The sequence below is a fragment of the Hemicordylus capensis genome, chromosome 1 (assembly GCF_027244095.1).
Source record: "Hemicordylus capensis ecotype Gifberg chromosome 1, rHemCap1.1.pri, whole genome shotgun sequence".
Lineage (NCBI taxonomy): Eukaryota > Metazoa > Chordata > Lepidosauria > Squamata > Cordylidae > Hemicordylus > Hemicordylus capensis.
In genome coordinates, this window is record NC_069657.1 from 433633879 (window position 1) to 433778057 (window position 144179).

Sequence of the window (144179 nt, forward strand, 5' to 3'; positions counted from 1 at the left end):
AGTCTCTGCTTCTGGGCCCAGCCACCTCTCCTCCCCACTGCCACTTCTCCCCCCACCCCGCCACTTTCTTCCCCCCCTCCTGAGCCTTGCCTCCGCGGCTGGGCTGGGCCCGCCACCTCTGGCCTCCATGGCTGGGCCGCGGCAGTGGCAAACAATCCTCCTTGGTGCACCTCAGCCAATCAGGTGCGTCCGCCACCCAGCCAATCAGCTGGGCTTTGGGACGCACATTCCAAGGCACACCCAGGAGAATTAATATAATAATTTCACATAGAGGTGTTGCCTGATGATCATCTGCTTGATAGGGATAGGGACAGGTCCATAACTCAGTGCCAGAGCAACTGCTTTGTATGCAGAAGGTCCCAGGTTCACTCTCTGACAGTGGCAGCATCTCCAGCCAGGGTTAGGAAAGACGCCTGTCCAAAATGCTCAAGAGCCACTGCCATCCAGTGTAGACAGTGCTGAGCTAGATGGGCCAATGCAGCTCCCTAGGTTCCATCCATCCACTCATTTTGACATTTATATCCCACTCTTCCTCCAAGGAGCTCAGAGCACTGTAGATGGTTATTTTTATCCTCACAACAACCCTGTGAGGTAGGCTAGGCTGAGAGATACATGACTGGAAGAGAGCTGGTCTTGTGGTAGCAAGCATGACTTGTCCCTTTGCTAAGCAGGGCCCACCCTGGTTGCATATGAATGGGAGACTTGATCTGCGAGCACTGTAACATATTCCCCTCAGGGGATGGAGCCGCTCTTTGAAGAGCATCTAGGTTCCAAGTTCCTTCCCCTGGCATCTCCAAGACAGGGCTGAGAGAGATTCCTGCCTGCAACCTTGGAGAAACCACTACCAGTCTGGGTAGACAATACTGAGCTAGATGCACCAAAGGTCTGACTCAGTATATGGCAGCTTCCTATGTTCCTATGACTGGTCCAGAGTCACCCAAGGAGTTTCATGGTTGAATGGGGATTTGAACTTGGGTCTTCTCGATCCTAGTCCAACCACTATGCTATGCTGGCTTTGATATTCTTCTGGACCTCGCTAAGCTGGATAGATGAATCTGTCTTGATAGGGATGTGGTTTTGAATCTCCATTTTGGGTTACAACTCCCAAACATCATACCAAGTGGCTCTCCCATTGCACACAAGAGCCAGGACTCTGAATAGCTAAACTAGGATGCCACTGAACTAGCGCAGTGGCACTCTGATGCAACTGGAGTAACATTGAGCAGGACCATATGAAGGAACCACAAACACAATGTGCAAAGAACACATTTTGTATGGATATCATTGGTTGTGGTTCCATTGCACTTGGCTGTTTTAGATTTTTGTTGTTGTTGCTTTGTTTATTTTTAAAAGGTAGATTTTATTATCAGTATAAGGTCTCCAGATGTTCTTGGACTACAACTCTCATCATCCCCAGTCAGCATTGCTGAAGGATAATGGGAGCTGTAGTCCAACATCTGGGAAGCCAAGGTTGGGATTCCCTAGTCTATATTGTGCCAATGAAGACTATTTTGTGCATGCTATTCATGATAGCCACCTAATGGCACTGTGGGGAAATGACTAGCAAGCCAGAGGTTGCCACTTCGAATCAGGCAGCAGCGATATAGGAAGATGCTGAAAGGCATCATCTCATACTGCACGGGGGATGGCAATGATGAACCCCTCCTATATTCTACCAAAGACAACCACAGAGCTCTGTGGTCGCCAGAAGTCAACACCGACTCGACGGCATACTTTACCTTTATTCATAAGATACATGCATTTAAAAATCCACCCAATAAGATTCCGGCCCCCACTCTCTCACATCCCATGCTGATGCTGCAGCTGCATAAAGATCAGGCCGCCAAGTTCCTTAGGAAAGAAGCAAATGTTTGATTCAAATTTATGGGAGCTGTGAGATGATTTTGACATGGGCTCTGTGGTGTCACTCGGCTGCCAGAAATGCCAGCCTGATCTCTCCCGTCAGCACCTCTCAATCCCTGCAGTTCCACAACCTCCTGTTCTGATGTCAGCCAATCCAGGGTTTTTTGTTTTGTTTTTGTTTTTAAATAAAAATAAATCAATGGTGTTAACTCTCTCTGGGAGCTACGCTTGAAACTCCTGTCAGTAGCAGACGTACAGAGCCAGAGAGCAGAGAAGATGCTCTTCCCTCTGTGCTTCTCTGGTGAAATGTTTGACACAGGGACTTATTTGACTAGAAGAAACAGACTTTGTGTCTGTGAGGGTATTTGTTCTGGCACTTACTTGTCAAGCAGATGACCCTACCCCTGAAGCTAGAGTTACAGAGCCCTGAGGACAGAACAGAACAGCTCAGCAAACTTTTAAGAAGCCTTGTTGACAGGCCCTGGGGCAAATCTCAAAGAGCAAGTTTGGCCCATTCACTCCACCCCCACCCCGTCTTCAGCCAGAAAAGGATGTTGCTGGGTGACAGCTGGAGCTAGAATAGAACACACATGTCTCAAAGTGGCTAGACACGAACACAGATCCTAACAAGACCAATGAAAAAGAATAAGCACTCAAAGGTTCATGTGGCTGAATCTCACCCGGGCCAATATTTCACAAACGTAAACAGACATACACTTGTAAGCAGTGGTGGCTGGTGGTTCCTGGGACTGGAGGGGCACTAGGCAAGGCAGGTGATGGGTGGACCACAGGTAGTGAAAGGTGGAGCCGATTGTGGGCAGCTGCGGAAGTGGAGCTAGGACTAGGTGGGTGCCTTAGCAATAACTTGCAAAGTGCAGATTTGTAGCTAACAAGTGGGATCAAAATACACACACACACACCCCTACCTCAGTTGCTCATCAGCAAAGATACAGAGAAATACAGAAAACATCAGTTACTATATAGTGCTTAACAGGACACAGTAGTGTGTAGATTTGTATCTAACACAGAAGGATCAAACACAAGCACACACACGCAGGAAAGGAACCGTACAAGTCACAAGTAAAGGACAGACCAACTGCAAAAGGGCTGCTTCTTTGGAGAGTAAATGCATTCTGAAGTTACCAGGGCAGCTCTGTCTGCCTGATTATTTCAAAAATAAATACTACTACTAATAAATAACAAACAACAAGAAGAAAGAATTCTGAGCCAGAGTGGTACAGTGGTTGGTGTGCTGGACTAGATGGGGGAAATCCAAGTACAAATCCCCATTCCACCATGAAACTCATTGGGTGACTCTGGGCCAGTCACTTATCTCTCTCAGCATAACCAATAGGGCTCTTGGGAGAATCAGTGTAACTGTGGACCAGTGTAACTTGGAGGAAGCACAGGCTATACATGTAAAAGTGAACAAATCTATATAAGCCAGAGGTAAAGCAGAGACCTGCTACAAAATTGGAGAACAAATGCATTCTGAAGTTACAAGGGCTGCTCTGCTCGCCTATTTCAAAAATGCATATACAGTGGTCCCTCGACTTACGAACTACTCGACATCCGTAGTTTTCGACTTACGAACGACAAAAATGACTGGAAGTCGTTGCCAGTTTAGATGCGGCTTCCTCGACTTACGAATTTTTAGATGCGGTTTCCTCGACTTACGAATGTTTCCAGACCTCCGTGGGTGCGCTTTTCAACTTACGAAAATTTCGACCTACGAACGTGCGTTCGGAACGGATTAACTTCGTAAGTCGAGGGACCACTGTATAAATAATGGGGGGGGGGGGAATCACAAGTTTTTCAATTATGCTTGCTGCAGCTATGAACCATCTCCTGTAATGTAGGGGATACCATGGGAAGAAAAGATGCATGGGGACACCCTCTCCCTACTCCATGCCTGCTGAACAGCTGGGTGCCACTCTCTGCCCGCCTTGGGTGCCCACCACTTAGCCTGGGTGTCCATCCTAGCAAGCAAGATTTTTTTTTTTAAAGATAGCTTTCTTAGTCCTTGCCCAATGAACCATAACTCCCAGTTGACATATTAATGTTACAGATACTGGCCACAACCTAGAGGGAAGCCTAGTTAGCTCCCTGCATAGCAAATTGATTTTTAAAATTATTTCCCATCCAACAGAATCCAATCCTACTCTACATACAACACATCCACATAGCAAGTCACTTCTGCAATTATTTGAAATGCAGTTTGGACACCGAAATTCATGCATATGCCCTAAAAGAATTTTCTGGCTTCTTATGCCAGTTTCTAATCTAATTGGTCCAGTCTTATAGTTTGCTGTTCCTTCCAGTGTTGTCATTTTAGGAATGGGCCATAAGGCTTTGCATACAGATCAGAGACAAAGCAGATGTTGTAGCCCCTCCCTCCAAATAAACAGAAAGAAGCCAGCAAAAGATCAGACTTACTAACAGCCAGCCAGCCTACCTTCTCGCTAACCAAAATGGTGATTGTATTCTTCTGAGTAGTGTTTTTATAGCTGCTTCCCTCACATACCCAAGGAAATCTTGAGTAGATTTAACAAAAGGTTTATTCTGCAACAACTCCATTTTCGCCTTCCCTTTCCCTCTTGACTCCTCCCCCAGACTTTCTACAGGGCCCCCCTTGGGACAAATGTCCAAACAAATAAACCGCAAAAGATTACTGCCTGCGATTACCTTCTGGGCACTCTGATTGTCTGCCTGAGAAGTCAATCAGCATGATGCCTTCTGATTGGTGCTCAGGGTGTTTTAAGTTCCGCTCACCTTCTGGGGAAAAAGGCAAGCCTTGTAACTGGCTCCTATTTTATTAATATTCAAATTTGAACTCCTTTGTGTGCTCCTGTGGTGTTTACAAAATACTGATACCATCACCCATCCTACGTACACACTGGGGCCAGGCTGCAGGCAGGGAAGAAGCACAGCTAAGGAGGCAGACAGAGAAATGTTATGGAGGACAGACAGAGGAGGTAAAATGGCTGACAAATCTTTTCAGGTGGGTGTCACCCACTCTGCCCTCAGGTAAGAGCCACCACTGCTTGTAATGTTCTGGTTCTCCTCTCAAGGTTCACTGCCTGACGTTCTCCCTCAGCCACAGACCTCTGCAAATCCTGATAGGATAGAGGAAGCGCTTTACAACTCTTATCAAAACTAGCCAAAGATGAAGCCTGACAGCTCTCTTGGTGGGGCAGGGTGGGTGGGGGAACACCGTTACTGTTTGACCCCACCACTGAAGAGGCCTTGTCTCTGGTCACCAACAAACATGAGACAATGGTAGAGCGACGGATCTCAAAACTAGGGTAGGTTCATTGGATGCAGGCAGTCCTTATCCCTTGATAGGCAAGTCCATGGGTAGGAATCGTTGCTTTTACAGATCTTTGAATGTCTGAATTATAAAATGGCTCACCAGCAATGGAGAAACACAAGCTGGAAATGGAGCACCTCCCGCACCAATAGTTCTTAATTATTTTTCAAGATCTCATTATTTCTTCTCTGGGGGTGGGAGGACAGCATTAAATTCTTGGGCAAAGACCACCTTTGGCAAAGACCAATGAATGCAAAACTCTGCTTTACCACTAATTTGTTGAAAGTAATTAGGTGAGCACAATAGTGAGTGAGTGAGTTTGTGTGTTTTCCTGGTTAACAGTGACTCCTTTTAGTAATCACTTCTTAAATGTGTCTTTCATTCCTGTCAGATGAATCTCCATTAATGTTGCAAATCATCTCAGTAGAACAGTCTGATGGCATCTCAGCAACAGAAATCAGAAAAGTGTTTATTCTGCATAATTTTATGTGAGAAGTTACCAAATAAAAAGCAGCAGAACACCAGTTTAAAACAGCAGGAATTAATTCACCTTCTAGCTTGTTAGAGGCTCTGATGGAAATTCAAAATACAATTTGTGTACTTAGTGCAAATAAAGATACAAGTATGGACCTGCAACAAAATGTCACAGTATATCCCTGGTGTGCATGTGTTACCTGAGCTTGTGCCTGCACATGGTGAACATTTTAGGCACCTCAGAAGAAGAAGGGGATGTGACTATCTGGAGTAAGTATTTTTCAAGCTGAGAAATTTCCCACTCTTGTGGTTCAAGCCTTTTCTTGTTGCCACTGAATTCCATTAGTTCTGCCCACCTGGTTGTGTTAAGTGAGACCACAAACGTTCCACTCCATTGGGTTACATTGAGGCAGTTTTGAAGGATTGCTCCCTTTTTTTCTTCATGGTTCTTTGTTTTATTTTTGGAGTGGTGGTGAAACAGACGTATTTGCGGGTAATCCTGCCCTGTCAATACTTCCCTCTCAACTACAGGTCTTTGGTTATGTGTCCATAAGGATCACTATTTCCACTCCTTTGGAAATAGATCTAAGACGTGGGGTTGATTCTGTCAACCTCGTAATCAAAGGGCATCAAATTGCCTTCATGCCCTACCTGTGGGCTTCCTAGAGGCATCTGACTAGCTATGTGGTCAACAAAACAACTCTGGAGTTGATATGCCTTTGGTCTGAACAGAAAAGGCTCTTCTGTGTTTATGCATGAGTACTGCACATAGCATGTGGTGAGGGGTGGAGCCTGTTGTCACAAGAATGCCCCCTTACACTCTACATACTGTATTTACCTGAAAAGCAGATGACTGTGCCTTAAAAGCTAGAGATTATACTTTTATTTTATTTTTTAATTTATTGTTAGATTTATATACCACTTTTCATTAAAAACAATCTCAAGGCGGTTTACAAAAGTTAAAACACATAATAAAAATAAATTAAAAGTATTTAGCTAAAAATATAAAAACAATCTGATATTACAAATACAAAACACCATACGTGGATAAAAACACGCAAACAGCAATAAAACAATCATGTAAATGCCTGGATAAAAAGCCAAGATTTAACCAGCTTTCTAAAAACTGTGACGGAGTCTGAGGAGCGAATGGCCACTGGGAGAGCATTCCAAAGCCTGGGGGCAGCAACAGAGAAGGCCCTGTCCCGAGTGCACGACAACCGAGCCTCCCTCATTGTCAGCACCCGAAGCAGAGCCCCCTCAGATGATCTCGTCAAGCGGGCAGTAACCCTTGGGAGCAGGCGGTCCCTCAGGTATCCCAGGCCTAAACCATTAAAGGCTTTAAAGGTCAAAATCAGCACCTTGAATTGGACCCGGAAACACACTGGTAACCAGTGCAGCTCTTTCAAAATAGGTGTGATGTGATCACACCAGGCAGCTCCAGATAGAACCCTAGCTGCCGCATTTTGTACAAGCTGCAGTTTCCGGATATTCTTCAAGGGCAGCCCCACGTAGAGTGCATTGCAGTAATCCAGCCATGATGTGACTAAGGCATGGGTGGCCAGATCTGCCTTCTCAAGAAAGGGACACAGCTGGTGCACTGACCGCCTCCACCTGAGCTTCTAAGAGCAGAGCTGGGTCCAGTAGTACCCCCAAGCTGCGTATTTGCTCCTTCAAGGGGAGTGCAACCCCATCCGGAACTGGTAAAATCTCCTCATCCCGATTGGCTCTCCTACTGACCAACATTTCCTCCATCTTGTCTGGATTCAGTCTCAGTTTATTAGCCCACATCCAGCCATCACGGCCTCCAATCCCCGATTCAGGACATCCACCACCTCCCTAGGATCTGGTGACAAGGAGAGACATTGCTGAGAATACTTCTATTCACCCAAAAGAAAGAGGACTCAGAATTCAAAACAAACCACATCTCAGGGCATGCATTGAATTTGTAGGGCCCCAGCCACACTTCTCACTGGGTCTTATGTCAGACTAATTAACACCACAAATGTTTTACTGTAGCAGAAATCTTTTTTCCGCAGGAAAGAGATCTTCAGTTTCAGATTTACAGGCCGGTCGGGTTAAATTTGGTGCCGGGTAAATTGATGGAAAGCATGCTTAGGGACAAAATTGTTACGCATATAGAAGAAAAGACCTTGCTGAGGGAGAACCAGCCTGGCTTCTGTGAAGGCTATTCTTGCCTCACTAACCTTTTGGAGTTCTTTGAGAGTGTCAACAGGCATGTGGATAAAGGTGATCCGGTTGACACAGTGTATTTGGACTTCCAAAAAAGCTTTTGACAAAGTCCCCCACCAAAGGCTCTTGAGTAAACTCAGCAGTCACGGGATAAGGGGACAGGTGTTGCAGAATGTGAAATGTCCCCGTGGTTTTCCAAACAAATGCCAGTGCAAAGTTTAAGACAACTTTACTTCGGAGACAAACACTTAGAGGTCAGTACGGAATTTGCTGACTCACACACAGTAATGGGAAGGAGAATAGGAATTCCTAGTTAGCCCAACCAGTACTGAGGAAGCTACAGTGCCCCCTCTGGCTTCTTAGTGGATTACATGCAAACCATACACAGTAAGTTAGGCTGCAGCTGTTGCATATCCCAACAACAGGTTCATGTGTGGATCGGTAACTTGTTGAAGGACAGGAAACCGAGGGTAGGAATAAATGGACATCTTTCACAATGGAGGGAAGTGGGGTCCCTCAGGGATCGGTACTGGGATCAGTGCTCTTTTACTTGTTCATAAATGATCTAGAAGTTGGGGGTAAGCAGGAAAGGCCAAATTTACAGACTATTTAGGGTAGCGGAATCCCAAACAGACTGTGAGGAGGTGCGAAAAGATCTCTCCAAAGGGGCGGGGGGAGGTGGGCAACAAAATGGCAAATGTGGATCAATGTAAGCAGGTGTGAAGTAGTGCATATTGAGGTGAAAAACCCCAGCTTCACTGATGGGATAGCAATAGCAATAGCACTTACATTTATATACATACCGCTTTATAGCCAGAGCTCTCTAAGCAGTTTACAATGATTTAGCATATTGCCCCCAACATTCTGGGTACTCATTTTACCGACCTCGGAAGGATGGAAGGCTGAGTCAACCTTGAGCCCCTGGTCAGGATCGAACTTGTAACCTTCTGGTTACAAGGTGGCAGTTTTACCACTGTGCCACCAGGGGATCTGAGCTGTCAGTGACTGACCAGGAGAGAGATCTTGGGGTCCTGGTAGACAGTACATTGAATGTTGACTCAGTGTGCGGCAGCTGTGAAAAATGCTAATTCCATGCTAGGAATCATTAGGAAGGGGGCTGAAAATAAAAATGCTAATATTATAATGCCCTTATACAAATCTATGGTGTGGCCACATCTGGAGTACTGCGTACAGCTTTGGTCACCATATCTTAAGGAGGATATTGTAGAACTCAAAAAGGTGCAAAAGAGGGCAACCAAGATGATCAGGGGCCTGGAGCACCTTCCTTATGAGGCTAGGCTACAGCATCTAGGGCTCTTTACCTTGAAAAAGAGGTGACCAAGGGGAGACATGATTGAGGTGTATAAAGTTATGCATGGAGTGGAGAGGGTGGACAGAGAGGGATTTCTCTCTCCCACCCACAACACTATAACCAGGGGTCACCCCATGAAACTGAAGGTTGGGAAATTTTGGAGTGACAAGAGGAAGTACTTTTCCACACAGCACACAATTAATATATGGAATTCTTTGCCATGGGATGTGGTGATGGCCACCAGCTTGGATGGTTTTAAAAAGGGGCTTAGACAAATTCATGGAAGACAGGTCTATCAATGGCTACTAGCCTGGTGGCTGTAGACCACCTACAGCCTCAGAGGCACAATGCCTCTCAATATCGGTTGCAGGGGAGCAACATCAGGAGACAGGTCATGCACATATCTCTTGCCTGTGGGCTCCCCAGAGGCATCTGGTGGGCCACTGTGTTAGACAGGATACTGGACTACAGTAGATAGGCCTTGGGCCTGATCCAGCAGGGCTGTTCTTATGTTCTTTTTCAACATGAAGAGTTTTAAAATAATCATAGGCATTGAGGTCAAGATAATAATCATGTGTATTGATTGCACAATATAATTAAAATAATAAAATAAAACAATAATAAATGCAGCTGCAGAGTACATGTGAAAAGGATTGATGGGTCTTAGCTGAACATGAGCCTAGAGTGTGGCGCAGCTGCTAAAAAAACAAATGCAATCTTAGGCTGCATCAACAGAGGCATAGTGCACAGCTCATGAGAAGTAATGGTTGCACTCTATTCTGTGCTGCTCAGACCTCATCTGGAATACGGTGGGTAGATAACCAGGATTCAGTCATGGTTATCTATCCTGGTTAAATGCTGATGAACCAGAGCAATTTGACCAAGACTGCCCTGAAATTCTGGGTTGTCCCAATCAGCTCCACTGGGCTCACTAATCTTGATTAACTTTTTAACCAGCATCCTGGGGATTGCGTGAACCCAGGCAATGATGACAAAAAGGCCAGTGTCCCAAGCATAGTCCTCCTGGGCCTCTTCGGTTTTGGCCCTTGCTACACATCCAGGATACTACCCTGAGCTTTGTGCCTGTGGATATGCAGCCACAGCAGCACCCAATCACTCTTGTGTGATTGAACAAGGCCTTCCATTGCAATTAGGGAACCATCATTCAAAACGCCAGCTCTTTCCCACTTTCTGGGCACTGGCATTAATGCATAGGCTCTCTGCATTTTTGCAAACACTCGTAATGTTAAGCAAATGGGAGAAATCATCCCAGGCAGGCTGATTTATGCAAATACACCCCACCCCCCCACCCCCCGTTTCAGCTTTTCCTAGTAGCTCTCTCTGTTCACTTTATCATACATCAAGTTGACTTAAATTAGTTTGGATGCAGACAAAAGGGTGAAGGAGATTGGTATGCAAGGCAGGCAGTTCTGTCTGCAGCTCAAATATTTATCCTCTTCTTTTGTCTTTTCTTTCTTTTCGTAAGCCAGTAGGAGAATTTAAAGGGCCCAGGTGCCAACTATGGGAAGCCTATAAGGCATTTGTGACTGCAAGCAGATGTTTGACATGGATGTTTCAAACACAACCACCAAAATGAAGAAAGCCAGTCCGAGAAGGGGTTGAGAGGTGTGCCGAGGGGTCCCAAAATCAATTATTCTTCAGCTGTTGGAAATGATCCTCCCATTAACAGAGGTTTTATGCATGTTGTAGAGAAAGTGGACAGATGGAAGTTTTTTTCTCCCTCTCTTCTACAGCTAAAACTCTCCCTCTCTTCTACAACTACAACTGGCCCTATCCACCCCCAGCACAGTACCTCTAGTGACTGTTCCTGGTGTCTATCTTATGTTTCATTTTAGAATGTGAGCCCTTTGGGGACAGGGAGCCATCTTATTTATTTATTGTCTATCTTTGTAAACCGCCCTGAGCTATTTTTGGAAGGGCGGTGTAGAAATCAAAATTAAATGAATAAATGAATAAATAAATAAATAATAATAGAAGTACCAGGAGATAGCAGAATAGAAGAAAAAGAAATAGAAAAAAAATCACAAAATACAAAGATCTACAAATTGAAATTGAAAGGCTGTGGCAGAAAAAGACCAAAATAATCCCAGTGGTAATTGGCACCCTGGGTGCAGTTCCAAAGGACCTTGAAGAAGCACCTCAACACCATAGGGGCCACAGAAATCACCATCAGCCAATTACAAAAAGCAGCTTTATTGGGAACAGCCTATATTCTGCGACAATATCTATAACAACAACAACAACATTGACAATAAAATTCAGCCATTCCAGGTCCTTGGGAAGGACTCGATGTCTGGATAAAACAAACCAGTCAATAACACCTGTCTGACTGTGTAAACAAGAAATAATAAAAACTTGGGATCACCCAATGGACCTGAATGGTGGTAGATTCGAGGCAGACAAAATAATATCTGTCTACACACAAGGCTTACTTACTTAATAGAATGAATGAATACCACAACATATGGAGATGGTTTAATGGCTTTAGAGAAGAGTGGGCAAATTCACAGTGGACAGATTAGAGGCCTTTTGCCTCTTAGGCTGGAGGTGTCCTATAATCCTCAGACTAGTAGCCATTTATAGTCTTGTCCTCCATGAATTTATCTAAGCCCTTCTTAAAGCCATCCAGGCTGGTGGCTGTCACCACATCTTGTAGCAGAGAATTCCCTAGGTTAATTACAGTATGTGTTGTGTGAAAAAGTACTTCCTTTTGCTGGTCCTAAATTTCTTGGCAATCAGTTATGTGGGGTTTTACCCCTGGTTCTAGTGTTATGCAAGAGAGAGAAAAATTTCTCTCTATCAACTTTCTCCACACCGTATTAACTTTATAGACCTCTATCATATTGCCCCTCAGAGTTGTCATTTTCCTAAACTAAAAAGCCCCGGGTCTTGTAGCCTTGCCTGGTTTATTTTTAAATTATTAAATTGTTTTAAGTTTTTGTATATATTTTTAACTTGTTTTATGCTATTGTTAACCGCCCAGAGATGAAAATTTGGGGCGGTGTACAAATTTGATAGATAGATAGATAGATAGATAGATAGATAGATAGATAGATAGATAAGGAAGGTGCTCTAGGCCCCTGACCATCTTGGTTGCCCTCTTCTGCACCTTTTGCAGTACTATATGGTGAGGTATGGTGACCAGAACTGTACACAGTACTCCAAATATGGCCACACCATAGATTTGTAAGGGCATTATGATATTAGCATTTTTATTTTCAACCCCCTTCCTAATTACTCCTAGCATGGAATTGGTCTTTCTCACAGCTGCCGCACACCGAATCAACACTTTCAATGGGCTATCCATCATGACCCCAAGATGTCTCTCCTAGTCAGTCACTGACAGCTCAGACGCCATCAGCATATATGTGAAGTTGGTTTTTTTTGCACTAATATACATCACTTTATACTTGCTAACACTGAACCACATTTGCCATTCTGTTTCCAACTCCCCAGTTTGGAAAGATCCTTTTGGAGCTCCTCACAATCTCTTTTGGATTTTACTACCCTAAATAGTTTGGTGTCATCTGCAGATTTGGCAACCTCGCTGCTTATCCCAATATAAAGAACACTGGTCCCAGTACAGAACCCTGGGAGACCCCACTTTTTACTCCTCTCCATTCTGAGAACTGTTCATTTATACCTACCCTCTGTTTCCTGTCCTTCAACCAGTTACCAATCCACACATGAACCTGTCCCCTTATCCCATGGCTGCTGTTTTCTCTAGAGTCTTTGATGAGAATTTTGTTGAAAGCTTTTGAAAGTCCAACTATGCTATGTCAACTTGATCACCTTTATCCACATGCCTGTTGACACTGTCAAAGAACTACAAAAGGTTGGTGAGGAAAGATTTATCTTTGCAGAAGCCATGCTGGTTCTCCTTCAGCAGGGTCTGTTCTTCTACATGCTTAACAATTTTATCTTTGAGAATGCTTTCCATCAATTTGCCCGGTGCAGATGTTAAGCTAATGGCTGTAATTTCCCAGATCCTCCCTGGATCGGTTTTTGAAAATCAGTGTTATGTTAGCTACTTTCCAGTCTTCTGGTACAGAGCCTAGTTGTAGGGACAAATTATATGCCCCCCCCAGGAGTTCGGAAATTTCACATTGGAGTACAACCCCCCTCATCCCCAGACACAATAGCCAGTAGCTATTGTGGCTAGGGATGATGGGAGTTGTAGTCCAAGGTTGAGAAACCCTGGTTTACCAAGAGCAAGGCTTAGCATTTTGGAAACGAATATTCTCCAAAGCGCTTAATGGAATGGATATAATAAAATTCTCTGAACTATTGTCTTCAATTCTAATTAATAGATTGGCAAATATTCTTTTCCATTTGCATATATCAGTCCCATTCACATGTCACACACAAACTGTGGTTTGGCTCTCGGGGCTGTGTTTCAGGCTAGCATGCTCCCTGCTCCCCTCTATTTCTCTCTTTTGCTGGTATGTGATAAAGGAAATCCTCAACTTAAGATGCTCCACATTAAGACAAACAGCACTTTTTGCTGCAGAACAGGTACTCCATCATTATGGGAGAGACCCATTCCTTCCTAGTCATCAAGGCAAAGGAGTAAGGAGAAGAGCGCCACCTGGTGGGAGTACCAAGTTCTAACAGGACCCTTTTGCTAATTTTAAACCAACTTTCCTTAAAGAGAATGCAAATGAGTTTTTACAAAGCATTTTATATGAGGATTGTGGCTAGGGTCTTAACCAGTCCAATGCTTGCTGATTCTTCCTTATAAATATCCACCTGAGCTATTTTTCTCTGTTCAGTTAACTTCCAGATTTTATTTATTTAAAATATTTCTATATCACCCAAAACTTGTGTCTCTGGGTGGTTTACAAGTAAAACATTAAATCAAATAAAAATTAAAACTATTTAAAAGATTAAAAACATTTAAAACACAGTATTAAAATTATTTAAAACAATAAATCTAATTAAAAGCCTGGGTGAATAAATGTGTCTTCAGTGCCTTTTAAAAAGTTGCCAGAGATGGGGAGGCTCTTATTTCAACAGGGCGCACATTCCAAAGTCCAGGGGCAGCAACCGAGAAGGCCCGTTCCAGAGTAGCCACCAGATGAGTTGGCGGCAGCCGCAGGCAAATCTCTCCAGATAATCTTAGCAGGTGGTGTGGCTCATGGCAAAGAAGATGTTCTCTTCAATACCCAGGGCCAAAGCTGTTTAAGGCTTTATAGGTAATGACGAGCACCTTGTATTTTGCCCAGAAACGTATCGGCAGCCAGTGCAATTCCTTCAACACAGGAGTAATATGATCTCTCCTAGATGACCCAGAGACCAACTTGGCTGCTGTGATCTGAATCAACTGCAGTTTCCGGACTATGTACAAAGACAGCCCCACATAGAGTGCATTGCAGTAATCCAGCCTAGAAGTTACCAGCAGATGTACCACTGTTTTGAGATTGTTCATCTCAAAAAATGGACACAGCTGGCCTATCAGCGGAAGCTGATAAAAAACACCTCTGGCCACTGCCTCAACCTGGGACACCAGAGAGAGGTTTGGATCCAGAAGCACCCCCAGACTGCATACCTGTTCCTTCTGGGGCAGCATGACCCCATCCAGAACTGGCAGATCAAAATCGTCTACTGAGTTCCGACCCCACACAGTGAGTACCTCCGTCTTATCTGGATTCACTCTCAGTTTGTTATTCCTCATCCAGCCCATTACTGCATCCAGGAAGGCATTTAGGGAGGTTATGCCTTCTCCCAATGAGGTTGACGCAGAGAAGTAGATTTGGGTGTCATCAGCATACTGATAATACCCTGCACCAAACCTCCTGATGATCTCTCCCAGCAGTTTCATGTAGATGTTAAACAACATTAGAGACAATATGGAGCCCTGAGGGACACCATAGGAAAGTTCAGATTTTAAAGAACAACAGTCTCCAAGAGACACCATCTGGAATCTGCCTGTCAGGTAGGAGTGGAACCACTGCAAAGGAGTGCCTCCCACCCACAATCCCTTCAGAAGGATACTATGGAACTACTGTATTTGGAGGAGAGACATCAAAAATGGAGAGGGCAGAATTTGACGAGGAGAATAGGCTTAGCATCGCTTCCTCCTCCCATCCCCTCCTCAGCTTTATCTCATGATGGAAATTGAAGGTTCCTCTAATGGAAACCTGCCTCTTCCTTGTGATATGTAGCTGTGCTCTTAGAAAAGAGGCTGAAATATATTATGCCAGCATTTGCAAACAATTCAGTATTATTCATGATGGGAGATCATGTGTAATTGGGGAAAATGTCAGTTTCAGTCAAATACTGATAAATGTGAAGTGGGACACATTGCAAAACAACAATAATCTCAGCACAGCAGTTGACACATTCCCATAAATGAGAGCCTCGCTACCCACTGTTTGATGGGGAGAGTGATTTCACTATAACAGTACATTTCCCTCATTTGAAAGGAAATAAACTTAAACTGCCTTTTACCAAGTCATATCATTTATCCATCTAGATGGCAGGAACCGAATCTGGGACATCAGCATAACCCAGAGGACAAAGCAGGCACAACTCCACTAAGCTAAAGCCCCTCTCTATAGGATTAATCTCTATGGAGCACAGGGGTGGACTCAGATATACAAGTCAGCTGATGTACCTTCTGCCCTTGTTGACCTCAGCCCCTTATAATCAAACCTTCTCAGAGGTTAAAAAGACAGGGCCTTTTCGTTTGTGGCCCTATGACTTTGGAATGCCTTCCCAGAAGAGCTTCACCATGCTCCCTCCCTCAGTGGTTCCCCCCCCTTTTAAAAAGACATCTTTTAAAACACGTTTTTAATGTTTTATTATTTATTTATTTATTTCTTAGATTTTAGCTTTTAACATACAGTATAACTTTTAATTTTAAAATTTTAAAATTTGTAACTTAATGTGCCTTTAGCTTGGTCTTTCAAGTTTGGTTTTAGTAATTTAAAAATTATTTTATATTGTATCTATTTTATGAATGTTGTGAGGCACCCTCCAGTAGTGTACTGGAGCGGTAGGGTATAAATATTTTAACAAACAAACCTCCCCCTTTTTCCACACAGGCCTGCCATGGTCACACTAGAGCATTATGTGATAGAATATTGAGAACTAGCTTTTAAATATGTAAATTAGATTATATAAATAGGTTTTAAAGCAACAATCTTTTTGTAATATTAGATGTTAACATCCTGAACATCCTGAATCATTACCCATTTCTCTGTAGAGGATGCTCTTAAGGTTCCTTCCTTAATCAGAAAATGCCTTTTTATTGCAATCTCCAAACAGTCACTGATACCCAAGTGACCATACATTGGGAACCACAATTTTGTTGTACTGTAAAGCTAATCAAGTATTTGAAAATCCTTCAGGGAACAATACAAATCTGTTAAATGCCCAGGTTGCCTTCTGCATCAAAGAGTTGAATGCTGAGAGATTGTGCTGAAAATTAGATTGAAATTTCTGCACACAGCTGGGTATAATGCATGAATCTCATTCTGAAGTTAACTTTCCCTGGGTAAAAGCTAAGGAACTCACACCGGTTATACCTCTGCCATAAAGTAGCAACTTAACCTTGTTAACAGAGATGCCAATTTGATGCTTAATAGTGGGGGGGGAAAGCACCACTTCTGAACAAATGTCCAAGTGTTTGAGATCTTTCTTTTCTTTTTTTTCTGAAAGCGGCAGGCATTTGATGGGACGTAAATATTGTGGTCTGTATCTCAATCAGGGTATTTGGAAGGAACACCTTCCAAATGAACCTGTCCTCCTTGAAGATCTTTGCCAGAGGTTCTTCTCCCCCTTCCCAATATGAGGTGCATGGGAACCTTCTCCATAGCGCTTTCCTGGTTGAGGAACATTCTTCTCAGGATTACTCAAATACCTTTTCAAATTTTAAGTACCAGGTAAAAACATGATGATTGCGATTTGTATTTGCATTTTCTGTTGCTTTCCCATTGTCTTGTTAACGCTGCTTCTGCTTTTATTAGTGGTCTTTTTAATTTTGCTTTTCTTCTTTTTAAAGTTAATTGTTGGGTATCTTTTGCTAGGTGTCTTGGAATGGTTTTTTTTAGAAACTAAAAGGCAAGTTATGCACGTTTAATATAAATATACCCACACTATATGCAGCCAACTAATGTCATAGCGGGAAATGACTTGCCTAGCAAGCAGGAGGTTGCTGGTTCAAATCCCTGCTGGTACCTGTATCAGGCAGCAGCAATATAGGAAGGTGCTGAAAGGCATAATCTCATAGTGCGTGGGAGATGGCAATGGTAAACCCCTCCTGCATTCTACCAAGGACAACCATAGGACACTCTGACTCAATGGCACAGCTTTACCTTTATATGCAGCTGCCTTATAATGAACCAGTAGAAGTTCAGTATATGGGGAGGAGCTGGTCTTTTGCAGTAGCTAGTGAGCATGGATTGTCCCCTTTGCTAAGCAGGGTCTGCCTTGGTTTGCATTTGGCTGGGTGACTACATGTGAGTGCTTTAATGGTCTAAATTGGTAAGAGGCAGCTTCCTGTATTCTTTAGCTCAGTGCTGACTGGGAGTGGCTCTCCAGGGTTTCAGACCACAGAATGTGCTGCAAATGCAGGCAGGCAGTATTTCCGAGCCCCACAACAGTTGCCAGGTACTGGACCTGGGATGCATGCAAAACAGGTGGGTCACCATACCCAGTTAGTGTCTTGTGGTCGCAAGCATGAATTGTCCCCTTTGCTAAACAGGGTCCACCCTGGTTTGCATTTGAACGGGACACTACATTTGTGAGAACTTTAAGATATTCCCTTTAGGGGATGGGAAGAGCATCTGCATGCAGAAGGTTCCAACTCCAGGGTAGGGCTGAGAGAGATTCCTGCCCACAACCTTGGAGAAGCCGCTGCTAGTTTGTGTAGATGATACTGAGCTAGATAGACCAACGGTCTGACTCAGTACAAGACAGCTTCCTACGTTCCTCCCTCCCTCCACAAGTGGTACCTGAAGTTTGTGCATTCCTTTCTTGGAATTCCTGAGAAGCCATTGGAAAACATGAACCCAAACAAAGCAAGTTGGGCAAATTGGCATTTGATTGTAACTTTATTTCTGACACTATGTTTGACAGCTTCCTCAAATGATTTGTGAAAAAGACCAGCTGATAACAGATTCTTCACCCCGCTCCCCAGAATGGCAGCAACAGAGTGGATGTGTTTATGAAATTAAACACTTCCCTTTTCACAGCCTGTAGGAACATCAGCCACTTGCATTGGAAATAGGCAACTGAAGAGAGATGGCCAAGTCTTTCTGAGCCCCCAAGTGACAATGGCTGCAACAGTTATCAAGAGAAACCAGAAGGAAGCGTCACCCCATGCTCATTTGCAAAGGGCAAGTATTTTCTTATGGTGCATTTATCCTGGAACATCCCTAGTTTTGTGCACTGAAATACTGCTCCACTCTACCAAACTGTTCTTCTGACATTTGCCCAGATGCTCTTCTTCATTCCTTGTGCTGCCTTCACTTCATTCCATTCCAACTTGATGTCAGGAACTTCATCCACAGGCTCAGGATCTTCCCTGATCGCTCCCTTGGGTCTAGCAACCACGATGGGCAGGGGACCACACTCCTCGCGAAGTTCTACGACATAGAGGTTTTTCTTATTTGCTATATCTTGGTGAGTTTCCTGTTCAGGAGGGTAAAAAGAGAGGGTTCTAAGCCACAAGAAAGCCAGCGTATCTAGATTTAAAAGCCACCTCATCTAATAATGTTGACACGTTACATACCCAGCTCTTGGCTTTAATACAAGTGGCAAGGAAGAGGTTTCTCCCCTAAACAGATTCTGAAAAGCTATGATCCAACATGACCTGCACATGACCCCCCAAATCCTTTTGTAAGGTAGTCACTTGTTTGGAGACCAATAATCTCAGTTTTGCTTTAAAACAAAACAAGACTAAGTTGCTAGCCCTTATGGGTGCAAGAGGAAACAAAATATGTGCATCTGATATGAAACCATACAGCAAGCAAATAAGTCCCAAATCATTACATTTTGGTTTCCCAATTCTCATGATTTTGAGGGGGATGGTAGAGCAGCAAAGAGTTATTATCCACCCCTACTTCAAACACAGGCAAACTGCTGAATACACAAGCCCCATTTATTTCCCATTTCTTTTAATGGCCTTATGTAGAAAGTTATGAACAATGTGCCACCCTTTTCCTGCTAGAAAGCTACCTGTTTTGCTAGCCTTCCATAGCGATACACTGAAAGGCCAACTAACACCACAGATTTTCAAAGCCCCACTTAAGGGCCTAACTTCCTTGGGTCTTAAGAAATCCTCTTCTTGCCTAAAAGCTACAACATACCTCTGATGCTAACTAAGCCTGCAACAGATTTTATACAGAAAACTTGTGGCGTGCCATCCACCTTGGCAAGCCTCCTTTGAATGCAAATTGGATACAAGGTCAGAAGAATCTGTTTCTCAGGCACGCTAGATAATACTAATGACAGAAGCAAACAACCCATCCAGTACATTAGTTACTCCAAGCACAAACTGAGGAAAATATGGCAACATAATCAAGTTTAAGCTTGATCTGCTTCATAGTTACTTTAAATGACCTTAGATTAATAAGAGATAGAAGTCTTGTGCTGCTGCTCATTCAGCAGGTGCCTGGATTTCCTGAGAGGATGAATACCCATGCCTCCATCTTAGGGCCTTTAGGATAATCACCAAGGGAGAAACATCACTGCCAATGTCACTTTGAACACCCTCTGCCTTTTCCTCCCAACTATCACATGGCTTGACTGCTTCTACCATAGAGCCATGAAAAGACTACAGTGACATAAAGCCTTCACTTCCTGTTCCCATCCAAATGCTGCCCTTTAGGCAACAGAACCGTGATGCAGATAGTGGGAGACACTCTACCCCTACGTCTCTCCGTTCATCTGGCGGTTGTCAACCAAGCAGCTGTACTGAAATGGAAACAGGAAGTGGAAAACTGGCCCACTGTTCTTTTCTTCTCCCACAAGTCTCCCTCGGTCATTTACTCATGACCAGATGGGGCTAAGTTCCAGATTTATTTATTGATATTCCGCCTTCCTCTAAGAAGCTCAGAGTGATATACAAGGTTGTGTTTATCCTCACAACCCTGTGAAGCAGATTGGGCTGAGAGAGAAGAGACTGGCCCAGAGTCAGCCCGTGAGTTTCAAGGCTGAATGCGGATTTGAACTGGGGTCTCTCCAGTCCTAGTCCAACCACCAAACCACACTGGCCAATTGGCCCTGTCCTGGTGGTCACAGCCACACCTATTCCTTAGCCCATGGAGGGGGCTAAGGCTTTTAGCCACAGTCTACACCAAGAAAACGGCTGCTGCAGTGAACCTTCTTGACTGAATATAATTTAATGGGGGCAAATTTTTACACTATACTTAAAGGGGCAGAATTCCATTTGATTGCATTTGTTATGCATGCACATTTAAGATGTCCACCTCTCTCCCTTTTTCTCAAGGCTCTCGCCACTCTCAATTTCCCCCTTCTATTATGGGCTAGTGTAGACCTAAAGTTCCCAATCTGTTAACAGTGATGTACAGATCACTAGCATCTATGGGATTGCACGCTCCCTCCCCCAACTCTCCTCTACGGCATAGTTTCTCATGGTTAAGGTTTATTTTGACACCAGCCTAAATAAAATGAACGCTAACCTCCATTTGCTATTAACTAGGGTTTGCAAACCAGCTTCAAACCCTGATTAGTTGTAGTCATGGTTGACATAGATGCCAGTGTACATTTTCAACCATGGTTCAGACAAGTGGTAAGAAGGGTGAGTGAATTAGACTTGGAAGGAAGTAATGCATAACCCCATAGCACATTCCCAATCGCTGAACCACAGATAAGAGATTGGGAGTATAATGTATTCACCAGTCCTCTTTTACATGCCTATTTAAAAAAAGAATATTTTAACATGGTTCCCCCAAAAGGTTGAAGCACAGACAACATACAACTAAAATTATGTTTTACTCCAGCTTTTATGATTCAGTGAAGAAACCTGCGAACAACCACAGTAGAGTTTACCTGATTTGCCAATCCCTTGAAAAGTGCTCTGGTAAGATTTAGCAAATTATTGGATCCATAAAGCTTGGCATACATATCTTTAATCCCAATCAGTTTGCAGATGGTAATGATAGCTCGGTGACAGCGAAGACCATATCCTGGGGAAAGTAGTTGTCAAATGTTAAACGGCGATCTAGTAAAAATAATTATGGTTGGGCTGCAAACATTGGAACAAGACATTTCAAACTATTTATAACCATCTATCCCTGAGTAGGACATGGCCATAGGCCTGACCAAACTTGTTGAATCGCCTTGTATGATCTCGCTGGGTCAAGCTTCCCTCCAGTTCTTCCCACTTAGGATTCTCCGCTAACAGAGAAGTCAACATCCCTATCTGTAAGAAGGCTTTACAAGTATAAGTACATATTTATTTTTAAATGGTCCTCTACCTGCACTAGACGTGTTCAAACTGCTGGTCAAAACATCCATAAGGAAAACTAATTTACACTCAAGTCATACCAACCCCTGGCTGGTTTGCAAGGTTTCCGAGACAGACTCCTGCAAATTAGATAACCAAACAGTAAAACAGACAAACCGAGGGTGGCTTCAGATGCCATGTGGGATCTCTGGTGCTGTCAAGTTCCGTCCCTCAGCCTTGAGCGCATGTGCTTCCTGCTCCCCAGGGCGAGTGTCTATTGCCTTTCTAGGCTAGGAATAGCTGAGATTGGCAAGTTCAGCCATCATGATCAATCTTGGCTTATTCTAACCTACTTGCTTCAGAGAACTTGAGAACTGAACCTGAGGGTTGAATAGGGTTTCACATCTCATGTTCTCTGAAACATGAAGGTTAGAATAAGCCAAGATTGGTGGGTTTGGACAACACAGCCGACCTTGGCTTTTCCTAACCTAAAAAGGAAGTAGACCCTTGTGTAGGGATGGGAGTGGGGGAAGCTCACGCTCCTGAGGCTGAGGGATGAGCCTGGCATTCAGGTGCCGTGTGTTGTCTGAAGCTGCCCTGAGATGCACATGGCTCCTGGGCTACAATGATAAGCAGACCTGGGATTATATTCATGTAAGCCACTTTGGCATCTTTTGTTGAAAAGTGGTATATAAATATTCATCGTATTTGTATTTCCTGTTCCCCAGAACCCTGTGACATGGTACACCTTGGTATGTTCTACCCTCAGTTTTTGTATTAGATTAAAAGATCCAAGGTTCTGAGCCGAATAATTCCAGATGCAGAGGGGCAGAACAAACAAACCCATCCAAACATCACAAGTCATAGAGATCAAATGCACAGAAGCATCTTTCTCGTTATCTAAAAAACCCCAAGCAATTTGTGATTTTCAGTGAAGTTCTCTAGATCTCCGATTAAGAGTACTCCTTAAAGATCTTCTGCCTAGTAATAGATGTGATTCTAAAAAGAGGGTTGCTCTTTGAAATAATCGTCTGGCAGAAAAAATGCCCTCATTAAATCAGTCTCTGCAAGAGCCATAATATTAAGGATCAAGGACTCAAACAATGTAGGTGTTCCGAGTATGGCTAAGGAGGACCAGAGATTTCAGGAAGCTGAAAGGAATATTTGCTGCAAAAGAGACACAATTTGAATGACACCCATTTCTGGTGTTTGGTGGGGAATACGGGCTTGTGGCAAGAACAAGGCAGCCTCACCTTGAAAGGATTTGTTGCCACTTTGTTGCTAAGCAAACCCCAGTGCTCATTTTCTTTGTTACTGAAATATGCCTCTCGCTTAGAGCTTTTTGTTCTGCAAAGTTGGCCCATGTGGTATATATAAAGGGCAGGCTGGAGAGATTGCTATTTGAGCTTGGTTCTTGGGCTACTCATTTCTGCCCTTGCAAAGAAGCAGCCTTAGCATCTGCCCACCGCCTTCAGAGCTAGAAAACCAATTCATTGTTCTGTGCATTGCCATTACCACACATCTACAAGTCTACTTGCCAGCTCACAGTGGGGAGGGCCCCCAGCCCTCTGGCAAGCAGCACACACAGCAGCATACAGATCTCCTCTCCAGAAGTCTAGTTCTCACGGCAGTTTTTAAGATGGTAAGCAACAGCAGGAATCCTTTTTGAGCTGTACAAGAGAGCTCCCACTGTTTCTTACCATCTCCATGTCCCAGGGCAAATGACAGAAGACCTGCTTCTCTCTTCAGCCTGTGTGCCAGAAAAGGATCTGAGGGAAGAGGGGAGACATTGGTGGCAACCACAAATCATGGCTTGGTAGCGAGCTAAGTTTAAATTTGTGGATCCCTGGATGAGACCTGCACGAATGCTCACTTTCTGCTTGCCTTCACGGTAGCAGTGGGTGGGTGCAATTACAGGAGAACCTCCACATTCATGGGCGTTCTGTTCTCCGCTATGACTGCAGATATGGAAACGGCTAATATGGTGGGCCAATGCACTGGACCACTGCAAATGCAGAGGTTCCCGGAGATAGGGAAAATGGCCCCCAAAAGGATAAAATGGCCCTTTAAATGTGGGGGGAACTGGCCTAACATGCTTCATGGTCCCCAGCAGTGCCCCCCAAATAGTAAAATATCAGTTAAAAATGACGACTTTTCTCCAGGTTTTTTTAAAGGAGCCATTTTGAGGCTCCATATCTCAAAATGGTCATTTCCGGTCACCCTTGAGCTGCAAGGTTAACCCTTTTAAAGCCATTTTTTCCTGTGTATGCTGAGGTTGGGTGTCAAACATGAAACCATGGATATTGAGTTCGTGATTAACGAGGTTCTCCTGTACAGGATTTTGATTGAGTACCCAAATTGGGAAGCATTTTATTAAAGCATATCTCCAAATGTCTTTGTTTTCACAGAATTAATTCTAAAGCTCCTTATTTGAGCTCTAAATACAACATGGAAAACCCCAGTTGTGTGCAGAGAGCATTCTCCAGTTCACAGAAACCCTTCTCTATGCTGGAGCCACCGTTGTCTGGGCTCATGTCTCCAGTAGCAAGAAACGGATCTCACTGTGACTTCTAACCACACTTCTGCCTCTGTGTAAGCTCAATCTTTTTAGCAAGGTTTATACCCCAAACAAAACTGGACAAGCAATTCATTGTTTTCCATGCAAACCAGGCTATTTTCAAAGCTACAGAAACCCAGTTTGGAATTGAGGCAGGAAAAAAGAACGGCGCTTCTGAAATGGGCTATTTGGGACCGCCACCCAATGAAACTCTTGATAAATAGCCTTTCAGAGATCACTGAGACGTAATTATGTCAAAAACTTGATTCCATCTCCAAGCATGAAATCAATACTTTCTCAAAATGGTAGAACAAATGACTTTAGATGGCCATCGGTTGTTTTTCAATTATAAAGGGGGGAAGATAAAGGGGAAATATTAGCGCAACCAAGCCTGTGGCCTGCTAATAGATTTCTTTCCCTCCATTTACTGAGCACCAAGCCTGCCTGGTAGATTGGAATAATCTCAAAGAGCTGTCTTAATGGCTTTTTAATAAAATGCATCGGATCACACTTGGGTTTTAAAAAAAGATTTATAGGCCTAAGTCATGTGAAGCAAGTCCTTCTCGGGGAAATTAAGAGAGCTGTTTCATTCATAGTAAAAAACCTGGTAAAATATTTGCATTTGATGGTAACAGACTGCAATTCTGCAGCAAAATCAATGCAGTATTCTGTGAAGAAAGGAGGCTTGACATCTCCTTACACCCAGTTACAACTCATTTTTGTGTGCACCTTTTCCTCTTCATGATCTTTGAATACAGGCAGTGCTGGGTGTTCTGCCTATCCAAAAAATTAGTGCTTAAAATAAAAAAGAAAATTCCTTGCCTATACATTCCAGGTTTTGCCCCAATAAAAGCTGAATTCTGCCAACTACGAACTGTGCAAATTGCATGCATGTGCATAAATTACTTTGCCTAATTTATCCTGATTTTGCTTGTCATGGAGAGGGGCATGGGCATGGAATCATTGCCCCCAGCCAATCTGATTCAGCTTCCTCTTTGCCTTTGGAGTTGTGATGTGTCATTGCCTAAGTGCATCTTTGCAATCATAAGGACTAGAAATTTGCTATTTCTTTCTTTTTTTTTTAAAGTCCCCAAACTCAGATTCTGAATATACCACCCAATATTTACTAAATGAAAGTAGTAAATAGACAGTAAATATTTACTGTCTTCCATGATGGAACTCAATGTGGCATACACAGAATTCCCAAGCAGTGTTCCCTCTAACAGAGATTCTCAGATGTTGTTGACTACAACTCCCAGAATTCCTAGCTGTAATGGCTTTTGCTTGGACTCTGGAAGTTGTAGTCAATAACATCTAGGAATTCCTGTTAGAGGGAACACTGTTCCCAAGCAGTCTCTCATCATCCAGGCACTGACCAAGCCAGCTCCAGCAAAGTGGCTGCAATATGTGGCTGCTCCGAGGCTTTGGAACACACTCCCTGCTGAATTAAGAGCTTTTAAAGAGGCAGTTAAGACACAGTTGTTCACTCACGCTTTTAAATTAGATTTACAGTTTTTAACAGTTTTAATATCTTGTGAAATTGTAAATTGTTTTAAGGTTTTAATTCTGCTTTAATTTGTACTGTGTTTTTTTTAAATTGTAAACCACTAAGAGACATTAGTTTTGGGTGGTATACAACTATGTTAACTAATTAATTAATTAAATTAAATATGTGCCCTTAGACCAGCATTTTTTGTTGCCAGGCTTGGGAGCCAGTGGCGGCGCCCAAAGACCCTAAGTGTGGCTCCTCAATTAATTGTTTATAAGGCCTGTGCTGTGCTTTGGCCAAAGTCGAATACGCTGCCCAGTCTCCCTGGCACTGTGCAGAGGACACTGTGATGGGAAGCGGCTCTTAAGTTGAAGATCTCTCCCACCACCACCCAAAGTGGCTCCGGCTTGAAAAATAGTAAACATCACTGTCTTAGACCATGCCCTGGCACTCACATTCTGCCCTGTAGAATCATATCATGTGCATGACCCTGAAAACATGAATGCCTTTAGCCCCAAGTCTGTCTGCAGCCTAATTAATTTTTTAAAAATAATAATTCATGTATAACTTTGAAAAGCACCCTTTTCAAAAGGTGGTGACCAATATGATATAAAACACCACCACAAAGGTATCCAAGAATCAGACAGAACAACAGAGCACTGCAGCTGAGTGAAAACCAGCATAACATCAGATCAGTTTTTAAAACTGTGTCCCTTCATAAGGCTTTCAACACCTCGCATGACAGCAGCAAGAATAGGGGCTTGGCAAATCTCCCCAGGTAGAGATATTTGCAGCTGCAGGGACACCACCAAAAAGGCCCTGTCTTTGGTACTTGCCAATAGAATTTGAGTGAGTGGTGGACCAAAGAGCAGGGCCTGTGAGGCAAACCTGAAAAGAGAATCCTTGCAAGCCATTCGATTTGGTTGGGAGAGGGAATATCAATGGCCTCTCCCTTTACAATTAGTGCTACAATGGGTTGATCTATATGACCTTCCACCAGTATCAACTGGCTTCTCAAGGAACATCAGTGAATGATGTGCTCTTCACTGCATGGAAGAGAGAGTGCTCAGCCTGCAGAACAATGCCTAGGACAGCAGTAGTGATGATCAACTTCTCCCACTACCACCTCTTGTAGAAATAGGAATTCTTCTATTTGTCAATTCAATTTGAAACTACAGCCCAAATTCACGTGAATTTGGTGTGGACCTCTGGCCATTCTACTATACAGGAGTTAAACCTGCTTAACTATGCAGGCTGAACTGCAATCCAGATTGAATGAATTTGAATTTCGGCAGTGTATGCTTTGCATTACGTGGAAAATTATTCGGAGAAGATTACGGTGGCTACATTGATTCGGAAGAGAACGCTTCTCATTTCCCCCTCTATGTTTTATTTTACTCACCCTTGTTTTGCTTCTTCATCCGAATGGTTGTTTTTTTAAAACTTGATGAAATATCATGATAAACTAGAAGGAAAGAAAAGTGTTACAGAATAGCAGTTGAATACAATTACTTTCAACTAGACTAAGTGAAGCTTATTATCACTGGGTTATCTAACAAAGATTAAGCATGCCAAAACCTTACAACTTTTAACACATCCTACGTGAGCATAGAGCTTCAAACATTTTTTAAAAATCTTGCATTCAGAGTAGAAAACATGAACATTCTGTGAAGACTGTTGTGCACAATGATAGCACACAGTACTGTATACATCCATTGTGGCTGATCACAGGTTCCCAACAGTAAAATACAAACACAGGCATGACTATAGCTCATTCCTGCTGTTTCCTGCATGGAACTACTTTTAATGCTGGAAATATACAATGTGCAAAGCTGTCTTCAGCTTCAGCCTCCAAAGCATTGCAGTTCTACCAATGAGGTCCTGCTGCAAATTCCATCCTTTGGGGAGACTATGTTGGCCTCCATGAGAACCGGGGGCTTTTCTGTAAAAAGGTAAAGTGCACCGTCAAGTCGATTTTGACTCCTGGTGCCCCCAGAGCCCTGTGGTTTTCTTTTGGTGGAATAAAGGAGGGGTTTACCATTGCCTCCTCCCGCGCAGTATGAGATGATGCCTTTCAGCATCTTCCTATATTGCTGCTGCCCAATATAGTAGCAGCGGGAATTCGAACCGGCAACCTTCTGCTTGCTAGTCAAGCATTTCCCCATGGCGCCTCTGTAGCAGCCCCAGTTCTTTGGAATGCTATGCTGCAAGATGTCCAGATGGCCCCCTCCCTGCTGTCTTTTCATAGGCAAGTTAAGGTCTTTTTTGGGGGGGGGGAAAGGCTTTTGATTGTTGAGCTCCTGGTTTTTTCTTTTCTGAATATACAAAGCTGCCTTCTACCCAGTCAGACCATCCAGCCCAGTATTTTCAGAACTGACAGGCAGCAGCAATCCAGGAGTTTCAGAAAGGGATCTTCCCCAGCCCTACCTGGAGATGCCAGGCATAAGAGTTGGGACCTGCTGTTGGGGAGGGCCTCTATTGCTGAGGTTGAAAAACCGAGGTGTTCCGGATTTTGAATTCTTCCGGATTTTGGAATCCTCTCTAATAAAACGCTTGGTGTCCGTCCGTGGACGGACAGCAAGCGTGTGTCCGTGCCTCCCTCGGTTGCATGCGGAGCGCATGCGCAGAACAGTCGAGTCAGAAACGGACAAACGGACAAAGGGAACAGGCAGCCATGTTTGTGACTCTGCCCGGCCCCAGAGAGGACAAATGCGGCAGCTGCTTGGAGGCAGAGGCGGCGGCGGAACCAGAGCACCCGCAGGGGTCAGTCAAAGATAGGGCTGCACCACCCGCTTGAAAGCAGAGTCGGCGGAGGTACCAAAATACCCGCGGGCGGCATTTTCTAAACCGTGCCATGGAGCTGCCAGGCGGCTGCCGTGGTTGCAGGGAGTCTGAGGCGGCGGCTCCAGGACCGCAGCGGAGAATGAAGAGGCGGCGCTACAGAAAAATTAAAAACCGCGGCGAAAGAGAGAAAGGCCAGTGGAAGAAGGAGAATGGGGGCTGCTTTTGATGCCGCCATGGCCCGGGGGCGGCCGCTGCTGCTGCGGGCCGCCCTCTGCGTACTGCTTCTCCCGTCGTTAAGGGGAGCTGTCCCGGCCCGGGACTGTGGAGTCCCCTCCGCTTCCTTGCTCCGCCAGGACTGACACAGGCGGGCACTGGAAGAGCAAAGACGGCAGCAGCTGGCCTGCCCGCGGAGACAACTAAGACGGCAACGGGGAGGGCAGCAGTGGCTGCGGCAGCCGCAGAGAGGCAGAGACGGCGTTGGAACCAAAAAAGACGGCACCCAGAAAAACGGCTGTGTCAGCCGCTGGAAGGCAGAGGCGGCGAAGGCAACAAAAGCGCCCGGTGCCATCAGAAGCAGCCCCCATTCTCCTTCTTCCACTGGCCGGCCGCGGAGAAAACAGATGCGGCTGCGGCAGCCGCTTGGAAGCAGAGGCGGCGCCGGGACCACCTGCAGACGGCACTCAGAAAAGCGGCTGTGTCAGCCGCTGGGAGGTACAGGCGGCGGAGGCAACAAAACACCGCGGGAAACAAAAAGTTAACAAAAGTTACACTAAGCACTACACAAACCCCAAAACCACAAAAAGTAAAAAGAAAACTAATAGCAGGCTCAGAACAAATATTCACCAGAAATGTGGTGTATAAAGAAATACTATGAGGGCAGAGGGGGAGGGGGAAATAAAGAAAATTAATTAAACCAAAAAAAGCCTCATGAATATGTAAGAACAAAAGAAGGGATAAGGAAGAGCAAAAAACAAAAACAAAAAAACAAAAAAACAAAAAAACAAGGGAGAGGGAAGAGAGGAAAAAAATGGTACAGGGAAACAAAAACAGAACAAGAGGAAGAGACAGAGAGAGAAAGAAAACGACAAACAAGTAAAAAAAAAAAAACCTTAAAGGGGAGGAAAAAAAACTAGCGCCCGTTATTATAACGGGCTTAAACATACTAGTATGTTCATAAATGAGATATCTTGGGCATGAAAGGTTCCTGGGTTTTTTTCTCCAACAACCCCTGAAGTTCCTTCTTGCTTTCCCCTCTCGCAGAACAGCTTGAGAAGCTTATGAGCGGCAGTGCAATCCCATTCACAAAACCGGCTTGGCTCCACCCCAAAGGAGGGCTCTTCCCCTGTTCAGAGTGCCATTGCAGATGGAGCCTTGGGTGCTGCTTTGCCTCCCTGGCCCCTGCCCTGCCTGCAAGTGCCCTTAAATGCCACTAGCAAAGTGCCCGTCCATGTGGGAAGGGAAGAGGAGCCGAGGCTGAGGAGGGGCCAGGCAACCAAAATTGCAGATGGAGCTGCGGGTGCTGCTTTGCCTCTCTGTGAGTTGCGGGGGCTGCTTAGTTTGGGGGCTTTTTGCTGCTTTGCCACTGTTAGCTGCTGAATTGGGGCTGGGAATGGTTTTGGGGCTTTGTGAGTGGTTGAAGCTACAGGTTGAGAATCCAAGCGGAAAATACAAACAGCGTTTGTTTTTTCTCTCGGTGTGGTATCCAGACTTTGGAGCTTTCCGGATTTTGGGAGTCTGGATAAAGGATTCTCGACCTGTACAGCCTTCTGCTGCTTTTGTTTAGGATACCAATACTTCTCATATTGGCGTCTTTAATATTGTTGTATACCACTCTGAAACCTGTCTGAAAAGTGATACAGAAATAAACAAATATCATGTTGCCTGGTTTGCGGCCACTGCTTTTGTCCTTGGGCTGCTGGTGCGGAAGGATGCAGAAAGGAAATGATCACACTGAGTTTTTATCTAAACGCTGGTCCAAACAAGCACATGTCTTATTGGATTCTACAAACTATCATGTCATGACTCCGCAGGTGAGGTGTGACTAGATAATCTAGACAAGCACAGTATTTTAAGGAGATATGAAACTACCTATGATGCTTTATTTGAGAGAGCTGATTGCAGCCTGTGGGAATGAGCTATCAAGTGACAAATATTCAGTTACCCCTTCAGGGCATGGCCTGAAGGCACATGATGCAGTTTCCTTGCCAAAGCTTAGCAATCTTGGGCCAGTCAGCGTCTGGATGGGAGGCTGCATGGGAGCCCCAAGTACGCCACCTTGAATGTCACAAAGGGCCTGGCTGTCCCTTGGATAAACCTTGCAAGAGGCACTTTTGGACATATATCTGGTTAAATGGCTGGAAGGACCGCAAAATTTGAACCAGTCCAGTCTGGAACTCCCTGATATATTGTAAAACAGTTTTCTTACTGTGCAATTGATTGATTGGCTCAGGGCAGTTTACACAGAGGAATAATAAATAAATAAATAAATAAATAAATAAATAAATAGATGGCTCCCTGTCCCCAAAGGGCTCACAACCTAAAAAGAAACATAAGGTATACACCAGCAACAGTCACTGGAGGTACTGTGCTGGGGGTGGATAGGGCCAGTTACTCTCCCCCTGCTAAATAAAGAGAATCTCCACCTTAAAAAGGTGCCTCTTTGCCAAGTTAGCAGGGGTTGCAATTAAATGACTGAGTTCCACAATTTTTAAAAAAGCAGGATATACATGTAGTAAAATAAATAAAATGCTTGCATGTGTGAACCAACCATCAATAACAGCTCCATTTACAAAACAATTGGCAAGGAGTTCCAATGTCTCATTTTGGGCCAAGCTTTTTGAGGCAATCATGAAAGAATGTCAAGCTTTAGATACATGTCTGGAAGAGTTGTGCAACTAACTGGCTTTTGAAAGGAGTCTAAAAGGCTTATACTTACTTGTGTGATCTTCATATCTTTCAATATAGTGTAAATAGTGAATGGCTCTGTTCTTTGCCTAAGAGAAAAAAACGCCAAGAAAAATATGTTTTTTAATTAAAGAAATGATTAAGTGCATTGACTGTTTCAACTTTATAACTAAATCAAATTAAACATAAGGAACAGGAAGCATTAAAACAAAACTATTTCTGCCCGAGTCTTGTACTAAACATCTAATTAGTTTAATAAATTAAAATGGATTCTAAATGAAACTATGAAACACCACTAAGTATGTGTAACCAGCCTACCTGCCCACCCACATTATGTTAGTCATTTAGAAAACCAAGTTTTGTAAGGTTTCATAAGTTGTTGCCTGGAGGAAATTCTCACCACAGGTGACCAGGTTGGCCTGTTTTCAGGCTTGGTTTAATCCATCAGCATTCAATCACCATTATTTTGGTGGGAGAGCTAGACACTGGAATGTCAAATCTGAACAATAAGAAATTTCAGGGCTAAAGCTCCCAAGGAGGCTGTAGAACATCTTTATGATTTTGAAAAACACAGATATTTAACTGAAATGTCTGAGTGCTGGATGAATTGAATTGCAACCTGCAATTTATTCAGGGCAGGAGAGACAGTCCATGGACAACCAAAAGCCATAAATGCAAGAAAAAGCAACAAGAATGAATGTATATTTAGACTGTTTCTTCTTGTTTCCAAGAATTTTTATTTGTTCAAACGATAGGTGTATGGTTGATAATAAATCAGGTGGGAAATATTAAAAGGTTCTGGGCAGAAAGGATATTATTAATCAAATTAGTATACATTGCCTCCACAATGGAGAAACTCCTAAGTGTTGAAGCCTGATCAGACCTTCCACTGAGCTAATGACAGCTGGTGATAGCTGATGAGGCACAGGACTCCACCCATGGACTCTTGTGCTGACAATGGGAGTCAACCCCAAACTGCATTCCAGCATTTCTGGGAGATAACTTGACCTAGAAGGGCCCTTTTAAGGCACAGCCGCTATAGGGCAAAGGGTTTTGGGAAGTACTCTTGGGTCTCAGAGGGTACGAAGCATGGCCAAGCTCTAGTCACCAAAAGCCAAGACACTGGCATGCTCTCTCAGCTAGTAGGCCCCTTAATGTTATTGTTATTTTTACATTTATATCCCGCTCTTCCTCCAAGGAGCCCAGAGCAGTGTACTACATACTTGAGTTTCTCTTTCACAACAACCCTGTGAAGTAGGTCAGGCGGAGAGAGAAGTGACTGGCCCAGAGTCACCCAGCTAGTTTCATGGCTGAATGGGGATTTGAACTCGGGTCTCCCTGGTCCTAGTCCAGCACTCTAACCACTACACCACGCTGGCTCTCAAATAATGGGTCTTCAGCCCTGGCACTGGCCCAGTCCCACTGACCTCTGGCATTGGCCATGGCTGGCCTGCTCTCCTACCAGCCTAGAAACAGCAATTGGCTTTGCTGAATACTTGCTAGTGGCAGCCTCTACTTGGTGAAGGAGGACTATAGAAAGGGGAGGGGCCATAGCTCAGCTGGTCTTCTGGTGGTGAGCATGAACTGTCCACTTTGCTATGTAGGGTCTACCCTGGTTTGCATCTGGATGGGTGACTACTTGCGAGTGCTGTAAGATATTCTTACATCCCTTAGTTGATGGAGCCCTAGCTCAGTGGAAGAGCATCTGCTTGCATGCAGAAGGTTCCAGGTTTATTCCCTGGCATCTCCAGGTAGGGCTGGGAATGACTCTTCCTGAAAACCTGGAGAAGCCGACAGGTTTCTATAGTATAGAGACAATATATTGTCAGTATAGACAATACTAAGCTAGATGGTCTAATGGTCTGACTCGGTATAAGGCAGCTTCCTATGTTCCTATGGGATGTTCAGGGACAAGGAGAAGAAAGAGACAGGATTAAGTGACCCCTGACATCTCCCCTGAAGAGCTAGGGTTTTTTATGGCTCCTGAAAGTAACTACTGTTGGGGCCAGGCGGGTCCTCCTCAGAAGAGTGTTCCACGAGGTTGGTGCCACTATTGAAAAAGCGCAGCTCCTAGGAGATAGCCAATGAAATTCAGTCAGCGAGGGCACCTGGAAGGAGTACCTCGTTGACTGAATGGCATGCACCTTTCCAAATTCCATCCTAGCTAGGAATGGAAGAAATGGGGATGCTTAAGTGGCTGCAGTCAAATCAATTTTGCAGATAGCCACCCCATGGATCTTGCATGATCAATGCCTGTGAAATTTATGGCAGTGATAACAGCAGGGACCCCACCAAGTCCTGCTATGCTGCCTCATTGTGGTGGGGGGAGGGGTGTTCCTGGGAGGGATGAGCGAAGCACGCTGGGAGGTATACTCCCAGTAGGGCCACCCAAAGTGCGAAGGTCATCCCAGCTGCCCAGCTAAAGCAAGCAGGCACCTATATTGGGCAGCAGCAATATAGGAAGGTGCTGGAGGCGGAAGATCACTTCAGTGACAACGACAAAGGCATCATTTCATACTACGTGGGAGAAGGCAATGGTAAACCACTCCTGTATTTTACCAAGAAAACCACATGGATAGACAAAATGGAATGATTGTCGATGTAGTGCCGAATGATGGGCCCCTCAGGTCAGATGGTACTCAACCTGCTACTGAGGAAGAGTTGAGGATCTCTCAGAGTACTGATGGTGTTTATGAAAAGGTTAGACTAAAGCCTTTTGGACGTCTAGCAGCTGATGTTGCCACGTGGGAAAAGAAAAGCTGAAGCTGAAGAGACAGAATTACAATGAGAACGTGGAACGTAAAAAGCATGAATATGGGAAAGCTTGACATAGTGAAAGACGAAATGAATCAACTACAGATTGACATCTTGGGCATCAGTGAAATAAAATGGACTGGAATGGGACACTTTCAGTCAGCAAATCATACCGTTTACTACTCAGGACATGAAAACCCGAGAAGGAACGGTGTTGCTTTCATAGTCAGGAAGGATATAGCAATGACAGTACTTGGGTACAATGCGGTCAGTGACTGACTAATATCAATTAGATTTTGTGGACAACCCTTTAACATGTGCTGAATATATACTGAGAGAAGCTGGACTGGAAGAAGATGAGTGCGGTATTAAAGTTGGAGGAAGAAACATCAATAACCTGTGCTACGCTGATGACACCACTCTGACAGCTGAGAAGGTGGATGATCTGCAAGCTCTAGTAATGAAAGTCAAGGAGCACAGTGAAAAAATGAGACTACAACTAAATGTAAAGAAGACTAAACTAATGACAATGGGCACAGCAACCAGCCTCAGAATTGACAACGAAGACATTGAAGTGGATAGCTTCTGCCTTTTAGGATCGACCATCAACAGTAAAGGTTCCAGCAGTCAAGGAACACGCTGCAGACTAGCACTTGGTAGGGTTGCAATGAAGGACCTGGAAAGGATATTTAGATGTTGTGACGTGTCTATACCTACAAAGATTAGAATCCTTCAGACAATGGTTTTCCCCATGACACTCTATGGATGCATAAGTTGGAATTTGAAGAAGCAAGACAGAAAAAGTATTGACGCTTTTGAACTTTGGTGCTGGAGAAGACTTTTGTGGAGACCATGGACAGCCAGGAAAACATACAAATGGATCATAGAACAAATCAATCCAGAATGTTCACTCGGGGCACAAATGACCAGGCTCAAACTATCATACTTTGGACACATTATGCGAAGACCCAGATCCCTTGAGAAGTCCATAATGCTGGGGAAAGTGGAAGGAAAGGAGAGGACGACCAGCTGCAAGGTGGATGGACTCGATCACAACAGCAATGAATGCACCAGTGAGAGACCTTAAAGGCTGAGTTGAAGACAGACCATCCTGGAGATAATCTATCTATGTGGTCGCTAAGAGTCGGCACCAACTTGACAGCACTTAATCAATCAAATCAACAGCAGGGAATGGGGGTGGGGAGTGCACTTGGCCAGAAGGCATCTCAGGTATTGGAGGGAACTGCTCCCTCAAATCCTGTATATATTATGCATCAGGATCAGGGAAGGATCATAGGACTATCATGATTATGATTTACCTTTTAATTTACGTACCTTTCTTAATGCAATCACCCTGTCAGCTGCCTTCCCCAATGCGAAACCTGATTGGTATAAGCAGAACGGTTAGTAATTTGAAATGCTACAAATGGAAACCTAAAGGTTTAGAAAGGGGTGTGCTCCTCATGCCTCCACATTTCATAATCCCCACACTACCCTCAAGTGTTTGCAGGCCTTCTCTATTGCAGCATCTAGAATGTGGAACTCCCTGCCACTGGAGAACTGTTTGGTCCCTTGCTTTCTGTTTGTTGAAAGATCCTGAAATATTTTTGGTTTGTTTAGGCAGGCCTTTGGCTTGTCCATTGCTTGCATTGATATCAGTCTCCTTTGTTTGGTTTATCTGCTCTTTTATGATTACCAGTAATTGATTCATGGTTTGATTTTCTTGGTTGTATTATACTGTAGTTTTATGGATGTCTCCTGCTTTGGGCCTTCTTCCAACTGGAAAGTGGGGGCAGAGGGAGGACCCCCAGATGAATTGTGTGCGCGCGTGTTGAGACGTTCTTCCCTATTCTGCTTGACTTTCTTCAATAAAAGCAGAAGTCATCAGGAACTGCAAATGTACCCAAGGAACTAGAAGGCACATGTGACTTTCAGCCCTCCTTACTTTTCTCCATTGAAAGACTCACTGGTTTTCACCAAAAGGAAGAAAAACATCACTAAATGAGTCCTAGTCTCCCCATTTAATCCAAGGACTACCTTCTGTTCATTAAAAGTCTAAATGGAACAAAGACACTATTAGCAATGGTAAAGTAATTAAAGGCAAAGGATATTAGAAAATACAAGCATGGGCCCACGACAAAATGTTGCAGTATATCCCTGGTGTGCATGTGTTGCCTGTGCCTGATCATGGTGAAAGTTTCAAACAATTTCTCCCCTAATAAGCAGAAGAGTTTGTGACCCTCCTGAGTCTCCCCTGTCGCTACATAATTCCATTAGCCCCACCCATCTAGTTGTCTGTTAACTGCCCTCTGAGTTTGCAAACATTCTGCTCCACTGTGTTTGCAAACATTCCACTTCACTGAGTTACACAGGGGCATTTTGGGGTTGTTGGGAGTTTTTTTTGTCCCCTTGGGCAAACTGCTCTGAGAACGTTTATTGAAAAGCCATATATAAATATTCATAGTGCTAGTAGTAGGAAGTAGATAATTGTGTGAACATGGGAGTGGAGGGTGCATGCTCCCAAGGCTCAGGGGCATCATGTGAAGGAAGGTTTTGCATGACATCTGAACCAGCCCACTATCTCAGCAACCTTTACAACAACTCAGTTAAGTTAGGTCAGCATTGTTAAGGCACTGCTACATAAGAACATAAGAAAAGCCCTGCTGGATCGGGCCCAAGGCCCATCTAGTCCAGCATCCTGTTTCACACAGTGGCCCACCAGATGCCACTGGAAGCTACAGGCAGGAGTGGAGGGCATGCCCTCTCTCCTGCTGTGACTCCCCTGCAACTGGTGCTCAGAGGCATCCTGCCTTTGAGGCTGGAGGTGGCCCACAGCCCTCCGACTGGTAGCCCTTGATAGACCTCTCCTCCATGCAGTTATCCAAACCCCTCTTAAAGCCATCCAGGTTGTTGGCTGTCACTACATCTCGTGGCAGAGAATTCCACCTTTATGGATTGACACCTTTATGTTCAGAGCAGAAAAACTGATGTTCAACTGCTCCCTAAGAATGAAGCATCTACTTACCAGCAGCCCCCTTTCCATTTCCAACCGCCACCAAAGCACTAACAGATCTTTTCCTTCCTTCCTTTGCTGTCATATTAAACACACTTTTCACCTAAAAAAGAAAAGACACATGCAAAGAAGACTGACACTTGCTTTTTTTTTTTTTTAAAGGAGAGAGAGGAGAAGAAAAAGAGACAGTCACACATCAGGCTACACTTGAGCTTTTTCAGTAAAGACTGCTCAGCTGGATACAGCCAAATTTTGAAAATCAACAGACACTCTTTCCCAGTGCTGCACAGATTCACTGTGATGGCTGCAGTGTTTGGTCAACAGTACAGAAAAGGGAAAGCAAAACTGAGCAAGGAGTTGAACATAAGCTGCCTTCTACCGAGCCAGTCCACTGGCCTGGCTGGCTCAGGACGGCTTAGGTGGACTGGCAAAGGCTCACCAGGTGATCAGACAGGGGTCTTCCCCCAGACCGGGTTAAAGGGAGATGCTGGGTCCTGAACAAAGCATGTGCTCCATTACAGAGCAAGGCTCTCCCTGCATCTTCCTGATGAGGCAAGGTTTGAAAGGGTGTGGAAAATTCCAGGAAAAATCTCAGAAGAGGCAAGAGTTGCTGAATGCATTTTCCCGTGGTTGGACTCCAGCACCTTGTGTTCATTAACGTCTTTTTCATGCCCCACCTTTGCATTTATTAATCCACAAAGCAGCTAGATCATGTTTGAAAATGAACGTATGAAGCTGCTGCTTAACTCCAAGATAGACCACTGGTCCCTCTCAGTATTGTCTACGCCAGGGATTCTCAACGCTGGGCCCCCAGATGTTACTGGACTTAAGAACATAAGAACAGCCCTGCTGGATCAGGCCCAAGGCCCATCTAGTCCAGCATCCTGTTTCACACAGTGGCCCACCAGAGGCCTCTGGGGAGCCTACAGGCAAGAGTTGAGGGCATGCCCTCAATCCTGCTGTTACTCCCCTGCAACTGGTACTCAGAGGCATCCTGCCTTTGAGGCTGGAGGTGGCCTGCAGCCCTCTGACTAGTAGCCGATAATAGACCTCTCCTCCATGAAGTCATCCAAACCCTTCTTAAAGCCATCCAGGTTGTTGGCTGTCACCACATTTTGTGGCAGAGAATTCCACAAGTGGATTATGCGTTGTGTGAAAAAGTACTTTCATTTGTTGGTCCTAGATTTCCTGCCAATCAATTTCATGGGATGACCCCTGGTTCTAGTGTTGTGGGAGAAGGAGAAGAATTTCTCTCTATCCACTTTCTCCACACCATGCATGATTTTATAGTCCTCTATCATGTCTCCCTGCAATCTTTTTTCTAAACTAAGAAGACCCAGGTGTTGTAGTCTTGCCTCATAAGAAAGGTGCTCTAGGCCCCTGATCATCTTGGTTGCCCTCTTCTGCACCTTTTCCAGTTCTACAGTGTCCTTCTTTAGATGTGGTGACCAGAATTGTACGCAGTACTCCAAGTGTGGTCGCACCACAGCTTTGTATAAGGGCATTATAATATTAGCTGTTCTATTTTTAACCCCCTCCCTAATGATCCCTAGCATGGAATTGGCCCTTTTCATAGCTGCCGCACATTGAGTCGACACTTTCAACGAGCTGTCCACCACGACCCCAAGATCCCTCTCCTGGCAGTCACTGACAGCTCTGATCCCATCAGCATATACTTGAAGTTGGGGTTTTTCATCCCAATGTGCATCACTTTACACTTGCTAACATTAAACCACATTTGCCATTTTGTCACCCACTCCCCCAGTTTGGAGAGATCCTTTTGGAGCTCCTCACAATCCGTTTTGCATTTCACTACCCAGAAGAGTTTGGTATCAAACTCTTCAGCTCCCATAATCCCCAGCCCCAGTGGCCTTTGGTTGGGGATTATGGGAGCTGAAGTCCAGTAACATCTGGGGACCCAACGTTGAGAATCCCTGGTCTACACTGCCAGAATGCAGCTCTCTGGGCTTTAAGACAGGGGTGTCATCGGTTACTTGGCCTTTTAAGTGGGGGATGTCAGGGACTCATCCTGGGACATCCACATGCAAAGCATGCCTTTTACCACTGAACTATGGGCCCAGGAGGGGAAGACAATCCAAAATACAGATTAAAAACAAACCATAATGGCCCAAGCGCAGGAGCCAGCAAAAACCCAACAAAACCATCCACAGAGTATCTAAACCAGGACTCCATAACCTTGCTATTAAACTACAACTCCCATCATCCCAAGCTACACAGGCCCAGAGCAGATGCTCTACTAAGGCTATTTAAATCCATCCATCTATCTAACACATTTTTATACCGCCCAAAACTTACGTCTCTGGGCGGTTTACAACAAAATGGTTGTTGGACTACATCATCGCCAGCCACATCTGGGGATCCAAGGCTGGAAACCCTGGCTTAGACTACTCAATTAATCCCCAAGGTCCTCTGAATGATTAATGCCTTCACACCATGAGAGAGCCAGAGAGCGCAAGACAGAACAGCTCTCCAGAGAAAAGCATGCAGGCACTACCCATTCATCTAAGCAAAAATACAACTGAATAACCTTAACCTCATAAAAGTTACTTGCGTCTTATACTTTTGGCTGTTCTGCATTGATTCCTCACACCTTTACATAGGATGTTGCCTTATATTGAGTCAGACCATTAGTCCATCTAGTTCAGTATTGTCTACATTGACTGGCATCAGCTCTCCAAGGTTGCAGGCAGGAGTCGCTCCCAGCCCTACCTGGAGATGCCAGGGAGTGAACCTGGGACCTTCTGCAGGCAAAATAGATGCTCTACCACTGAGATAGGGCCCCGTTCTGTTTCATGAAGAGGCAGTGTTTGAGCAACAGCTAGGGTACCTATCACCGATAAAGACACTCGGTAACACAGATGCATCCATTCCATTCCATATCTACATGCTCCCTTCCGTGGTTGCAAAATAGATGAGTTCAGAGAAATCTTTCAAATCTGCTCCATTTGCAGAATTTTTACAGACTGCAGAATCCAAGTCTTTGTGTCACCTTTTGGCTACTACAAGGAGGACTTGATGCTTAGTGACAACCTTGCTTGTTAAGGCACTGGAACAACAATAGGTAACATGTTTTAAGTTGTGTTTCCTGTAATATTTGGGGCTTCACACTTCATTTCAGTCAACATGCTGAAGAAATATCACTGCACATTAAAAAAACCCCGCAACAAACTGAAGGGAGAGATTAAATTCTTGCTTCACTTCACTTTCTATGCCGATACATTCGGAGAGTGCAGTAAGGGGGTTAATGTACAATAACTATGCCATTTGAAGCAGATCTCTCCCCCCGCCCATCCAATATGGCAGAGCACCTGGTTTCCTGCTCCTGCTAAGACAGAAGTAGCTATGCACATGCTAGCATAGAAACAACAGGGAAGAGAAGACACCAGAGTGGCAGAGCTACAAAATGTGACAGGATATTTGATTGAGGAAAAAGAGCTAGTCATTTGAACCAAAATATTGTGAGGTAAAGAGGGTCTTGTGGAAGCACCGTTTGCATCACCGCTCTCTCCAATCACTGGTGGCACATCACTTCTAAGCATCTCTGCTGCAATCTTGATTTTGCCAAGCATGTTGTCAAAAAGATGCTAACTCAATCGCATGCTCCGGGAAATCTGTGATATTTTAGGGTAACAGCAATTCTTCCTTCCCCTTCCACACACTGTCCTATTTCTATGTGCCTGAAATCTTACTGCTGAGAGACAGGACTGGCATCAAAATATGTGCACATGGAAGCAGAAAAAGGCAGAAGCTGAGAGATTCTTCTATTGCAGAGATGCTGCTTCAACTGTATAAATATCCAGGTTCATACCCTGATATCACAGAGCACAAGGCTGGAAAAGGCTGCTACCAGATTAGGCTAGTTAGGTCCGAACCCACCAATGCACCCAGTTTCTGACTTCCGCCCAATACTCTACTGAGAATCTCAACATTCAAATCTAGGAGTTACGTTGGGCAGAGATTTTTGGTAGAATCGCAAATGGAAGTTGGTAACCAGATGTGTCAGTGAATTTGGAGGACATGCCTACCAGCCCTACTAATTTCCCCACCCCTACTAATACTACTACTGATATACCACTTTTCAATAAATGTTTCCAAAGCGTTTCACATAGACAGACAGACAGACATGAGAGGGAGAGATATAGTTCCCTGTTCCCAAAAGGTTCAGAGGCTCACAGTCTAAAAAGGAATATAAGGTAGATACCAGCAACAGATGCTGGAGTGATGCTGTGCAGGTGTTGGATATGGTCAGTTGCTCTCTCCCTGCTAAATATAAGAGAATCACCACCTTTAAAGGTGCCTCTTTGCTCAGTTCGCCGCCCAATGTTATTTTATTTTTAAATTATGCCAATCATTAGAGCTGTGCAAACTCTAATGGACCAATTCAACCAAAGATCTGGTCCATTAAAGTCTGCACAGCTCTAAAGTTTCAGCATCGGCAGACTGCCAGTTCAAGCCACATGGAAGCAGCCCTGGCTGAATTTGGGCCGATTCCGTTCTGAAGCCCTTCAGCCTTTCCCCTGCCTTGTCACCCTCCCCTGTTCCTGGCAGAGGCAGGTGACAAAAAGGTGAAGGAGCAGTATCTTCTACAACTTCACTTTCACACCTGGAAGATCTCCCCTGCCCCCTCTTCAGGCTGCAGCCCTGGCAAAAGTCTACAATCTCCCCCCACCCCACCAACAAACAATCTTGCCCCTTTCCCAGGAATGCAGGGGAAACAGCTTCCAAATTTTATTTTAAAAGTGAAGCTGCAGTAGATGTTACTCCCTTGCTGTTGTATTTACCTAAACTGAAGACAACTCTGCATTTAAGACAACTCCCTTAAAAAGTAGAGGTTAGATATAGGTTATACCTGCATTTACTCCAAAGGAACAGGACTCTGAATTTAAGACAACCTCCTGAGTTCTAATATTAAAAAACTTGAGGAAAACCTAGTTTTGGATTCAGGTAAATAAAGCATGTTTTGGGAAACAGAAGTAGAGTCAGCCAAGAGTCGGAGATGATACTTTGGCTTGAAATCAAAGCAATAGCTTTTCAGATGTTAAAAGTCACTTTTTGAACTGCCTGCACCTCCCAGATGACACCACAGTGACCTAGGACAAGCTGAAGGCTTATAAACACACTTGGAAACACCACCTGTATCTATTTTCATGGGCCAGGGAGTCCATATAGAGAACAGCATATATGCAATGCTCCTCTGTAGCAGGAATGGTAATCAGAGCTCAGTAATCCTCTCTAATAAAAGCCTTGGTGTCCGTACGTGGACGGACACCAAGGCGTGCGTTCGTGCCTCCCTGGTCTGTTCTGGGCATGCGCGGAGCGCATGCCCAGAACAGAGCAAGGGACAAACGACAGCCAGGACCCGGCGGCCATGTTGGGAAGCCAGGGAAGAGGCGGCGGGGAAAACGGCGACGGAAGAGCCCAGAAGCGGCCGCCGCAAAGCCAGGGAAGAGGCGGCAGGGAAACCGCGGGGCCAGAAGCGGCCGCTGCGAAGACAGGGAAGAGGTGGCAGGGAAAACGGCGGGGGAAGAGGCGGCGGGGGAAGCTGGCCGAGGTGGTGGCGGAGCCGCCGCCGAGGCCTGGCGCCGCTGAAGCCGAGCGGGAGGGAGACTTTGGGGCTGAAGCCGGGTAAACGGTGGCGGGGGGAACTGCGGCGGGGGAAGCTGGCCGAGGTGGTGGCGGAGCCGCTGCTGAGGCCTGGCGGGGGCGCCGGAACCAGGCGGGGGGGGGAGAATTTGGGGCCAGGATCAGCACCGGGGCGGGGGAAACTTTGGGGCCCTTGCCCGGCCACGGCCTGGAGACTGGCGGCGACGGGAGGGGGAATGGAATCCACGAGCGCCCGTTATTTAACGGGCTTAAACACACTAGTGCACAATAAAACTGTATCTGTCCACAGGAACAGGAAGAAAAGTCTATTTATCCAGACGGCTACACATGCAACATTCAGAAGGATTTCAGCAGACATTATCAGTTAAATCTTTTCCAATGAAGTCCATTGTAACACGACTGTTTCAACAGGAGCACAGCTGAGTCAACAAGCTCTACAGCAGGAGAGCTTGCATTCGGTTTTCTTGATAGGACAGCCTCAGCACAGATCCATGGGAAATCTGGGTTTTAGTACTACTAAAGCTTTCGCGCCTTTATTTCCCAGAGTTTACAGGCTCTTATCGGTTCACAGGCTGATTGGTGGGGAAAGAAATAGCCCCTGAAAACAAGAAAAGTCACTCTGTGAAAATCCTTCCTTGCTTGAACTTAGTTGTGAATGGGAGCAGATGGGCCAGCACAGACATTCTGCTCAGAGGAACAGAGGAAGCTGCCTTCTACCGAGTCAGACCATGGGTCCATCTTGCCCAGTATTGTCTACAATGACTGGTGTAGTTTCAGTTTCAGGCAGGAGTCTCCCCCAGACCTACTTGGAGATACCTGGGAGTGAACCTAAGACCTTCTGCATGCAAAGCAGATGTTCAACCACTGAGCTACTATGGCTTCATCCCCTCTTTTAATCTCAGGACTTCATTAATTTATTCATTCAATTTATATGCCATGCCCATTCACACGGCCATTCATACCCAGGTCAGAGGCTGTACCCAAGTATGCATGGTTGTGTGAATGGGGTGATTATTTCTGAAAGAGCTGCAATTTGGGATCTTTATGAACGGATAACTGGAGAACCTGTAGGCAAGCGGGAGGTCCTGGCAGACTCAGGGTGACATGCAGACATGTTGGAGCTCAAACAAATCTGAAGGACAACACCTAATGGGGCTGATCCCCCTGCAAACTGCACCCATGTTAGTCAAAGGAATTGAATATTTGTGAGCTGTTATCAAACAAGCAGATGGGCAAAGGTAATAGAACTCTGTGGCGAGGGGGGTGGGTGGAGGAGGGCTTGAACAAAAAGAGCAGGAAATTTATCAGCTTGAAGAATGCTCCCTCAAGACAGTCACAAACCCTTCTGCTTCTGAGAGGAAATGTGTACAGTGCTCTTTCGTTTTCTCACCAGCCATTTCACAGCTTTGTGTTTCTGAGGGAGGAGGATCTGAAAAGCAGGTGGAACGGAGCACTGGTCCCCTCCCCAACACCCCTGAAACACAAAGAAAGCGTGTGTGTGTGTGTGTTGGTGGGGGAGATATATGAAGTAAGACCCAAGTTAGAGCAGGCACTCCTGTCTTCGTTGCTAACGTTTGCTTTTCCCACCATGCTCAGGTAACACATGCACACCAGGGATATATACTGCGATATTTTGTTGTGCATCCAGTCTTGCTAATTTATAATTTTTAGAAGGGGTGGGCAACATTGGCTCTCCAGTTATTGCTGAACTACAACCCCCATCATCTCCAGCTGCAATTTATTGTGGCTGGGGAAGATGGGAGTTGCAGTTCAACGACAGCTGGAGAGCCAAGGTTGCCTTCTCTTCATTTGTAACGTGCAGGAAAACGATGAAGCTTGGCAAAGCTTAAATGAAGGGCTGCTCCATACTTAACTGCCACAAACACGGCATGCCGAGCTAAAAAACCACCCTGAGCCATTTTTGGAAGGGCGGTATAGAAATTGAAATAAAATAAAATAAAATAAATGCTAGTTTTGAGACCACCTTTAGCCAATCTGAGAGCTGGGCAGCATTAACTATAGCGAAGGAAGGTGGGGAGGGATTGATGCTGGGAGGGGCTGGAAGAAGGCATCATGCCTGCCTGTCGCCAGCTCTCAGTCTCTAAGCAATTGGGAGTACTGTGTCTGCAGCAGCTCCTAGAGAAGCCAGATTTTCCTCCGGGAAGTCAGGAGATCTGGGCTTCCCTCTCCTTCTTCCAGAAGGTGGCAACAGCAGCACATGGCAACGAGTCGGCCAAGAAGAGCCACTCCAAGAAGAATAAATAAATCCACCCTTGTCAGCGGTTTCTGTGCAACTCGGAAGGGAAATGTGTCCAGTCACCCATCACAACCAGAGCTATCACCTCTCTCTTAAAACTCGGTAAAGGCCTTTCAAGCTTGATAATGTGCAAAGGCAGCCGTGGAGTGTTACTGCATCAAGTGTCCTGACATCAAACAATGCCGATCCCCCCTGAACACGAGTCAGATCGCCTCCCTCTTTCATTCTGGAGCAGAAGAAAGGAGCTGAAGTGCATAATTGCCCTGCAAGGCAATATAGAATTTACAACTTTTACAGATGTGGGGTGGAAATGTTTGAGGGTTGCACATTTCATTCGGCTTGGCTTTGCAATTCAGGGTGAGCTATTTAAACATGCATCAGAGCATGCCGACAGCCTAGTCCTATTTTTATTTTTTACATTTATATCCTGCTCTTCCTCTAAGGAGCTTAGGGTTGTGTATATACTTATTTTTATCCTCACAACAAGCCTGTGAGGTAGGTTAGGCGAAGAGACACATGACTGGTCCAGAGTCACCCAGTGAGTTTCATGGTTGAATGGGGGATTCGAACTCGGATCTTCCCGGTCCTAGTCCAACACTCTAACCACTACGCTATGCTGGCTATTACATGGAAGTCATTTGTACCGAGCTCAACGGGACTTGCTGCATGGCCAATCTGTTTAGGAACACACCCTTGGGTGGAAAAGGGGAGCAAAGCAGTATCTTCCCCATGGCAGAAGGTGGTGTAGGCCTTGACAACTGCTTCTGGGAAATGCAGGTTCCTTTTAAGTGGGGGGAGATGCAGGTTTCAAGGCACAGCAGTTGCTGATAGTACTGAAAACGGGCAGTAGTGGAGACTCAAGGTATTATAGTGCCTGAGGCGAGGAACCAAGGGCATGAGTAAATTAGGTTTTCTTTTCGATCTGTGGGGAAGCAACTTGCCTAGAGTGCAAGAGGCTGTGAGTTCAAATCCCCGCCAGTGTGCTTCCCAGACTGTGCCTAGTAAATGCATCTGTAGTTCCCTATATTGGGCAGCAGTGATATAGGGAGGTGCTGAAAGGCATCATCGGGAGAAGGCTCTGGCCCTCCTGTGCCAAGAAAATCACACGGAATGAGATCGCTAGGAGTAAACACCGACTCAACGGCAGTCTTTCCTATTCCTTTTGTATTTAAAGCTGGGTGGGGGGGATATATTGGTTACGTCAAAACTGGTCTGCAGTCTTTCAACTGAAGAACAAACAATCTATTTCTTTCATAGCTGACTTTTGTGAGAGCCACCAAAAAAAGAGGAGGGAGAGAGAGAGAGGGAGAGAGAGAGAACGAACGAACGAACGAACATATGAATACTGACATTTAATCATGATTCAACTGAAAGCCTGTCAACCAAAAAGGGAAGAGACAGAAATAATTTCTACAATGGCAGACCAAGCTGTACCTCAAGAGCACACCTCAGATTACAGGCTGGTTTACATCAGAGTGCTGTTCAGCTCCAATTCCAACAGGAGAACTCCCAAAGCCGATGGTGTGCAGTCCTGGTGCCACACTCAATTTTAAACAGAGCCAGAACACCAGAGGAAGCTGCCTTATACTGAATAAGACCACTGGGTGCTTTCCAGATTACACCCTGCAATGGGGTCAGGACGTATCTCTGAAGTGTGCTTCCACACTTCCTGTGTTGTGACACCGCAGTCCCTATGCTGACAGCAGGATGCTGTTCAGATTTCCAATGCTTTGTTTCTAATTTAATCACTGCGATATAGTGCTATGATGTCATATATCTGGTGTAAAGGAAGAAGCTGTTTTTTCCAGTTGTTCTTTTCCACGGGACTGCTCCCCCGACTGGGTGCTTTACTAGTTTCGTTTTGAAAGCGATTTGCCTGAACGGAAGCATTTTGCGGCTGTTGAGCAGCTAATCTGGAAAGCACCCTGGTCCACCTAGCTCAGTATTGACTACACTGACTGGCAGCAGCTCTCTCAGAGAGGAGAGCTGGTCTTGTGGTAGCAAGCATGAATTGTCCCCTTAGCTAAGCAGGGTCCAACCTGGTTGCATATGAATGGGATGTGTGAGCACTGTAAGATACTCTCCTTAGGGGATGGAGCCACTCTGGGTAGAGAGCAGAAGGTTCCAAATTCCCTCCCTGGCAGCATCTCCAAGAGAGGGCTGAGAGAGATTCCTGCCTACAGCCTTTGAGAAGCTGCTGCCAGTCTGTGCAGACAATACTGAGCTTGATGGACCAATAGTCTGACTCAGTATATGGCAATTTCCTATGTTCCAGCTTTCTACGTTCCAGTATATGGCAGCTTCCTACGTTCCAAAACATCATTTATAACCAAATATGGTACATCCTTCATTTTTCTTGATTTTTGATGATAAAAAGAAATTAGGTTGGGAATCAAAGAAGGGGAGGCTGATACTCTGAACCAGGGATTCTTAACTTGGGGTATATGGGGTAGATCCAGGTAATCCCTGGAAAATTAAATATGTAATGAAAGGCAGGAACACTGGTCTTGTGGTAGCAAGCATGATGATCTAAGCAGGGTCTGCCCTGGTTGCATATGAATGGGAGACTTGATATGTGAGCACTCAGCACTGTAACCATCCTTAGGGGATGGAGCTGCTCTGGGAAAAGAGCAGAAGGTCCCAAATTCCCTCCCTGGCAGCATCTCCAAGATAGGGCTGAGAGAGATTTATGCCTGCAACCTTGGAGAGGCTGCTGCCAGTCTGTGCAGACAATACTGAGCTAGATGGACCAATGGTCTGACTCAGTATATGGCAGCTTCCTCTGTCCCAGCATTTCAGGCAGGAGTCTTCCCTGCCTTACCTGGGGATGCTGCCAGGGATTGAACCTGGGACCTTCTGCATGCAGAGCAGGGGATCTACTACTATGGATGCTGCTGATGAACATATGAAGTGGTGCCATTGGCTCTCCAAGGTTTCAGGCAGAAGTCTCTCCCAGCCCTACCTGGAGTTGCCAAGGATTGAACCTGGGACCTTCTGCATGCAACACAGATATCCAACCACTGAGGTATGGCCTCACTCCATTCTCAATTGAGGATCAAAGACACAAACCTACCCAGAAACGCACACAATGTTCAGTACAAATGAACTGCCATTAGAGAGGAGATCCACCATCTCAAAACATGGTTAGGAAAGCGGAATTGCCACGAGGCCTCTATGTTTTTAAACGGAAAAGGGCAACCTCAGCATCAACAAAATATCAGCTACATTTGCCGCTGGCAAGAGGGCAATAATTTAAACAGCTAAGCACACTTTGGGTCTTGAGGAAACTCCTTCATTTGCCTTTGAGCCAAACCCAGCGGGACTTGTTATGAGCTTTCATCCTATCTTGGTCTGCTTACCATTCATTAAGTCCGGTTCTCTCATTCGGCTGGTGTTTAAATAGCCAACGCTGCAATTCTCTGTGCTGCCATTAAGCACTGCTTTTATGACACAGCGACAGGGATCAGAGCATTATTCTTGGCAGATGTGCTTTAGGCTTCAAGGGTAGGCCGAGGACCCTTGGCCACAAACTGCCTTAATACCGAGAAAATTCTGGCATGGCAGCACAATCAGAGAAGAGTTAGAGCCGCTATTAAATAAACCCTGACACCCAGATATTAATTTCTCGTGGCAGCAGCAAGACACGTTAATCAGTGTTTACGGAAGGAGGGTATTAGGATTCATTGTTCATAAAACACGATCGACGCTGCCTTGGCATCTTTGCTCACAAAGGGGTTCCTTTTACAGTGTAATTAATTTTCGGAAAAATGCTGATTAGCGTAGGCCAAAAGTGTGCATCCTCAGCCTGTCCTTTTCCCTGCTAACCGAAATGAAAACAAACAGATAAAACCATGTGCAACAAGACAAAATGAGCCAGTGCTATATGTAACTAGATGATAGATTATATAAAGTCGCTAAATAGGTTTATTTCAGAAGGCTTCCTTGCCATCGTATAAATTGCCAGGACTCCCAATTACCTGCTATACAGATTGTAGCTAGCTTCTCGTTCCTGCCAAGGCTTTTTGGAAAATATTGGTTTTGCTCTTTGATACTGTAGGAATGGAAGAAAAATCATAGGCCTCCCGCTGTTCTCAAATACTCTGCGCTTATTTAAATCTAATGATATTGCCAAGGAGTATCATGTCTGGGGGCCATACTGCAGTACAGTACAGCTATCTTTATTGCTTAATACTCCTTCAGTGCAAAAATGTAAACGTGGCTCAATTCTGAGCTCTCCGCAAGAGTGAAGTCAGGATTCTCATAGATACACTGTGCAGCTACTGCACAAGTGTGTAAGGGTCTAGTAATAGTTGTCACTTGCACAATTTCCACCCCAAGATTTTCCCTTCAAAAGCATAATTGTCTTGTACTGACGGAAGCCCAACAAGAAATGTGTGCATCTCCCCCATCTTAGCCTTTGAGCTTCGGCTGAGCACAACGGGGAGAGAGGTTGAGTGCACCGCTCAGGGGCGGAAGGCATGCTTTGTGTTCTTTGTGAAAGCCAGAGGAACAGAGCAAGCTGCTTTATACAGAGTCAGGCCCTTGGACCATATGAGCTCAGTATTGTCTTCACTGACTGGCAGCGGCTCTCCAAGGTTTCAAACAGGAGTCTTTCCCAGCCCCTATCTGGGAAAGGGGCCTCCAGGGCTTGAACCCTGGGACCTTATGCATTTAAGCAGATGCTCCATAACCGAGTTCCACCCTTGTCCCAGGTTCAGTCCCTTGCATCTCCGGGCAGGGCTGGAACATAGGAAGCTGCCATACACTGAGTCAGACCATAGGCCCATCGCGCTCAGAATTGTCTACACAGACTGACAGTGGCTTCTCCAAGGTTGCAGGCAGGAATCCCTCTCAGCCCTATCTTGGAGATGCCAGGGAGGGAACTTGGAACCTTCTGCTCTTCCCAGATTGGAGGCTCTACCCCCTGAGGGGAATATCTTACAGTGCTCACATTTCAAGTCTCCCATTCATATGCAACCAGGTTGGACCCTGCTTAGCTTAAGGGAACAAGTCATCCTTGCTATGATAAGACCAGCTCTCTTCCCTTCTCTGAAACCCTGGGGAACCACTGCCAATCACTGTAGACAAGACTCCGCTAGATGGACCAAGACGTTTAAGGCAGCTCCCTAGGTTCTACATCTAGACCATGGCTAAACAACCTTGGTCCTCCAGCTGCTGTTGGAGTTTAAGTCCCATCACCCCCAGACACAGTGGCTGAGGGTCAGGGATGGTGGGAGTTGTACTCCCAACACCAGGTGGAAGGCGAAGTTGTGCACAGCCTTGGTCCAGACCAGGGCTGCTCAGCTTTGGCTCTCCTGCTGATGTTGGCCTATAGTTCCCATAATCCCTGGCTATTAGCCACTGTGGGTGGGGATTATGGGAGTTGTAGTCCAAAAACAGCTGGGAGGCCTAAGTTGAGCAGGCCTGGTCTAGATTGTAAACACAGACTAGTTTCAAACTGCTTTCCTTTTCCATCATCATCATCATCATCATCATCATCATCATCAATTTGATTCCTATACTGCCCGTCAAGGAACCTGGGGCTACAGTTTTATGGAGGGGCCAGATATCTTCAAACCAAAGTTCTCAGCATCCTCCCCATTCACAAAGTTAACTAAGCCAGTATCAAACAGCTATAAGCACATGATGTAGATGTGTCCCTTGCCACAAACTCGAATGCCCTCGATAAAGGGGTTCTTAATGTTGGCCATTGTGACCGGGGATTATGGGAGTTGAAGTCCAGCAACATCTGGGCACTCAAGTCTGATACCCCTCTCTGGTTAGTCTCCTTCCAAGTATCTTTATTTAAAGCATCACCCTGCCCTCCCGAAATGCTCATGTTCAGCATATAATCCACAGCTAAAGTTCAGCACAACAAAATAAAAATAAAACCACTCAACAAGAGAGATAGTGGCCAAGACATGGCAATGGAAAGGAGAGCTGGTCTTATGGTAGCAAGCATGACTTGTCCCCTTAGCTAAGCAGGGTCCATCCTGGTTGCATATGAATGGGAGACTTGATGTGTGAGCACTGTAAGATATTCCCCTTGGGGGATCGAGTGGCTCTGGGAAGAGCATCTAGGTTCCAAGTTCCCTCCCTGGCGGCATCTCCAAGATAGGGCTGAGAGATACTCCTGCCTGCAACCTTGGAGAAGCCACTGCCAGTCTGCCACTGAGCTAGATAGACCAATGGTATGACTCCATATGTGGCAGCTTCCTATGCTCCTAATGTTACAGGCATACTGCAATGTAATGCCTGCACAATTGTGCAAGAGCAAAAACTGCACAGCTGGAATTGTGTGGCAGTGCGAGCACTGAAAATAATGGCCGTACTGTTGTGTAACTGCATCCGCAGTTTTTGCCCTAGCGCAAGGGTGCTCTTGCACAGCTGCACAGATGTTATGTTGCAATGTGCATGTAATATTGTGCAGTATGTCAGCCATGAGCAGGAGGAATGGAACCCTAACATTGTCCCCTATGGAGGGTTTGCTACTTCCTCTCCCTTCCCAACTGGCATCTGCATGAAAAAACATGGAGAATGGGACTGGGGTTTCCCTCCAAGACAAGTTCAGAAGAGTACAGTGTTTCCCAACAGGTATAAAAAGAGCTTGTGGACCATGGAGCCTGTTTAAGTGGCTGGGATGAGAGCAGGCCTAACACTGCCTCCATATCCCCGCGGGAGTTTTCCTTTTCTTCAGACCCTTTACTTCCTAGGAACAGAGGACAGAGATCTCCTCCAGGGACATTTTGGAGGAGAACAGGACTTCCCAGCAGGGACAGGATGGCGGATGGCTGACAACCACTTTGACAACCAAGATCCTGCATACACATCTGGGCGAGAACAAGGGTAGTTCTGCGTTTAGCATGTTCACTGACTAGAAGCCGAATTAATTACCTTCTGCTTATTGGGTTTGCTTCTCGATAAAACTGCAATTCATGCAAACTGGCTTAAAAAAATGAGAGCAACTGCTAATCATAACTGCCGATTGCTCCAAACAGCCATACAGGGGAAGTGCCCCTTGGAGGGACAGGAGCCATTAAGAAAAGCACAGCAGTTCTCAAACTTGGGTCCCCAGATGTCATCAAACTACAACTCCCATCATCCCCAGCTGCAAGGGCCAAAGGCTCTTGGCCCCCTTGGCTACCAGCTTGCCTCCTGCTGCCTGGCTCTCCCATTTCTGGCCCATGACAAGCGCCCCCTAGTGCCTACTGCTGCCCATGGCTCAGCCTCAACAGAAGCTATGCACTTAATGTAATCTATAGTTTGGCTTGGACCACCACTTGGGCTCACAGTGGAAAAGGCTACAGGGAATCGCCCACATGAGAAATCCAGGAAAGAGGAAAAAGCAACAGTAGCCGGGGGGACACTGAAGAGCATTTAAAAAAGAAAAACAAATGACGCAAATACTCACACACAGTCTGTGTGTTTTTCCCAGGGATCATTTCTAGCCCAGCAAAATTGCTGGTTTCCAACCAAAAAGAAGAACTGGTGAACATTTGCTGCAGCTCTAAATAAAGCCTTGGAATCCCTCCCTCAACTAAAACCAAACGATAAATTGAACTCCGATAAGTAAATGTCTTCAATCTTTGAAGAAAGAAACAAAACACACAAAAGTATTCTGCAAATCAAAAGTATTCTGCAAATGCATGTGTCTGTTGCTATAAGCTATGACTCACTGTCATTATATCCGAGAATCTGTCACTTTCATTATTATTATTATTATTATTATTATTATTACTACATTTATATCCCGCTTTTCCTCCAAGGAGCCCAGAGTGGTGTACTACATACTTGAGTTTCTCTTTCACAACAACCCTGTGAAGTAGGTTAGGCTGAGAGAGAAGTGACTGGCCCAGAGTCACCCAGCTAGTTTAATGGCTGAATGGGGATTTGAACTCGGGTCTCCCCGGTCCTTGTCCAGCACTCTAACCACTATACCATGCTGGTGTATTATTATTATTAACCCTTCTTTATTACTGGGAGCTAAACACGCAATCATCTTAAAACTGAAGCAATTCTGAGGGAAGTGTCCCTTTATCCATAATTTTTTCAGATAGAAAGTGAAAGACAATTTTAATGTCGCAATAAAAATGTGGTTCTCTATACTGTGTGCTTTACAGAACCCAAGGAAGTTTCATTGTCCATCACAGCTAATTAGATCTCAAAGTACTTCAAAGGGACTACATTAAAGCAGATCTGCAATAAAGTATCCTTAGGTATTCAGCTCAACTAGCCTGGTCAGCAAAGCAAAGGCTGCTGTGAACACTTTGCTATTATAAGGACACAGAGATAGACAGGCCCTCTTTGTTTAGTGGCCTGTGGCTCATTGTGAAGTTCTTAGCCCTGGTTTCCTCTTTATCTTTCTGCTGAAGACCTCTTCCTCTCAAAAGCAGTAACTTTGAAGCTCTGTCCCCATTGTTTGGCTGAAGGGGACATGTTCATTCAGTGGTCTCCAAATTTTGAGCTGCACCACCACAAGAGATCAGCTCTTCAGTCACTCTTTTAAGGGCCTTGTTTTAAAGGTTTTCATTTCCAATATCTTGTCATTCTCTTACAAGTCTCTGCTTTCATCGCTAATATTTTCTAGGATTTAGGGTTACTGAGACAGAAACAAACATCAGAAGATCCTTGTTAGACCAAGAACAAGACAGCCCAAGGCCCATCTAGTTCAGCATATCATTTCCCACAGTGACCCACAAGAAGTCCCAGGAAGCCCATTAGCAGGAAATGAAGGCATACCCCCCTCTCCTGCTGTTGCTCCCCTGCAACTGGCATTCAGAGGCATAGTGCCTTGGAACCAGGAGGCAGCCTCCAGCCATCAAGACTTACAGCCATTGATAGACTTAACCTCCATGTGTCTGGTTCACTGTGATCTGTTCTCTTCTGGGTTTATATTTTATAATCCAAATATCTAACTTCCTCAAGCTACACTTCTACTTTGGTAGAGCACGTGTGCAACAGTATGCATCTGCCTCTTGACATGCATTGGACCACCACTTACGTGGTTCCTGTATACGAATGGGTACATAGGAACATAGGAAGCTGCCATATACCGAGTCAGACCATTGGTCTATCTAGCTCAGTATTGTCTGCAGGAATTATTGCAGGCAGGAATTATTAATTATTATTATTATTTTACATTTATATCCCGCTCTTCCTCCAAGGAGCCCAGAGCGGTGTACTACATACTTGAGTTTCCCTTTCACAACAACCCTGTGAAGTAGGTTAGGCTGAGAGACAAGTGACTGGCCCAGAGTCACCCAGCTAGTTTCATGGCTGAATGGGGATTTGAACTTGGGTCACCCCGGTCCTAGTCCAGCACTCTAACCACTACACCACATCTTGGAGATGCTGCCAGGAAGGGAACTTGAAACCTTCTGCTCTTCCCAGAGCGCCTCCATCCCCTAAGGGGAGTATCTTACAATGCTCACACATCAAGTCTCCCATTCATATGCAACCAGGGCAGACCCTGCTTAGCTATGGGGACAAGTCATGCTTGCTACCACAAGACCAGCTCTCCTCTCAAGGGTAAGGACCATAACCCCTTGACAGAGCATATATGCCTTGTATGCAGAAAGCCACAAGTTCAATACTTGGCATTTCCATGGAAAAGGATTTCAGATAGCTAGGCCTGGCAAGTCCCCCATCTGACACCTCGGCAAAATACTGCCAGTTGGAGTAGACTGTACAAGGGCTAAATGGATCAACAGCTGGACTCAGTAGAGGGCAGCGTCAAACTCACTTATATTCCGCATAAGGGCATGCATGCGCAATTGGCTTACATTTGAGGCATGTGGGGATTTCAAAATATTTATTTATTTAACATATTTGTGTACCGCCCACTCCAAAGTTTCTAGGTGGTTTACAGCAATAAAACACACCGAGAAATTTTAACAGTTAAGAAATAGAAAAAGATCAAATTAAAATACATATAAAAACTACCCAATACAGGTGGACCTCGCTATTTGTGGGAGTTCCGTTCCGGGCTGCAGACACAGATATGGAAACTGTGAATATCGAGTTATGAGATTGTGGGGGTTAGGTTCCTGGTCTACCAAAAATCGGCTGAATTGCACGCATGGGGTGGGTGGGGGGGAAGCTTCTTACCTTGCTCTGCTGGCTCCCCAAGTTGTGCTGTGGCCCCAAATTGGTGATTTCTTTTCTATTTTTTCACTAAGATGGGAGCCATTTTGTGGCTCTGTCAAAGAAAATGGCGGCCAGAAATGACCTCTGCAGCCATTTCCGGCCATCTCTGACCCATGGATACTTGAGGCTGGCGTGCCTCCCCCGCCCCCCCCGCCAATGTATGCCGAGGTCAGGTGTCTTTTTCCTGATCACGGATACACAAACCCATGGACGAGGTCCACCCATAGCTAAAAAGCTTGGTTGAAGAGATGTGGCTTTAGTTGTTTCCTAAAAGCCAACAGGGATGGAGCTGCTCTAATCTCAGCAGGAAATGTGTTCCACAGCTCGAGGGCAGCTACAGAGAAGACCCTCCTTCTAAATAAATCCATTGGTAGCCACACATCTCAATAGTGGGTAGGACTCTCTCATGACTGCATGGCATTAAAGACTGCATGGTATTAAAGATAAGGTTGAGGCCCTATTTAACTGTGCCTTAGGCAAACGTTTGTAAATAGGGCAACACAACACTGATAGTCTCCTCTTCCTGCACTCCCTTTTCTGGGTTCTCCCCAGCTTCTCTTCATGCCACTAGCTTCAGGTTCTACCGGGGCAGTAGTGAAGTGGAGAGCCAACAGTAGTTTGTGTGCACATGTATGCAGCCTTTCAGTGCATGCTTGAACCCCAGAAATCCTACAATGATAGGCCCATTCTTCCTAAACACTGATTTGCCAGATATGTACATCTTAGGATCAGACTAACTGTGTAATACAAGCAGCTGCTGGAAGAAAGCCTGAACGGTGTAAGTGGGGGCACAGCATTGATGTTCTCCATCTTCGTAAAACATTTCAAGGCAGAGCGGCAGCACAGTGACAGAGCATCTGCGTTGCCTGCAGAAGGTCCCAGGTTCAATTCCCGGCACCTCCAGGTAGGGCTGGGAGAGACACCTGCCTGAAACCTTGGAGTGTAGGCAGTGCTGAGTTAGATGGACCAATGATCTGACTCCATATAAGACAGCTTTCTAGGTTTCTATGTAATAACGTTTCTGAAGAAAAGGATTATGGAGTTGGCGCCTGACACTGTTTTCCTTGTCTTCAGAGAATGGGAAAGCAGATAAAGAGGGCAAAATAAAATAGAAAGTTCCTGCTCCTCTAACCCATACAACCCATCTAACCCTTCCACTGTGCCAAGGCAACAGTCGAGGATGAAGGAAAACAGGGCACAGGTGAGCAAGAAGGGGATTCCCCTCCTCTTGCTTGTGTCCTTCATTTCCAGTTATGAGACCAAAGGCCAGGGTGATGGGGATGGGTGTGTTGTGTGTGCGAGAGCACATGCACGCATATGAGGAAGACCAAAGTGTAGCAACTGAGGGTCGGTCAGATTTGGCCCACTGGCTGACAGTCCTAACATGAACTGTGTAAAATATCTGCACTGTGGAAAAAGACCAGCAAACTCCATAAGATGCTAAGTCTTCTCTAGCAACTAGCATTAAGTGTGTTGCTATTCATGCACCTGTCTTTCCCTTTTGCCTCCTTCCCCAGAAATAGTTAAAGCGCCATTGGGAGAATGCTGAGGCTGTTTTGAAATTCAAATTTTCACCAGCATGGAATTGTGATTCAGCTCATTGTTAAGCAATTTTAGTGAGCATCTCTACCTTCCCCCAGTAACAATAAGCCAAACTGACACCAGCAGTGGAAATGCTCCAACATTGAATTCAGCAATTTGCCAGCTTCAATACATAGTTAATTGTGTACAGGATGCAATTTCAAGTTGCTCCTGTTTGGAACACATTTCAAAGAAGGCACTTAAAAAAAACCAAAATCAGATGCACAATGACTTCAAAATGTTTTATGGAATCTGAAAGATGCTCCTGGGGTATTTTCACGAAACAGTCAGTTATGGTAAGAAGCGCATTTCACAGATTTCATTTTTAGGTGTACGCCCAAGATGAGATATCTGCACATCTAAAATACAACAAACATGTTGCAAGCACATACATCACAGAGTTGTAATAATCAGGGAGTTCAAATTGATGGCTGATCCCTGCTAATTATATGCTGGCTTTCCCTCTGCGTAATATACAAAATGGTCTCTAAAGTTATGTTGAGCACTGAAAACAGGGGGATGAGTAGGAAGAAATGATTAGTCACCAACATGTTTTAATCTAATCTTTGAAAGTCTTGGAATTAGACAATTGGTTTGTCCAGTTCTTGTTACTATTACCAAAGAGCAACAGGACAACAGGAAGGAGAGCACAGACAGCCTTTTACACAGAAGGGGCACATCCTTGAAGATTTTTGGCGGCACTTACCTCAATCACTCTAGTGTCAAAATCTTCGTAGGTTTCTGTTGGGTAAGAAAAAATGCATCCGTCACTCATGTGTGTTATCTTCCAAACACTACATCAAGAGTTGTGTGATTAGGCCGAACTTAAATGCACTGAAGCTACTTGGAGATCCCTTGCCTTCATAGGCCCTTCATGAGGCACTTTTAGCAGCAGCTGTTAACACTCTTTTAACAGCTGCTTAATACATGTGCTGTGCCAGTCATCTGCAGCATCAGCACAAGAAGGTGTGGCCCAGCTGAAGGGCTATGGGTGCTCTAACACTGCTTAAGTAAGAGTCAGTGCAACTCAGGGTCACCTAATGAAACTGATCGGCAGTAGATTCCGGAAAGACAAAAGGACTTCATCCAACGCACAGTTAACATATGGAAGTTGCTGCCAAAAAATAAGATGATGATGATGGCGAACATTTATATACCGCTTTTCAACAAAAGTTAGGAACATAGGAAGCTGCCATATACAGAGTCAGACCATTGGTCTATCTAACTCAGTATTGTCTACACAGACTGGCAGCGGCTTCTCCGAGGTTGCAGGCAGGAATCTCTCTCAGCCCTATCTTGGAGAAGCCAGGGAGGGAACTTGGAACCTTCTGCTCTTCCCAGAGCGGCTCCATCTCCTGAGGGGAATATCTTGCAGTGCTCACACATCAAGTCTCCCATTCATATGCAACCAGGTTGGACCCTGCTTAGCTAAGGGGACAAGTCATGCTTGCTACCACAAGACCAGCTCTCCTCTCCCAAAGCAGTTTACATAGCAGTACCCAAAGCAGTTTACATAGTAAGTAAGTAAACAAATAAATAAAAATAGGGAGATGACACTTGTTCAGAAGAGTTTAGGGTTTAGAAGAGGATTAAACCGTGGAGATGTCAATGATCATTAGGCTCTGTTTATCCCTCCCATGGAGACCCTCCAGTAGCTGTTACTGGTGTCACCCTGGTGTTTCTTTTTAGACAGTAACTGGGTCTCTTTGGGACAGGGAGCTATTTTCTCATTTCTTTTGTTATGTAAACTTTGAGAACTTTGTTGAAAAGCAGTAATTTATTTTGAATAATTTAATATTTTTAACAAAACAATGATGCAACAAATAAAGTCTGGACGACACCACAACAGACTTACTACGACCTAGTCCAGTACAACACTGGCATGGAAACCGGGTTACCTATCCTGGTTAAATGCTGATTATGTGGAGCAGTTTGACCAGGATTGCTTGGAAGTTCCGAGTTCACACAATGCGTACCGTTGGGCTCACTAATCTTGATTACATTTTTAAACAACAACCTAGTGATTGTGTGAACCCAGCCAAGTGTTTATTCTATCCCTTTTGAACTCTAAAGTTCTGAAACATGCTAAAATGGGCACACCATATTATGAAGCGAAGAGATTATGTACAGCTGGTGGCATTTTTGGCTAAGTTCCGCATTGTGCGTTTGTACATAGAGTCAGCTACAGGAATACTGAAGGCTGGCTGAGCAACCGTGTGTAGATTAGGGAGTGTTTTAACACTAACCGGAGTCCCCAGGTTATAAATGGCTTACTTTCATCATTTCCACACTACAGTAGGGTATTATTTTTAGAATTGAGTATTCTGAATGACAAAATATAAGACAATGTGCTTGCTTGTTCTGAATCACTGCAGACAAGTACAAGACTTATTTGGTACATGTGTTTGTACAGCTAGGGGGAAACAGGGGTGGGTGGTGGTGGGGAATCCCAGCCTTTTCAAATCAGTCATAACAATTCAGTGTAAAAAGCCATCTTGCTTTTAAATGGCTGTCAGAAAAACAAACTCTCTCTAATCAGTCAAATGTAATCATCGCTGCATTTCTCGAGCATTAAGGAAGTAATATTCATGCTGTTGAACAACAGTATTTTATACAGCAGTCAGCCAATGCCATCACGGAGATGCAAAAATCCCTACAAAGACTGGGAAATGAGAGAAGCCGCAGTTCAGTGGTAAAGCACATGCTTTGTGTGCCAAAGGTCCCAGGTTCTATTCCTGGCATCTCCAGTTAGAGCAGCAGGTGACTGGAAAGGCTGGGCCCAAGATCCTGGAGAGATACTGCCGGTCAGATTAGCCAATGCTGGACTAGGTGAACTGCTAAGCAGCGTATGAGGTGCTTCGCAAGGATGGGGCTTAGTTCAGTGATAGAGCATCTGCTTTGCATGCAGAAGGTCCCAGAACACAGGAACAGCCCTGCTGGATCAGGCCCAAGGCCTATCTAGTCCAGCATCCTGTTTCACACAGTGGCCCACCAGATGCCATTGGAAGCCACAGGCAGGAGTTGAGGGCATGCCCTCTCTCCTGCTGCTACTCCCTGCAACTGGTATTTAGAGGCATCCTGCCTTTGCGGCTAGAGGTGGTCCACAGCCACCAGGTTCAATCTCTGGCAGCGTCTCCAAGTAGAGCTGGGATATGCTTGGCAGAAGGCAGCTCCATTAGTCATGTGCACGGACCGGTTCGGAGGCCATTCTAAAGGCCTCCAGACCGGTCCGGCACGGGGTGGTTTTGGTTCGGGTGGGTGGTTCTAAAAAGAATGGGGGGGGGCTTTACTCACCCCTTCCAAGAAAGTCCGTATTCTATGTATTAATTGGGCGGCAGGGTGCCGCCCGCTTCAATCTCCGGCGCGGGCTCCTTTTTGTAAACAATCGGGCGGCAGGGTCGCTCCCAGTCCCTGCCGCCCGCCCTCCTCAACTTTAAACGTCAAGCCGAGCAGGCCTCCCTCGGCTGGCAGCCGCCCCCTGTAGGTATCAGGGGGTTCCCCCCTCCCCGCTGCCCCCTTCTTGAAAGATGGTTCCCCCATTACCAAGGGACGGCAGGAGAACTCCCTGCCGTCCCCTTCCCCCTTGCCGGCTGGGCTGCAACTGGCTTCTAGGAAGCCTTTCGCGCGCCTGTGCGAAAGGCTTCCTAGAAGCCAGTTGCAGCCCAGCCGGCAAGGCAAGCGGACGGCAGGGAGCTCTCCCGCCGCCCGCTCGCTACTTTACTTTACTGTAGCGAGCGGGCGGCGGGAGAGCTCCCTGCCGTCCGCTTGCCTTGCCGGCTGGGCTGCAACTGGCTTCTAGGAAGCCTTTCGCGCAAGCGCGCGAAAGGCTTCCTAGAAGCCAGTTGCAGCCCAGCCGGCAAGGGGGAAGGAGACGGCAGGGAGTTCTCCTGCCGTCCCTTGGTAATGGGGGAACCATCTTTCAAGAAGGGGGCAGCGGGGAGGGGGGAACCCCCTGATACCTACAGGGGGCGGCCGCCAGCCGAGGGAGGCCTGCTCGGCTTGACGTTTAAAGTTGAGGAGGGCGGGCGGCAGGGACTGGGAGCGACCCTGCCGCCCGATTGTTTACAAAAAGGAGCCCGCGCCGGAGACTGAAGCGGGCGGCACCCTGCCGCCCGATTAATACATAGAATACGGACTTTCTTGGAAGGGGTGAGTAAAGCCCCCCCCATTCTTTTTAGAACCCCCCACCCCAGTGCCGGACTGGTTCCGTGCACACCCCTAAGCTCCATATCCTCCATAGACCCAAGATTACTTCTGCTTATCCGTATGCTCTATGAAAACACCTCACTGAGAGTAAAATGCAATTAATGAAGGTCATATGTCTGAACCTGTAGCCACGTAGAAGGGGGCTAGGCAAGGATGTATCCTTGCTCCTTTTCTGTTTAATTTCTATATTATGTTTTAAATTCCCCTTCTGGGTAATTCCAACCTTCATCCGCCTAAGCTAGCAGGCAGACCCATTTCAATCCTACTTTATGCCGGTGATGCGGCTATACTATCGAGGACATTGGTTGGCATAAGGAGAGCACCTCAAAGACTTACACAGTTCTGCGAATATGAGTCTCTAGTTATAAATACCCCAAAGACTAAGGTTATGGTATTGGCCAAAAGACCGAAAGAACACAAATGGCAAATTAACAGGAGTATCGTTGAGCAGGTTAGGAGCTATAAGTATTTGGGCATCGTTTTCCATGCAAATGGTACATGGGGTACACAATGTGAACATGCTGTAGCAAGTGCACAGAGGAGTGCATCTGCTATATTATTATTTTCCCATACTAGGGGAGGCTATTTTATCCCAGCAGCTGTCATAGGAACATAGGAAACTGCCATATACTGAGTTAGACCATTGGTCTATCTAGCTCAGTATTGCCTTCACAGACTGGCAGCGGCTTCTCCAAGGTTGCAGGCAGGAATCTCTCTCAGCCCTATCTTGGAGATGCCAGGGAGGGAACTTGGAACCTTCTGCTCATGGTATACCAGGCCAAAACACTGGCACAGATGCTATACGGGGTCCAGACCTGTTCCACCTGCAACTTCAAACCCATGGAAGTTGTTCAGTCTAGATTCCTTCGTGCCACATTCCAGGTACCTAGATGGGTTTCAAATGCCATCCTACACTTAGAGGTGGGTTTAACCAGAGTTGAGGCCCAGGAGCAGCTTCACACATTTAATTACTGGTTCAAATTATATTTTTGCCATCAGAGTCTGGCCCCCTTGGTATTGAAAGATGAGTTCCATTCTAATTGGTGTAAGAGCATTCATGATAAATTGGGCAGATATGGCTTCTCTCCACAATATCTAATCTCATTGGACATGATGCCACCAAAGAAATTATTGAACAACGTATTATGGATATGGAGTAGCAATCTGATTTAAGTCTTGTTAACCTTAGTCGAGCCACTTAATGGTGCAGCAGGGAAATGACCTGACTAGCAAGCCAGAGGCTGCGGGTTCAAATCCCCACTAGTATGTTTCCCAGACTATGGGAAACACCTATATTGGGCAGCTGCGATATAGGAAGATGCTGAAAGGCATCATCTCATACTGTGCGGGAGGAGGCAATGGTAAACCCCTCCTGTATTCTACCAAACAACCACAGGGTTCTGTGGTCTCATTCCAGGAGGTTTCTCATACTACCTTCAGCCGGCAGTGTACCGTACAAATTTAACCACTCTAAACCACAGGAGAGCATTCTTGCTGGTGCAGTTTAACGCCCTGCCTTCTGCCATTCTGGATGGCAGATTTAAGATGCAGTTCGGGCAATACTGAGTCCATCTCACATGTGCTTTTATACTGATTATAGGGACATTTGCATTGCCTGGATTGACCTACTTATAAAAAACATGCCAGGTTGATCAGAAGAGTATTATACTTCCTTTCTTCTGGCAGACCAGTATTCAGCAATTACAGAGCAACATTCTGTGCTACAGCATGCAAACTGATACAGGAGCAGTTGGTTAATGTTTTGATACTCTATTACCCAGTCCTGTTTTTTTTTTTTTTAAATTTTACTTTCCCCCCCTCCATTTTATGTTTTGATTGCTGGTCACGACTGTAACAACAAATCCATTCATTCATTCAGGCAGCTTCATATACCTTATAGCTGGGGCAGAGTTGTGGGTCCCATGGGGTCTGGCATAAGAATTCTAAAACCTCAACCCTTTCATTCCCAACTTGCTAGATTAATGTAGGACTTACTGAAGTCACAGTTCATGTTGTGTTTTGAAAACAACAACATGGAGGGCAGTTGTGAGATATTTTGTGACCTTGGGAGGGAAACTGACCAATAGCCATTGAGTCCCACTAAACTTTGTTCTAGTTTCTGAACCTTCTTAACATGTTGTTGTATACACAACCCACAATATGCACATATAAAAAGGGACTCTTCCACCCTTACTGGAAATAAAAAAATAATGTGAAAATATAGACTTCATTTTCCCGTCTCCTCCCAAAACATTAGCACAGTGGTTCCCAATTTTGTGTCCCCAGAGCTCCCATCATTCCCAGCCAAATGGCCTTTGGGCCATCGTAGCTGGGAAATATGGGAGTTGTAGACCAACAAGCTCTGGGGACGCAAAGTCGGGAACCTCCAAGAAAGCACAGGCATGCTAGCCTTGGGCTGCAAGAAGAACCATATGGCAGTCTCTAGGCGAAAGTGTGTATGGCTTCTTCAGGTCAGTCTTCTCCATAGGCCTCCAGATCTTGGGCCTATTCTCATGAAATTCTGCCCACTTTGGGTGTAAATCCCAACCACAGCACTGAGGAAGGTGAGCGTCTGCTGCCTGGAGCAGGCAGGATTGCAGTAGATGTGGCTTGTGCGGCAAACTAGTGTTCAAGGGGAGCAGAGGCAATACAACTGCAAAATCCCATAGCATGCAGCAAAACATGGCGGCAGCAAAGAGACAAGAAATGCAATAGACTCCTAGGAACCCAGAGGATTACAGATTAGTGATAGAGCTCATGCTTTGCATGCCGAAGGTCAATTTAAAAGGTGCCTTTTAAAGTGGTGATTCTCTAATAATTAGTAGGTGGAGAGCAACTGGCCCTATCTAACTCCAGCACAGAATCCCTCCAGTGGCTATTGCTGGTGTCTACCCTATGTGCCTTTTTATTTTTCTATGTAAACCGCTTTGAGAATTTCTGCTGAAAAGCAGTATATAAGTAGTAATAGTACTGGATTCAATTTCCATCATCATCAGTGGAAAGGATCTCCTATAGCTGGCTAAAGGCAAGGCATGTGCCTGAGACCCTGGAGAAAGAGAGAGACTGCCAGTCAGAGCTGAACTACTGAACTAAATCAATCAATGATTTAAGTCAAGGGTTCTCGGTCTTGGGTCCTCAGATTTTCTGGACAACTCTTCCCCTCATTCAAAGGCCAATGGGGCTGGGGATAATGGGAGTAGTAGTCCAATAACATCTAGGAACCCAAGGTTGAGAAACCCTGATCTGAGTCGTTGTAGGCTTAGAGTAGGCTTCTTTCATTTAACAAATGAGTGTTCTCCTCACTGCCCATAGTTATCTTACCTCCATTAGGACCCGGATCAGGTGGTCCTAGACTGATACCTCCCCAGGAGTTCCCAGTCCATCCTCTCTCTCTCTTCACCCTCATTTTTCTTCTTTTATCCCATTCATCCCGCTGACGGATCCTTTCAGTCTGCAGCATCTCCTGCTCCTCTTTACCTCGTTGACCAATTGCCTGGACTGTTCCTTGCCTCATCACTGGAACATTGAGACCAGGCCAAAGGAATCCCGAGCGTCCTGAAGGTACCAGAAAACAGGAATACTTGTCACTTGTACCCCCAAAATGCATGGTTATAGTTCTAGTGGTGAATAGGCTGGAACTGTAAAATGAACATTCTGATATGAAATTACAACCGATTTTCAGAAAAGGTGATCTAAAACTACAATTAATTATTAATTTTATTAATAATAATAATAATAATAATAATAATAATAATTCAATTTCTATTCTGTTTCAATTAAGCAAAACAGCATGTGTGCACAGACTCACAAAATTTATTTACATAACTTCTATCTTCCCTTCCACCACAATTGGTTTCAAACTGGTTTACAACAACAGTAAAACAAAAATTGACAAAAATATCAAACAGCAGTGCAACTACAAAGACAACCCACCGCAGAGCTAGCAGGAAAACAGTGTGTGTGTGTGGGGGGGGGGACCATCAAAAGATCTCAAATATAATTAATAACACTGGATTACTGTGTCTGCCAGCCCTGCCCAATGTGATAGAGAAGCAAGCACTCCCAAGGATCCACCCATCCTCCCCACCACCCTGTTGGGATGCTGCTCTTCAATTTACTTAATTATATTTTTATACCGCCCTTCGTCCAAAAATCCCAGGACAGTTAACAACAAGAAGAACAAACGGACAGTAATAAAATTTCAATAAAAACACAGTAACAAAACAAACACACAGCTATGTTAAAAAGAGAGCGGGGGGTGGGAGTCATTGAGCAAAAGCCTGGAGAAGAAGGGCAGCCTTCGGATTCCTTCAGAAGGGTGGCCGAGAGGGAGCCATGTGGATCTCAACCACAAGCAAGTGCCACAGCCTGGGGGCAATTACCGAGGAGGTCCTGTCCAGCGTACTCAACAAACAACCCTCGGCAGGTGTCAGCATGTGGAGCAGAGCCCTCCCAGCTGATAGATTTATTTATTTATTTGATACATTTATATACCGCCCCAAACCAAAGTCGGAGTGGTTCACAACTATAAAATAATACAAATAAATAAAACATTAAAATCAATTAAAACTCCAAAAGCCAATACAATATTTTACAATATTAAAATTACAAGAGTTCAAAGGCCTGGTTAAAAAGATGAGTCTTCAAAGATCTTTTAAAAACTGCTAGAGACGGGGAGAGTCTTTTGTCAATGGGAAGTGCATTCCAAAGTCTCGGGGCGACAACTGAGAAGGCCCGTCCCTGAGTGGCCACCAAATGACTTGAAGGTAGCCACAGATGGGTTGATGCAGCTGGGCAGTCCCTGAAGTATTCGGGGCCTAAGCTGTTTAGGTCTATAAAGGTAATAACCAGCACCTTGAACTGTACCCAGAAACAAATAGGCAGCCAGCAGTGCCTTAGGAAGCTGCCATAGAGGGAGTCAGACCATAGGTCCATCTAGCTCAGTATCGTCTACACATATTGGCAGCGGCTTCTCCAAGGTTGCAGGCAGGAGTCTCTCTCAAACCTATCTTGGAGATGCCAGGGAGGGAACTTGGAACCTGCTGTCTGCAAGCAGGCTGGTGTTCTTCCCAGCGTGGCCCCATCCCTTAAGGGTAATATCTTACAGTGCTCAAACATCTCCCATTCAAATGCACACCAGGGAAGATCCTGCTTGGCAAAGTGGACAATTCATGCTTATTACCACAAGACCAGCTCTCCTCCCTTGGCATAATATGCACACGGTGTGCGGATCCAGAAATCAATCTGGCAACCGCATTCTGCACCATCTTTCAAGGGCAGCCCCACATAGAGCACGTTGCAATCACCCAAACGTGATGTGACTAAGGCATGGGTGACAGATGCCAGATCAGCCTTCTCAAAGAAGGGTGGCAGCCAAAGCTGAGCGAAGGTCTTCCTGGCCACAGCTGTCATCTGGTTTGCTAGAAGCAGCACTGAATCCAGGAGAACCCCCAAGCTGCAAACCTGCTCCTTCAGAAGGAGTGCAGCTTCACCTAGAACAGGCTGAAACCCCATACCCTCATCAGGTTTTCTACTAACCACCATCAGCTCCAGGATTAAGTTTCAGCTTGTTAGCCACCATCCAGCCCATCATGGCTTCCAAGCCAGGGCACAGAATTTCCTCTGCCTGCTTGGGATCAGATGACATAGTGAGACAGAGCTGGGTGTTGCCTGCATATTGCTGACACTGTAGCCCACATCTCCGGATGATCTGTCACAGCTGGTTCTTGTAGATGAGGGCTGCTCAACTTTGGCCCTCGTGCAGACATTGGCCTACAATTCCCATGGCTATTGGCCACTGTGGCTGGGGATTATGGGAGTTGTAGTTCAAAAACAGATGGGGGGAAGGCCTGATATAGATGTTAAACAACATGGGGGCCAAAATAGAGTTCTAAGACACCCCAAAGGCCATGGGGCCAAGCAAAAGTCCCCTAATATTGGCATGGAGGTATGGTTCATCCCACAACATATTGTGGGATGAACCACATCCCTATGTGATTATGAAACGGGACCTCAGAGCGGAATGAAAGACATGCACACTATCATGGGGAGGGGCTGGCAGGCAAAGCATCACCCAAACAGGCCTTTATACAACAAATCCTCCACTTAGCACTTAGGAATGTCACCAGAGCTTACTTCTAAGCCAATATGGTTCGAATCAGAAGAGAAAATGTCATGACATCATCAAAAATATTCATAGCCATGTGGCAATTGACTCATCCATCTTATTTAATAGCTAGCTTCTCATTTAGCTGAGGAAGATGAGAGAACCTAAGCTATAACCCATCTTCAGTGCAACTTGGGATGGCAAAACTTTCAAGAGTTAAGAGCTCATTTACATTTAGTAATGGAGAGGAAATCCAAAACCTTGAGACATTTTCGTTGTGAATGAGAAAAGATATATATGGTGCTACCACATGCTGGCAAGCCACTATTCTATACCCACAATAGGTCTATCCAACCAGGAAGCAAACCTTCCGAGGTACAACTGGGCTACCAAATGCCATTAGGGCAGGGCTGCTCGATTTCGGCCCTCCTGCAGATGTTGGCCTACAACAACAGATCCGACGACTTGGAGAAGTCGGATCTGACCTCAGTCACTCATGCGTTGATAACATCCAGATTGGACTATGGCAATGTGCTCTAGTCCAGAATGCTGCTGCAACGATGCTCATGGGCACAAGTTGCTTTATGAATATCATACCCATCTCGCGGCAGCTTCATTGGCTCCTGCTTTGCTTCCAGGCTAGATTCAAGGTGCTGGTCTTGACCTTTAAAGCTCTACATGGCTTGGGGCCAGGGTACCTGTCGGACTGCAATCGCTCATATGAACCTGCCAGGGCCCTCCGCTCAGCATCTCAGACCCTGCTCATGGCCCTGCCACAAACAGAGATCCGGCTGGCAGGGACCAGAGACAGGGGCTTTTCGGTTGTGGTCCCTTGGCTTTGGAATGCCCTCCCCGAAGAGCTTCGCCATGCTCTTCCCTCAGTGTTTTTAAAAAACTAAAACCACATCTTTTTAAAGAGGCTTTTTAATGCTCCATCTTTGGTTATATCTGGTAGGTTCTTTAGTTCTTATAATTCTCAATTGGTAGGTTTTAAAGTAACTTTTAATTTGAAACTTAATACTGATTGTGGTTTTTAAACTGACTTTTAACTTGTTTACTTAATTTGGTTAAATTGGTTAATTTTATTGTATCTATTTTATTGTTGTAAGCCACACTGAGCAGTAGTGTACTAGAGGAGCAGGGTACAAATATTTTTTTAAAAAATAAAATAAAACAAAGAGCTGGGGGGAGGGGTGCTAAGTTGAGCAGGCCTGCATTAGGGTATTTCCAACCCTCCTTGGAGGATCCTTACCATTGAGGATCCTTCCTGTTTCTCCAGACCAATCTGGTACCTCACATAGCCAGGGGCAGCCCAAGGTATTGGGGCACCTGAGGTGAGGTGCCAAACGTTGCCCTGCCCCATGCCCCTAGTGGGGGGAAAGCTTTAAAAGTGGGGCAGTGAAGAGGGGTGATTACCAGAAGTCTCTTTTCCTTGTGCTTCTTGCAACTTTTGCAAGGCGTGTAAGGAGAGGTGCTCCTTGCAAAGCTTGCCAAGGTCAGTGTCAGTGTTGTCTGTAACAGGGATTCCTAGATGTTGTTGACTAAAGGAAAGTTGTTCTGTTGAGTCGGTGTCGACTCCTGGCAACCACAGAGCCATGCGGTTTTCTTTGGTAGAATACAGGAGGGGTTCACCATTGCCAACTCTCATGCAGTATGAGCATCTTCCTCCATTGCTGCTGCCCAATATAGGTAGGAACATAGGGAGCTGCCATATAATGAGTCAGACCCTTGGTCCCTCTAACTCAGTATTGTCTACACAGATTGGCAGTGGCTTCTCCAAGGATGCAGGCAGGAATCTCTCTCAGCCCTATCTTGGAGATGCCAGAGAGGTAACTTGGAACCAAGATGCTCGTCCCAAAATGGCTCCATCCCCTAAGAGGAATATCTTACAGTACTCACAGGTAGTCTCCCATTCATATGCAACCAGGGTGGACCCTGCTTAGCAAAGGGGACAAGTCATGCTTGCTACCACAAGACCAGTGCTCCTCCCACAGACCAGCTCTCCTCCCATAGGTGTTTCCCATAGTTTGGGAAACATACCAGCGGGGATTCAAACCAGCAGCCTCTTGCTCCCTAGGCAAGTTACTTCCCTTATGCACCATTAGGTGGCTACAACTCCCATAATCCACAGTCAAAGGCCATTGCAACTGAGGATCCTGGAAGCTGTAGTCAACAACATCCAGGAATCCCTGTTACGGGGAAGACTGGTCAGAGAGATCCTGAAAAGCCATTCCAAAGGCAGCGGGGGTGGGGGCGGCGGAGGGGGTGGGATCTTGCAGTCCTGTGGCAGCCCAATAATCCACTGCTGGAGGCGACTGCCTCATCTTGCTTCATGAAAGGCTGCCCTGCACACCACCAACACAAATTGTTTAGCTTCCTCTTAATGGTGTTTGTGGCAGGTCAAATTTTGACACGCAGAATTCAAGGCAACACAAACATCATTCAAAAAGATATATTTCCCTTTCAAAGGAAGCAAGATTACTAGAACTAAGGTCTTCGTAAGTGAGAGTATCACTACAAATTACATGAATGAAGCGATTCCTGAAGTCTTGCTTCTTTTATGAATTTACCTTCCCCAATGACCTGGCCTCTATTGAGATCCTTCTTTAACCTTCTCTTGGTCCTCTTCCCTCTTCCTTTCCTTCCACTGGCCCCAGTCTCTGCCAGAACTCCTTTCCAGAGCTGATCAGCCGTCACTGTGATAAAAGAGATTTCATGCATAATTCATCCAAAATGATAATTCTTATTTACAGCAGTTCATAGTGCGGGGGTGAGGGTGGGGAGAAAAATACCATGTTCAGATATCATTTAATCTGAGTTGTCACTGCAACAGTTCTTGAGAAGATGTCAAAAACATCACTAAGACAGGTTTGAATGTCATTTGTTTTGTGCCGAGGCTGTATGCTGGGATCAAAACCAAGTTCATGGGCTTATCTGTAGAGCTTGACCTGGTAAGGCTCTGGACAGATAACAATCTTCTATATATTTAATTCTCTAAGGCATACCCATGACTAATCCCGTGTGTGTCAGCTCTCGCAAGAGTTCATGAGCAAAAGCACCCGATTGGGCAGTGGGGATTCCATATGCAGATAGGGAGGAGGAGCCTTTGATGGTTAAGGTCAGTTGGAATGCAACTATTACTGGTCGGAAGATGTTAAAGGATAGTGGGCAGGGGTCTGCAAAGAGAGGGGTTGTGCGGGAGGAAAGAACCCCTTCCGGAGAAGGAGGCTGCCGTTGTGTGAATTAGATGAGGAAATGAGATGAACAAGATCTGTTAACTCAGGAAGGGACAGAGAGAGAGAGAAGGGGAAGACAGACAGAGGGGGAAAGCGACTGGAGGGGAGAGAAAGGGAGGGGAACAGAGAAAGAAGGAAGGTTGAGGGATGGACCCCAGCCTGTCAGCGGCCTGAGGGGAAAGAGCGGCCATGGTGGCATCAGCAAGGAAGGGCCCAGTCAACCACTGCTGCTGTTTGGGCCATTGGCGGAAGGAGGCAGGCAGGCAAGGGATGAGCCCGGGCCTGTCGGCGGCCTCAACGGAACGAGCGGCCATGGCAGTGGTGGCAGTGAGAAAGGGCCTGGTCACCTGCTGCTGCTCCTGTGGGGAGGAGCAGGGCTCCCCGGGGGTAGGGAGGTCTCTGGGGATAGGGGGCTGCAGCTTGGCCAATAGGTGCCAGCAACACTGCAGCTGCGGCCAAGAGGGGTGAGGGGGATGGAGTAGAGGGATGGAGGAGTGACCAAGAAGGTGAAGGAGATGGTAGCAACTGGATGGAGGAGGAGGAGCAGGAGTGCAGCTCAGAGGAGGGTGGAGAGATCTCTGAGGTGAGGGAGGCTGTGGCAGGGGGTGAGGGAAGCAATCAAGTACTAACGTGCTTTTGCTCTGCGTGGGTTAAGCTAGTATATATTTAATCAATCTTATCCCAAGAACTCCACCGAATGGTCATTATCACCCCTCACTAAATATGACTACAAAATAGTGGTGTAGAATATGCACCCCTTACACCAGTGTATTTCTAGCTTACATTAGACTTTCCCCATTTGATTATGAGAAACCTGTGGCCTGGAGACAATCGGATAGAAGACTCTGTAGCAAAAATGACTGACCTGGTCCACAAGTTTCCTCTTTCGATTCCCATTGTCCATTCTTGGGTTTCTTTATGAGAAATCAGCTTAAGACTCCCTTCTGTCTCTAACCACAACCCACCCAGATACTTCAATTTTCCTCGCATCTCCCTGACATTCTGTGTTTAGCTTCCTTCCTTGTCTCTTCTCCCATCAACCGCATGAATCATCACTTCATCCTTTCTCTCCCTCCCCCTTCCACAGTCAAGGTGGAACACAAGAGAATCAATTCACAGCTGGCGGTGACAATACTGCTAAGTGCTACTTCCAGTCTCCTGCAGCGCTTCATATGGTGACAATACACGCCTGTGTCAGAAAGAATCGATCACTCCATGTAATTTCCAAAAGTCTTGAGCATGGAGCTCTAAACTACCCACAGGAAAAACAGAGAACTTTCAAAGGTTGGATTCCAACTGGGCTTACTTCTGAAATAAGTGTGCAGCCTAAAGGTGTTAATGCATTAGAAACACAGAAAGCTGCCTTATAGGGATGTGGAGGGAACTAGGCGGGGGAAGTTCGAAGGCGGGAGGGGGTTGACTTTAAGGGTGGGGGGGTGCACTTACCCCTCCCTCCGCTCTGCCCCCGCCCCCATCGGCGCTCCGTTAGCAAAGGGTCTGTCAGGGTGGCAGCATACCTCCCTGCCGCCCCGTCCCCTTGTCAGACCCTATGTCACCGGAAGTACCTGATGCGCAGAACCGCTGGTTGTTCGAACCGGCTCTGTGCACATCCCTACTGCCTTATACTCCATTGTTTCGTCTAGCTCAGTATTGTCTACACTGACTGGAAGCAGCTCTCCAAGGCTGCAGGCAGGAGTCTCTCCCAGCCCTACCCGGAGATGCCAAGGAGTGAACCTGGGATCATCTGCAGGCAAGTATGCAGTTGCTCTACTACTGAGCTAAGGTCTCACTCCCAGCCCCTAAGAGGAACATCTTACAGCACTCACATGTAGTCTCCCATCCACATGCAAATCAAGGTGGATCCTGCTTAGCAAAGGGAACAATCCATGCCCGCTACCACAAAACCAGCTTTTCTCCCCAGGAGACTGCACCACCAGTTCAGGCAACTGTGGGGATCAAGGGAAGTCAGCAAACACAGAGAACCTCCCCACTGACTCATGGAGCACCGATTAAAAATGGGTGAGGGGTGGGTGATCGGGTGATCCAGCCCTCCTGGAGTCTGCAGGCCTTGGAGCATTTTATTTCTGATATTCAGATGCTGCTTTCAAAATTTAAGTTTACAAAAGGGGCTTACCATAAGAACACAGAACACCAAACCCCACCACAGCTAAACCACCGAAACACGCAAACTGAAGTTAAAAGCACCAGTTTGTCAAACAAGCAGCATCCAAACTAGTATTGATACTAACAGGAGATGTTCTGCTCAGAAAAAGAGAGGCAATTTTTGCCAAATCCTCCCTTCACCCTTCTGTCCCCTGCACCCCGTGCCCCCGGCAAGACTTACGTTTGTTGAAAAAGCTGCTCTGCCTGCTCTGTTGCACTCTTACATCACGAGGGGTAGAAATGTAGCAATGAGTCGGCAAAGCACATGCCAGAGCTGAATACTGGCAACCGACCCTAGATCCCGGAATCACGATGCAACCTGTGAACAAAAACAAAGTGTTATTGTAACAAGTAGGGCTGTCAAGCCACTGAAGAAAGATTTCTTCCGTGATTAAATCTACATATATTTCCATACGTAGGTGGAAATTTCCTTCTAAGGAGCATAGCATGCTGCTTTCTACAGAGTCAGACCACTGGTCCATCTAGCTCAGTATCGTCTGCACTGACTGGCAGTGGGTCTCCAAGGTTTCAGGCAGGAGTCTCTCCCAGACCTACCTGGAGATGCCAGGGATTGATCCTTGGGCCTTCTTCACACAAGCATGCAGCTGCTCTTCCACTGAATCCATCCCATGAGGAGAATATCTTACAGCGCTCACATGCAGTCTCCCATCCAAATGTAAAGCAAGGCAGACCCTGCTTAATAAAGGCAACAATTCATGCTCGCCACTACAAGACTAGCTCTCATCCTCTAAGCCACACTAGCTTTTAGATGCTGTGTGTATAAACATCACAGCAAGTACAGGCTTAGAAGAGGCATTTCCTTGTGAGTGTGACAGAGGAATGCCTTTTCAAATATGACATGTGAAAATTTTGTAAATCCTTGTATGCAAAATAATTAATTAAAATCAAATTATTTTTGAAACTACTGATGCCCAATGAAGCAGGGGCATCCTTTTAATCAAAGAGAACTGCAGTCAAATCAATTTTATCAAATCAAATCAACCTCAATTCAACAGAGAGCCAGTGTGGTGTAGTGGTTGGATTAGGACTGAGAAGACCTGAGTTCAAACCCCCATCCAGCCATGAAACTCACTGGGTGACTCTGGGCGAGTCACTTATCTCTCAGCCTAAACTAAGTCACAAGGTTGCAGTGAGAATAAACAGAACTATGCATATCACTCCAGGCTTCTTGAAGGAAAAGTGGGACATACATGTAAGTAAATAAATAAATACATACAATTGATCAATCAACTGAACAATGCAGACTTTTGCTTGTGTGGAGTTTGCAATAATCCATCCATTTTTCTTAGCGCTAGAACAGTGGCTAAGGGGTGAAACGGTGAATCAGGAAGTCTCTGCTTTGAATCTTACCTCTGTCATAGATATGAATAGATATTTCCTGCCTGAAACCTTGGAGAAGCTGCTGCCAGTCAGTGTAGACAATACTGAGCTAGATGGACCAATGGTCTGACAAAGTATAAGGCAGTTTCCTAGGTTCCTATGACCTCCTCTCTGTTTTGGACTACACCCCTGCTTCTGGTCCACCTGGACTGACATCAGTTCTCCAGGTCCAGGAACTCAAGTGTGTATAGCTGCTGCACAGTGAGAAACCAGTATTTGGTAAAAATGGTTCTAAGAGAATGATCAGGAGGGAAGGAAGAGTCAATTCCATTGGGAAGAGTTCAATAGCAGAACAGCAACCAGGAGGCACAGACAACACTCAGGAGCTATTCGCTAAAGAAATTTATTTCAAAGGGATGTGAATGTCCAAGCACACCGAGAAACAATTAAGAGCCAGAAGCGACTGCCAGACAATAAATGCAAGAGTTACAACACTGGCACTTCTGAACTAATTCCAGGGCTGTTTACACAACCAAGCACGGCCATAATCATCATCATTAGAATGGTTAGTCAAATCACTTCCTTTTTAATCAACCAGTTCGATTTAAATACATTTTCATATCTCCATAACTTCCATATAGATGACTTTTTGAGCTATTCGGAGGACACATACGTATACAGTTTTATATAGAACAAAAGCATCCACTTGATGGGGTTGCTATTAAACTTGTTTAATATAAACCAAAGCAAAATGATGGCAATACTGTATTGTTTTTAATTGTTTCCGTTTCTATTACAGCAGCCTGCCAGAACAAATACTCAACAAATAAATGAGGGCACCTTTAATTCTTAAATTGCCCCTCCACTAATTAATCAACTGGAGTTGATTTAACTGCGTTGGCACGCAGAAAATTGTTAAATATAAATAGCTGCTGGGGATGGCTGCCTGAGACCTGGGAGCAGGGGCGTAGCTATAACTGAACAAAAGGGTTCAGAGAACACAGGCCCCCAGCTCCTGAGGGCCCTCCAGGTCCACCCCTCCATATTTTCTTCCTTAGCTCTCTCACTCTGGGGGGACGCCAGAGAGAAGGATGAACATGGGCCCCCTCTCCCCTGGCTACGCCCCTGCCTGGGAGCGACCCAGGAGCCAAAATAGTGCCAGGTTGGTGACCGCCGCCGCCCCCCCCCCACACACACACATCCGTTCCACTACACCCCTGATCAATTGGAGTTTCAGTAATCTAATGGTTAAAGCTTGTGAGCCTAGACCTAACTATTGAGAAAGTCCAAAGGGACTTGCTTACCAGCAAGCATTAAGGATATACAGCATCACACAGACAACAAACTGCCACTGAGGCATCTTTTAAAGTGGTAGCTCTCATATTTCACAAGGGGAGAACAACTGTCTCTATTCAGCCCAGCACAGCATCTTTCCAGTGGCTGCTGCAGATGTCTATCTTGTGTATCTCCTTTTAGATTATGAGCCCTTGGGACAGGGAACCATCTTTTCTTTTTATTTGCTATGTGAGCCCCTTTGAGAACTTTTCTCAAGTGAAAAGCAGAATTAACAATAATAACAATCAACTCTTATAGCAAGGTCATCTACCCTAATATGAATGTGTCTGTTCCAGACCATGGGTCCATCCAGCTCAATATTGTTTATACCAGGGATTCTCAACATTGGTCCCCAGATGTTATTGGACTTCAGCTCCCATAATTCCCGACCAAAGGCCACTGGGGTTGGGGATTATGGGAGTTGAAGTCCAATAACATCTGGGGACCCAACGTTGAGAATTCCTGGTCTATACTGATTGGCAGCGGCTTTCCAGAGTTTCAGAGAGGAGACTTTGCTAGTCCTAGTCAGAGATGTTAGGGACTAAACCCAGGACATTCTGTGAGCAAAGGGTGTGCTTTAACCACTGATCTCTAGTTAGTAATTCCTCCAGTCCTTTAAGCAAAAGATCTTGAGCCTTGACATGCATACTTAGCCCACAAGTTAATGCAATTGTTTACAAGCAAAGGTCCTCACACTTTTTACCCTCCAGGATAGGAGCCCTTTCTACAATAACACACTTGCTGAGAAAACCCTGCACATCTACCAAGTAATGAGGGGATGGGGCTGTCATTCAGTGGAAGAGCATCTGCTTAGCAGTAGCGATGAACATGAATCTATTTTTTGATTTGATTTGTGCTCAGCTCAAATCACCCAATTTGTTTTGTGCCTGAATCAGTCCCCCTGAATCACCTCAGATTTGATTTGGATTTGATTTGGACCATTTATAAAGGTCCTAGGGGCACCAAGTTTGGGTGGTGGGTAGGTCCCCATGGGTGCCACCTACCACCCAGATTTTAAGGCAGTGGGGCACTTGATTGATATTTAATGGTTTTAATTTTTACTGATTTTGTATATTTCCACTATAGGAAATAATGGGGATTCAAAGTTGCTGTATCCTAAACCTAACATGGATCCTCAGCTTTCTTTCTTTTTTTAAAGCTAAGCTCTAGTCCTTGTAGAAGTGGAGTTATGGAGCAAAATGTGTGGTCACTATTTTTCCAGTGTTTGGATTCTTTGGTGTATAATAACTTTCCCTCATAATGAATCCCTATGAGGATTCATTGCACACCTTCATTTCTTCTGTTCATTTTGACTGTCATTGGACAGTGTCAACTGTCAAGCGACAACTAGTGGGATACCCAGTTTATCTTTTTAGGATTTTTTGTTTATTTTGACCCCACTACCTTGCAGGTGGGGGATTAGTGGGATCCCATGTACCAAGTACCCACCAACCCGCAAGCCACTGGGTGCTCAGTTTATATTTTAGGAATTTTTGAGGTGTTTAGATTCTTTGGTGTGTAATGAATCCTCATTGGGATTCATTATGAAGAAGTATTATTAGACACCAAAGGGTCTAAATATTTGAAAAATTTCTAGAACATAAACTGAGTAGTACCCCACTGCCTTGCAGGTGGGAGGGGTTGTAGTTGGCACATGACAGTTGGCACTGTCCAAAGACAGTCAAAATGAATAGAAGAAATGAATGTGTGTAATGAATCCTCATAGGGATTCATTGAGAAGTTTTATACACCAAAGAATCCAAGCACTTGAAAAATAGTGCATGCAGATTTTACTCCATAATTTCACTTCTTCAAGGGCTACAGCGTAGCCTTTTTTTAAAAAAAAAATGAAATCTGGGAATCTGGAGAAATTAAGAAGAGGAATCCAAAACTTGAATCGATTCAAACTGAATCTGGCGAGATTCAATTTGGACCCGAATCTAGCCAATGGATCACAGAGCAATTTGTTTTGTCTCCAAATCGCAAGAATCAGCTAAATTTGGGTACAAATCAATTTGCACCCAAATCGATTCGCACATCCCTACTTAGCAGGCAGAAGGTGCCAGGTTCAATCCTGGCATCTCAAGGTAGGGCTGGTACAGACTCCTGCCTGAAACCATGGAGTCACTGCCAGTCAGTGTAGACAATGAATAGATGAACCAAGGGTCTGACTCAATATAAGGCAGCTTTCTATATTCCTTTTTTCAGCAAGTTGCGGAGAATTCTGGGGCATGCTCTAGGCAAGGTACCCAAACTTGGGTTCCCAGATTATGTTGGACTACAATACCTATCATCCCTAGCTGCAGTGGCCTTTGGCTGTGGATGATGAGCATTGTAGTCCAACATAATCTAGGGACCCAAGGTTGGGAATTCCTGCTCTAGAGTGCTTTATCAGCTTAAATAGAGTGACAGCCAGGCCTAGCTGATCTCATGAAGACCCCCTAGAACACACACCAGGCTCCCCTGTGGCTTAGAACTGATTTATAACAACAGCACGCCCTGGTATGCTGAACTTGTTAGGTGACAACAGAAATAGTGACCTTTGATGCCCAATCCCATGGGATCTGAAACTCCCATGGGATTTTCCCATGGGAGCAATGCCCCTCTGATGAGCAACTCTCCTCTGGCCATACCTAAATGGCACCCTCTTCCTAGTATTTCAAATGGAAATCCCCTGGGCTGAAAGGGCTTCAATGTTCTTGCAGAAAATAAATACAGTATACACAGAAGCTTGATTAAGCTGCAAAACTGAAGTTCTAAAAACATTCAGTCCTATTAACTTTCTCATCTAGCCGGGAACATACTCATTCACCTCAAGCTTTCTGTATCCTTTATCTGGGCAGAAACCAATAAGCAAAATGTAAATTGTATTCTGAACAGAATGAATACATTAAATCACAGCCCTGAAGGCAACATACTGACTGGTTAATCACAAAGCTACATTGGCTTCAGAATAATGTAGAATGCTTTACCTCCAATTGCTCAAAAGACCCTTCCTTCAAAACACAGGAGCACCTTAGAAACTAATGGGACTCCTTTATTTTAGAGACGCCTAGTCAGGGATGTCTCAGATTCCATTATTGCAAATCTCTCTAAGTGAAGAAAATGAATGCCCAAGCTTCTCTCGCCGTAACCCATTTTTGTACTCTTCTTTATAGCTTACGGGTAAGCAAATCCAAAGGAGACAGACAGACAGACAGACAGACACACACACACACGTAAAGTAAAGTAGTGCTATCAAGTTGGTGTTGACTCCTGGCGACCACAGAGCCCAGGGGTGTTTCTTTGGTAGAATACAGGAGGGGTTTACCAATGCCATCTCCCACGCAATATGAGATGATGCCTTTCAGCATCTTCCTATATTGCTGCTGCCCGATAGAGGTGTTTCTCATAGTCTGGGAAACATACCAGCAAGGATTTGAACCAGGAACCTCTTGCTCCCTAGGCAGATTACTTACCCACTGTGCCATTAGGTGGCTAGTGTACTGTGTACTTTAATACTCTTAGGCAAGGGTTGCCTGCAATGCAGAAGGTTCCAAGTTCCCGCCCTGGCATCTCCATATTGGGTTGGGAGAGACTCCTGCCTGCAACTTTGAAGAAGCTGCTGCCAGTCCGGGTAGACAAGACTGAGCTAGATGGACCAATGGTCTGACTCGGTATAAGGCAGCTTCCGATGTTCCTAGAAGCAAACAGTAGGTTCTCCTCATGTAGAGATAGTCACCTGGAGACCCAGGAGATCAGCACAGCCTTCAGTCCCAAAACAACCCTGCAGTTTTACCATCATAACTGAGCTGCTTTTCAATATGAATTGCAAACACGTCACAAAGCACTGTTGAACCTCTCTATTATTGTCAGAGTGCACATATGAATGACAGGAATGGAGTGTTAAGATGTGCTTGCCTCAGGTTTTTAAACTGATTGATGGCCCTGCCGGAAGGGGTGATTTTTCAATTACATTTACACTCCCTTGCATTTTTTGTGCCAGCAGCGAACAGATGCATTCCATCTGAAGTGCCTTTTTAGTTCTCCATCAGCATTTTTGTGTTTGTTTCTGTCTTTAGAGTTCTACACATTTGATAAGGGCTTCCCTCCTCAAAACACTCTCTCAACTTTGGCCTCTTGTACTGAAACATGGTAAGAGAATCTCGTCAGTATGACATATGGCAGCCGATATGTTTCTTGGTGAAATACAAAGTGCTGGTTCTTACCTACAAAGTCCTTAACGGCTTAGGTCCAGGCTATTTAAGAGAGCGCCTCCTGTGTCATAAACCCTGCCACCTCTTATGATCCTTCAGAGAGGTGCGGTTACAGATGTCACCGGCTTGTTTGGTGGCGACCCAGGACCGGGCTTTCTCTGTGGCTGCCCCAAGGCTTTGGAATATGCTCCCTACTGAAATAAGAGCATCTCCTTCTCTGTTTATTTTCAGGAAGAACATCAAGACTCTCCTGTTTTCGCAGGCTTTTAATTAGAATTTAATTTTAACAATTTAAAAACCTTGTTTTAATATCTATTTTATTCTACAGTCAAGTATTTTAATTTGTAACTTTTAAGCATTTTAAATTTTGTACACCTCCTAGAGATGTACATATCAGCAGGTATAGAAATATGATAGGTAAATAAATAAATATGTTGAATTCCTTTGCAATACCTTTTCTGCTTTCTCGTGAAGCAGACGCAATCAGGAGAAATGCACTTTAGTTTCACTGGCTGACATCCTGACTAAATTTACTCAAGGAAATCCCACTGAAATTAAAAGGACAAGTCAGGCATGTCTGACTCATCCTTTAAATTTCAATGGGACTTCCTTGAGTAAATTTAGAATGTCAGACACATATGGCGAGAGGAGTAGATCTCTTCTCACACACTAACTGGAGGGGTGTGGGACATTTCAAGTGAGAAAAACACACATTCTGAATGGTGGTCATGCACATTAATTGATGCAAGGGAACATAGGAAGCTGTCATATACTGAGTCAGACCATTGGTCCACCTCGCTCAGTATTGTCTTCACAGACCGGCAGCGGCTTCTCCAAGGTTGCAGGCAGGAGTCTCTCTCAGCCCTATCTTGGAGATGCTGCCAGGGAGGGAACTTGGAACCTAGACGCTCTTCCCAGAGTGGCTTCATCCCCTAAGGGGAATATCTTATAGTGCTCACACATCAAGTCTCCCATTCATATGCAACCAAGGTGGATCCTGCTTAGCTAAGGGAAACATGTCATGCTTGCTATCACAAGACCAGCTCTATGTCACATGGGAAGATTCCCATGTGACAGAAGTGCTTTAAAATGGCCGTGAGAATTCAACCTAAGAGCCCTTTCCATGTGCCTTGTGGCATGTGGCTGAGGTACATAAAGGGAAAGCAGAGTCAAAATATCTGTTGCTGTTCATAACTGAAGTGGCAAAGGGGAGGGATTAAAGAAAGTTTTGTTGGTATATTTGTTCACACAGGTGTGAGCCAGTGAGCAGGGCCAGTGTTGCCTGTGGCTTGAGCCCTTATTCAGTTCAAAATAGAGTCCTCATTAAAAATTATTGGCCAACCCCAGACTCTAGTATAGACTTATATGCAATTATCAATATCAGGGCAACTCACAGCTGTCTGAACTGTAGGATAAGAAGGGGAAAGGCTAGCCTTCAAGAGGGCAATCAAGATCACTGTACTAATTGTGCAGGACCTGGTTGTTTAGGTGCTCAATACGTATTGTTAATGCTACATCAGAGTGTGAACTCTCACTGCAATAAAATCAAAATACTTCTTTCCATTCTGTGATAAAGGTCCAAGGTAAATTCTGGCTAGCAGCCTAAAATGAAAACTCAGATTTGCACTTCCGTAATAAACGAGGAAAATACTCCTCACTATGACGGGAGGGAAGGACAGGCCACGTGTTGCGTGAACGGACGATGACTACAACTACAAATATTTATATACCAATTTTCAGTCATTCTCAGAGCAGTTTTACATAGAAGAAATAGAAATAATAGTATGGTTCCCTGTCCCCAAAAGGCTCACAATCTTAAAAAGAAACATAAGACAGACACCAGCAAGAGCCACTGGAGGGATGCTGTACTGGGGTTGGATGGGAACAGTTGCTCTCCCTCTGCTAAAGAGAAGCGAATCACGACTTTAAAAGGTATCACTTTGTTCATCAGGGATCTGACACATCACAACTACTTGTTGGGCTGCTGCTGACAAAACCAAAACATCAAGTTAGTAAATAATTAGCATATAATTTTCCCACCACAATTTTGTTCTTAAGTGCAATTTTTTACTCTTCCATAATAGTGAATGGCAACCATTCACTTTAATGTTAGAAAGCTCATGGATAGGCACCTAATGCTGCAGCGGGGAAGTAACTTGCCTAGAGAGCAAGAGGTTGCTGGTTTGAATCCCTGCTGGTATGTTTCCCAGACTATGGGAAACTCCTATATCAGGCTGAAAGGCATCATCTCATACTGCATGGGAGATGGCAATGGTAAACCCATCCTATATTCTACCAAAGATAACCACAGGGCTCTGTGGTCACCAGGAGTCGACATCGACTCAATGGCATAACTTTACTTTAAGTCTGCCCCTTAGTACCCCACTGTGGAAAATAAAGAACAGGTTTTGCTCCTAAAATGTAACCCAGATTTCAGCTCATCTACTTTGCCCCACAACATTTAATAAGAACTAAGCCAATCTCTATGTAAATACTTTCCTCTCTCCCGGATTACATTTTACAGTCATTCTAGGAGCCAAGGATTTAGATTTTACTCAAATGATCATGTGTCTATGCAAGATCAAACTGCCTGTAGTACCACACATACAAGTAGTAGTGGATATTCTATGTTAACAGAACAGTAGCCACTAAGCCAGGACAAGTATCCGTTCATCATGAGCAAGTGCTTACTAGATTCAATGGCCAAGCCTCTTCATGACAGAACAATGTCAGTGTGACAGGTAGAAGATTATCTGTGCATCCAAATACAATCTATTTATCTGCAAAACTGTTCTCTATGCAGCATATTTATAGAGCTCTTCTTAAGTGCTTTTTGGCTGCAATACTATACACATTTACTAGAAAATAAGTCCTATTGAATTCTGTCGGATTTCCTTCTGAATAGACAGAAGTAAATAGCCAGTCAGGCAGTACATCATATGCATTAGCTCAGCAATCCTTACAACAAACCTGAGAAGCAGATCAGTAATATCACCTCCTACATTGCAGAAAGTTAGAAAAATCTGGTAGTCTTTAAGGCAAGACTACCATGCTGGCCAGGCAAATGGCCGCTGCACATGCACAGAGGCCATGTGCGTGCCAGCACCATGCAGTGGCATCTGGGACACCCTGCTGGCACATGAGCAGAGCTGGGGGGAGAACCGGGATGGCGGCAATGGTGTGAGTGTAGGAGCAGGAGATATGGACCTGCTCTTCCCTGCTTTAAAGGGGCTGTGTGAGCCCTCGATTTTAAAGGGAGGTGCCCGAATCAGAGCCAAATCAGTTTTGGCACATCCCTAGTGGCAGGATGTCAGCGCATCTGCTGGGAGTCCCAGTGTGTCTTGAAGGCCCCTTCTGGGCCTGTATTCTAAGACTCACCGCTTCCTCTTACACAATCACAGTGCTAGCTTCTTCCCACAACTAAACACTCTTTTCTCATCCTGTGGGTGGCAGACAGGCAGGAAAGGACAGATAGACCAGGGAGGCATCTTACGGGATGGGTGTACGTTTGTGTGAGTGAGAGACAGACAAACAGACCTGGGGACAGGACAGGCTGGCTAATGAATGCACATTCTTTGAAAAATAATTGCTAGCTTTCTGTGGGTTATACCCATATGCAAGGTGTATGCACGAAACTTCAAAATATAGCATGTGCTTTTGCATGAATGAATGCATGTGCATTAACTTTAAGAGCAAACCTGGCTACAGGTCCCTCAATGCACAGTGCAGACAGGAAACGTGCAGCTGTACGCACATTCAGCATAACATGTGAATAATTGTATTGCATACTGTACATAGACTATATATGCATTGAACACATTGTATGAACAAGGCTCTTATGTTATATATATTCCTGCAGTTATGTTTCTGCAGAACTACTTGATAGATGATAATAATGAAAAGCACTCCAAGTACATGAAAAGCGTCCAGTAGCAATGGCGGGGGTAGGGTTGCCAACTCTGGCTGAAGGTCAGAATTCCTGTAGATTCGCCCCACATATTTTTCACAATATCAAGCCACCAGCATCTGCTTTCAATAACTGCCTAAAGACTGACGCCGATTTCCAGGGAAAGTGGGAAATTCCACAGAAAGCTGGCAACCCTAAACGGGGAGCGCTGACACCGCTCTATGGTATCAGCAGGAGATAAGCAGGGAATCAAAAGCCCAGGCAAAAGATACTAACCCGGGCGCAACGTGACAGGACCGAACGGCGAAAGGATTTGGATTGGAACGGGACGGGGGGGGGGTGCGTGCGCAGAGAAGGGAGATGCAAAAAGCCAAATGACAATTCAGTGGTGCTGGGCAGGAACTGAGAAACGTGAGGAAGCGCCCCTTTTCGTAATGCACGTGTTCTAGTCCCCCCCGCTCCAGCGCCCACCGACAACAGAAGCAAGAAACAGAGCTGGGGCTTCACCTCTCCACGCGGTCCTGAGGACTCCCGAACTGCAGACTCGCTGGGCCATCACAGCAACGGAGGCCGCCATGTTTGCCACTTCCCCTCGCGGCCACCGTACTTCTCAGGATCCTGCTCCTGTTTCCGTTCGGCTAAAGGGTGGCAATTCCCTGCTTCATTCCGGGACGCTCAGTGTGTCGCTAAGCGGGGATAAAAGCGCTCGGTTTTCCACGTAAATAAATAAACAAACCAGCAAAGCAGGCAGTGCTGAAGACAGCAATACTTTTGAAGAGAATTCCTTTTAGGACCCCAGGCTCCAGTCCGCTACGTGGAGGGTCACCCACAGCCCGTGGAAACTCCGCCCCCCTCTCTAAGGTTCACAGTCCTATGTAGTTTTACGCTCACTTCTGGTTTTGACGTGAAGGTTTTAGCTTCTCCATGTGCGGGGTTCTGAGTGGCAGCTGGTCACAGAAACTAATGTAGAAAAATGCAACTCAACTAACAAACCATAGAGTTAGAGTCTCGTTTTCGCTGTAGTGTTTTGATAACCTCTATCGAAATCTTCAGGGGGGAAAGAAGCTAGGGTTTCCAAAAAATGCTTTAACACCTAGTTCTTCAAGGCTTGCTACAGTATACTCCTTACACAGTAAATTCTCCATTTGTTGCTTCAGATTAAACCTACAGAAAGCAAAGACTATACAATATGCTTTAGTTTAGTGATAGACAATTATTCCCGGTATTACTTTCCAAATGTAGAATTTATAGGGTTGCTATATTCAAGCTTCCCGAATCCGGGTGGCCTATTATGCAAATTATGTGGTGACTAATTTGCAATTGATTGATTGACTGATTTGGCAGGATGGTATACTTTCCTCTCCTTCTCTGCCCTCTCATGTGATTGGATCCAGAGTAAAATCTGGGCAATCTAGGCAGCACATTTGAAATCCGTGTAAATCCGGTTGGAATTTAGCAGCCGGCTGGAGGAGCCAAAATCCAGGGGCTACCCTAAATTCTGGGGGATATGGCAACCCTAAGAATCTATATAATGAGACATTCCCCCCAGTAGGAAGATCTATAAGGGGTTTTGGCAGAAGGAACAGGTGCAAGTTGTGAAAGATCAGTGCAGGCCTCCAAATACTCTTTAAGTGTGGATAATTTCCCGAGCATGATGATGCAAAACTGGTGTTAGACTTTCAAGGAAGAATTCTTCAGTCAGCAATTATCCTGCATGGCCGCCTTGCAGTTTTCTATGAAAACTGCACAACAAATTTACTTCCCATTGTGGGAAGACCCAGGGATGTTGCCAGGTACTTAAGAGAACTGGACCACAGGTCCTCTTTTGATAATTAAACTCAGTCATACCCCTCCCCAAGAACAATTATGTATATTTTTAAAAGTCTCTAATATTATAATACAGGAGCTATGAAGGTGGCAGCAGCAGAGAGCTAGGTGAGGTTAGGAGGTGGTTGCAAGGGAGGAGCCACCATTGCGTAGGGGTGGGTTTCAAAGAACCTGGGCCACTGTACTCAGGGGCCGTGTAGGGGGCGCTGGCTGCAGCCTGAACTGGGACCGCCGCTGACCTCCCTATGCTACTGGATGGTTGTAATTTCTCTCTCATGCCCTGTGCAGGTGCTTCCAATGCTGCACTTCCTTTTTGGAAGACGTCACAGAGGAGGAAGGTGGCTGATGAGATTAAGGGCTCTGAGCAATCCATTGGGAGCCTGTGCCCCATTGGCCACCCTGTGATGATGCCCCTGCAAAGTTTTCTTTTGGGCCTGGGTTGAAATTACAAGGAAGCAGATTCAAACTAGACATTCAGAGGCATTTCCTGTTCAACAGTGGAACTGTTTGCCTCATGCAGTGGTTGGCTCTCTAGAAGTTTTCAAACAGAGGCTGGACTGCCATCTGCCAGGGATGCTGTAACAGTTTCCTGCTCTGAAGAGAGGATTGAATTTGAAGGCCTTCAGTGCCTTCCATGGGGGTGGGGGGGCATGCTTAGATTAATGATAGTGTTGAGAATTCTCTCTGGTAAGAGATACCTTTCTATTATAGCAGAGTGCACAGAGGCACAACACAGAGGAGTCTGCCTAGGCATGTGTGTATGCTGAGAGTAAAATAACCTGGAGCCAGTTCATAGTTTCAAATCAATATAAGGAGTCTTTATTAGTGAACTCCATTCTAGATAGTAAAGTGGAGAGACAGGATCTCTAATCTATCTAGCTAGTTGGATGCAGAAGGATTCTGCATCTCTGCACACATCAAGGTGCAGAGAGAGAGGAGCTTGCATGTTGCAAGGGAGAAGAAAGGGAAGGAGAAAGAGAAGGAAGAGGAAGTGGCAGGCAGGCAGGAACGAAGTCAGTCCCTGAGAGTAGCAATCTACATACCAAAGGGATAGTGTCAGAGCAGTAGAGAAGGGATGACTAATATCTTGATCTCTCTAGCCCTCTGACTCACTAGTCTTCCCCCTCTGTCACTGAGACATGAGACAGCGCAAAGTCCTCACTTCCAACAGATAGACTTGACACTGATGTTTTGATGTTGTTGTCCTGCTTTCCCATCTTTAGAAATTACTTTTATCATTATTCATTGACTTCCCATTATTTCTTAAAACAAATCTTAAAATAATTTCAACACATGGTGTTTCTGGTGCATGGCGTTGCCCTGCTTCATAATGAATGAGTGGAGTAGTGGTTGACAAGGAAGAAGACAGTGAGGTCAGCACTGCAAGTGGCTGTGAATAGCAGCAGCATCAATAGGCAATGACCATCAGACACGTTATGGTGGCAAAGGAAGAGTGGTGGTCATGACAGTGTGATCATTGTAAGCATTCAGCCATTGTGGCTGGGAATGATGGGAGCTGTAGTCCAACAACACCTGGGACCCCAAACCCATCCGGAATCCCTGCTGTAAGCATGTGCAAACCATGGGAATGCTCCCACAGTAATTCAGAAACAAGCAGCCAGCATCCTCATTGTGGCCTGGGGAGCAGTGGTTCGTAGATGGTGGTGTGTGCAAATAATGTGTTGGCCGGGGATCTTCAGCATGCACAGCTAGTATGAGCTTTGGGAAGTGGCGGCAAAGAGTTAACACTTCCTGGGTCCATTCAGGCAAGAGCGTGGTAATCCCTCCTAATTCCTGTGATGGAGCTTACACACCGTGCAGACTAGCCAAATTCACGGATTCCATTTAACTGGTACAGTGAACCGCAACATGTTCTCAAAACCCAAGTTCCAGTACTCATGTCAGGATCTAAATGGTATTCCGAAAGAATGGCCAGGAAGGCAACTTCCGAGCTCATGGAGAGTGCACTCTAGGGATGTGTGAGCCAGTTCGAACTTGAGCCAGTTCAAGCTTGAACCAGTTTGGTGTGAGGGGGGGCTCGCCCTCGAGCTGGACCGGGCTCAGTTCAGCTTGATGTCGAGCTGAACCCCTCCGTCCCCAGGCTGGTTCAGGGGGGCTAGTGGCGTAATTTTTTTTTTAGTCGGACTCATCGCCGCCTCAGGTGGTGCTCCTGCGGGGTGTCTGTGTGTCTCTGGTGGCTCCCACCCCTCCGCCGGCCTTCCCCCGAGGCTCCGGAGGACCGGTATGGCCTGTTTTTGGCCCCATTTGGGGCTGTTTCAGCCCTTTGAGAGTGCATGGCAGCCATTTTTGAGGCTGCCGTGCATGTACACTGGCCATTTGCATGACCGGCGCTGGCCGCCGTGCACTCTCACAGGCCAAAACAGCCCCAAAGAGGGCTGAAATGGCCCTTTGGAAACCGGGGGGGGGGGGGCTGGCAGGGGAGTGGAAGCTGCTGGAGACCACCACCCCCGCAGCCGCAGCAGCACCCCTCAGGGCCACCGAACCTGACGGTGATGATAAGTCTGACTTTTAAATTTTTTAAAAATGCCTTTTACACCTGCTGGCACACCCAAACCATCCCCAAACCGGCTCTAATTTAAACTGAGCCATGCTTTCATTCGGGGATGCCAGAACTGAATATGTCTGGTTGGTTTGAATCCAGTTTGGATTCAAACCAAACTGGGCAAACTGGTTCCATACACATCCCTGGTGCACTCCTGGAGAGTGCATGGCCATCACCAAACAGAAGTCCCTATTCTGTGTAGGGCAATCAGAGAACTGAGCAATGAAAAATGTATAAGTAATCATAAAACCATCTTAAATTATCTGTGTATGACAAAGCTTGTAAATAAAACAATATATTGTACTGTATACATGTATAAAAGTCCTGAAATGCCAAAAAGTGGACTTTATACTGTTGATTAAATAAGGTATTCTTATACTTTGCTGGTGGATTATTAGAGTTTAAATTTAGGTTCTTTGTCTTATCAATTTCTGTTTGTTGGAACTCTATAAGATTTTTAGGTTGCACACATCAGGAGCAAAAAAAGATCCAGCGGCACCACAGCAAAAGTCACGAGGCAGTGTAAAAGTCAGAACAAGGCTTTTATAAATAAAATTAGCCCCTCCCCCAAGTGGGATGTGTTAAAGGCACTTGAGAACAATATTGTAAACCCGAAACCTTTCTAATATTATACTTGTAATTCCTTTCCAGCCAGAATCCATCCAGAACAGAATGAAACAGACCAAAATAGACATTTTGTAAATAATGGTTGTGCAAAAAAACAGTAGGATATGTTGGAGCTACACAATAACAATATTTTGGAAATGAGATCCATGCATTATTAAAATTCTATTAAGCCCTTTGTAGTTCAAGCTCATTTTTAAGAAGCACAGTCAGATTCACATGCCACACAGGACTGGATGAAAATGATGGAGCAAGCCATAAAACCTCCACAAAATCAATGTTCTGGTACCCATTCTGGGCATAAATGATATCCTGAGCAATCCAAACCAATCAAATCCACACATTCTGTTGGACTAAATGGGAGTGATCAGGGCTGGTCCATTCATTTAGGCGACCTAGTTGGTTGCCTAGAGTGCCAGATTCAAGGGGCACACCTATGAGCTGAGAAGTATGGAGCTTTAAAGGGTGCTGACCTGCTGCCACCCTCGCTGCTTCAGCTGTTGTAGGGCAGGGCAGAAGTTAGCAAAAAAGGAGAAAGTTCTTCTATGCAGGGCGGTGGGGGCTGTGTTTGGACAGGCAGCTGCTAGGCAGGTGAAGAGAGCAAGCAGCTGGCTGCAGGCGGGGAAGGCACGCGTGTGCACACACACACACACACACACACACACACACCTCAGCTGAAAAATACAGAGCTCTGTGTGCGCCCAGTGGCTCTGTATTTTTCAGCTGAGGTGGGCATGCACAGGGCTCTTCTCTTTTCAGCTGGGGGCCAGAGAAGTCATATTTTGTCTAGGGCACCCCAAATCCTAGGGCTAGCCCTGGGAGTGATGAGGAAAGCCACAAAATCTACATTCCAGCTTCCATTCTGGGCAATAAACAGTATTCTTGGACCAAGGCCGAACACCAGGTTCCAAGTAATCCATACAGATCAGATCAGATGTGTCATTGAATGAGATGGGAGCGATAGAACTTGCAGGGGTCCCCAACTAGTGGTCTTCCAGATCTTGCTAAACTACAACTCCCATCACCCCAGCTACAATTTATTCTTGCCGGGGATGATGGGAGTTGTAGTCCAGCAACATCTGGACTACCACTGGTTGGGAACCCCACAGAATTTTCACAAAATCTACATTCCAGTAACTGTTCTAGGCAAGACACAGCATTCCATAAAAAAAGAGCCAGTATGCCACCTTTGAAGCAATACCGACCAACCAAGATCACAAGCCCCATTGGACTAGATGGGAGTGATGAAGGTTTCCCCAAATCCACATGTCAGTACCCATTCTGGGGATAAACTTTACAGACATAGGAAGCTGCCCTATACTAAATTAGACCATTAGGCCCGTCTAGCTCAGGATTGTCTACTACCAGCAGCTCTCCAAGGTTTCGGGCAGGAGTCTTTCGCAGCCCCACCTGGAAATGCCAGGGATGGAACCTGAGGGACCTTCTGCATGCAAGCAGATGCACTGCCACTGAACTATGGCCCCCTTCCCTAACCGTTGAAGCTTACTTCAGACAGCACTCACATGTAGTCACCCACCCAAATGCAAACCAGGGCACACCCTGCTTAGCAAAGGAGACAATTCATGCTTGCTACCACAAGATAGAATTCTGTTGTTTTTTTAAGGCCTGGAATGCTAGTTTCCTAGTTAGTCTATTGTTCTCAAGTGTCTTTAATACAGCTCACTTTTTAAAAAGACAACCCCCCCCCTTTCTGTTCTGTGGCCGTCTGCACTGTCTTCATGATTTTGTACCCATGCAGGGACATGCCACAAGTATACACTCAAATAACAGCCCATCTACCTTGGCCCGCAGTGTTCTCTTATTTAAGTATTTTGGTGCTCCCCAAATCCCATATTTTGTATGTCTAACCTTTTTCCTTCTATACTCACCAGAGGAGAAATATTTTCTTCCCCAACTTTCACATTCCTCCCAAATGTTTATCCTTTCCTTCTACTAGAAAATAGCTTTTGCCAGAAAACTGATGGCAAACATGAGGTTATCTTCCTGGCCCTGGACCCCTTCAGTTTATCTGTTCCTATAATAACCTCAGTGTCAAGGCTAAAATAGATCTAATCCTTGCAGAGCAAAGTGATTATAAAACCAATTTGCTCATCCCAAATTACATCAAAGATTTTGCACTTCTGTTTTTCCCTCCAGTTACTCACTTTTGATAACCAGTTTTAGATTATACATATCTAATTAAGCTTCCTCTCTGATGGACACAATGAGCAACCCATGGGGAGATCTACTTGCTGTACATAATCCAGTAACAGGAGGTGGGGCGGTGGTGGTGGTGGGGGATAAATTGCCTGTTACAAACTGGTTATATAACATCTTTTCCCCAGACAGTAGGAAGGGCTGGGTAACTGTATATCTTGTCAGCATGTGGCATGTGATATACTTAATCGATTCTGTTTTGTCCAATATGAAGGTGAATGGCAGGGTATCCCCTTTTTTAGAATGTGTACAATAAAAAAGCTGGATTTCTGTGCTCTCCCCACTCTTATCTGAAGCTGCCTTATACTGAGTCAGACCACTGGTCTATCTAGCCGCATACTGTCTTCTCTGAATTCTTGTGGCTTCCCAGCCTCAGATTCCCTCTCTGTAAAATAAGAACGACAGTGATTGTATGTATTTATACCCCACCTCTCTACCATTTTAGGTATCAAACATAATTTTATATTGCAGTACTTGGATGCTGTAGCAGTTTCCTGCGGTGAGCAGGGCATTGGACTGGAAGACCTCCAACATATCTGCCAACTCAACAATTCTATGGCTGTATGATTCACACGTGTCCTCCCATGCAAGCCTGAGCACACCCAGAACTGTGTCATTCCAAAAGAGATGCTGCGTTGTGTGCCTTCAGTCCAGGGATTCTCAATGTTGGGTCCCCAGATGTCATTGGACTTCAACACCCATAATCCCCAACCATAGGCCCCTGCTGGGGCTGGGGATTATGGGAGTTGAAGTCCAATAATATCTGGGGACCCAACGTTGATAATCCCTGCTTCAGACCATGACCTGGTACCTGACGACTCTCATAGAGTTGTAAGGATAAAGAAGAACCATCAAGCATGATTCAAAGGCTGTGGGGCTGGTCTGCACAAGCACCAGTCAACACACACCATCAGGATTGAGTTGTGGCAAGAGTGCACCCACTCTGACGTCACTGCAGGACATCCCAGTATGCTTTCAGGACATCTTCTAATCACATGAGAACAAAGATAGCTCAAAGGGGGTAACAAGAGATAGTGGGTGCTCCCCCCCAATATTTCCCAGTAGGGTTGCCAACATTCTGTTGCTCGAATACAGGACACAAGCTTGGGGTCATCTCAGGGGTGGGGTCATCTCAGGGATGGGGCCATCATTTCTGCACATGCTGGCTTGGCCCCATGTGGGAACTCCCCGAGACCTGTGTGAAGCACTCCCCATCACAGTCCCAGCTCCAGGCCCTGCCATCTTGCTCGCTCATCAGCCCCAGCCTTCCTACTGCTAGTCTTACCCCAGCCTGCTCAGGCCTGATCCATTGCCAGGGAACCATGAAGCACAGACTCTGGCAGCTCCCTTTTCTCACCTCCTGAGGCCCCTTCGGAGAGAGTGAGTGGCCAATCAGAACAGAGTGACTGGATCATGTGGCACAGCAAAAGCCAATCAGATGCTTGCAAAGATGACCAGGAAGACCAAGGCTTCGGGCAGGGAGCCTTGTGTTTATTGCAGCACAGCACTGCCTCCACCACACTCTGGCTTCAGTCCTTGTTTTAAGGGCCTGTTGTGAGCATGGAGAGCAGTCCCTCAGTTCTTTGAGCATGCTGATGGAATGGAGCATGCTGATCTGTCAGAAGCAGGCAGTGCGTGTGGCGGAGCCAAAATATGGGGGGAAATGACATCTCGGATGGGACGACCACTTTCCCTCTGAAATATGGGACATCCCAGCGAATCCAGGACTGTTGGCAACCTTATTTCCCGCTCTCCCATCCACCAGGCTGCCATTTTACAGCAAAACATCAGATAATACTGTCATAATGAGTTATGAGTTAGATCTTCCTGTGCGGGATGGGGTTACATTCCCCTGGAAGGAACAAGTATGCAACTTGAGGTGGTCTTGGATCCAGGCCTCATGCTGGTATCTCAGGTGGAGGCTATGGCCAGGAGTGCTTTCCATCAACTTCGGCTGATTCGACAGCTGTGTTCATTCCTTGAAGAGAACAATCTCAAAACAGTGGTGCATCAGCTGGTAACTATTACCAGCTGAGCTTATTCTGCCTGCTCCCAGAAGCCTCCCAGTGTATATTATACATGGGGACAAGTTGCTTAGTTGGCAGTGGACTGGTCGCCCCTAGATTTGACTACAAGCCTCACAAATTGGAAAGGGGATTAGCTTCATACTCTCTATGAGGGGTGCCCAGCTAAGCAGACTCCCAGGACTAGATACTGCAAGTATCTGCCATCTAAGATAATTTCAACCTTGGAATGAAATCTAAAACTCTCCTCTTCCTCTCGCAAAGAGAGACAATATCTGGCCATCAGGCCAGGGAGAAAAGACAGATATGACAAGTTTCCTTTCTGCAGCCTCATTACATTTGGTGATGTAACTTTGGTGATGTAACTTTGGTGATTTGGTGATTTGGTGATGTAACTTTGAAGAGGTGCCCATCAAAACTCTTGATAGAATTATTGGGAAGCCCTCCCAGCACAAGATATTCTTTAAATGCACCTGCACACTCCAATTGCCCTCACTATCAGCCTTGAATGTCATAGGTGATTCACACACATTCCTACTCAGGAAGGACTAAGGCACAATGCATTTTTTAAAAAAAGGTTGTCTGGGCTCCCCTGTTCAGCAGAGCAGGACAAAAGACAAGTGCCCTCAAAGCACATTTTGGGATAGAAGTATCCCTAATTCCATGACTATTACACCTGGGACTCCCACTGTGAAACATCTCAGTGTTCCCTTGTGCCTCTCACTCTGGACCCCAGCAGAATGCAACAAGAAACTTCACCTTGGTGTTCCCCTCTTCAGGACAGGTGATATAGCCTCTTGCCTGACTTCTTCAGGACTGAATCTACCCCTTTCTCTTATTTCTGAAATCTTGCCCCTCTATCTTAAAGTACCTCTCTAGTCCACCAGGGAATTTTTGTGGTTTTCTTTTTCTCAGCACTGAGTATATGCTGTGCTATTGCTGCTATAACTGTTTTGCTGGATCCCAGATTGACAAAGGCAGAACTTGGGTTCCTTCCTTCCTTCCTTCCTTCCTTCCTTCCTTGAGTTGTGGTTTTGGTTTTGGTTTTGGTTTTGGTTTGGTTTGTGAGATGGTGTTGTGGTGAGAAATGGACAGTGGCAGCTCAGCGCGCTCCCTCTCCCTCTCCCTCTCTCTCATATTTCTTGGTGATTGTTGTGATGAGCTCCATTTCTAGCCTTGAGAGTAACTTGTGCTTCACTCATGGCTCTGGTCTGCTCTGCAATTTGCATTGCAAAGATTTACTCATTCAGTCAAAATGTGGCTGAAGATGTTGTAGTTGAGCTTATGGTTATACTTACTGGCTGCTAAGAGTGCTGCTGTGCTGTGGCAGCTGTTGAAAGTAGGATGGAATCATAATGGTGTGTGAGAGAGCAACTTCTGCCAATGATGTTACTTCAGCTAAGGCACTGTGACTGGCAGTGGATTCTGGGCCAGTGATTCTTTTTTGGCCATCTTAAGACTGTGTGTTTGTCAAAATGTGTTGTTCTGTGTTGAGGGTAACTGTGTGTGCTTCTGTTCTGTAGTGTTTTTCAGGACAGGGTTGCAGAATCTGTGCACTCTGCTTGTTTTGCCCATAGGAAACAATTAGGAACTTGAATCACCCCAGTGTTCCCCATGGGTATGTGTTAGGGACACCAAAATGGGTTGGGTGGTATGGCGTGTTAAGTTCTACATACTACCCAAACCAAAAAAGAAATGGGCAAGCGGGCAATATATATGTATATGTGTGTGTGTGTGTGTGTGTGTGTGTGTGTATATATATGTGTGTGTGTGTGTGTGTGTGTGTGTGTTATACACACACACACACACACACACACACACACACACACACACACCCAACGCCCCATAGGATCCTGAAAGGTTTTTTGTTTTTTTTTAACAAAAAATTAAAAATTGCCTGCTTGCCTGTTTCTTTTGTCAGCAGCTATGTGCATAAATTTGTACATATTTACTCACCAATGTATATATCACATGACTCTTTTGGAGTCAAGAGAGTGACCACTGTACAAAAGAAGACCAAAGTCCCAGAGGTAGCTGGCTTTCATTTTAATTCTAGTGTCAGATCTCAAGTACAAGGAGTTGCCAAGTCAAAGCCAGGAGTCATGTGAGGGAACACAACCAAGACCCAGGCAAAAATCCTAACAGAAAAAGGAATTCTTTATAGGCCTTCCTGTTGGAAGATCCAATGGCCAGCCTAGGTGGGAGGAGCCATTTTGTATCTGGTTGGGAACCCTTCCCTGTTGCTGCCCAGGTTAGAGGCTCCAGGTTCTAGCACTAATGTAGGCATGCACAACTTTTGCCCTCCAGTGGTTGCTGGACTACAACTCCCATCACTTGTCTTGACCACTATAGTTGGGGGTGATGGGAGTTGTAATCCAACAACCACTGGAGGGCAAAGGTTGTGCACCTCTGCCCTAATGGTTGAGCACCTGGGGCAGCTGCGCACACAGCTGTGGGTTTCAAGCTCTTGCCCTAGCATCCAGAGGAAAGAGTTGTGGTATGCAAGGACAAGACAGTGGAGTTGAATCAGGAATATTAATGGTATAGTGGGACAGATATTATTTACCGAGAGGCAAGTGCAGTCTGCCTTCAGTGCTCTTGCTTCTGGCTGTTTGTTAGCCCCGCCTCTCCTCCAGGTCTGGGAAATATAGTAACTAAAGTGCCATTCAAAAGCTGGCCTGGATCAAGGAATGGATGAACCAAAAACACCACAGGAGCAGTCAGGTTTACCACGTTCGTCTCTGCAGACAGACGCTGCTGCTCTAAGCATGAAGAGCGGGTTGGGAGAGTGAGTGATGGGTTGGGGGCGGGACTTCCAACCTGCTTCCAGCCCTGTAAGCATGGTTGACGACGTTCTCTTTGAATGCCTGAACAGGACTATGGATGTGCTTGTGTGAAAGACGTGATGTACCTGTGTTCATTTTAAAAGTGAACTTGAGTAGAGACCCTCTCAAATAAGTGCTGCTGAACCTGCATTCAGCATAACAAGGGAATAGCTACCTGTGTACAGATTTGTACCTGTGTACACTGTATGCATACTGTACAAGAGTTGAACATAATGTGTGAATGGGGCGTATACAGGTGAAACTCGGAAAATTAGAATATCGTGCAAAAGTCCATTCATTTCAGTAATGCAAATTAAAAGGTGAAACTGATATATGAGACAGACGCATTACATGCAAAGCGAGATGTCAAGCCTTAATTTGTTATAATTGTGATGATCATGGCGTACAGCTCATGAAAACCCCAAATCCACAATCCCAGAAAATTAGAATATTACATGGAACCAAGAAGACAAGGATTGAAGAATAGAACAATATCGGACCTCTGAAAAGTATAAGCATGCATATGTATTCAGTACTTGGTTTGGGCCCCTTTTGCAGCAATTACTGCCTCAATGCGGCGTGGCATGGATGCTATCAGCCTGTGGCACTGATGAGGTATTATGGAAGACCAGGATGCTTCATTAGCGGCCTTCAGCAATTCTGCATTGTTTGGTCTCATGTCTCTCATCCTTCTCTTGGCAATGCCCCATAGATTCTCTATGGGGTCAGGTCAGGCGAGTTTGCTGGCCAATCAAGCACAGTACACTGTATACTTTTCAGAGGTCTGATATTGTTCTATTCTTCAATCCTTGTCTTCTTGGTTCCATGTAATATTCTAATTTTCTGGGATTGTGGATTTGGGGTTTTCATGAGCTGTACGCCATGATCATCACAATTATAACAAATTAAGGCTTGACATCTCGCTTTGCATGTAATGCGTCTGTCTCATATATCAGTTTCACCTTTTAATTTGCATTACTGAAATGAATGGACTTTTGCACGATATTCTAATTTTCCGAGTTTCACCTGTAGATACCCCCTCTCATTTCCTATGGGGGAGGCACCATTGTGGAAAGCAAGTTATTATATCAGCTTCTTTTGCAAGACCCCACTAAAGTGCTGAGTGGTGGAGGGAGGCCTGTTCTGCATTTCCTTTCTCTGATATTTGGAAAAATGCGAAAAGCATTTGAGCAAAAGCACAATTCCCACTTTGAATGGAAGAATTTAAAAAAGCGAGAGTCAAATCCTAATTTAGCGGTCTCTTGTGTTCTCTCCTGCGAAAAAGCATTTCTGCTTGATGTATCTGAGCCTTTGCCTGAAAAGGATTAAGGAAATCAGCTGTTGCTTGCTAGTGGTATTTTACATAATGGCATGAAGTTTAACCAGTAAAAGAATCAAGAGGCAGTAATGAGGCTCTAGCAAAAGTAATAATTTCCCAGATTTGTGTGATGTACTAAATTACACACAGATTAAAGGAGGGGAAAGGAGCACTTGAATGCAAAGTGTGGTGGATGCCGGTTTGTGGGAAAGCTGCAAAACGCTAGAAAATTCACACCAACTAGGGAGCCGTAATGTGGGATAGAGCAGTTTAATGTAACACTAGACTTTATTACATGAGTTAGTTCAGTAATAAAAAGGACCAGACCAGACTATGCCAGGAACATATAGGACAGAGGTTCTCATCCTTGGGTCCCTGGATGTTGGACTACAATTCCCATCAACCCCCGCCACCATGGCCATGGTGGCAGGGAATAATGGGAGTTGTAGTCCAACAACATCGAGTGACCCAAGGCTGAGAACTTGAAGTATAATCTGCATCTTAGTCAGGTGCCCAGGAAATGTTTTTTTAAAATGAAGAAAAGACCTTAAGGCAGTCAGGAAATGGAGCTTTTTCAGACACAGGAACATAGGAAACTGCCATATACTGAGTCAGACCATTGGTCTATCTAGCTCAGTATTGTCTTCACAGACTGGCAGCGGCTTCTCCAAGGTTGCAGGCGGGAATCTCTCTCTCTGCCCTATCTTGGAGAAGCCAGGGAGGGAACTTGAAACCTTCTGCTGTTCCCAGAGCATCTTCATCCCCTGAGGGGAATATCTTGCAGTGCTCACACATCAAGTCTCCCATTCAGATGCAACCAGGGCAGACCCTGCTTAGCTATGGGGACAAGTCATGCTTGCTACCGCAACACCAGCTCTCCTCTCCTAACGGTGACTTTACTTATGGAGGGTGGGTGTGCATTCACATATCAGCCAGATTTACCCTGAAGGCCGTGCAATATTTCAGAGAGTACTTCACACACAACTTGGGTTTCCCCCTCCTTATTGGAACCTAGCCCAATTTATGTCCATGGGAGTATCCATTATGCCCCAAACTTGCAGTAAAGCCTCATGGTAAACCATGGTAAAGCCTCCTGTCTGAAAATGCTCATGGGAGTTATTCACACATGGCTTCATGCTTCGGGATAAATGTTGAGGGAAGCCACTTCAAATTACACTCGTGGCATGAGGGAAGCAGGCCCTCCCCTCTGCTCTCGGGTTTTCTTTTGGTGCAGGTTCACATTGCATGCCTCTGTTTTTTCCTTCTAGCCAGTTTGGGGCAGGGGGGAGAGAGCGAGAGAGTGCTCCTTGGGTAGGAACACAACCAATGTTGCCTTCAAAGCCTCATGTCCTAGACTGGGAGCATTTGTATACACTAACAGATTATTTCCCTTTTTTCCAGCACAGGCATGGTGTTTTAACCAGCGGAAACCTTAAGCAAGCAGACTAATATTGTTCAATAAAGTCATCTTGAGCAAACACAGAGGTTTTACTTTTGTAACCAGAACTTAAAGCGTTTGCTTCCTGCTAGGCAAGCCTGCTTGATTTGCATTTCTAAAGAGCTTATCATGTTAATGATTCTACATCAGTGCCTCTCCCTATTTGTTCCAGCATTTTCAGAAAAGGTAGCTTAAAAACAGCATTTTAAAAACCCGGAAATACCTTGAGATAAGCTATAATTTGGAAGACAAAGCCCGATTTGTGTGTGGAGTGAGTCCAAGGATCTTGAAGGGACTTCGGGGTAAGTTTGGCTGGTGTGTGAATGCACACACTCTCTTCTGGAGGAGATTCGGGGTAACAGCCCTGACTGTAAAAGCTCATGGTGAATGTTGCCTGCTTTTCAAGCATATTTTTATACTGCAATTGTTCAAACACCATGAGAAGAAACAATCCCTTCTGAATGGCAAAAACAATTCATTTCATACAATGCCACTGCATATCTTTCAGAGCTTCCTTTGTTCTCACACACCTAGTTACTTCTGGATGAGATAAAGCGACGAAATTACCTGTGCTGCCAATATTTCTGATGATAAATTTATTGCTTGGCTTCGTAAGAAAGATAGTTTGGTTTAGTAATTGTACACTGCTTTCAAAGGTGGTATTTTCCTTTCAGCTGCTTATCTGTTGAAGAGTAACCACTTCTAGCAATAACATTTAGAGAATAGATGGGCAACTCATTTTTTTAAAGTTAAAAAAGTTCCCTTTCTGTCTGCAAAAAAAGATACTGGAATGTTTAAAAAAAAGATCGTAAATGATCAAGTGGAACCCTCATAGATGTTTCAAATAAGTTTAATCTTTGAAAAAGCCACTTTCACTAGCAATAAATGACTTTCTTTTTAAAGGTCTATTTCTATTAGGGTTCCCAACAGTCCTAGATTATTCATTCTATCTATCTATCTATCTATCTATCTATCTATCTATCTATCTATCTATCTATCTATCTAATTTGTACACTGGCCCAAACTTTCGTCTCTGGGTGGTTTACAATAACACAAAATAAGTTAAACACATACACAAAACTTAAAACAATTTAAACAATTTAAAATTCAAAAACAGATTAAAACCTAAAAAATTAAAAAGCTGAAAAAGCTTGGTTGAAGAGGTGGGTTTTCAAATGCTTTTAAAACATTATCAGAGATGGGGAGGATCGTATTTCATTAGGGAGTGCATTCCACAATCTTGGGGCAGCAACCAAGAAGGCTCGTCCCCATGTGGCCACCAGCCAAGCTGGCAGCAACTGGAGATGGACCTCTCCAGACGACCTCAATGGGCGGTGGGGCTCATAATGAAGAAGACGTTCTCTTACATATCCAGGGCCCAAGCCATTTAGAGCTTTATAGGTTACTAGCTTAACCCACGCAGAGCATCAGTGCACTAGTGCTGGATTGCTCCACTCACTTGCTGCCACAGCCCCCTTCACCTTAGAGATCTCTCCACCCTCACCTGAGCCACACTCCTGCTCCTTCTCCTCCTCTATCCCATTGTTTCCATCCCCCTCACCCCTCTTGGTAGTGGATGCAGTGTTGCTGGTGACTATTGGCCAAGCTGCAGCCCCCTATCCCCAGAGAACTCCCTACCCTCACACGAGCCCTGCTCCTGCTCCTCCCCACGGGGGAGTAGCAGCAGCAGCGGTGGCGGTTAACCGGGCCCTTCCTTGCTGATGCCACCGCCATATTTGCTCATTCCCCTTGGGCTGCTGACAGGCCCGGGCCCGTCCCTTGCCTGCCTGCTGCCCTCTGCCAATGGCCTTGGTAGCTCCAAACAGCAGCAGTGGTTGACTGGGCCCTTCCTTGCTGCTATTAGGTGCCGGCATGGCCGCTCGTTCCCCTCAGGCCGCTGACAGGCTTGGGCTCGTCCCTCGCCCTTCCTTCTTTCTCTCTTCCCCCACTTCTTTTTCTCTCTTCACAGACCCCTGCCCACTATCATTTTAGATAGATAGATAGATAGATAGATAGATAGATAGATAGTGCCTCTGCTCTACAATCAAGCACATCTTCCAACCAGTAATAGCTGCATTCCAACTGACCTTAACCATCACAGGCTCCTCCTCCCTACCTGCATATGAAATCCCTACTGCCCAATCACCACGGTGCTTCTGCTTGCAAACTCTCACGAGAGCTGCCGCACACAGGATTAGCCATGGGTACGCCTTAGAGAATTATATATAAAGATAACCAGCACTTTGTATTTTGCCCAGAAACCTATTGGCTGCCAGTGTAGCTCTATCAGCAAAGGAGTAATATGGTCTCTCCAAGATGACCCAGAGACCAACCTGGCCACCACATTCTGTACCAACTGGAGTTTCCGAACTATGTACAAAGGCAGCCTCACATAGCACGCATTGCAGAAGTCAAGTCTGGAGGTTACCAGCATATGTACCACTGTTTTGAGGTAGTTCATCTCAAGAAATGGATGCAGCTGGCATATCAGCCAAGGCTAATAGAAAGCCCTTCTGGCCACCGCCTCAATCTGAGGTTCCAGGGAGAGGTGTGGATCCAGAAGTAGTCCCAGACTTCTGGGAGTACTCAGACATTCATGCTGCAGGGTAAATGTTCTGGAACGTTGCTCTCAGACGTTCCAGAAGGATACTATGGTCGATTAGGCAATTAGCTGGGACGGCCCGTATTTCCAGGGGAAAGTGGGCATCCTGTCCAGGGTGCAATTTCCCCTGTATTTTGGCTCCTATGCTTGCCTCCAGTCTTCCTCACTGCTGGCTGGGTGACTTCTCCTCAGCTGCGTCTCCCCTCCATCTCACCTCCAGTGCCACCACTCCAGCAGCTGGCTTATGTGCTCCCCGGAGCCAGGCTGCCCACCCACTGCAGGGAAGGGAGAGAGGGAAAGAAGGTGGGCTCCAGGTGGCACTAAACAAGACTACTGCTGCTTCCCAGAGGGGGTTCGCTCTCCCTATTGCCTGCCCACTTGCTTGCTTTCCAAGAGGCTGTAGAGAACCTGGAGTGGCTTCCTTGGCCAGCGGTGCCAGCAGCAGCCAGCTCATGCACCATAATGCTGCCCACCCCAGCCTGAGGAAGTGGCCACTCGCTCAGTGGCAGCAGCCGCCACTGAGCTTCTGTGTCATGTCTGCTGGTCTCTCTGTGCAGAAGAGAGGATGGGCTGTGAGCAGCTGGGGTGGGGCCGCCCAGTGAGAGGCAGAGCAAGGGCCCAACCAAGAGCAGCCCCCTACAACAGAGACCCTCCTCCTCCCCTCCTCCCCTCAGCCCCTCTCTGGTCGCCTCGAGAAGGAGCCTCCATGCATGATGTGAGGGGGTGTGTGGACTAGGAGACATGACTCAAAGGGAAGGATGGGAGGGGGCAGTGTGTGTGTGTGGTGTGTGTGTGTGTGTGTGTGTGTGTGTGTGTGTGTGTGTGTGTACCCTATCCCTTCTGCTGCTAGGCTTTCGGTGCAAGGGGATGGGGTGCAAATATGATGCCCCCCCACAAGATCCCCCAACTTTGGTCCCGTATTCAGGCAACTGAATGTTGGTAACCCAAATTTCCACATTGGTGATGTTTCACATTTCCTCCTTCCTGTAGCAAAGCGTCAATTTTGGTATTCCTTACTGCATGCCAGATGTTTGATTATGAGTTTGTTGCTTTTAAAAACTGATTGAAAGCCTTGCATTTCAAGCCAAGCCATTTCCTACTAAAAAAGCACACTGTGATGGTGTTGCCTCTCATTCTGTAGGAAAGAAACGAAGTGGTTGCTTTCCTTAGCAATAAAACCCTTACCACTGTATAGGTGATGTTAATATCTGAGGTTTTTCACTTCCCTTTTTCAGAAGCAGTGCAACAAGTTATGATCCTTACTTTACATCATTCCTTACCTTGCATCACAATTTTTGTTATGAGTTTATTTTCTTAAACTTGATGGAATCTATGGGTTGTTGGTTTTTTTAGTTTTTCCAGACGATGCCCCAAACAAAGGGAATCATTGTCTTATTGTTGTCCATTTCCCTGTAGCTCCTTGTTCAAGTAGGTCTATTTTGCGGGTGACAATACTTCTCCAGGGTGCTTTCCAGATGGCAGCTTAAAATTGTTTTGCTATCTATAGGTTTGGTGTGTGTGAGTTAGATCTGGGTTTTGAATCCGACTTGCAAACAGGAACAAAAGGTAAAGTGTGCCCTCGAGTTGGTGTCGATTCCTAGCGACCACAGACCATGTGGCTTTCTTTGGTAGAATACAGGAGGGGTTTACCATTGCCTCCTCCCATGCAGTATGAAATAATGCCTTTCAGCATCTTCTTATATTACTGCTGCCCAATATAGGTGTTTCCCACAGTCTGGGAAACATCCCAGTGGGGATTTATGTACACACACACACACACACACACACACACACACACAGATGTATCTAGGGAAAATAGCACCTAGGGCAAACACTGAAATTGCGCCCCCTGTCCAAGCATCTGACACCCATCTTTCAGATAACTTTACCATAATATCAGCTGAAAAATACAAGTCAGGCTCATTAATCTTTTAATATTTCAAAAACTATTTTAGCAGTGGACTTAGCCAGACCAAAAAATGCTGGAAAACTACAAATTTCAGTATGCTGGGGCTCATGAAATACCCAAATACAATGTGGAGGTGTACTTGGAAAACTAAACAGAAGTGCCTGTCTAATTCTCTACTATGTATTGTAGCATCACCATTACATAAGTTTTAAAAATAAATGGAGAATTTGACTTTTCCCAGATACTCTGTAAATAATTAAAGGATCTGCAGAGTAAACTGTGTCACTGCTTGGAATATATTCTAGTCTTTCAGAAAGACAGTTAAAATGAGAGAAAGAGAGCAAGAAACTCCCAGTGGGCCTTAATATTAAGGATTTCACACTGATTCAAAGACAAATTCACCATTAATAGCCATATTAGCAAGACATCACATTTAACTCACTTATCACAAGAAGCAAAGTAAGAGCAAATGAATACAATCCTAGCTCATAAGCATCAGCTCAGTATTCACAAGCCCTGATTCTCTGTACATAGTGCCAATCTGAATATGTGTACAGTGACTTATATTATATATTATTATTTTTTTACCTGTAGCCCCTTCGGGGGGCTTCCTAAAGGCTGGGGGGTTTGCAAAGGTTCCTCCTCCCCCCACTGGCCTCTAGGGCCTAGCAGGGACCATTTGAGCATGTGCAGTGGCCGTTTTAAAAAATCTTTTTAAAAAAATGGTCACTGAAAACAAAATGGCCACCGCTCATGCTCAAATGGCCTCTGCAAGGCCTGGCATGACCTAGGCCCTCACAGAGGCCATTTGAGCATGCACAGTGGCCATTTTGTTTTTGGCAGCCATTTTTTTTAAAAATTAATTTTACAAAATGGCGCCCCCCTTCAAGTGGTGCCCAGGGCACGTGCCCTGCCTGCCCTACCCCTAGATATGCCCCTGCACACATGAGAAAACTTACCGCCTGGTCTGGCAGACTCCTGGGGGATGCTACCGTGGCCATGGAGCGGATCTCCAACGGTTCCCACTCCCCCGCTGGCCTCCCCCCAGAGTTTGTAGGGCCAGTTTGTCCAGTTTATGGGGCTTTTCAGTCTTCTCCCTGCTCACAGCAGCCGTTTTGAAGGCCGTTGCACGTACGCACTGGCCATTTGCTTACTGCACTGGGCCCCACAGCCCCAAATTTCTCAAAATGGCGCTTTGACCACTTCAGCCAGATGTTGCAATCAAAATGCAAAAGAAAATTGGCAGGGGGTGCAGAAATCATATGGGACTGCATGAGCCATCTCTTCTTTGAGAAAAAGTGGGACCAACCCCCCCCCCCCCACGGAATTAATTCATTAGTGCTGTTAGATCTGCCCTTTCAGGGCATACATTTGAAATCAGCCTTAAAAAAAAAATGCTTCCTTGTTCTTGCACAAAGCTACCAGCCTCTACAATCAGCTTGCTTTTATATTTCTCTCCCTCGCCCCCGCTGCATTTGTGCAAGCCCGACAGAAAAGATAGAGCACCTTGTGCTAATTCACCCTTAAAAATTTTTTTTAAAGGAGGAGAAAGCCATCACGCCATCCTTTGCTACCTCCCCAAAGGTGAATGCCCGCCCCCTCTGCAACCCGATTGGCCGAAAATGAGGCAGGAGAAGGGCACGGAGAGTATAGTATGAGCAGTCCCTGCTTGGAAAAAAACATTGTCAAACTACATTACAGGATGGGAATGTGAACGACTCCAGCTTTGCCATGAAAGATGCAGTAATCGTTTATCTCCTTTATTTATGTTTTGAAAGCTATCCTTTATTCACGTTTTGAGAATGTCAGATCTTACAACACTTTCTCCCATGCTAAAACTGGCAGCCTGTAAATCACCCAGGCAATATAGTATCTTTCCCCCTATCATCTCTAGAATTATGCTTTGGCAAAGGTTATTTACAAAGCCAAACAAAGAAAGGAAGCAAAATAATTTGGCATTTAGAGATGCTGAGACACTTGCCTCATCTGCAGGATTGCTTGGTTTCAAACCACCGCCAGCCATTACAAATTCATGTTATGGAACAGAAAGAGACTTCTTACCTGCAGCCTTACCATCTAATGTGTATATTTAAAAGGGGCACAACAACTGCTTTGCCATGATTGTCCCATTCATTCTTGGGACAGGAGAAGGAGAACCAAGCTGCCCTTGTGAGACACTTCTTCTCCTGCATCCTCTGCGCCACTGAGCCTGGCTGTTGAACTTCAGCCATCACCAAGGAGACAAGGAGCGCATCATAACAGAGAAGCCACAGGTGATGTCATAACTGCCACCTACAGAGATGGGGGCAGGGTGTCATCCTTCAGCACTGGGAGAGACATAGCTGATTGGCACCTATCTACACTACAAACATATACATTTTTAAAACAGTCCTATTGTGGGAGTTCTAGTCTGGAGAGAGTGCTAATAATTGTCAGATCCCCAAGCCCAAGGGGGTCTCAGTCTTGGGTCCCCAGATGATGTTGGACTGCACCATACATGATCAGAGACCATTGTGGCTGGGGATGATGGGAGTTGTAGTCCAACTGCACCTGGGGACTCAGGATGGGGAACCCCTGCTCTAGCCTTTCCCCACAGCTGTGTTAGTCCACTGTAGCCAAAAACATCCAACAGCAACTGGGTTCAACAACAACTGTAGCCCAACATCTGGGGGTGCAAAATGGGAATCTCTGCCCTAGCCCACCCTTCACTGAACCACAGTTCCCAAAGTTCTATGGGGAGAGGGAATGACAAATCAATTTAAGTCTATTGTGTGTCACATTCAGAATTCTGAAATGTGGAAAGGAAAGGAACCCCACTTCCCCCATGGGTGTGGCATGAGCCCCGAACTACCAGTGCTTGTTTAGAAAAGAGATGGAATACAAACTCTTCACCAGTCCTAATAGGGGACCCCAGTGCTGCCAAAGTCCACGCTTAAGAAATGAGGCAAGGCCCCTATATGAAATAGAGCCTTCCCAATCCACGCTGCCTGGACAACAGCCATGAAAACCAGCAATCTGCTTCGAGAAGCTGCTGAGGCAACATCCCTTGTGTGTTGACATAGCTTGCTCTTTTGTTTCTGCTGGGTGCTATCTGAGGGTCTGACATCTTTGTGCTTGGTGTTATTCAGGGTCTGTGACACTTTTGGATCCCTGCAGCTTAGCCTAGAACAGGATAGGCTCAGTTCTAGGTGGATGCATCTCTGGCCTAGCCCACATGCATGCTAATATATGTGAGTGAAAACCAAGGCATCATGCAATGCACAGCCTGCCACTTCCCACACTGTGTACCCACTCCGTTGAACTTTTGGCAGCATATTGTTGGATAATCCCCAGCCAAAGGCCACTGCAGCTGGGGATGCTGGGAATTGTAGTGAACAACATCTGGGAATCCCTGTTAGAGGGAACAATGATCCCCTGACTGCAGCCAGCTGGGTCTGGGATCCACAGAGATTGACCAAAGACAAGGAACAGAGAAGAATGATTGTCTCTGACAAATAGTGGTGGATGGAAAAGATTAGTATTCCTTCACCCTGCAAAGTAATTTGGAAATGGAAATTAAAAAAACATGTGTTGTAACTTAAAGTTATTTTAATTTACAAAGAATGAAAAAAATGTATGTAATGGATAATCACACTAGAGGGTTCTTAAAACTAACTTTGCAATTGCCACTAATATTGATGACTTTTTATAAAGGATTGGGCAAGCTGATGGAGGATAGGTCTACCCATGATGATTAGTTACAATCATAAACAATGGATAATAATTAACAATGAACCCTATGTGTTCAGAGGCACTATACCACCAATTACCAGGTCCTGGAGTTAGGACAATGACTCAAGTATTAAACCAGCACAGATTTGTTAATATTAAAGACATATTTTAATGCAAAATGTGCACTGACTTAATACACTTTTTCTTTCATTATATTATTATATGTCCGGACATGAATATTGTATTAGTGAGTTGATGAGAGTAGATCTGGCTGCATTATTACCTTTGCGAATATGGTACAGTCCAGCACACCAACCTCTTATACACAGAACAGCTTTGGGATAAAAAGGATAGGATGAGGGAGTTATAATATCCTTTCAATGTGAAGTCCAGAGTAGATCGACACTAAAGCAGCCAGGGAATAAAGCCCAGCAATTTTCGATAGGTCTAGAGTCCAGCCCCTGCAAGCTCTAATAACAAGTTGTTCTAGTAAGAACTATTCTGCCTATTTTACATAGGCTTACATAGGAAGCTGCTATGTACTGAGTCAGACCATTGGTCTACCTAGCTCAGTATTGTCTTCACAGACTGGCAGTGGCTTCTCCAAGGTTGCAGGCAGGAGTCTCCCCCAGCCCAATCTTGGAGAAGCCAGGGAGAGAACTTTGAACCTTGTGCTCTTCCTAGAGCAGCTCCATCTCCCATTCGTAGGCAACCAGGGTGGACCCTGCTTAGCTAAGGGGACAAGTCATGCTTGCTACCAAACGATCAGCTCTCCTCTACTTTTCCTTTCACTATCCCTACAACTGGACTAAATTTGGTCCAGATTGGTTAGGCAGTTCACAAGTTAGCTCACTTGCACCTCATATATTGATGCTTACATCATCTTGACTCTGGGTGGATGACATCATAACAAACTATGTGTTTGAGGTATCCCTATGTGTCCTTTCAATTGTACCAAATTCGGTCTAATTCGGTTCCCACTTGCATCTCAAATGTTCATGTGTCTGCCATCTTGAATCAGAGTGGATGATATCATTGCAAACTATGCCCTTGAGCCATCCCTATATGTCCCTAAACCTGTAGCAAATTTGGTTCAAATTGGTTAGATGGTCCACAAGTTAGCCCACTTGCACCTCAAACATTTGAGTCCACCATCTTGAATAGGGGTAGATGACATCATTACAAATTATGCCACTGAGGTGTCCCTATGTGTCCCTACAGCTGCAGAAAATTTGTTCAAATTGGTTAGGTGGCTAGGGTTAAGGTACAAACCTATTCAAACACTATGTTGTACAAGTATACAGGTGTCTGCACACACTTACATGTTTTTGTGTGAATGCCTGTGATGAAATGGTGCAGGACTACTTTTATGAAAATTGGCTTAGAACTCTTTGGAACTGTCAATCATAAGAGACAGATAGTGAGTGACACTTGGAAGTTGGAAGTGGAATTCAGTTAGTGTGGGGATTTGGGTCTGGGTAGGAAGAATATCAAAGAGGAGTTGTTCTGAGAATCAAAGGATAAGACAGTCTAAAAAATAAAGGACTGGGTTATTAGGGCAGTCTATAATAGACTAGAGTGTGAAGTACAGTACAGTTTCAGAGGTGAAAAGCCTTATAATGGCTGCATTCACATGTAACACAAAACCAGGGTTGAAGGGGCCAGAGGTTGTCAAGCCTGTCTGCAAAGTGCCTGCTCTCCATTATGTTTGAATTCAGACAGGAGAGCAGTGGGAGGGGGGAGTGGAACCACGGATCTATTGGACCCATGGTTCCATGTGAATACGGCCATTATGTATAAAGTAACTAAGTGCTGTGAGATGTTCAAATCATCAACTTTGTAACCAAGCAAGATTTCAGCCTTACTAATCAGGAGTGAAACAAACCAACCTCAGATAACGACTTTAAACAAATATTCTTCTTGTTTCATTTATTTATTTAACATATTTGTATACCACCCACTACATGTGCTGATCATCTTGTGTGAACAGCTGTATGTGTACAGCTGTATGTCTACAGCATTGTTCACAGAAACCCACTTCAGACATTATGGGGTGGGGAGTTGGGGAAGATGCTGTACTTGTGTACTGTGCCCCTAGAGTACACTTAGCAGTCCCACCTCAGCACTGACATGTTTAGGAAGCTGCATGCATCTGCACTTTCTGTGGTTAGGGTATTTGTCTATAGAAGCATATGCCCTGAATGTAATGGAGCTTGTTTCTGTGATTTGAAAGGTCAGCTGGGAGGGCATTTATACTGTAAATAAGAGAAATATTTATATTGTTTAATGGTTTGCCCATTTTACTGTTTTGTTTTTAACTTTATACTGATTTTATTGTTTTATCTGCTTTACTGTGCTGCTAGTGTTGTAAGCCACCCCAAGCAGTATTGTATTGGAAGGGCAGGATAATGATATTGATAACGATAATCATTTATTTATTTATTCATTCATTTATTGTTAGGTTTATATATTAAAATAATTTCAATGAAGTTTACAATAAATTTTAATTGCTATGCAAAACTTAAACAGTTAAAACAATACAAATATTAAACTGGAATATAAGAAAAAATACAATTCTATGTATGTATGTATGCATGCATGTATGTATTACATTTATAAACCACCCCATCTAGAGGTGCTTAAAAATGTATACACAATAAAGTCATGAAAAAAAAGCACAGAAGCAGCAGAAGCAACAAAACAATGCTTGTAGAAACGCCTGGGTAAAAAGCAATGGTTTCACTTGCTTTCTAGAAGCTGTAGTGGAGGCTGAGGAGTGGATGCCCACTGGGAGAGCATTTCAAAGCCCAGGGGCAGTGACTGAGAAGGCCCTGTCCTGCACGCAGGACAGCCGAGCCTCCCTCATCATCAGCAAGTTGAGCAGAGCACCCTCTGATGACCTTGCCAAGTGGGCCAAAACCTTGGGGAGCACGCAGTCCTTCAGATATCCATGGCCCAAACCATTAAGGGCTTTAAAGGTCAAAACCAGCAGCTTGAATTGGGCCCATTAGAGAATGATAATGATAATGACAATGATAATGATAATGATAATAAGTAAGGCATTTGTCTTGGGTTCCCCAGACTTCTGATACTGGAAACAAGCTCCATCATACTTATAGAGTTTGCTTCTTCACAGAAATGCCTGATGCATGGGCAGTGTTGTGGCACGAGACTACGGGTCTGCACAAAGCCGCCTGGCATGGTACGGTTCAAGTTCGAACCAGACTCCGGACCTGGCCAGCTTGGTTCCCCCCATCAAACTCCCCTGGTTCAGTTTGGGAATCCTCACTGGATTCCTCTTTACAGGCATGCCCCCAAACTGATTCCAAACCTGTTCACTAGAACCAGGGCTGGTTCAGCTCAAACTCAGTCCGGCACCCCTTTTTTGGTGTCTGGTTTGGTTCGAATCCGAACTAGTCAAACCGGGCCGGTTCTATTCAAACCAGGTTCAAATAGAACTGGTTCTGCACATCCCTATGCCTCAGGTGGCCTGCTGTTCTTACAACACAGTCTATGAGAAAAGAAAATAGCCAAGGCCTGCCCAATGACTTCAAAAGGTTCAGCAACCTCTGCTTCTAGCCTGTGGCAACAATCCAGAAAATACACCAAGAATTTCAATTGTTTTTAAAACTCATGAGGATTCTCAAGAGTTTTGCTCTTCTTTGTCATTTAAAGCAACAGCACTGAGTACAGCCTGTATTCAGTAAGAAGAGGCTTGACATTCTTAACAGAAAGAATTGTTCAGTTCTTGAAACACTTTAAGAAATTGCACAGAGCAGGAGGTAAAGAGGATGGGGAAAGCGTGATGGCAACAGTTACCAATGTGCATTGTTATCCAGAGCCTTGACAGAACATAGCTACAGAAATCCTGCCTGGAGAATTACAATCTCCATTATTATATCATTTCAAGGCCCATTTTGCACTCCAGTCCCTTCATTACCTCCATTGACCTTACAGACTTGTTTTTTAAAGGTGATGTTTCTGTATTTGTTACATAGCAGGAGGATTAATATGCATCTAGAATATGTAGAGAGTGCAGGCTGTTTGTGACTCTTCTCCCTGAATCAAAATGGTTGTGTGAATCTGTCCATAGCCAGGGGAAGAGAGGTGGAAAGCATCTACACTGGCTTTTATTGCATCCTGTGTTCCCATCCCATGACTACAACACTCCATTTCCTGAGAATAAAGAATACAACTTCTTCACAAGCTTCCATTTCTGGGCATGCTCGGACTACAGACTTAAATTGACTGAATAAACCCTACTCACACATTACACATACAGTGGTACACTGCATGGCAGCTTCCAACATAACCATGGCAAGTAAGTCTGGAAGAACCACTGGTTCCCATCAAGCTTCTGCTGCTGCTGGCCACTGTTTCTGTGTTGTGTGAAGCTGGAAGAGTTGGGTGTAACATGTGGACTACAGGTGCCCTCAGCCCAGGCCTGCTCAACTTTGGCCCCCCTGCAGATGTTGGCCTACAACTCCCATAATCCCTGGCTATTGGCTACTGTGGCTAGGGATTATGGGAGTTATTGTCCAAAAACAGCTGAGAGGCCTAAGTTTAGCAGGCCTGCCTCAGCCCAAAATTCACCTCACCACTAATCAACACTTGAAGTTGGCTTTACAATGTCAGGCTCAATGGAGTCACTGACATTTCCTATTCAACATTTCTGGCTTCATACAACAGGGAAATGGCAGCAGCAGTGGGAGCGTGCACCCCGTGGGAACTAGCAGTTCTTCTGTACTTACTTGCCACTGCCATTACATGTGAAGCCAGCCACCATGTATCTGCATTTGGTCTATACCCAGGTGCACTTTTAAAATCAGTGCATGTACAGTTAAAAACCAACTCGGAGAGGCATGTAAAAAGAAAAGAACTAAAAAACAGTTTTATTCAATTACTACAGACTGCTTCCATCTGAGGCTTTCTCAGCTTTTAAATACAGTTAAAAATACTTAATAGGTTACAAAAATAGGTTGTCAATACACGCTTAAATGTTTATAGAGTCTTTTGCAACACCTTAGGTAGGATGGGCATAGGCTAGTGTTTCTTATTTTAATTACATTACAGGTAAACAATAATAGAACAGTATCAGGAATATGCAAAAGCACACACACCAAAAGAAATAGAAATTCTAATGCAAACTTTTATTAAATCACTTTCTCCTGCCCTAAACTTCCAAAGCCACTAGCCTTGGCTTCCTTTTTCCTTGAACTTACTAAACTCTGATTGAGAATCAAGCCCCTGCAGTTCTATCTTCCACGAGCTTCAGTCATCCTCCTGCAGCCAACCTCCATGGCCACAGGTCCTCTAATGCACCTCACCTCCTAGCTTCTTTCTAACAAAGACTTCTCTTCTTCCTGGCAACAGCTCTCTAGGTCCCACCTTCCTGGTGTGCTGATTGGCTGAACCCTGGAGTTCACTAGCCTGTTAGTCAAGACAGGGTTCACTTCTGGTTAACTCTTTAGGGGGAACAGTGTCTGCTTATTACAGAGGCCCTGGACTTTGGCCCAGATGTCCAGGGATAAGAGTGCCTCTGCTGCTGGAACAGACCAAAGCCTATCTAGTTCAGCATCCCATTTCTCAAGTTGGCCAACCAAATGTCTCTGGGAAGCCCATGAGTAGGTCATGCCCCCTCTCTTGTCATTGCTTTGCCACAACTAATATTTAGGGTCATCCTGCCTCTGAATCTAGAGCTAGCATATAAACATCAAGACCAGTAGCTACGGAGAGAAGTGTCCACCATGAATGTTCTAATTCTCCTTTGAAGCACTCTAAGCTAATGGTCATCACCACCACATCTTGTGGCACAGGAGGAGAGCTGGTCTTGTGGTAGCAAGCATGACTTGTCCCCATAGCTAAGCAGGGTCTGCCCTGGTTGCATATGAATGGGAGACTTGATGTGTGAGCACTGTAAGATATTCCCCTCAGGGGATGAAGCTGCTCTGGGAAGAGCAGAAGGTTCCAAGTTCCCTCCCTGGCTTCTCCAAGACAGGGCTGAGAGAGATTCCTGCCTGCAACCTTGGAGAAGCCGCTGCCAGTCTGTGAAGACAATACTGAGCTAGATAGACCAATGGTCTGACTCAGTATATGGCAGTTTCCTATGTTCCTATGATTTCATAGAGGAATTATGCACTTTGAAAAAGTACTTCCTTTTATCCATCCTAAATCTCCTGCCAATCAGGTTCATTGGATGACCCCTGGCTCTAGTGTTGTGGTTTTTTGCTTGCCTTCTCCACATCATGCATATTTTATAAACCTCAATCATGTCCTCCCTTAGTCATTTTTTTTACTCCAAAGTCATTTTAAGTCATTTTAGTCATTTAAAGCTTCAAAGGTTGTGAATATAATTTTGTGTGGTCTGTAGGGCTAGATGGAGGGGAGGACAAAAATAAGCTATTTGAATACTATCTTATTAGACAGATTACTATATTGGACATCATGGGAAACCTGAGGCAAACTCACCTCAGGTTCATTCTCCGTGACATCCGAACAGTCGGAGCTGAGGTTCCAGGACCTAACCTGCAGCTCTGATTCCCACCCCCAGCCTCTGATTGAACCCTTTGTTGTAAGTAAGCTCCTCTTGCTGCTTGAATTCCATTGGCTTGCATAGCTTTCCTTCCTGGGTCCAAGGAAACCTGCACAGCCAGTTCCACCCCCATTGCAGTCTCCCAGTCTGCAGATTGTCATTGTGTGAGTGCACCAGGGGACTGGGAGGTAAACTGTACGTCCGTTGAACCCATAGGTAGAAGGTACGTCTGAAGGCAGCTACTGGGTCATTGCAGTGCAATGAGTGTAGAGTAAATTTCATTCTCACTAATCGTGTTAAGGATAATATATAACACATTTATAAGCAGAAGTGCTTCTTTGGCTTCTGTTTTAAAAGCTCAATGACTCTCTTTCTGGCCAAAGTCCCTATTTCCCCACACACATCTGAATCATTAATTGTTATTACAACTTGGGGTCATCAGGTATGGATGTATTTCAAAGAAGGCCTCCGGGATATTCAAGATTCTATTCTCCTTCCTATTCCCAGTTTAATGTCTGTATTTCACAATCTTTTACTGTGCAAATTTGGAATGTTTAAGCACATTTCAATGGCTCAATCATGCAATCAGTAATAGAGCTAACTGCTGCTTTGATGCTAATAAAAAGAAATCTCTTCAAGTTTCAGTTATTAAGTCCTCATTATCTCCACTGCAGGGCATGCTGTGTGCTTCGGTTTAGAACAGAAGTGCTGTTGGTATTGGTAGCAGAGAGCAGTCTAGCAGGCAGGGCAAGGGGCAGGTTTAAGTTTAAGCTGCAATGAATCTGGATTGCTGCATATTAGCCCAGGAATCCCTTTTCACTGGAGGATAACTTTGATAATATCGGAAGTAACAATTTCTTTACTGTCAAGTGCTGTCAAATGCTGTGACTGGCCTGGTTCACACAATTGTTCAAATCTAGGCTTAATGTGGGTTACCAACATTGACATGATTGAGGGAACCTGTTCCAAGGTGATTTATAGCCCAAGATTCCTGTCATGGCATGGGTTCACACAGTTCTGCAAATGTGGGGAATCCACGTTAAACTTGGATTCAAATGATGGTGTGAATGAGGCCAGTGGCTTGAATTGGGAGCCTCTGTAGGGAGAGGGACAGAGGTTCACTTAGTCCATGGTAGCGTACTATTTTATTTATTTACATTTCTATGCTGCCCTTCATCCTGGGAACCCAGGGTGCAAACAACAAATTAGAAACAAGCTAATAAAATATTGTAACATTTTCATTAAAGATATACAAGAAGTCAACAAACACAGCTACAGCCAGCAAAAAGGAAATTAGAGGACAGCTGCTCATTAGTCAAAGGCCTGAATAAAAAGGGCAATCTCCTCCAAAAGACTGGGAGTGAGGAAGCCATGAGGATCCCACCTTGGGTCCCCTCCAGATGTTGTTGGACAACATCTCCCATCATCTCCAGCCACAATGGCCAAAGGCTGAAGGCCATTGGCTGGGAAAAATGGGGAGGAGAGATGGTGTTACAGTAGTGAGCATGGGAGACCATTTGCTAAGCAGAGTTTGCCCTGTTTTACATTTTGATGGGTGACTACATGTGAGTCTTCTGTAAGATATTTTCTTTAGGGGATGGGGCCATTGCTCAGTAGTAGAACATCTGCTTGGATGAAGGTCCCAGGTTCACTTCCTGGTTTCTCCAGGTAGGCCTGGGAGAAACTCCTGCCTGAAACCTTGAAGAGTCACTTTCAGTGTGTGCAGACAGTGTGTGTATCCCTTGGCTTCTAATCTGGATTTGTAGCTCGATGTCTCCTTCTGCACTGTATTTGTTTTTGAAGACCCATTTGCAGCCTATTGACTTTCTTCCAGCAGGTAGTTCCACAAGTGTCCAAGTTTTATTTTTGTGTAGAGATTCTATCTCTTCTTCAGCTTTTCTCAACTTTTAGCTTCACATGTTGGCAATCTTTCAGTGTCTTGCCATGTGCGGGGTCACCGAATCTCTTTCTTTCTGGTCATGTAAGGAGAGTTTCCAGGGTGGAACCGCTTTGTTGAGTCTTTGTGAGTGTCTCACTTCTGGATCAGCTTCAGCTTCGTCTGGTGGCTACTCGGGGACAGGCCTTCTCCATTGCTGCCCCGAGGCTTTGGAACACGCTCCCTGCTGAGATAAGAGCCTCCTCATCTCTTACAACTTTTAAAAAGGCAGTCAAGACAAATTTGTTCACCCAGGCTTTTAATTAGATACTGTTTTAATAGTTTGATGGTTTTTAATCATTTAAATTTGTTTTAATGTTTTAAATTTGGCAAAGACCATATACCCCTCTTTACTGATTTTTTGCTGTTGATGGTGCTGTTGATGCTATCTGTAAAAACATGCTATGTATTTTTACATCATTTTCCTGAGAAAATAGTTGCCTATGTTAAAAAAAAAGTAGTTTTAGCTATAGATAGTTTTGTATTTTCAAATAAAAAAATGCTGTATGAACTAGCTATGTGTCTTTATCATTTGGTATTGGGGCTGGGTGGGTGGGGGAAAAGAATGTAGAGTCTGGTTCAGATCAGGAAAATGAGCTTTCTACATTGGCATGAAAGGGTCATCTTCACAGGACCCCATGACATGATGCATATCTATTATGACCCCAAAGGGGATGGGGTGGGGGCAAAAGGTTCATTAGCCATTCATATAATCGATCATTTATGAGGGCTTGGGAAAACAAGGGGGCATTTGAACCTAGAGGGCAAGGCAGCTTTGAACAACAAACTCATATATCCCCCTTCCTTCCTTCCTTCCTTCCTTCCTTCCTTCCTTCCTTCCTTCCTTCCTTCCTTCCTTTTGCTTGTGGATTCAATAGCAGGTCAGACAGGGATGAATTCTTCTGAACTGAAGGAAAAGATTTGATTTTACTAATAAAGTTGATAATAACAGCAGAATATTTTTTTAGAGATGGGCTCCCCTAGGTGTAGTTCAAACAGGAAGCCATAAATGTGGGGAAAACTGAAGAATGCTCAGTCAAAACCTATGATATCATTGCAGAATTCATATTTTCTGCTATGTTTTTATACACACTGCTTAATTTTAGCGCAAGCTGTTTTCAATAGCAAAGTGCTTTGTGAAAATCACAGCTTTATGCACGTGCAAAATGCATTTTCACTACTACAAGTAGCATTAGCTTGAAGAAAAAGAAAAAGATTTTGTCAATGATGGTTTTCACTTATAGATTTATGTCTATAAGAATTCTTCCACTGACCAATCCTAATCTCCTTCCAGTAGGGGTACATTTACTCATCATTCCTGTCTGCTTCCCCTGGAAAGCATTTTAAGAATTATTTAGGCCTGTTTCCTAAATATAAAACATAGCCATCAGCAACATTTGTTGGTTTGATTTTTAACTGATTTATTTATTTATTTAATTTTATTTTTGGATTTTTATACCACCTTTCGTTAAAAGATAGCCCCAAGGCGGTTTACAAAAGTTAAAAACATACAATAAAAACACAATAAAAACATCATGCTAAAAGTATAAAAACATATAAAAGCAGGCATAAAACAATACAACAAATAAAAACACCCAGAAGCAGCAGTAAAAATGATTATGTAAAAGCCTGGGTAAAAAGCCAAGTCTTTACAAGCTTTCTAAAAGCCGTGATGGAGTCCGAGGAATGAATGGCCACTGGGAGAGCATTCCAGAGTCTGGGGGCAGCAACAGAGAAGGCCCTGTCCCGAGTGCACAACAGCCGGGCCTCTCTCATTGTCGGCACCCGGAGCAGGGCCCCCTTAGATGTCCTCGTCAAGCGGGCAGCAACCCTTGGGAGCAGGCGGTCCCTCAAATACCCCGGGCCCAAACCATTTAGGGCTTTAAAGGTCAAAACCAGCACCTTGAATTGGACCCGGAAATGAACCGGTAGCCAGTGCAGCTCTTTCAAAATGGGGGTGATATGTTCCCAACGGGCAGCTCCAGATAAAATCCTCGCTGCCACATTTTGCACTAGCTGCAGTTTCCGGATATTCTTCAAGGGCAGCCCCACGTAGAGCGCGTTACAGTAATCCAGCTGCGACGTGACTAAGGCGTGGGTAACTGTGGCCAGATCTGCCTTCTCGAGAAAGGGATGCAGCTGGTGCACCAGCCGAAGCCGTGCGAAGGCACCCCTGGCCACCGCCTCCACCTGAGCTTCCAAAAGCAGAGCCGGGTCCAGTAGTACCCCCAAGCTGCGTACTTGCTCCTTCAAGGGGAGTGCAACCCCATCCAGAACTGGTAAAATCTCCTCATCCCGATTGGCTCTTCTACTGACCAACAGTACCTCCGTCTTATCCGGATTCAATTTCAGTTTGTTAGCCCACATCCAACCCATCACAGCCTCCAGCCCCTGATTCAGGACATCCACCGCCTCCCTAGGATCAGATGACAAGGAGAGATAGAGCTGAGTGTCATCTGCATATTGCTGACAACTCAGTCCAAATCTCTGACCTCTCCCAGCGGATGACCTCTCCCAGCGGCTTCATGTAGATGTTAAACAGCATGGGGGACAAGACCGAACCCTGTGGGACCCCACAGGCCAACGGCCACGGGGCCGAGCAGTAGTCCCCCAGCACCACCTTCTGGACCCTCCCCTCAAGAAAGGACCGGAACCACTGCAACTCAGTGCCTCTGATTCCCATACTCGAGAGGCGGCCCAGAAGGATACCATGGTCGATGGTATCAAACGCCGCCGAGAGGTCCAGCAGAACCAACAGGGACGCACTCCCCCTGTCTAGTTCCCGGCATAGGTCATCCACTAGAATGACCAAGGCAGTCTCAGTCCCATACCCAGGGCGGAAGCCAGATTGAAAAGGGTCCAGATAATCCGTATCATCCAAGACCCTCTGCAGCTGGGACGCCACCACACGCTCTATCACCTTGCCCAAAAAGGGAAGGTTAGACACAGGTCTATAGTTGTCCAGGTTGGAGGGATCAAGGGAGGGCTTTTTTAATAGAGGTCTTACCACTGCCTCCTTAAGGCACGATGGCATCCTGCCCTCCCTTAATGAAGCATTAACGATCACCTCCAGCCATCTGCCTGTCCCCTCCCTGGCAGCTTTTATTAGCCATGAAGGGCAAGGGTCAAGAGCGCACGAAGTCGCCCGCACACTGCCCAGGATCTTGTCCACATCCTCAGGCCGCACCAACCGAAAAGAATCCAACACAACGGGACCAGATGGTACCAATGGCATGTCTGCCGGAACTGCCAAAACTCTGGAGTCCAGGTCAGCACGGATGCAAGCGACTTTATCTGCAAAGCGACAGGCAAACCAATCACAAAGAGCTGTAGATGACTCCTCCCCCATTGTCCGGGGGGATGTGTGGAGCAAGGTTTTCACCACACGAAACAGCTCTGTTTGTCTGCACTGAGCAGACGCAATGGAGGCGGAGAAAAAGCATTTCTTCGCCACCCCCACCGCCACGGCATAGTCCCTAAAATGGGCTCTAGCCCGTGTTCGGTCGGATTCGTGATGACTCTTCCTCCAGCGTCGTTCCAGCCGTCGTCTGAGTTGCTTCATTGCCCTAAGCTCCAAGGAAAACCAAGGAGCAGAACAGGCTCCACCAAGCCGGAGAGGGCGCTTGGGGGCAACCGTGTCAACAGCCCGAGCCATCTCTCCATTCCAGAGATCCACCAAGGCCTCGACAGGGTCACCAGCTCTGGACACTGGAAACTCCCCGAAGGCCATCTGAAATCCAAGCGGATCCATAAGCCTCCGGGGGTGGACCATCTTAATCGGCCCACCACCCCTGCAGAGGGCAGACGGAGCAGTCAAACTAAACCCCACCAGGTGATGATCTGTCCATGACAAGGGAGTGGTCTCAAATTCCCCCACCTCCAGATCATTTATTTCCCGGTCGGCAAAAACCAGATCCAGAGTGTGTCCCGCCATGTGGGTAGGGCCCGATACCAATTGAGACAGGCCCATGGTTGCCATGGAGGCCATGAAATCCTGAGCCGCACCCACTAGGGGGGCCTCAGCGTGAACATTGAAATCCCCCAAAACAATAAGCCTGGGGGAACCCAAGGCCACCTCTGAGACCACCCCTGCCAGCTCAGGTAGGGAGACTGAAGTGCAGCGGGGTGGTCGGTACACCAACAGAATCCCCAGCCTATCTCGGAGTCCCACCCTCAAGGACAAACACTCGAAATTCTGAGATTGCCTGACCGGGCACCTTGAAATGGGGAGGGTCTCTCGAAAGATGACTGCAACGCCTCCTCCCTGACCCTCGAGGCGGGGCTGCTGCACGATCTGGAAACCTGGAGGACAAAGCTGAGAGAGACCAACCCCGCCCAGCGCATCCAGCCAGGTCTCCGTCACACATACCAGGTCAGCACGCTCATCCACAATCAGATCGTGGATGAGAGATATTTTTTTGCGTTAACTGACCTGGCATTCAGCAGCAGCACCCTAATCCTCGAAGGAGTGTTCTCAGAGCTCCCTAGGGTCAGAGGGTTGGGAGAAGGGCCGGAAAAAGGAACAGGCCTCAATTGCCTGGACCGTTTTCCCCTGTAACGGAAAACGGTCCAGGCAATTGAGACCTGTTCCTTTTTCCTTTTTCCTTTTTCAGTGGTTAGCAGCAGATTTCTAATACCTGCCAAACTTCAGAAAAAGATCTGAGATCTATACAACACCAGTATTTCCATAGGGGAAATCTGTGGAGCATTTGGGGGTGGGGGGTAGGAAGCAAAGAGTTTTTGAATATCACCATCCATCTACAGATGATCAGATTAATTTTATTTTGGGGGTGAAATGAAGTATGTAACCATTTCCTGAACACACACATCAGTGACCACAGGCAGGAAAATTCAAACTCTAATTCATATTCACAAGAATATGAAATGATGGAATGAATGTAGGAATGAACATAGGAAAAAACATCTGGAGAATTCCTTAGGCTGTTATGCCCTTAGGGGATTTTTCTCAGGGGCCTCTGTAGGTTAATGGGGGTAAACAAAATAAATATATTCGAGACTGTCCAAAATTTAAGACCGTCATGCACCATTAGGGGTAATTTCTCAGGGGGCCTCTGCAGGTCAAAAATTTGAGAGTGTCCAAAATTTGAGACTGTCCAAACAGGCATCTCGTGATGTCATTTAAAACTACAGCTCCCAAAAAGTATATATATCTCCTACTTACTGGCAAAAGATCATAGAAGCCACCGTGATCCCCAAATCTTCATTCTATCCAAGCTGTTGGTAAGTACATACCATTTTTTTCTATTCAAAGTAGGATTGTGTAGAATTTCCCATTACAAATTTTGTAATGAAGGCCCCTCACCCCACTCGACCCCTCTTATTTTTCTATTCACAGACTACAAAATATGGACCCCAATTTGAATAATGAATCAGGTCTGTGATTAATTTTAACAAACAGTTTTAGTGTGGGGTTGGGGGTAAGGGAGAAAAAATCTGCAGCACTAAAGTCGGTTTTTAAATCTTTATCTTATCTTATCTTATCTTATCTTATCTTATCTTATCTTATCTTATCTTATCTTATCTTATTATTTTTCAGATTATATTAACAATTAGAAGTGTTGAAAGCAATGCATCAAGGTATTTTGCATTTTAATAAGTTATTTATACCATGTGCATGTCCAGATATTAAAATACATATTCCCGCGCAGCTTATTCTAAAACGTTTTAAGATGTACTTTGCTGCCATCTAGTGCCCTTAAAAAAACTATGTGAAGCATATTTTGTTTCTTATTAAAACAAGAACTCTCTCTGTGTGTGTAGTGCAACTAAAGTTTAACTTATTTGCTCTGGATGCTCCCCCTGAGGAGTGTGTGTGTGAGAACTGGGGAATCCTCAAATAGAATATGGATAGATTCTAGCCCTTTGTTCTAATGCAGTTCTATGACTGGTGTTTCTTCTGTGTGTGTAGTGGCTAAAAATTGGTAGGTTCAATTCACTGCTCCTTTAGTCTAACTCTTTCTCAAAGGTTATGTTTTTTGTGGTCTGTGTGTGTGTGTGCGCGCGTGCGGTTGTGTGTCTTCCCCCCTTTTTTTGTCAGAATGCCCCTCCCATTGGCCTCGTGCAGAGGGGAGGGAATTTGTCCCAGCCATGCTCCGCACGAGGCCCAAAAGACAGCCCATTGGCCCGTGGGGTCTCGGCCGTTGCTGGGTGGTTCCCACCCCAGGATCTTCAGTTCGGGCCAGGCATCCCTCTCCCTCCCTTCCCTGGTACAGAGCAGGTCTAGAGACTGGTCGCCCTCCAGGGGCCGAGTAGGAATTTTTTGCCCTTAACACATTGGCCACTGTTGGGTTTCCCCCCCCACCTACTCTGTTCTGTGTCTGGGGGTCTAGTTAGAATTAGGCTGGTCACAATGGCAGGAACAGTGCAGGCTGGGTGGTAATTTGAGGGATAGAACATCGGTGAGCACCCTTGGATATTTAAGAGGTCGATTGGTCAATCGCTCCCTTGTGGTTTGTGCGGCCCGAGGAGAATGGTTTGCCATGAAACCAGCTTCAGGACTTCACCAACCCTTGGGCTGAGCGGTCCAGGGTGGGTGAAGCCCCAGAAGTATCCAGACCCTCTTTCACTAAAGGGTTGGCCTTGAAGGAATTGGGCAGGTTATACCTGCCTGTTTCCTGAACCAGGGTATGTCACTCCAGATGGCGTGGGGCGGGACAATGGAGTCCCAACCCGGCCTTGTTAGGCCCACACTGTTGTTTAGGGGTGATTAATCACCTTTGTTCCAGTCCGCTATGCCTTGCTGTTATTGGTTAATAAAGTTGTGGCCCTTTTCACTCAAAACTATGTCATGTCTTTTTGGGCTGGGGTCTGGGGACAATGCAGTTCTGCTTCTATGAGTGTAGTGGCTAAAAATTGGTAGTTTCAATTCACGGCTCCTTTAGTCTAACACATTCTCAAGGTTGTGTTTTTTGTGGTCTCTCTGTGTGTGTCCGTGTCTTTCCCCTTTGTCAGAATGCAGTCCTGCTTCTATGACTTGTTAGCTGGAACAGCCCAAACTCTGTTGCAGTATCACAATAAGGTTAGAGACAGAAATGCTGTGTACATTCTCAGTCAAAAAACTAGTTAGTTTTTACTCTCATTGATGTTCACAGATGTGTAGAACATAGGTTTCTAAAAGTATGTATGTCTGTGTATTTTGCTGTCCTCCAGGGTACTTTTAAAAACTACATTTAGCATATATGATTTCACATAACTTGAATCATATATGTGAAATCTCTCTCTCTGTGTGTGTGTGTGTTTAAAAGCAATATTTCAGTTAGCAGGTATGCTTTATGTTTTTGTTTTTAACATGGGAAAATCAACCATTTAAAAGTGTGTAGATATCTGTAGATTGTCTATGCTGGACTTTTAAGATAGTATAAAACACCAAGGTCTTGATCCTGTAGAAATAAAAATAGATGCCTTAGCTATTAGTATGCTAGTAATTCTAAAAATGTACTAGTAATTATAAGATAAGACTTACATTGGCATGTATCATTTTGATGATGCTTTTGCTGACAAAATGAGCCATGTCTCTCTTGCTCTTTAATGGTACATGTTTTGTAACCAGACACCCCAAAATTATTACAGTTAATATTCTTCCAAAATTAATCTTTTTATCTGCAAATTCTTTAGTCATCACACTGATGAAAAATCTCTGTGCATCATTTATAGTTTTCAAATCTATTTTTTTTCCCTAATGCCACAGAAATATCATTTTCTAATTTTGACACAACTCCCTGTAGTCTCTCTGGTTTCAGACTAAGAATGCCATGTATTCTGTGATGATGGTGTAAATATGAGATTCTGTTAGATGCTCCATGGAGCTAGATTTCTGTGTTCATGTCCTAACACGCCAATAGGCAGAGCTGTCTGATATAAAATGTGCTTTCTTGCAGGCTTTGAGGATGCCGCACCTAGCGGTTCTACACACCCACCAATGGTTGTTGTTGATGATGATGACTTCATTCCGACCATCAGACCGGATGATCAAAATATTATTCCTGAGCTGGTCATTGTTAAAGCTGAAACAAATCCCCCCCACGCCCTATTAAGCCTGGTGAAAAATCACGATATTTTGCTGCTACTGCTGCTGCAGCAGAGATAGGTATGTTTTCAAACATACATAGACAAAATGATATTATGTAATGCTGTATAACAATGCTTTTATTTGTTTTTAATTGTAGTGAACACTGAAGACAGCCCACCACCTCCAAAGCAATTCAAGAGGGCAAATTCAAAACCAGAGATAGAAACACTGGTCCCACCTGTGAGCATAAAACTTGGAAAGACTGCTGCAAAACTTCACACTTTTGGTACTGATATAGGTAAATTTCAATCATACATAGAACGTGATGTTCTGAAATGTTATAAGATGTGTTTTGCTGCAATCTAGAGCATGTTCTTTAAAACTATGTGAAGCATATATGATTCATATAACTATTTCCAGTTAGAACTCTCTCTGTGTGTGTTTGTGTGATTTGCAGTCTTCTAGTGTACTTAAAAAAAACACCTACATGTACCACGTTTGTTATATAAACATTTAATTATTTTCACTGTCTGTTTTTACTTCTAGGTCAAGCCTTGCATAAAAATGATGGTGAAACAAAACTCCCATGACCAAAGAAGAGGAAAATCTCAAAGCTCAAGGCTTCTGAACGTGTTGCAAGTCTGCACAACTGTGCAGCTCAGATCCAAGTGGCCATAGAATGCTATGAGATTCTGGAAAATAATCTCAAAATGGCTACTAAGTGTAAAGAAGCGTTGGACAATTATTGTAAGGGTTTACCGGGTTAGCTATCGGGTTTGGATGAACTGCAGAGTTTTATTTAAAAAACAGTTCAAATATTCACGTGGTATTGTTACACAACAGGGTAGAGTTATGAATATACGGCACAAAGCTGGGGGCAGGAAATCAATAAACCGCATATTAAGAAGCCGGTATCTATATAGATGCATTATAATGATTAAAAATGGCAAAAAGCCATGTCTAAACACTCAAATGAAGGGGGGGAGTGCAAATATTTCACAACCACCCCCTGTAGAACCAGAGGCCGTAGAAATGCCTGCTGATGCTGGTTTACAACAAGACCCCCCTGTAGAACCAGAGACTGTAGAAGCACCTGCTGATGCTGGTCTCTAACAAGAGCCCCCCGTAGAACCAGAGACCATAGAAATGCCTGCTAATGCGAGTCTCCAACAAGACCCCCATGTAGCACCAGAGGCCGTAGAAGCGCCTGCTGATGCTGGTCTCCAACAAGGCCCCCCTGTAGAACCAGAGGCCATAGAAGCACCTGCTGATGCTGGTCTTCAACAAGATCGCCCTGTAGCACCACAGGCCGTAGAAGCGCCTGCTGATGCTGGTCTCCAACAAGGCCCCCCTGTAGAACCAGAGGCCGTAGGAGAGTCTGCTGATGTTGGTCTCCAACAAGGCCCCCCTGTAGAACCAGAAGCCGTAAAAGAGTCTGCTGATGTTGGTCTCCAACAAGGCCTCCCTGTAGAACCAGAGGCCGTAGAAGAGGCTGCTGATGCTGGTCTCCAACAAGGCCACCCTGTAGAACCAGAGGCTATAGAAGCGCCTGCTGATGCTGGTCTCCAACAAGGCCCCCCTGTAGAACCAGAGGCCGTAGAAGTGCCTGCTGATGTTGGTCTCCAACAAGACCCCCCTGTAGCACCAGAGGCTGTAGAAGCGCCTGCTGATGCTGGTTTACAACAAGACCCCCCTGTAGAACCAGAGGCCGTAGAAGAGTCTGCTGATGTTGGTCTCCAACAAGACCCCCCTGTAGCAACAGAGGCCGTAGAAGCGCCTGCTGATGCTGGTCTCCAACATGACCCCCCCGTAGAACCAGAGACCACAGAAATGCCTGCCTGATGCTAGTCTCCAACAAGACCCCCATGTAGCACCAGAGGCCGAAGAAGCACCTGCTGATGCTGGTCTCCAACAAGGCCACCCTGTAGAACCAGAGGCCGTAGGAGAGTTTGCTGATGTTGGTCTCCAACAAGGCCCCCTGTAGAACCAGAGGCCGTAGAAGAGTTTGCTGATGCTGGTCTCCAACAAGGCCCCCCTGTAGAACCAGAATAGAAGCGCCTGCTGATGCTGGTCTCCAACAAGGCCACCCTGTAGAACCAGAGGCCGTAGGAGAGTTTGCTGATGTTGGTCTCCAACAAGGCCCCCTGTAGAACCAGAGGCTGTAGAAGAGTCTGCTGATGCTGGTCTCCAACAAGGCCCCCCTGTAGAACCAGAGACCGTAGAAGCGCCTGCTGATGCTGGTCTCCAACAAGGCCCCCGGTAGAACCAGAGGCCGTAGAAGCGCCTGCTGATTTTGGTCTCCGACAAGACCCCCGTGTAGAACCAGAATAGAAGTGCCTGCTGATGCTGGTCTCCAACAAGGCCCCCCTGTAGAACCAGAGGCCTTAGAAGAGTCTGCTGATGTTTGTCTCCAACAAGACCCCCCTGTAGCACCAGAGGCCGTAGAAGCGCCTGCTGATGCTGGTCTCCAACAAGACCCCCATGTAGCACCAGAGGCCGTAGAAGAGCCTGCTGATGCTGGTCTCCAACAAGGCCCCCCGTAGAACCAGAGGCCATAGAAAAGCCTGCTGATCCTGTTCTCCAACAAGACCCCCCGGTAGAACCAGAGGCCGTAGAACTGCCTGATGATGCTGGTCTCCAACAAGACCCCCCTGTGAACCAGAATAGAAGCGACTGCTGATGTTGGTCTCCAACAAGTCCCCACTGTAGAACCAGAGGCCGTAGAAGCGCATGCTGATGCTGTCCCCAACAAGGCCCCCCTGTAGAACCAGAGCCCATAGAAGAGTCTGCTGATGCTGGTTTCCAACAGGATCCCCCTGTAAAACCAGAATAGAGGCGCCTGATGATGCTGGTTTCCAACAAGGCCCCCCTGTAGAACCAGAAGCCATAGGAGAGTCTACTGATGTTGGTCTCCAACAAGGTCCCCCTGTAGAACCAGAGGCCGTAGAAGAATCTGCTGATCCTGGTCTCCAACAAGATCCCCCTGTAGAACTAGAATAGAAGTGCCTGATGATGCTGGTCTCCAACAAGACCCCCCTGTGAACCAGAATAGAAGCGACTGCTGATGTTGGTCTCCAACAAGTCCCCACTGTAGAACCAGAGGCCGTAGAAGCGCCTGCAGATGTTGGTCTCCAACAAGGCCCCCCTGTAGAACCAGAGGCCATAGAAGTGCCTGCTGATGTTGGTCTCCAACAATGCCCCCCTGTAGAACCAGTGGCCGTAGAAGAATCTGATGATGTTGGTCTCCAACAAGGCCCCCCTGAAGAACCAGTGGCCGTAGAAGAATCTGCTGATGTTGGTCTCCAACAAGATCCCCCTGTAGAACTAGAATAGAAGCGCCTGATGATGCTGGTTTCCAACAAGACCCCCCTGTAGAACCAGAGGCCGAGAAGCGCCTGCTGATGCTGTTCTCCAACAAGACCCCCCTGTAGAACCAGAATAGAAGCGCCTGCTGATGCTGGTATCCAACAAGGCCCCCCTGCAGAACCAGGGGCCGTACAAGCGACTGCTGATTTTTGTCTCCAACAAGGCCTCCCTGTAGAACCAGAGGCTGTAGAATCGCCTGCTGATGCTGGTCACCATCAAGGCCCCAGTGTAGAAGCAGAGGCTGTAGAATCGCCTGCTGATGCTCGTCTCCAACAAGATCCCCCTGCAGAACCAGGGGCCGTTCAAGCGACTGCTGATGCTGGTCTCCAACAAGGCCCCCCTGTAGAACCAGTGGCCGTAGAAGAATCTGCTGATGTTGGTCTCCAACAAGGCCCCCCTGTAGAACCAGTGGCCGTAGAAGAGTCTGCTGATGCTGGTTTCCAACAAGATCCCCCTGTAGAACTAGAATAGAAGTGCCTGATGATGCTGGTTTCCAACAAGACCCCCCTGTAGAACCAGAGGCCGTAGAAGAGTCTGCTGATTTTCGTCTCCAACAAGGCCTCCCTGTAGAACCAGAGGCTGTAGAATCGCCTGCTGATGCTGGTCTCCAACAAGATTCCCCTGCAGAACCAGGGGCCTTACAAGCGACTGCTGATGCTGGCCTCCAACAAGGCCCCCCTGTAGAATCAGAGGCCGTAGAAGAGTCTGCTGATGTTGGTCTCCAACAAGGCCCCCCTGTAGAACCAGAGCCCATAGAAGTGCCTGCTGATGTTCGTCTCCAACAAGGCCCCCCTGTAGAACCAGTGGCCGTAGAAGAATCTGCTGATGTTCGTCTCCAACAAGACCCCCCTGTAGAACCAGAATAGAAGCGCCTGCTGATGCTGGTATCCAACAAGGCCCCCCTGCAGAACCAGGGGCCGTACAAGCGACTGCTGATTTTCGTCTCCAACAAGGCCTCCCTGTAGAACCAGAGGCTGTAGAATCGCCTGCTGATGCTGGTCACCAACAAGGCCCCAGTGTAGAACCAGAAGCTGTAGAATCGCCTGCTGATGCTGGTCTCCAACAAGATCCCCCTGCAGAACCAGGGGCCTTACAAGCGACTGCTGATGCTGGTCTCCAACAAGGCCCCCCTGTAGAACCAGAGGCCGTAGAAGAATCTGCTGATGTTGGTCTCCAACAAGGCCCCCCTGTAGAACCAGAGCCCATAGAAGTGCCTGCTGATGTTGGTTTCCAACAATGCCCCCCTGTAGAACCAGTGGCCGTAGAAGAATCTGCTGATTTTGGTCTCCAACAAGGCCCCCCTGTTGAACCAGAGGCCGTAGAAGAGTCTGCTGATGCTGGTTTCCAACAAGATCCCCCTGTAGAACTAGAATAGAAGCGCCTGATGATGCTGGTTTCCAACAAGACCCCCCTGTAGAACCAGAAGCCATAAAAGCACCTGCTGATGTTGGTCTCCAACAAGACCCCAATGTAGCACCAGAGACCGTAGAAGCGCCTGCTGATGCTGGTCTCCAACAAGGCCCCCCTGTAGCACCAGAGGCTGTAGAAGCGCCTGCTGATGCTTGTCTCCAACAAGATCCCCACTTTATAACCAGAGGCCGTAGAAGCGCCTGCTGATGTTCGTCTCCAACAAGTCCCCCCTGTAGAACCAGAGGCCGTAGGAGAGTCTGCTGATGCTGGTTTCCAAGAAGATCCCCCTGTAGAACCAGAATAGAAGCGCCTGATGATGCTGGTTTCCAACAAGACCCCCCGGTAGAACCAGAAGCCATAAAAGCACCTGCTGATGTTGGTCTCCAAAAAGACCCCCCTGTAGCACCATAGGCCGTAGAAGCGCCTGCTGATGCTGGTCTCCAGCAAGGCCCCACTGTAGAAACAGAGGCCGTAGAAGAGTCTGCTGATTTTGGTCTCCAACAAGGCCTCCCTGTAGAACCAGAGGCCGTAGAAGTGCCTGCTGATGTTTGTCTCCAACAAGATCCCCCTGCAGAACCAGGGGCCGTAAAAGCGACTGCTGATGCTTGTCTCCAACAAGGACCCCCTGTAGAACCAGAGGCCGTAGAAGTGCCTGCTGATGTTGGTCTCCAACAAGGCCCCCCTGTAGAACCAGAGGCCGTAGAAGAGTCTGCTGATGCTGGTTTCCAACAAGATCCCCCTGTAGAACCAGAATAGAAGCGCCTGATGATGCTGGTTTCCAACAAGACCCCCCTGTAGAACCAGAAGCCATAAAAGCACCTGCTGATGTTAGTCTCCAACAAGACCCCCCTGTAGCACCAGAGGCCGTAGAAGAGTCTGCTGATTTTGGTCTCCAACAAGGCCCCCCTGTAGAACCAGAGGCCGTAGAAGTGCCTGCTGATGTTGGTCTCCAACAAGGCCCCCCTGTAGAACCAGTGGCCGTAGAAGAATCTACTGATGTTGGTCTCCAACATGACCCCCCTGTAGCACCAGAGGCTATAGAAGCGTCTGCTGATGCTGGTCTGCAACAAGCCCCCCCTGTAGAACCAGAGGCCGTTGAAGCGCCTGCTGATGCTGGTCTCCAACAAGACCCCCCTGTAGAACCAGAGGCCGTAGAAGCGCCTGATGATGCTGGTTTCCAACAAGACCCCCCTGTAGAACCAGAGGCCGTAGAAGCGCCTGCTGATGCTGGACTCGAACAAGACCCCCTTGTAGAACCAGAATAGAAGCGCCTGCTGATGCTGGTATCCAACAAGGCCCCCCTGCAGAACTAGAGGCCGTAGAAGCGTCTGTTGATGCTGGTCTCCAACAAGACCCCCCTGTAGAACCAGAATAGAAGCGCCTGCTGATACTGGTATCCAACAAGGCCCCCCTGCAGAACCAGGGGCCATACAAGCGACTGCTGATGTTGGTCTCTAACAAGTCCCCACTGTAGAACCAGAGGCCGTAGAAGCGCATGCTGATGTTGGTCTCCAGCAAGGCCCCCCTGTAGAAACGGAGGCCGTAGAAGAGTCTGCTGATTTTTGTCTCCAACAAGGCCTCCCTGTAGAACCAGAGGCTGTAGAATCGCCTGCTGATGCTGGTCTCCAACAAGGCCCCCCTGTAGAACCAGAGGCTGTAGAATCGCCTGCTGATGATGGTCTCCAACAAGATCCCCCTGCAGAACCAGGGGCCGTACAAGCGACTGCTGATGCAAGTCTCCAACAAGGCCCCCCTGTAGCACCAGAGGCTGTAGAAGCGCCTGCTGATGGTGGTCTCCAACAAGATCCCCCTGTCGAACGAGAAGCCGTAGAAGTGCCTGCTGATGTTGGTCTCCAACAAGGCCCCCCTGTAGAACCAGTGGCCGTAGAAGAATCTACTGATGTTGGTCTCCAACAAGATCCCCCTGTAGAACTAGAATAGAAGTGCCTGATGATGCTGGTTTCCAACAAGAACCCCCTGTAGAACCAGAGGCCGTAGAAGAGTCTGCTGATTTTCGTCTCTAACAAGGCCTCCCTGTAGAACCAGTGGCTGTAGAATCGCCTGCTGATGCTGGTCACCAACAAGGCCCCAGTGTAGAACCAGAGGCTGTAGAATCGCCTGCTGATGCTGGTCTCCAACAAGATCCCCCTGCAGAACCAGGGGCCTTACAAGCGACTGCTGATGCTGCTCTCCAACAAGGCCCCCGCTTTAGAACCAGAGGCCGTAGAAGAATCTGCTGATGTTGGTCTCCAACAAGGCCCCGCTGTAGAACCAGAGCCCATAGAAGTGCCTGCTGATGTTGGTCTCCAACAAGGCCCCCCTGTAGAACCAGTGGCCGTAGAAGAGTCTGCTGATGCTGGTTTCCAACAAGATCCCCCTGTAGAACCAGAATAGAAGCGCCTGAAGATGCTGGTTTCCAACAAGACCCCCCCGTAGAACCAGAAGCGATAAAAGCACCTGCTGATGTTGGTCTCCAACAAGACCTCCCTGTAGCACCAGAGGCCGTAGAAGCGCCTGCTGATGCTGGTCTCCAACAAGGCCGCCCTGTAGAACCAGAGGCCGTAGAGGAGTCTGCTGATGCTGGTTTCCAACAAGATCCCCCTGTAGAACCAGAATAGAAGCGCCTGATGATGCTGGTTTCCAACAAGACCCCCCCTGTAGAACCAGAAGCCATAAAAGCACCTGCTGATGCTGGTCACCAACAAGGCCCCAATGTAGAATCAGAGGCTGTAGAATCGCCTGCTGATGCTGGTCTCCAACAAGATCACCCTGCAGAACCAGGGGCCGTACAAGCGCCTGCTGATGCTGGTCTCCAACAAGGACCCCCTGTAGAACCAGAGGCCGTAGAAGAGTCTGCTGATGCTGGTTTCCAACAAGAGCCCCCTGTAGAACCACAGGCCGTAGAAGCGCCTGCTGATGCTGGTGTCCAACAAGGCCCCCTTGTGTAACCAGAGGCTATAGAAGCGGCTGCTGATGCTGATTTCCAATAAGATCACCCTGTAGAACCAGAATAGAAGCGCCTGCTGATGCTGGTCTCCAACAAGGCCCCCCTGTTGAACCAGAGGCCGTAGAAGTGACTGCTGATGCTGGTCTCCAACAAGATCCCCCTGCAGAACCAGGGCCCGTACAAGTGACTGCTGATGCTGGTCTCCAACATGGTCCCACTTTAGAACCAGAGGCCGTAGAAGAATCTGCTGATGTTTGTCTCCAACAAGGCCTCCCTGTAGAACCAGAGGCCGTAGAAGTGCCTGCTGATGTTGGTATCCAACAAGGCCCCCCTGCAGAACCAGGAGCCGTACAAGCGACTGCTGATCCTTTGTCTCCAACAGGTCCCCACTGTAGAACCAGAGGCCGTAGAAGCGCCTGCTGATGTTGGTCTCCAACAAGGCCCCCCTGTAGAACCAGAAGCCATAGGAGAGTCTACTGATGTTGGTCTCCAAAAAGGTCCCCCTGTAGAACCAGAGGCCTTAGAAGAATCTGCTGATCCTTGGTCTCCAACAAGGCCTCCCTGTAGAACCAGAGGCTATAGAATCGCCTGCTGATGCTGGTCACCAACAAGGCCCCAGTGTAGAACCAGAGGCTGTAGAATCGCCTGCTGATGCTGGTCTCCAACAAGATCCCCCTGCAGAACCAGGGGCTGTACAAGTGACTGCTGATGCTGGTCTCCAACATGGTCCCACTTTAGAACCAGAGGCCGTAGAAGAATCTGCTGATGTTTGTCTCCAACAAGGCCTCCCTGTAGAACCAGGGGCCGTACAAGCGACTGCTGATTTTTGTCTCCAACAAGTCCCCACTGTAGAACGAGAGGCCGTAGAAGCGCCTGCTGATGTTGGTCTCCAACAAGGCCCCCCTGTAGAACCAGAGGCCATAGAAGAGTCTGCTGATTTTGGTCTCCAACAAGGCCTCCCTGTAGAACCAGAGGCTATAGAATCGCCTGCTGATGCTGGTCACCAACAAGGCCCCAGTGTAGAATCAGAGGCTGTAGAATCGCCTGCTGATGCTGGTCTCCAACAAGATCACCCTGCAGAACCAGGGGCCGTACAAGCGCCTGCTGATGCTGGTCTCCAACAAGGACCCCCTGTAGAACCAGAGGCCGTAGAAGAGTCTGCTGATGCTGGTTTCCAACAAGTTCCCCCTGTAGAACTAGAATAGAAGCGCCTGATGATGCTGGTCTCCAACAAGACCCCCCTGTAGAACCAGAAGCCATAAAAGCACATGCTGATGTTGGTCTCCAACAAGACCCCCCTGTAGCACCAGAGGCCGTAGAAGCGCCTGCTTATGCTGGTCTCCAACAAGGCCCCCATGTAGCACCAGAGGCCGTAGAAGTGCCTGCTGATGTCTGTCTCCAACAAGGCCCCCCTGTAGAACCAATGGCCGTAGAAGAATCTGATGATGTTTGTCTCCAACAAGGCCCCCCTGTAGAACCAGTGGCCGTAGAAGAATCTGCTGATGTTGGTCTCCAACAAGATCCCCCTGTAGAACTAGAATAGAAGTGCCTGATGATGCTGGTTTCCAACAAGACCCCCCTGTAGAACCAGACGCCGAGAAGCGCCTGCTGATGCTGTTCTCCAACAAGACACCCCTGTAGAACCAGAATAGAAGTGCCTGCTGATGCTGGTATCCAACAAGGCCCCCCTGCAGAACCAGGGGCCGTACAAGCGACTGCTGATTTTTGTCTCCAACAGGTCCCCACTGTAGAACCAGAGGCCGTAGAAGCGCCTGCTGATGTTGGTCTCCAACAAGGCCCCCCTGTAGAACCAGAAGCCATAGGAGAGTCTACTGATGTTGGTCTCCAAAAAGGTCCCCCTGTAGAACCAGAGGCCTTAGAAGAATCTGCTGATCCTTGGTCTCCAACAAGGCCTCCCTGTAGAACCAGAGGCTATAGAATCGCCTGCTGATGCTGGTCACCAACAAGGCCGCAGTGTAGAACCAGAGGCTGTAGAATCGCCTGCTGATGCTGGTCTCCAACAAGATCCCCCTGCAGAACCAGGGGCTGTACAAGCGACTGCTGATGCTGGTCTCCAACAAGGCCCCCCTGTAGAACCAGAGGCCGTAGAAGAGTCTGCTGATGCTGGTTTCCAACAAGTTCCCCCTGTAGAATTAGAATATAAGCGCCAGATGATGCTGATTTCCAATAAGTCACCCCTGTAGAACCAGTGGCCGTAGAAGAATCTGTGGATTTTGGTCTCCAACAAGGCCTCTTGTAGAACCAGAGGCCGTAGAAGAGACTGCTGATGCTGGTTTCCAACAAGTTCCCCCTGTAGAACTAGAATAGAAGCGCCTGATGATGCTGGTTTCCAACAAGAACCCCCTGTAGCACCAGAGGCCGTAGAAGCGCCTGCTGATGCTGGTCTCCAACAAGGACCCCTGTAGCACCAGAGGCTGTAGAAGCGCCTGCTGATGGTGGTCTCCAACAAGATCCCCCTGTAGAACCAGAGGCCGTAGAAGAGTCTGCTGATGTTGGTCTCCAACAAGACCCCCTTGTAGCACCAGAGGCTGTAGAAGCGCCTGCTGATGCTGGTCTCAAACAAGGTCCCCCTGTAGAACTAGAGGCCGTAGAAGCGTCTGTTGATGCTGGTCTCCAACAAGACCCCCCTGTAGAACCAGAATAGAAGCGCCTGCTGATGCTGGTATCCAACAAGGCCCCCCTGCAGAACCAGGGGCCGTACAAGCGACTGCTGATGTTGGTCTCTAACAAGTCCCCACTGTAGAACCAGAGGCCATAGAAGCGCATGCTGATGTTGGTCTCCAGCAAGGCCCCCCTGTAGAAACGGAGGCCGTAGAAGAGTCTGCTGATTTTTGTCTCCAACAAGGCCTCCCTGTAGAACCAGAGGCTGTAGAATCGCCTGCTGATGCTGGTCTCCAACAAGATCCCCCTGCAGAACCTGGGGCCGTACAAGCGACTGCTGATGCAAGTCTCCAACAAGGCCCCCCTGTAGAACCAGAGGCTATAGAAGCGCCTGCTGATGCTGGTCTCCAACAAGGCCCCCCTGTAGAACCAGAGGCCGTAGAAGAGTCTGCTGATTTTCGTCTCTAACAAGGCCTCCCTGTAGAACCAGTGGCTGTAGAATCGCCTGCTGATGCTGGTCACCAACAAGGCCCCAGTGTAGAACCAGAGGCTGTAGAATCGCCTGCTGATGCTGGTCTCCAACAAGATCCCCCTGCAGAACCAGGGGCCCTACAAGCGACTGCTGATGCTGCTCTCCAACAAGGCCCCCCTTTAGAACCAGAGGCCGTAGAAGAATCTGCTGATGTTGGTCTCCAACAAGGCCCCGCTGTAGAACCAGAGCCCATAGAAGTGCCTGCTGATGTTGGTCTCCAACAAGGCCCCCCTGTAGAACCAGTGGCCGTAGAAGAGTCTGCTGATGCTGGTTTCCAACAAGATCCCCCTGTAGAACCAGAATAGAAGCGCCTGAAGATGCTGGTTTCCAACAAGACCACCCCGTAGAACCAGAAGCGATAAAAGCACCTGCTGATGTTGGTCTCCAACAAGACCCCCCTGTAGCACCAGAGGCCGTAGAAGCGCCTGCTGATGCTGGTCTCCAACAAGGCCCCCCTGTAGAACCAGAGGCTATAGAATCGCCTGCTGATGCTGGTCTCCAACAAGATCCCCCTGCAGAACCAGGGGCCTTACAAGCGACTGCTGATGCTGCTCTCCAACAAGGCCCCCCTTTAGAACCAGAGGCCGTAGAAGAATCTGCTGATGTTGGTCTCCAACAAGGCCCCGCTGTAGAACCAGAGCCCATAGAAGTGCCTGCTGATGTTGGTCTCCAACAAGGCCCCCCTGTAGAACCAGTGGCCGTAGAAGAGTCTGCTGATGCTGGTTTCCAACAAGATCCCCCTGTAGAACCAGAATAGAAGCGCCTGAAGATGCTGGTTTCCAACAAGACCACCCCGTAGAACCAGAAGCGATAAAAGCACCTGCTGATGTTGGTCTCCAACAAGACCCCCCTGTAGCACCAGAGGCCGTAGAAGCGCCTGCTGATGCTGGTCTCCAACAAGGCCCCCCTGTAGAACCAGAGGCCGTAGAGGAGTCTGCTGATGCTGGTTTCCAACAAGATCCCCCTGTAGAACCAGAATAGAAGCGCCTGATGATGCTGGTTTCCAACAAGACCCCCCCTGTAGAACCAGAAGCCATAAAAGCACCTGCTGATGTTGGTCTCCAACAAGAACCCCCTGTAGTACCAGAGGCCGTAGAAGCGCCTGCTGATGCTGGTCTCCAGCAAGGCCCCCCTGTAGAAACAGAGGCTGTAGAATCGCCTGCTGATGCTGGTCTCCAACAAGATCCCCCTGCAGAACCAGGGGCCGTACAAGCGACTGATGATGCTGGTCTCCAAGAAGGCCCCCCTGTAGAACCAGAGGCCGTAGAAGCGCCTGCTGATGCTGGTCTCCAACAAGAGCCCCCTGTAGAACCACAGGCCGTAGAAGCGCCTGCTGATGCTGGTGTCCAACAAGGCCCCCCTGTGTAACCAGAGGCTATAGAAGCGGCTGCTGATGCTGATTTCCAATAAGATCACCCTGTAGAACCAGAATAGAAGCGCCTGCTGATGCTGGTCTCCAACATGGCCCCCCTGTTGAACCAGAGGCCGTAGAAGTGACTGCTGATGCTGGTCTCCAACAAGATCCCCCTGCAGAACCAGGGCCCGTACAAGTGACTGCTGATGCTGGTCTCCAAAATGGTCCCACTTTAGAACCAGAGGCCGTAGAAGAATCTGCTGATGTTTGTCTCCAACAAGGCCTCCCTGTAGAACCAGAGGCCGTAGAAGTGCCTGCTGATGTTGGTATCCAACAAGGCCCCCCTGCAGAACCAGGAGCCGTACAAGCGACTGCTGATTTTTGTCTCCAACAGGTCCCCACTGTAGAACCAGAGGCCGTAGAAGCGCCTGCTGATGTTGGTCTCCAACAAGGCCCCCCTGTAGAACCAGAAGCCATAGGAGAGTCTACTGATGTTGGTCTCCAAAAAGGTCCCCCTGTAGAACCAGAGGCCTTAGAAGAATCTGCTGATCCTTGGTCTCCAACAAGGCCTTCCTGTAGAACCAGAGGCTATAGAATCGCCTGCTGATGCTGGTCACCAACAAGGCCGCAGTGTAGAACGAGAGGCCGTAGATGCGCCTGCTGATGTTGGTCTCCAACAAGGCCCCCCTGTAGAACCAGAGGCCATAGAAGAGTCTGCTGATTTTGGTCTCCAACAAGGCCTCCCTGTAGAACCAGAGGCTATAGAATCGCCTGCTGATGCTGGTCTCCAACAAGGCCCCCCTGTAGAACCAGAGGCTGTAGAATCGCCTGCTGATGATGGTCTCCAACAAGATCCCCCTGCAGAACCAGGGGCCGTTCAAGCGACTGCTGATGCAAGTCTCCAACAAGGCCCCCCTGTAGAACCAGAGGCTATAGAAGCGCCTGCTGATGCTGGTCTCCAACAAGATCCCCCTGTCGAACCAGAGGCCGTAGAAGCGCCTGCTGATGTTGGTCTCCAACAAGACCCCCCTGTAGCACCAGAGGCCGTAGAAGTGCCTGCTGATGTTGGTCTCCAACAAGGCCCCCCTGTAGAACCAGTGGCCGTAGAAGAATCTACTGATGTTGGTCTCCAACATGACCCCCCTGTAGCACCAGAGGCTATAGAAGCGTCTGCTGATGCTGGTCTGCAACAAGCCCCCCCTGTAGAACCAGAGGCCGTTGAAGCGCCTGCTGATGCTGGTCTCCAACAAGACCCCCCTGTAGAACCAGAGGCCGTAGAAGCGCCTGATGATGCTGGTTTCCAACAAGACCCCCCTGTAGAACCAGAGGCCGTAGAAGCGCCTGCTGATGCTGGACTCGAACAAGACCCCCTTGTAGAACCAGAATAGAAGCGCCTGCTGATGCTGGTATCCAACAAGGCCCCCCTGCAGAACTAGAGGCCGTAGAAGCGTCTGTTGATGCTGGTCTCCAACAAGACCCCCCTGTAGAACCAGAATAGAAGCGCCTGCTGATGCTGGTATCCAACAAGGCCCCCCTGCAGAACCAGGGGCCATACAAGCGACTGCTGATGTTGGTCTCTAACAAGTCCCCACTGTAGAACCAGAGGCCGTAGAAGCGCATGCTGATGTTGGTCTCCAGCAAGGCCCCCCTGTAGAAACGGAGGCCGTAGAAGAGTCTGCTGATTTTTGTCTCCAACAAGGCCTCCCTGTAGAACCAGAGGCTGTAGAATCGCCTGCTGATGCTGGTCTCCAACAAGGCCCCCCTGTAGAACCAGAGGCTGTAGAATCGCCTGCTGATGATGGTCTCCAACAAGATCCCCCTGCAGAACCAGGGGCCGTACAAGCGACTGCTGATGCAAGTCTCCAACAAGGCCCCCCTGTAGAACCAGAGGCTATAGAAGCGCCTGCTGATGCTGGTCTGCAACAAGATCCCCCTGTCGAACCAGAGGCCGTAGAAGCGCCTGCTGATGTTGGTCTCCAACAAGACCCCCCTGTAGCACCAGAGGCCGTAGAAGCGCCTGCTGATGCTGGTCTCCAACAAGGCCCCCCTGTAGCACCAGAGGCTGTAGAAGCGCCTGCTGATGGTGGTCTCCAACAAGATCCCCCTGTCGAACGAGAAGCCGTAGAAGTGCCTGCTGATGTTGGTCTCCAACAAGGCCCCCCTGTAGAACCAGTGGCCGTAGAAGAATCTACTGATGTTGGTCTCCAACAAGATCCCCCTGTAGAACTAGAATAGAAGTGCCTGATGATGCTGGTTTCCAACAAGAACCCCCTGTAGAACCAGAGGCCGTAGAAGAGTCTGCTGATTTTCGTCTCTAACAAGGCCTCCCTGTAGAACCAGTGGCTGTAGAATCGCCTGCTGATGCTGGTCACCAACAAGGCCCCAGTGTAGAACCAGAGGCTGTAGAATCGCCTGCTGATGCTGGTCTCCAACAAGATCCCCCTGCAGAACCAGGGGCCTTACAAGCGACTGCTGATGCTGCTCTCCAACAAGGCCCCCGCTTTAGAACCAGAGGCCGTAGAAGAATCTGCTGATGTTGGTCTCCAACAAGGCCCCGCTGTAGAACCAGAGCCCATAGAAGTGCCTGCTGATGTTGGTCTCCAACAAGGCCCCCCTGTAGAACCAGTGGCCGTAGAAGAGTCTGCTGATGCTGGTTTCCAACAAGATCCCCCTGTAGAACCAGAATAGAAGCGCCTGAAGATGCTGGTTTCCAACAAGACCCCCCCGTAGAACCAGAAGCGATAAAAGCACCTGCTGATGTTGGTCTCCAACAAGACCTCCCTGTAGCACCAGAGGCCGTAGAAGCGCCTGCTGATGCTGGTCTCCAACAAGGCCGCCCTGTAGAACCAGAGGCCGTAGAGGAGTCTGCTGATGCTGGTTTCCAACAAGATCCCCCTGTAGAACCAGAATAGAAGCGCCTGATGATGCTGGTTTCCAACAAGACCCCCCCTGTAGAACCAGAAGCCATAAAAGCACCTGCTGATGCTGGTCACCAACAAGGCCCCAATGTAGAATCAGAGGCTGTAGAATCGCCTGCTGATGCTGGTCTCCAACAAGATCACCCTGCAGAACCAGGGGCCGTACAAGCGCCTGCTGATGCTGGTCTCCAACAAGGACCCCCTGTAGAACCAGAGGCCGTAGAAGAGTCTGCTGATGCTGGTTTCCAACAAGAGCCCCCTGTAGAACCACAGGCCGTAGAAGCGCCTGCTGATGCTGGTGTCCAACAAGGCCCCCTTGTGTAACCAGAGGCTATAGAAGCGGCTGCTGATGCTGATTTCCAATAAGATCACCCTGTAGAACCAGAATAGAAGCGCCTGCTGATGCTGGTCTCCAACAAGGCCCCCCTGTTGAACCAGAGGCCGTAGAAGTGACTGCTGATGCTGGTCTCCAACAAGATCCCCCTGCAGAACCAGGGCCCGTACAAGTGACTGCTGATGCTGGTCTCCAACATGGTCCCACTTTAGAACCAGAGGCCGTAGAAGAATCTGCTGATGTTTGTCTCCAACAAGGCCTCCCTGTAGAACCAGAGGCCGTAGAAGTGCCTGCTGATGTTGGTATCCAACAAGGCCCCCCTGCAGAACCAGGAGCCGTACAAGCGACTGCTGATCCTTTGTCTCCAACAGGTCCCCACTGTAGAACCAGAGGCCGTAGAAGCGCCTGCTGATGTTGGTCTCCAACAAGGCCCCCCTGTAGAACCAGAAGCCATAGGAGAGTCTACTGATGTTGGTCTCCAAAAAGGTCCCCCTGTAGAACCAGAGGCCTTAGAAGAATCTGCTGATCCTTGGTCTCCAACAAGGCCTCCCTGTAGAACCAGAGGCTATAGAATCGCCTGCTGATGCTGGTCACCAACAAGGCCCCAGTGTAGAACCAGAGGCTGTAGAATCGCCTGCTGATGCTGGTCTCCAACAAGATCCCCCTGCAGAACCAGGGGCTGTACAAGTGACTGCTGATGCTGGTCTCCAACATGGTCCCACTTTAGAACCAGAGGCCGTAGAAGAATCTGCTGATGTTTGTCTCCAACAAGGCCTCCCTGTAGAACCAGGGGCCGTACAAGCGACTGCTGATTTTTGTCTCCAACAAGTCCCCACTGTAGAACGAGAGGCCGTAGAAGCGCCTGCTGATGTTGGTCTCCAACAAGGCCCCCCTGTAGAACCAGAGGCCATAGAAGAGTCTGCTGATTTTGGTCTCCAACAAGGCCTCCCTGTAGAACCAGAGGCTATAGAATCGCCTGCTGATGCTGGTCACCAACAAGGCCCCAGTGTAGAATCAGAGGCTGTAGAATCGCCTGCTGATGCTGGTCTCCAACAAGATCACCCTGCAGAACCAGGGGCCGTACAAGCGCCTGCTGATGCTGGTCTCCAACAAGGACCCCCTGTAGAACCAGAGGCCGTAGAAGAGTCTGCTGATGCTGGTTTCCAACAAGTTCCCCCTGTAGAACTAGAATAGAAGCGCCTGATGATGCTGGTCTCCAACAAGACCCCCCTGTAGAACCAGAAGCCATAAAAGCACATGCTGATGTTGGTCTCCAACAAGACCCCCCTGTAGCACCAGAGGCCGTAGAAGCGCCTGCTTATGCTGGTCTCCAACAAGGCCCCCATGTAGCACCAGAGGCCGTAGAAGTGCCTGCTGATGTCTGTCTCCAACAAGGCCCCCCTGTAGAACCAATGGCCGTAGAAGAATCTGATGATGTTTGTCTCCAACAAGGCCCCCCTGTAGAACCAGTGGCCGTAGAAGAATCTGCTGATGTTGGTCTCCAACAAGATCCCCCTGTAGAACTAGAATAGAAGTGCCTGATGATGCTGGTTTCCAACAAGACCCCCCTGTAGAACCAGACGCCGAGAAGCGCCTGCTGATGCTGTTCTCCAACAAGACACCCCTGTAGAACCAGAATAGAAGTGCCTGCTGATGCTGGTATCCAACAAGGCCCCCCTGCAGAACCAGGGGCCGTACAAGCGACTGCTGATTTTTGTCTCCAACAGGTCCCCACTGTAGAACCAGAGGCCGTAGAAGCGCCTGCTGATGTTGGTCTCCAACAAGGCCCCCCTGTAGAACCAGAAGCCATAGGAGAGTCTACTGATGTTGGTCTCCAAAAAGGTCCCCCTGTAGAACCAGAGGCCTTAGAAGAATCTGCTGATCCTTGGTCTCCAACAAGGCCTCCCTGTAGAACCAGAGGCTATAGAATCGCCTGCTGATGCTGGTCACCAACAAGGCCGCAGTGTAGAACCAGAGGCTGTAGAATCGCCTGCTGATGCTGGTCTCCAACAAGATCCCCCTGCAGAACCAGGGGCTGTACAAGCGACTGCTGATGCTGGTCTCCAACAAGGCCCCCCTGTAGAACCAGAGGCCGTAGAAGAGTCTGCTGATGCTGGTTTCCAACAAGTTCCCCCTGTAGAACTAGAATAGAAGCGCCTGATGATGCTGGTCTCCAACAAGACCCCCCTGTAGAACCAGAAGCCATAAAAGCACATGCTGATGTTGGTCTCCAACAAGACCCCCCTGTAGCACCAGAGGCCGTAGAAGCGCCTGCTTATGCTGGTCTCCAACAAGGCCCCCATGTAGCACCAGAGGCCGTAGAAGTGCCTGCTGATGTCTGTCTCCAACAAGGCCCCCCTGTAGAACCAATGGCCGTAGAAGAATCTGATGATGTTTGTCTCCAACAAGGCCCCCCTGTAGAACCAGTGGCCGTAGAAGAATCTGCTGATGTTGGTCTCCAACAAGATCCCCCTGTAGAACTAGAATAGAAGTGCCTGATGATGCTGGTTTCCAACAAGACCCCCCTGTAGAACCAGACGCCGAGAAGCGCCTGCTGATGCTGTTCTCCAACAAGACACCCCTGTAGAACCAGAATAGAAGTGCCTGCTGATGCTGGTATCCAACAAGGCCCCCCTGCAGAACCAGGGGCCGTACAAGCGACTGCTGATTTTTGTCTCCAACAGGTCCCCACTGTAGAACCAGAGGCCGTAGAAGCGCCTGCTGATGTTGGTCTCCAACAAGGCCCCCCTGTAGAACCAGAAGCCATAGGAGAGTCTACTGATGTTGGTCTCCAAAAAGGTCCCCCTGTAGAACCAGAGGCCTTAGAAGAATCTGCTGATCCTTGGTCTCCAACAAGGCCTCCCTGTAGAACCAGAGGCTATAGAATCGCCTGCTGATGCTGGTCACCAACAAGGCCGCAGTGTAGAACCAGAGGCTGTAGAATCGCCTGCTGATGCTGGTCTCCAACAAGATCCCCCTGCAGAACCAGGGGCTGTACAAGCGACTGCTGATGCTGGTCTCCAACAAGGCCCCCCTGTAGAACCAGAGGCCGTAGAAGAGTCTGCTGATGCTGGTTTCCAACAAGTTCCCCCTGTAGAATTAGAATATAAGCGCCAGATGATGCTGATTTCCAATAAGTCACCCCTGTAGAACCAGTGGCCGTAGAAGAATCTGTGGATTTTGGTCTCCAACAAGGCCTCTTGTAGAACCAGAGGCCGTAGAAGAGACTGCTGATGCTGGTTTCCAACAAGTTCCCCCTGTAGAACTAGAATAGAAGCGCCTGATGATGCTGGTTTCCAACAAGAACCCCCTGTAGCACCAGAGGCCGTAGAAGCGCCTGCTGATGCTGGTCTCCAACAAGGACCCCTGTAGCACCAGAGGCTGTAGAAGCGCCTGCTGATGGTGGTCTCCAACAAGATCCCCCTGTAGAACCAGAGGCCGTAGAAGAGTCTGCTGATGTTGGTCTCCAACAAGACCCCCCTGTAGCACCAGAGGCTGTAGAAGCGCCTGCTGATGCTGGTCTCAAACAAGGTCCCCCTGTAGAACTAGAGGCCGTAGAAGCGTCTGTTGATGCTGGTCTCCAACAAGACCCCCCTGTAGAACCAGAATAGAAGCGCCTGCTGATGCTGGTATCCAACAAGGCCCCCCTGCAGAACCAGGGGCCGTACAAGCGACTGCTGATGTTGGTCTCTAACAAGTCCCCACTGTAGAACCAGAGGCCATAGAAGCGCATGCTGATGTTGGTCTCCAGCAAGGCCCCCCTGTAGAAACGGAGGCCGTAGAAGAGTCTGCTGATTTTTGTCTCCAACAAGGCCTCCCTGTAGAACCAGAGGCTGTAGAATCGCCTGCTGATGCTGGTCTCCAACAAGATCCCCCTGCAGAACCTGGGGCCGTACAAGCGACTGCTGATGCAAGTCTCCAACAAGGCCCCCCTGTAGAACCAGAGGCTATAGAAGCGCCTGCTGATGCTGGTCTCCAACAAGGCCCCCCTGTAGAACCAGAGGCCGTAGAAGAGTCTGCTGATTTTCGTCTCTAACAAGGCCTCCCTGTAGAACCAGTGGCTGTAGAATCGCCTGCTGATGCTGGTCACCAACAAGGCCCCAGTGTAGAACCAGAGGCTGTAGAATCGCCTGCTGATGCTGGTCTCCAACAAGATCCCCCTGCAGAACCAGGGGCCCTACAAGCGACTGCTGATGCTGCTCTCCAACAAGGCCCCCCTTTAGAACCAGAGGCCGTAGAAGAATCTGCTGATGTTGGTCTCCAACAAGGCCCCGCTGTAGAACCAGAGCCCATAGAAGTGCCTGCTGATGTTGGTCTCCAACAAGGCCCCCCTGTAGAACCAGTGGCCGTAGAAGAGTCTGCTGATGCTGGTTTCCAACAAGATCCCCCTGTAGAACCAGAATAGAAGCGCCTGAAGATGCTGGTTTCCAACAAGACCACCCCGTAGAACCAGAAGCGATAAAAGCACCTGCTGATGTTGGTCTCCAACAAGACCCCCCTGTAGCACCAGAGGCCGTAGAAGCGCCTGCTGATGCTGGTCTCCAACAAGGCCCCCCTGTAGAACCAGAGGCTATAGAATCGCCTGCTGATGCTGGTCTCCAACAAGATCCCCCTGCAGAACCAGGGGCCTTACAAGCGACTGCTGATGCTGCTCTCCAACAAGGCCCCCCTTTAGAACCAGAGGCCGTAGAAGAATCTGCTGATGTTGGTCTCCAACAAGGCCCCGCTGTAGAACCAGAGCCCATAGAAGTGCCTGCTGATGTTGGTCTCCAACAAGGCCCCCCTGTAGAACCAGTGGCCGTAGAAGAGTCTGCTGATGCTGGTTTCCAACAAGATCCCCCTGTAGAACCAGAATAGAAGCGCCTGAAGATGCTGGTTTCCAACAAGACCACCCCGTAGAACCAGAAGCGATAAAAGCACCTGCTGATGTTGGTCTCCAACAAGACCCCCCTGTAGCACCAGAGGCCGTAGAAGCGCCTGCTGATGCTGGTCTCCAACAAGGCCCCCCTGTAGAACCAGAGGCCGTAGAGGAGTCTGCTGATGCTGGTTTCCAACAAGATCCCCCTGTAGAACCAGAATAGAAGCGCCTGATGATGCTGGTTTCCAACAAGACCCCCCCTGTAGAACCAGAAGCCATAAAAGCACCTGCTGATGTTGGTCTCCAACAAGAACCCCCTGTAGTACCAGAGGCCGTAGAAGCGCCTGCTGATGCTGGTCTCCAGCAAGGCCCCCCTGTAGAAACAGAGGCTGTAGAATCGCCTGCTGATGCTGGTCTCCAACAAGATCCCCCTGCAGAACCAGGGGCCGTACAAGCGACTGATGATGCTGGTCTCCAAGAAGGCCCCCCTGTAGAACCAGAGGCCGTAGAAGCGCCTGCTGATGCTGGTCTCCAACAAGAGCCCCCTGTAGAACCACAGGCCGTAGAAGCGCCTGCTGATGCTGGTGTCCAACAAGGCCCCCCTGTGTAACCAGAGGCTATAGAAGCGGCTGCTGATGCTGATTTCCAATAAGATCACCCTGTAGAACCAGAATAGAAGCGCCTGCTGATGCTGGTCTCCAACATGGCCCCCCTGTTGAACCAGAGGCCGTAGAAGTGACTGCTGATGCTGGTCTCCAACAAGATCCCCCTGCAGAACCAGGGCCCGTACAAGTGACTGCTGATGCTGGTCTCCAAAATGGTCCCACTTTAGAACCAGAGGCCGTAGAAGAATCTGCTGATGTTTGTCTCCAACAAGGCCTCCCTGTAGAACCAGAGGCCGTAGAAGTGCCTGCTGATGTTGGTATCCAACAAGGCCCCCCTGCAGAACCAGGAGCCGTACAAGCGACTGCTGATTTTTGTCTCCAACAGGTCCCCACTGTAGAACCAGAGGCCGTAGAAGCGCCTGCTGATGTTGGTCTCCAACAAGGCCCCCCTGTAGAACCAGAAGCCATAGGAGAGTCTACTGATGTTGGT

General features: G+C 46.5%; 1 protein-coding gene and 1 non-coding gene across 3 annotated transcripts; one reads left to right on the forward strand and one right to left on the reverse strand.

The window, feature by feature from the left end:
- Nucleotides 1-18210: 18210 nt before the first annotated feature.
- On the reverse strand, nt 18211-84047 carry MRPS5 (mitochondrial ribosomal protein S5). 2 transcript variants are annotated; one of them, XM_053313718.1, is made up of 11 exons: nt 83696-84047; nt 72591-72728; nt 69581-69706; nt 64226-64459; nt 57405-57439; nt 37102-37192; nt 35412-35458; nt 31354-31411; nt 27037-27099; nt 21192-21328; nt 18211-18809 (listed from the first exon to the last, which is right to left on the reverse strand). In XM_053313718.1, the coding sequence occupies exons 1-11, from the start codon at nt 83763-83765 to the stop codon at nt 18585-18587; spliced, it is 1224 nt and encodes a 407-aa protein (XP_053169693.1). In that variant the 5' UTR covers nt 83766-84047; the 3' UTR covers nt 18211-18584. The 2 variants fall into 2 exon arrangements, with proteins under 2 accessions (XP_053169693.1, XP_053169700.1); XM_053313725.1 differs by lacking the exon at nt 83696-84047 and adding an exon at nt 75055-75191.
- A 10133-nt stretch (nt 84048-94180) lies between these two features.
- On the forward strand, nt 94181-94278 carry LOC128341367 (small nucleolar RNA SNORA23). Its single transcript, XR_008314376.1, has one exon. It is a non-coding gene; the product is annotated as a small nucleolar RNA SNORA23 (small nucleolar RNA).
- The last annotated feature ends 49901 nt before the right edge of the window (nt 94279-144179 follow it).

What these genes read in the sequence shown, in the direction of transcription:
- MRPS5 (XM_053313718.1), bottom strand. Translation starts at nt 83,765, where the DNA reads ATGGCGGCCTCCGTTGCTGTGATGGCCCAGCGAGTCTGCAGTTCGGGA. An exon ending in GAGCAGCTTTTTCAACAAAC is followed by an intron (nt 69,707 to 72,590) that starts GTAAGTCTTGCC and finishes CTTTTATCACAG; the next exon opens with TGACGGCTGATCAGCTCTGG. An exon ending in GGGTGATTGCATTAAGAAAG is followed by an intron (nt 31,412 to 35,411) that starts GTACGTAAATTA and finishes TTTTTCTCTTAG; the next exon opens with GCAAAGAACAGAGCCATTCA.